Raw genomic sequence first — 142,833 nt, 5'->3', positions numbered from 1 at the left:
TGATTTATTTCTTACATAGTATTTAAAATGACATAAGGCTGCTATGTTGACTTCCAAACTGACTTATTCTTTTGGCAGTAAAAAAAACAAAAAGCTTTGTGTCACTAGCGACGTCATCTGTTGCTACAGTGGCATGCCAACCAGTACTTTTCCTCAGACACTTTTTTATCTCATGAAATATTCACAGATATTCAAATCTCTTTTAGCTCAATTACTATGTGTTGTGATCTCGTACAACACAGCTATCGTAACATTAATTTCCAGCACTTAAACTAATATCAAAATTGTCACATTAAAACATCAGAGCTTCAGAGCAAAAAGGCACTGGAGAGACTCTTGACCTCTTTAAAGGCACAGTACATTATAGTGGGCTCAGCAGGACGTGTGGGGCCGGGGCTGTGGATTGGAGGGAGATCAATGCACGCAATGGGGGGTAACACATGAAGACCATTGCAGAGACGAATATGAGAGAAGATGGCAAAATCTGACGACAAAGCACTGACAGCCTACTTGATAATTCAGATGTCTTGAGCTAATAAATTGTACTGGCTGTCTTCGTGTTCTAGAGTTTTAATCATTTCAGACAGAGAACAGGGGCCTATATAAGAGATTTACTTATGATCTACAAAAGTTGATCCATATCATTATTTGTTTAGGATTGGCTGCACAAACATGCCATAAAAATCTTATGGCTTGAAAAATCATTTCAGCTGATCACTATCATTTCACTGGTTGGTTTCAGGTTGAAAGATGATTGCACTTTTGTTCATTTATGGGTCCCAGTAATTACAAAGATATTAGCCATAAACAAGGTCAACAAATCAGTTAAACTGCAAATCTCATCATAGAAGTTTGGCTCGTCCATGAGCTCAATATTAAGGTATGCAAATTGTATAATGTTGTTATGTCATGTGAACACAACCTCTGGGTAATAGGTGAGTGATGTTGGATGCAGAAACACTTGCTCATCTTAATAGTGTTGGATCAAAGTGCAGTAAACAGAACTTAAAGAGGGCGCTGATCTGTGAGAGAGAGGGAGAGAGAGGGCAGAGGTCTGAGCTCAGGGAGAGTTGTCCCATTGAACTCAGCCACAAGGAGCTTGTCTTAATGTGATTAGTGCTGTTTGAGCCAGAGCAGGACGGAGAGGACGCGTCTCTTGTGAAGTCTCATGAAGATTACAGGTCTGGGTAACCACAGCATTCAGGCTGGAACAACTGTTGGCGTTGGAACCAGCATGTTTATAGGTTATCTTGTAAAATTGATCTCATAATTTCAGATAGAGAGCAGGTGTCTATATACACAAACACTGAACCTTGTTTGTTTTTGCTGACCACATAGATGTTTGTTAAGGATAGTCTTAGCGATCATCTGCGTTTTCATAGTTAAAAGCACATTTTTACTTTGAGCAGTTTAGAATGTTGTGATGTCAAATATTTTAGTGTTTTTAAGTTTAATAAAATGCATTTCTGGATAACCTGTATCAACGATATTTCATTTTAGGGACTAGTTTTCTTTCTAAGAGACAACTGACCCCTTACTGACATGCTTTATTTCATACATACAAGGACATGTTTAGATGTAAGGAATCTAATGTGATAAATTTCCTAATACAATATTGATTGGTCCTATTACATACAATTTGATCCTTTAGAGTGCGATATATTTAATCATAGGCTGCTGCTCGGGGCTGGAAGACGTCCTCAGTAATTGGTGCATTGAGTGAATTTCCCACTGGGCTTTGGACGTAATTGACCAGTTCACCGCAGTGGTGCATTGATAACCAAACAGGGCCAGCACGGGCTCAGCTGGTTGTTAAGGTGCAGCAGTGTGTATTAATGGGGCTTTAGAGTGCTCCTGAGCTGGGCAGACTCCTTATCCTCATCACTGTTGTGTAAAGAGAGGAGGTCTAATCCTATCGGCCCAACAAATCCTCCTCTGGGACCTGGGTGCTGGTTCCTCTATGTCTCTTGAACACATGCACTGTACTGAAACTGGAACGATGCCAGCGCCACTTCAGTCACAGGTGAGCGCAACGGTTTCCTCTAAACACAGAGAGGGTGTCTAAGAGATTTCTTGTAATGATTGCAGTTGTTGCAGAAACTGTTTGAAAGTTTGCACAATTAAAGAGGGTTGGATCGTTCATGTTCATAATGTCAACAGCCTGATATTAAACCAAAAACTACTTAAAAGTATTTGGACACTAAATACTTAACCTGATAATCCACAAATGCTGAACCTCATTCACAACACTAACAGTTCACTCTTATAAAAAGAAATCTCCCAAACAGAAATTCATCAATGTTCAACTCTTTTCTTATTTGTTTGGGATCATGTCCATAAACCTTTCACATTAAACTTTTGGTTTACTGTCCTTTCAAATGACGATTGAGCTTTTAGGAATGAATAATGTCACCATTTTCAATCTATGTGTTTGAATTGACAGAACTTATTTTGAACTTTTGAACTTTTTGTTTTATGTGGATTGACTCAGTAATGACAGAAATCGAAACCATAACCCAGATAAAAACATCCACATTTAGACAGTGACTTTTTCCATGGAATTTTATCCTACCCGTTCATTTTAAACTATGAATGTTGTAATATTACGTGAACACATTTTTATTCCCTGCACCGCATAACATAAGATGGAGACTATCATGTGTGTTAATGCTTTTACTGTAAAACTGCTGGGATTATTGCTGTGCGGTTTGAGCAAACTTGACCAAACCAAAAGCAGTCACCTCCCCTCAGCCTCAGAGAACAGTTCTTTAATTGTTGCTTTGCCTCTGCTCCCCCCTTTGCCAGTCAGCTAGATTATCCCCCAATGACAAGAACACTGTTATTTTGAGCCATCCTGCAGCCATCACGAGACTGTGCATTAAAACACGCTCAAATGATAGTCTGCCTGGTCAACTACACAAATCACTCAGCAGAAATAAGCACTGTGTGTCCCTGTGTTGAGTCTAAATTGTCCCACATTTAACAAATAGAAGGTGAAAATTGATGGAAAATTGCAGGCTATAGTGTCTGGACGCTATTGTGTATTCAAATGGTTTTATGTTGTTTTTTTAAAAGATGACTCATTAACTTGGAGCGTGATTTCTGTAGTAGCAGATGTTGCTAGTTACTTCAAATAGCCTAGTTCAAATAGAAAGATTTTATGATCAAGCAACTGTTTAATCCACCTTTTATTAAAAGTTGATACATTTTTTTGTTCCAATGAAGCTGGTAATTTCAGAGTTTTGAACCACTTTGGCTATTGTAGTTTTAAGTTTGATTCCCCAAACTATGTATGTATACTTTGAGTTTTGAATTTCTGAAGCTACTGTACTTTCAGTTTAGCTAGTGAGAATGCTGCATCTTGTTTCAGCTAGTTTCATGTTTCACAGTGATTAAAATTTTGCATGCTAGCCAAAGGAATACAAAGGTCTTTTGAATGGTCATCAAAATGGCACCCTTATGTTTGGGTTGTTCATTGGTCAAGTCAGCAATTCAAATTTACTATTAACTTCGAATCAACCAGTCACAGTGCAGCTTTCAGTCACATGTCATAAGCCGTGGTGATCATTCCTTCACGTCTTCATAAATTAGCATTTCTATCGGTGACCTGATTTCAGTGTGATTAGCTGCTTTCTTCCAAACGCTTCTATATAGTTGATCCATCTCAGCTCCTCAGAGCCCCTAAATTGCGGCTAAGAGGGTAGACAAATAAAGTGGTGTGGGAATCTGCCATTTTAATCCCTTTTGTCATTATCAGGATGGGCCCAATACCACAGTTTGTCAATGCAGTTCCAGTGAATTCTAGTTTAGTTAAAGGGGAAGAGACACACCCATAACCTGTCATTTAGACTTCGTTAAAGTTCAGTTTCCTTAACAATGGTGACCTGGCCTAGTCGCTCATAGTTTTATCTGTGGGTCCGCCCTGGAGTAGACCATCTGGCTACTGAAAATGAACAGGGAACATCACTTCCTATATCCTGTGTCATTTTGCTATGCTAGACAGATGAGTCAGGTTATAAGAGCAGGGAATACATTACTCATCCAGCAAACATGAAAAAAATAAAAATACAATTTTAGATCAGCAAAGGGAAATAGAATAATACCTCATCGCCAGTATTTCATCTGACGCAGGATTAGCTGTGAGCTGGAAAAATACAGTTGTTGTCAAGATATTGAACCAAAACAAACCGCAAAAACAATAGTGGAAAAACATTGTGCACTGATCCTGTTTGTTTCTTCAAAAGGACCAATGGAAAGGCAATGTGGCAAACAGAGAAAAACAGAGCCAGTGGAAAGGATCCTAATCTAGACTTAATCCCTGCAGCATCTGTCACCAATGCATTAATCAGACAGAAGGGAAACATGTTATTGGGACCAGCCTCCTCTTATCTGCAGCCCTGGTGATGAATTTTGCACCGGACATAGGTCACTGGTGTCGCAGCTTGGCCCCTTTTTTGACAAACAGCTTTCAAATGTTTTCATAGTACGACAGAGTGGACATTTTTACAGATTAAAGTTGTCAAGAGCTGGTTAGTGACACTCTAAATGAGGCCTAAATGTAAAAGTGGATTTCTGGAATGCGCAAAATTAGATGTTAAAGATTTATGGGATGTGTGTTTAATCTCATAGGCTTGTAAAAGGGTATTAGAGTGGTGCTTCAATTTGCAAAGTGTACAGACTCAGAGCCGGCATTTACACATTTACATTTAAGTGTGGTCTTGTAGCAGGAATAAATAAATAAATATGGTTGATTTCAGCAAATATTAGTGACATATTTTAGTGTGTTTCGGGAACACTGGATTACGAAAGGTTTCATTTTATCTAGTTTTGGGTTGGGTTTAGAATTTATATGAAGAGGAGCAAGGAACGTCCTACCCCCAAATTAAAATAAAATAAAAACAGCTGCAAGAATTGAGAGTTGGGCACTATATCTTTCGGTCCATTGCGGGATAGAACCACTGCCTTGCTGAAAGTCTGGGTTCATAATATATATATTTTTGGCAGGCCCGTCAATAGAAATTTGGGGATCGGGCAGTAAGGCTCACATGGGCCCCCCGCAGAGGTTCCGATTCTGGGCCCCTTAGAACCTGGGGCCTGGGACAACAGACTCTTTTGTCCCCCTGATCTTTAGTGCCTTGTGACCAGTTTTTGGACCCTTTGTCCCCAAACACAGTCTTGTCAATACAGTTTTTAGTTGATTGGCTGTGTATTGACTGTTGATTGTTTACATGATTAACAGCACGTGAAGATGCCTGGTCATTTTTACTATCATCAACCTCCCGCTGTCAAACAATCAGGGAGAGAGGCTCATGTTTTGCCCAATCCCTGTGGGGCTTTCTCATTCAAAACAGTGGGAGGACACTGAACACTAGGTAGGCTCCAGTACGTTTTTTTCTTAGCATAATCTATTTGCGTTGTTGTGGCTACCCAATATTTGCCGATATGTTTATCAGACACCTCTTTAGTTTCATTAATTGTCCATTTCACTGGGAAATGTCACCAATACGAAACATGAAACCATTCCCCCATATCATCAATACTGATATCGTATATCCCTGCTTCTCTGTGTTACCATTTTAACAACAAAGTGATTAAAGTAGCCATGGAATTTTTCTTTTCTCTGCACACGTCACTATTACCACAGTTTTCAGCCCTGCTCTGCTCTGATTGGCCCGTTGTGTTTGTAATCTATAACATAAAGGATAAGACAAGGTATTTACAGTCTTGATTAACTGACAGTGGCTGGCTGTTTGTTTGCATTTACCTCGGCGCGCACTGGATTTCAGACAAAAACTAATCTGTTTCATCGCGATTAACACATTGATTATGCAATAAGGTATAATTAGGATAATGATTTAGGCAGGCTCACATGATGGCAGTGAACGGCCCTTACAATGCATGCCTCTTTATCTTCATCCCTGCTCGTCTATATTAGCCTCATTAGGACACACCCCTCTATCATTAGACAGAAGGGCTCAACACAAAACTCTAAGTAATGTCAATACTTTGATAGAAAGTATTTCATTAAGGGTGCATTATGTGACTTTTTTGGTGATGGGTACGCCACTTGCTCATCTCCATAGAGATATCAATGCTCAGAATGTTCCACAATATGACAAAATTTTTTATTTACCCCCCCATTAAGACAAGAAGGTGACGTTAATCATTATCAAGTCAGATCTGTGGATTGGAGAGCCCATTCACAGTAAGAATGCATGTTCTTCAGGAAGAAATAGCTTAATAGATAAGTTTAAAACCATGCTGTGTAACATTCCAGGCAATGTAATAACAAATCCAGAGATAAGCTGCAGGACGGCCCCCCAACAAATAAGTTGTATAGTGCCCCCGTAGTATCCGTAACAAGTTTAAGTGAATGGCACTGATTGAAGATTTATATTGTACTATGGCCAACAGGCTGGGTTGCGGCAAACACGCAATGCTCCGTGCAGGCCTCATATTCTTAAGACTCGAGATGATAAAATTTATGAATATTGATACCTTTCAAATGACATCATCAACATTGCTTGGGGGTTACTCCATTTGAACTTAAATCTGAGCTTTTTTTTAAACATAATATTACCATAAAAAACTGGTTCTACAACAGGTGAGCTGATTTGTGCAGTTAAACAAGTCCTTTCATATAACATTTAAGTCACAAGCTAGCATTAGTCATCTATTTTTCCATCAATAACGTTGGATTCAGGGGGCATTTACCTCTGAACCAGTAGATTTCATTCTAGTTTATTGCATTGGTTTATTGCACCAAGTATCAGTTTCTTGCCCATGTGTTTACAAAACACAATCGACTTTGAGATAAACCTGCCTGTCCATTGTAAAAAAAATAATATTAGTTCAATAAATCTTAAGACTGTTGTACATTTGGCATATGGAATTGAATTGAAAGGTCATCTGTGACACTAAAGGGCATCTGTGAATATTGTCACATAATGAAAGCCCACAAGTGCATATCTAATTCAAAAAGTGTGTACAATTTCACACACTAAATATAACTCAACTAAGTATTATCATGTAAACTGGATTGAATGGCGTTTTTGGTTTGTGTCCTCAATAACCTCCAGTGTAACTCTATATACAGCGCTATGCATTTTAAATATGATAGGGAATGCTTTCACGGCCTTATCCCACCTCTGTGACCTTCATCTGTGTTCACAAATATTGCTCATTACATGGAGGTTTATATGCTTGATATAGCCATTGACCCTCCGCCCGTCTCCTGCCTCCTGTCTCCCCTCCTCTCATCCCTGCCCATGCCTAGTTACCACCCAAGCTGTAAATTATAGCACTGGAGCTCGGGATTAGGTCGTAGAGGGGGTAGTCACATAGCGCTGCTGTCAGATGATTGTCTATTCGTATGCTAGACAACTCGGCATTGCACTGTCGCTCCCCCCTGTTCCTTTGGCACATCAATCAATCCAATTTCCAGTTTTTATGTGTGCGTCGATATGGAGGAGCATGCAACACTTTGGAATGGAAATAATGAGGAGCAAGCAGGTTTCTGACTTAAAACAATGGAACGGAACAATGGGCAACAGTAGCTCAGTTGGTGTTTGTCCACTGATCCAAAGGTTGTCAGTGCAAGTCTTGCTCTTGACATAAACATCGTTGGTTGAGCGGTCAGATCCACTGATGCACGGGTTGGCAGTGCGATTCCAGGTCCCACAGATGATTACTGTTGTTGTGTCCTTGGAGAAGACACTTAACTCACCTTGCCCCCAGTGTATGAATGTGTGTGTGAATGTGCGTTGAAAGTCGAAAAGAGCTATATATAAACACAATCACAATCAAATAAACAACACATAAATAAAATAATAATACTCATGACATATAAGATTCTTGCCTATGATAATTAAGCATCCATTTTTAGACAGGGTGGTCCCATAGGTATCGTGTATCAAGAGTAGGAATTCAAATTGCCCATTTGCCATAGTCAATATTTGCTGTGCATGTTGGATGTTGGGGGAGAGTGGAGCCTGTAGGTCTTAATATAGTCTGTGACCTCAGTGGTGTCCTCTCCTCATCTCCTACTATAGACGGGCTGTGCACACATGGACCCGTGCTCAAGGCGGCCGATAGAAATAGAATGGCTGCAGGGATTTCTCGAGCAAATGACCTGGAAAACATTGCCTGCTTGACTTGTGGGGGTAATATGTGTATCTCCTGCATGTCTCAGCACTGATATTTAATTGAGCTAGACAACAAAGTCCTCTTTCACTGGTTATTGCTAGAATCAGTGAAATTCTTCTGTCAAGAAGAGATGAGCATTGCATTGTTTACACTTATTTTGCCAAGAATAAAAACAATTTTGAAAGCTGGACAAACAGTTAATAAAAACAAAAGAAAAGATAATCTTGCACTTTCCATATATAGGTATACTTGAACCACACCCAAGACATTAATAGACACTTTTAGTAATTTTTTATAATAAATAAACCAAAAAAATAAATATTCTTTTTTGTTCATACTGCCCACCCTTAAAGTCCCGAATGCAATGTGAAATATATAAGGAAGAAAGTTGGTACGTGTCCAACTGGCATTCCTGTCCCCCTCTCTGCAAACCACTGCCAAAACATTTAAGAAATAATTACGGCTAACTTTTATGAATAGGGTTGGTCTCGGCCGTACATGTGTGTTGCATTGAAGGCAGCGTGTGGGGTCTCTGTGCCGGGCCAGTGTGAGGACCTGCTTCAGTGATTAATGGGGTTCCTCTGAGCTGCTCCACAAGGCGCCGTACACAATCGCGGGCCAGACTGCAGTCCTGCCAGGCTTGTCCTTCACAGGAGCCCAAGAGAAAGGCTGGAAGGAGGGAGGGAGAGGGGGAATGTTGTCTCGCAGTCCGCTCTCTCTCTGCAGCCATCCTAATTTTCACACATTTTAACAACAGTCCCATGGTATACCATACATACTTATGACATGGACCACAAACAAAGTGGACATCTAGATTCCAATTTATGAGTCGTATTATCAAAATATACCAACCCAGCACTTTTTCCAAATATATTATTATGTATCTAGTTAAGAACATTGAATAGTGCTATATTTCTTAAGAAAAATCTTATTTTGCAAATAGAAGTGATGTTGAGATTAATCAGTTAACCAGTAATTGTGATTATTCATCTGACAATTCATAAATAATAATCATGACATTTGTGGAAGTTAATTTACAAGTCCAAATTCCTCACACACTAATTAAACTAGATGCAATGATGAGCTACTCGGTCAGCCATCATTTCCTAACTTGTCTTCCTCAGTTAGTGACTTTACAAATTGATTTATGTAGTGCTGATTACTTTTATAGATTACATACAAGTGGCTAAATGTTGAGCAAGGTTCTGAAGTTCTATACCGAGACGCCCATAACACACAACACTATCCAAAACATGCATCTATAAATAATATATTAAGCTTATTGGTTATTTTTCCAAAATGGATTTCAATATTTGCATGTAACTATCTGACAACTGTCTCTCTGTGTTCCCAGTTGAACTCTGCTCGTATGAGAAAATCAGATAAAACCCCACAGTCTCTCCACAGATAAGTGAAGTGTAGGCACAACACTTTTTGCTTTGAAGCCCAAAGTGTGGTAGAGGGTGAGGAGCCTGCTGTTCGGCCCCTGCCCCCTCCTCGGGTTCCTGCCGTTGGGTATGTGGCCCCCATCCACAGTGTTAAACAAGTCTTTTAAATGGGCTTTGTGGGAGCGGATGTGTGGACACTGTTTCTACTTCTCACATTTAGGGACCACTCTAACTCTCAGCCTTGCCCTTGGGTTTCTGTGTTAGCAAATTGACTTAAGGCACGAGAGAAATTGGAAGAAGAAATGAAAAAGAAAATTACAGTTTGCGTAATAAGGGTCAATTGTGGTAAAGCTTGACTGTCACGTAATGTTTTTGAAATGGTGAAATTTCTTAAAGGTGCACTACACATGCTGCTCTACTTGTCCTTACCCAATGCAGTACATGCTACTAATAGTAAAGGACAATAAAACAATGACAGCTATCTCAGCTATAAATGACAGTATGTTTTGTGATTGGTGCTCTCCCACAATTATCTCTGCCTTTTAAACAAAGCATGTCAAAAGATGCTTCCTTGGCCTAAGGCAGTTAGTATGGCAGGTGATTTGATTCACACGATATAATTTAGAATAAGTATTTACACCAGATGCCATTCGTTCCTCCCTGCAATTACTTGCACAAAGATGCTTAACTCCATAATGTTTTTTTGCATTGAAATACATTGTTTAATGCCATTCTGTGGACCATTCTAAGCAAAGCTCTTCATGGTTACAAGCAGGTGGCAGACCTTCCACCAGAAAAGTTACATAGTACACATTTAAAATCCACCGTAATTATGCCAGTTCTGTAGTAACCACTGTGTTACAATATTTACAGTGGTGTAGGTCAACAGTCAATTAACGTTCCTTTTTAATATGCAAATGTGTTTTGACCGTGTTACTTCTGTAAAGCACAGATAAAATCAAGTCAGTTTGTAAATCACTGCCTTCTAGACAGTTGATAGCTGAGACAACTCATAAGACATAACAATATTTGACAGTCATTTCAAAAGGTCATCAAGAGGTCTACGACTTATCCCACCCACCCAATCGTCGTCTCTATTAGCCCTGAGTCCATGCACTCTTATTTGGTTAACCTGCGTCACTCTTGGGGTGGGTGTCATTATCTCCCCTCTCCCAGGGTTTTCTAATTGGACCTCACTGTTGTCGGCCTGGCACCTGCAGTTGGCCTGTGTGTCACTGTAGCCGTGGTAATAGCAGCTCGGACCCCCCCTCTCCCACCTGCTCCTCCCCCCTACCGCACTCTCCGTTTGGCTGCTGCGTATTGTCCCACTTCCCCTCGGTGAAAAATGCCACTCATTATAGCTGTTATGTAGCTGACGTTTAGTTAAGTGCAAGTTCATAGTTGGTTTGATTGGCTGGTAGCACACATGACTGGGGCTGCGTATTTACATAAACACAGATGACTCCATTACATAAGCAGAATAAGTTAATTTGATGCTTTGACGTGCTTCACACAGGCCAGGACTTGTTTCTTAGCCCGACTTCAATAGGGCATTTGTTTAACGTTGTAGTCAACTTGAATTTACATCCATTTGGAACAGGAAGATGCACATTCACAGCTATTTGAAAAGACACCAGCACGTTTTATAGAGTTTATTAGCCTTGGCCAAAGTAAAAATGTCCTATTAAGGCTTTAGTGTTGTCACAGCAAGAACAAACTGAAAGTACATTGAGATCATGGATAAGCCCAAGAACAGTAACAATATGTCAAGTTCCATTTGCTCTTAGGAAAATCAGGGCTGTGTTTTGGCAGAGTGGGTAGCCTTTGTGGGTTGGATTCACAGGTTGACCAATATATTACATGGCTGATGAATTGCCAGAATAATTCTCATGGGAAAAAGTCAATGCAAATGAAGAGTGAATAGAATAGAGATTTGTAGTTTGCATAATATAATAGCAAAAATACTTAAATCTTGATCATGTTATATTTATCATTACACTTAATAAATTGTACCATCCTCATTAAAGAGGGGTTATTTTACTTCTATTTGGCATTAACTGCTAGCACAAAGTATTAATGTGTATTATGAGTTTCACTTTTGTTCTTGAGTCTCCACTCACTTTCCTCTCTGCTCTAAGTCGCTCCTCCTTCACAGCGCTATCACAATCAGTGTGTACCTGCTAATGAAACTACTGCACATTGCATCAGGTTTGTGAAGTTGTTGTGTAAAGTTTTGGATCATACTTTTATATATTGATGCAGAGTTGTCATGTGGGATCATGGATGGTCTAGGCTTGTGGGCTGAGCATTGGACAAAATCTTACAGCTAAATGTAAAGAGGGTTCGAAATAGGGGCCCAGGTGAAAGTGCTAAATTACTGAACCATTCATGGATGTCAGAAATCTAAAAATATATATATTTTGCATAATACCCCCTCTTTAAGTGCAATGCAATGCAATGCACAGTGTAATAACCAAGTAATTTGGAGTTAGATGATCCAAGTTTACATGTTGTTAATGGTTGTTACACAGTATGCTACTTTTGTACCAATTGGGTTAGGTACAATGTAGGGTCAAATGTTGTGTTTTACCGGGAACTATCGGTACTCATTCAATGAAAAGATCCCTTACCATAACATAACAAAAACACTTATGTTATGCTCATCTCCATTAACCTTTCTGTCTAGGATCAGTTTACTACCATCTCTTGGCACAGTCTCGTTCTCTCATATCATCTTTTGTTGACTACATAATACACTGTACACTTGGAGCTTATGAGACAGGCCATAACAACAGAAAGGAGGAAGTGTCTGTTTTGTGACGAGAAACGCGGCTGTGTGTGATTTCCGTCTGCTTGTGTCACTGAGAGCGTGACGCCGAGAGGCTGGGACTTCCATTACATTAGAAGGTGTGGCATTGCCTTTGTTTGTTAATGAGCATTCACTTTCGTTTATCTTGATCAGAAAGATTTCTAGTAACCTGTGTGAAACAGTGGAACCCTTTTTGATAAACCAATATAATATAACAGCTTTTCTGGCTTACCATGTAATTGCCAATCACTGACTTTGGAGTTTTCCTAGGTAACAAACCACATATGTCCATAGTGTGAGTGCAGTTATATTACCAAAAACATTAAAACCTAAATGAACTGACCTCTGTAAGTTTATAAACGTATAGAAGGGCAGTGGCACAGATTCAACCCTTGGGCAAGACTCTTATGTTTTCAGTCAGTGGCTATGGCAGGGATGATGATTGCTTGTTAAATCACAGTGAGATTAGCAAGTTGTGGCAGACCCTCATAACTAATGCATAACTTTGATTTCTCATGCGTGTTGTCATACTATCCCCACATATAAATTGTACTACATTTTGGTCTAGGCATTTTGGCCCATCGTATTTGTTTTCCTTACCATGTGTTCATTATAACAGTAAAGGAGCATTATGTAAGTTTTCTGGTAGAGGGTCTGCCACTGATTTATTTCCATGGAGACAAGCAAGTGACCAACCATGTGAAAAGGTCAGATCTGTGGAGAGACATCTCACTCTCACAGTAAGAATGCATGTTCTTCAGAATATTTTTAGCAAATGAGTGCATTACTATGGAGTTTCACCTCATATTTGTGGTTTTGTTGAACTGATAAATCTTGGTTTGAACAAAATTATTGATACAACCTTTGCACACTTGATGAATGTATGTGTTATCAAATTTCTATCAGTTTCAGAGGAGCCCATGGCCACCACGTTTCCTGTGCTCTCTTCTTCTATGAAAGCACATGTATCGCATGTAAACACTCGGTCAGGAAGTGCTGCAGTCGGGGCAAAATGAGCTGATGGGGCCTTTTGGTTTTTTCTGCTGTCTGCCCCTAAAACACAGCTAATATCCCTGTGTGCTCTGCTCTATAACATCTTTTTCCTCCGTTATGTCGCCGTAAAGTACGCCTTGCCAGGTATTGATTCCTGTGCGATGCGGGGAGCCATCAGGAGCAGTAAATTCTCTGCAGAGTGTCCCAGTAGCACCTCTGCCTATGTGCTGACAGGAGCTTCACGGCTATTCAGGGGAGTGCGATGGCAGCTTAGAGGTACACAATGATCTGTCTGGGTGAGCAGTGATAAAGTGGTCCATTGAGGAAGTATAGGTTAGCTCAGTCATTCGAACAGGCTAATATGGTCTACTCTATAATTCCTGTGTCACCCGCCATTAACCCCGCGAGTGTCCGGTTTCCCTTCAGGTCCAGTGACGTCTGTAAACATCGCAGAGGCAGATGCGCACAGAGGAGAGGGAGAGTCAGTCCAAATCAGCCCCATAACAGACTCGGCCTATTAATATTCTGAGGTGCCGCTGCCATCTGTCTCCTGTCAGGCTTTCATAACCTGGACTCACTAAATATGTCACTCTCTCAGTCCCAAAGAGGACGTTTTTGTACTAAACACGCACTATAAATGACCACGATAAAAACTTAGACTGTAGTGTTATGTCATTCTGTCTCATCAGTTTGATTAGAGATGCAGTGATTGCCATATACATCAACTGATGACAGAGAATAGAGAGAATGAAAGAATACTGTTCATCTCTTTTCTTAAAACAGATAATTTAAAGGTGTATTATGTAACTTTTGTGATGAAGGGTCTGCCACCTGCTCTTGTCCATGGAGATATGGAGAAATTTTCACATTATGTCATTAAGCTTATTTATCTCCACAAAGACAAGCAAGTGTTTAGAAGTTACCGTTCATATCTATGAAGAGGAGACCCCACGCAGTAATAATGCATGTTTTTCAAACACATGCAATTGAATAAATGCAACATAAATATGTTTAATGCCATACTGTGTAACATTCTAGGAAACACAATAATGTCTCCATGGATAAAGAATAGTGCACTTTTACTGATTCACCTTATCCTCAACTGATGTCAGGGAAAAACAGTACCTGATCCAGCCTTCACCCATGCTAGTATTGAAAATGGTGCATGCCTCATTTTAATATAACATTTTATTTTTTGACAAACTTTATATACCCAAGTCTAATAAGTGATTAAGAATGCTCAGGCTTTGCAAATGAACAAAACTCCCATTGCAATAAAATGGAATGAGTCTATCTGGCCGAGCAGTTATGAGAGCCCCATAAACCATAACGACCCCAACTATTGACCGCATATCAGTTATATTATTCCTTGTACCTTCATCAAATCTATGCCCAATACACTTATCCCAAGATAGAAATGAATGTTAAATGCTAGAAAATGCTACAGTAACTAACTAGATACCTAAACCTAAGTGTATTGATCTTATATTAAATCAATTGCATCCCATTAAAGGACATAATTATTAGCTACACGGCTGTTTTTATATTTGGAAAAGGGACTTCTTTAGTGCGCTCCAATCTTCTAATAGTCTATCAACTAATCAATAATATAATGTCAGGGCGAAGTCTATAACACATCAGCCCAATGAATAAAACATAACACAAATGTCCTGGGAGAGACAATCCAGAAAGCATTACTCAGACAGCTGTGGGACGTTGCCAAGTAAACAAGGCATGAACTGGCAGCTTCTCTACCCCCAAAGACACACAGCACCAAGTAGCACTACTGTATACTGTACACATAAGCCATTGAAATACAGAGCCTATTTGTTCCACAGAATACTTGCACTGAAGATTGCTTGTTGACAAAAAAGTTGTTGAATTTTGTTGCGCCTCTGTGGACGCTAAGGAGTAGAGTTCAAAAACAAGGTATTTCTGGGTTTTAGGAGACATCACAACATTCTATTGGCCAATAATATTTAATACAGATGAAAATTAATATTGTTAAAGAGGGGGTATTATGTATTATGCTTTTTACCATGCCATAATGTTATTCCCTCATCAAAAACATGCCAGAAGGGTTTAGATGTTATCCATGCATGTTTGAGTAATCTCTGCCAGGCCCTGTTCAAACCCTCCTTACGGTTAGATTCTGTACAATGCTCAGCAGGTTACCCATGCTCCAGCACAGCAATTTTCCATAAATATACAACAGAAGGATACAAAACAGTACAATACAACTTCACAAACCTGATGCACTGTGCAGTAGTTTCATTAGCGCAACGCAGGACAATTGTGTTGTGACAGAGCACTAAAGGGGGAGTGCCGAGAGCAAAAGGAGAAGGGAACTCAGAGCATCAAAAACGAAAGTGAAACGTATTAAACATGTTAATTTGTTGTTTTCAGTGTATATAACATTTTGAAAATAATAAAAAAAATAATTAGCAATTAATATCTAACTATGAGCCATGAATACCCCATAGAAGTGTAATACCCCCTCTTTAAAATGCGATTTTGTTGTAATACCGGCAGGTCTTGGGTCTAGTCAATAATAGAAATAATCTGGTTCAACATTTGTGCATTTACTTTTCGGATATTCCATGGCAAAGTACAATGTTATCAGTTGGAAACACTGGCTCTTGCCCCTCATCTGGGATTATGACATCACATTATAAAATCTGAAAACCACCAATACACAATAATACAACAATGTTTTTGCGTAGAGGTAAAGAGCAGCACCCTTTAAAGCTTAAAGGAAAAATAGTATGGCAAAGGGGAAAAAGGTGACCTCTCCTGTAATGGGCAGCTCCTGATGTCATATCACTACACACGGATTCTTTAGTCTTCAAGTAAACCGGCTCTTCTGCGTGCTGATTGGCTGCTGCTCAGATGGGGGAGGTGTGTGCGTGTCTGTTTTTCCTTTTTCCCTCCTGCTTCTGGATTAATCCCTGTGCCCAGTGAGCTCATCTCGACCTTGTCTTTTTCATTCCCTCATTGTCAAAACAGTAATTATACTGCGCACTGCCATATGTGGGTGCTCTGGTCACTATTATCTGTGCTATTTCAAAAGTGTGAAGCAATGCAGGCTATTTTTAAGTCATGTGTTTTGTAGTATTGATATATTTAATTATAAGGCAAGTGGATTCTAGTGGATTCTACTAGTTACATGGAATCACACTACATTTTGTACTGATCTACAGACTGAATAACTATACATATGACTATAGTTTTGTTAGGAAGGACATCTGGTTTAAATATTTTCAAAATTACTAAATTACTGGAATTTCCTCACTGTGGGACTAATAAAGGCATATCTTATCTTATGGAAACTGCATGCTAGATGTCATATAATTGTGTTGCTATAGTAATAACTTGGTAGTACAGTTTTAACTATTGCTTATTCCAACATCAAAAGAACTTTTCAAATTTAAACGTTTATGTTTGCAATCTGAAGAAAAGTCTTCATTTCCACCAAGTTTAATCATGTTTTACTCCCAGTTCACATATTTGTACTCCTGGTTTATCTCACAGGAACCATATTCATTCTGGGTCCAATTCTTGGCTCTGATTTCTTCTATTTCCTATTGAAATATATTACACAGTGTTTAAATAACTCAGACATCTTGCTTAATATGCAAATAAAGACATTGCTCCAGTCATCCCTTCACTGTTATCTCCATAAATGATATCTTATGACCCATTTCAGGTTGCACGGTCTGGTCTGCCCTGTGATGAAGTGTGCAGTGCACCGGTTGCCCTCTGCAGTGAAACACAATGCCATGTCTGGGGCTACAGGTGACCAGCTGTCTGCCTGTGTTCCTCTCCTCTGGGACAGCTGCAGCCATCAATCACAGCCCCCAAAGCCCCTGTGTGTGCGCCGGACTGGCTTTGACCAACACAACTCTGCACTGCTCCCCTCTTAACTCCTCCGGGGGACACTTCCACTTCCAATAACACCAACATTTCTCTTTGGACTTTATTTCAGGCCCCTCTGAGAAGGCCTTTAAATCTCCACCGACATTTTGACACCACAAACGCTGCGTTAAATCATGAGTGCTTATTTATGGAGTCGTCGTGTTTGTCAACAGTGTTCACCTTTGCTGGTTATTCCGACATGCAGTTTTTCATATCCCTTAACTATGACTACTGCTTTACTTCATTTCTTATTTTAAGTTTAAGTAAAGTTACCTACTCCCTACAAGTACCAGTAATGGCAGCATTTTTTTTTCTTTTGTAAAATCATTAGTAGAATCCTTGCTGTGGATAATTTAGTTAAGACTTTGTACTAGTAAGAATGTTTATGTGTAATGGGTGGTAAAACGGCTAAGATGCAACTGTTTTTGTATCTCAACCAAGTCAGAATAAAAAAAATATGTTTTGTATGTATTTCCAGCATTTAACAAATGCATTTTCTTTCTTTTCTTCATCTTTATCTTTATTTATACAGGGGAGCCCATTGTGAGTACTTGAACTCTCTTGTTTAAAATATAATACAAGCAGAAATACAAACAAAACAAACGTCAAGTCATGTCAATCATTTAGACTACAGTTCAAATATATAATTCTATATTAACAACAAATAATAAATGGAATCTCTCAAGATATTTCTGAGATATAATTAAAAATTTCAAAGATTTCCAATCTTACGTCCTCACATACCACATTATAATAAGATTCCAGATCATTTCATGGACTGAACTGCAGCTACACATGATACTAACTTGGAAAAAACACAGTATTTTGTAGTCATCTTAGTTTTATGACATTAGTAATGGCCATAAATTGATACATTGTTGAGCCTCTCCAGCGCCACACGTGCAGTCACAGGCCTTTTTTCTCTCCCCGCAGATGGAACGCATTGAAGACCATTATTGTGCTCTTGGAGGGGCGTCTTCCACCGTGAACTCTTTGGCACACTTTTAAAGAGAGTGGCCCTAATGTATGCAGACCCGATTCAGCAGTGGCCTGGGCGCTGGAGTCACCATCCCCCCATTCTCAACTCTCACATACTTCAATCTACAATTTTAAGAAGTCAGTTGGAACAAGTAAGGGGGAGCTTGTCTCTTGTTTGTTAAAAAGAGAGTTGATTTGATGTCCAAGGACTAAAGATAAAACAATGTTGCAAAACTAAGATATGTCTTGTATATTTCTTAAGAATACTTACACCTCCTGCATCCAATAACTATGAAAGAGGAAGTTAGTTACATGTTATTGCAACTTATTCCTTCTCATTTCTAAGAACCTTTCAACTTTCTCATTGTTTTCAAATTCACAATCAATGAAAACATAATTAGATGTTGACAGTTTATGTAAATATACTATTGTTGGGTTTCAGACGACATAACAACATTTTATAGGTCAGTAATATTTAACACAGATGGGGGCAAAGAGTAAAACACAGATTTTTGTTTTAATATTGCCAGGTCTTGAGTCTGATCACTAATAGAAATGATCTCTGATGATTTGTGCAGTTACCTTTTGGATGTTTCATGGTAAAGTACAATGTAATCAATACTAAAATCTGGCTCTTGCCCTCCATCTGGCAGTGTGACATCATCAAAACCTACAATTTGGAGCCAAAAAATATCCAACAAAGATTTAGGGTCTTAAGAAAGTTCTGAGTTCTTCTAACGGTCAGAATTTTCCTCTTGCATAATTTTAGTGAGACCTGCACATGGCTGATCTGCTGTTTGCCAACACATCGACTATAATTAGCTTCTAAAGCTCAAACCGCAGCAGCAGTAGAAGAGGCAGTGCTGTCTCCGGGCTCTTGTGGAACTTGTCAAACAGGGGTCTAATTGTTAATGTGGGGGGATTGTTACGTGTCGCCGTAGTGAAGAGAAGGAGCTGAATTCCTGTGTAATAGCTGTGACCAAGGCCTGTCATGTGACTTTCGTAGATGGTTCAAAAAAAAAAAAAGTGGCGTCCAGGCAACAGGGAAGCTAATTGGGTGGAGTTAGTCTGGACACATTGACTCCGTTTGTATCTAGCAGAAGTCTTAGTGCAGTGCTCGGCTTGTGGATTCCACACCTTGTAAACACAACTGTCACAGTGTAGCACTGATAAGGCTGCTACTGATTGTGCAAATTGTTAATTCGACTTTAAATGCTTATTCACGGTGGCATTGTTCTTATTGAAAAGCACTTTTATTAATTCAGTGTTTCTGTTTAACGTGATAAAGATGGAGAGTGAAAAAAGGTGTAAGGTTAAATTTGTATAAATGCTCTATGGATAATTCAAATGGTGCAAATATTTTGAGCTATAATTTGCTCTTAGTAACCCTTGTTTTTTGTGCAAGTTGGTTTAGGAACACAAAAGACATTAAAAAGTGTTTAAAATGTGCTTTCTGTAAAATATCATGCCATTTATTCTTCCTCTATCTCAGAGTCGTCACTGGAAATACTGCACAATTGCCATGACACTAGTGCAAGTGCTTACTGATCTGTATTTCATGTTTTCTTTCTTCCTTTTTAGAGCCACTAACTACACCTTTAATACCTTTTAGTTGATCTGACAAGCTATCACAAATACATTGACAAACTGATGATATATTGTGAACAAAGACAGGGTTGTTCTGGTCATGAGGAGCAGTAATGAGGCTGAATGCAGTCATCTATCTCGGTGTGCTTGTATTGGCGCGGTTTTAAAAGGGGCCCTCAGGCTTAACAGTGGTGAGAAAGACCCCCTCTCTTCATGCGGGACAATTAGCATGGCCGCGCGTACTTAGCTTTAGAGACTTCTCCCCAAATATGCAAGTCAAGCACCTGTATTGACATTAGCAGGGTCCAGCTGGGGCTACGTGCAGCTCTACTGGTAAACACAGGGCAGGGTGTGTCTGAAACATTATGTCATTCACACATTCCATCAGTAATCACTTCTGTCAGATACCTTGTCTTTAACAGGTCCTGATAGAACTGTGCAGTGGTGGAAAAAGTACTACTGAAAATGTATACTCAAGGAAAAATACAGTTACTTAGCTAATAAGTACTCAAATACAAGTACAAGTACAAGTACAAGTACTGCTGCTAAATTTGATTTAAAATGCAACTTTTTACAATTACATGACTAGAATTATACACAATTACAAGTGCAGTAAGAAATCTTGGTCAGTTAGAGTAACACGAGTATTTGAATTAGTTAACTTTCCACTCTTGTAAATGTGCATACATAGATTATATGTATACATTACATTATATTTATATGTTATAAAATATGTGATCAAATGTTTGAAGTTTTAATTCATGTTATTTACTTGAAAGGAGCTACGCAAGTCACACACAACAGACAGTAGTAGTTAAAGTATTTTAGGTTGTAATGTTGTTTTGATAAGATAAACATATTGTGAAGAACTGTATGAACACTCCCACTAGTCAACATTAGGTATCAAGTTTCAAAAGAAAACCTAAGTCTTAAACTTCTGATAAGGACATGGCTGAGTGAGAATCTTCACATATATTATTAAAACATTTGGCCTATTTACTTTGTAGTTGCACTGATGTCCTTCACCTAAGACAAGGCAAACAACCACAAGTCTACTATACCACAGAGCAAAATACTGATATCTACTGGCAAGTTTCAGTCTAGACCTGACTAGACCAGACCAGTCTATTTGCCGAGCTTTCTCTTTGGGGGTAGATAAAGGGATGAGATACCAGATTTCATTGTTGCCAAGAAGAGAAACTGAAATAGAGCACTTTATAAGATGGCTGTTGAATACATCTGTATTATTCTTAATACATACTTAGATCTAATGGGATTAGGCATGTGCTTGATTAGGTGGTCATTTAGTGGTCTGGATTAGAGGGAACAACGCTTCTTTAACATGAATAATGCCTCATCATTATAGGCTTTGATTAGTGCCTTCTTAAACACAGATGGTTATTAGTTGTAGGCTCTTCATTCATTTTACTTTTTGATGAGGCAATACTAGATTAAGATGTTTAGGAAATGGCATTCAATTACCATAACCCCACTCCAGCCTTTCCAGTGAACTGATGTCATTCATACTATTGCTTCTTGCGTCCTCCGAATCCAATGAAGTGACTCAGAAGTGACTTAGTCAGTGTTTTCATAAACTGGAAATGAGACTCAGCAGCCTAAAGTAACACTATCACGTCACAACCACTTGTAGGAGTAACAATATAATATTTATATCATTTAACCTTTATGGGCTATTACCACTAAGAGGAATAGCCTATGATAGTGTAGTCATTTTTGTTAAACTTTAAAACAACAGTCTAGTAGGCCTAGTAGAAATCAAGCTCTCTCTCGCTCTCCCTCTCTCTGATTGTCTTATGTAAAATAAATTCCCACAGTGGCCACCAGAGCTAATAAATATGGATTACATTGTGTTATTCTAATCGCATTTACTCTGATGACATGACTAGTTGTATGTTTGTGATCTGTCGATCAGGTAGTACAGTAACATAGGAGGACGGGCAGGAAGCGGCGTGGGCAGTCTCCTTGTGTCACCGCCTGCGTCAGACACAGACGCCAGGAGGGAGTTTTCCACTGACGAAAAGGCTGCGCTTCTCGGCAGACTGCTACAGACAAGGGAAGCGCTTCAGCTGCTGCGGAGCCCCGTGCGGCACACAGGCACACAGACAATAGCGGAGGAGTCGTATACGCGGGCAACAAACGGGTTTAAACCTCTGCATTTTGGATTAATAGCCCCTCATCCCATCGATAGTTCGTTGGACGAGATTTGGTCACTAATGCTGAAAGGATACTTAATTTGGTGGTGAGTACTACAAACACAACGGAGAGTTCGCGTTTGGCTTCTTGAACAGTGTAATGTCTACGCTTAACCTCGGCAAAGAAAGGAGCAAATAGTTAGTTCTGGGACATTTAAATACACCGGCACGTTGGTTACAGGAGGCATTTAACAATTTACTTTGGCGATGGTAAAACACAGAGAAATAGTGAGTTTTCGGACAGATTCCAACCAGCTTGGGTCATACATTGATTGATCAGCTCATGATAGTGGACAATATATGGCTTTATGTTGAACTTCCTTGGAGCTTTTGAGTGAAGTTTTTGTGCTGTCGTTACATTTAAGTGAACTGTTTGAGAGGTTGTCTTTGTGTTTTGTGGAGCCGTGTGGAGTTGATCACCTCCGCGGTGCTGGTGCGCCTCTTGTAACTAGAGCGACTCCTGAAGGCACTACATCTGAGTACAGCTGATAGCAGCGCTGTCACTACAATTAGCATTAATCACGAGGAATGATCGGGTCAACAGGGGAACGCCACCGACTGTGCCCTGGACACCTGGTCGCGTGTGCCACGAGCTTTACGCGTGATTGACGCTGTTTATTTGGCGCTTGTTGGAATTCATCCAGGTGCTTTTGGTAAAGTAGAGCGTTCATTGTTTGAACAGATGTCTCTCGTATCAACATGTTGATTATTCTTTGTCATGTTTTACGAATGACCAAAAGTGTTGCATTGATAGGAGCGTGTAAAGTGCTTATCTCTGTAATCGTGACCATAAGGTGTCATTTGTGCGTTATCGGCTGCAGGTATATTGCACAAGCTCACTGTATGTTCAGTAGAGCCACTGAGTCAATGAAAGCGTCTCTAGCGCGACCTCATCCGGATCATTTCTGGAACTATGTTTTCTGGAATCAGGCTACAGAGCTGATCCTTTGTTCACAGACACTGCTATTACAGCTTAAGTCTTTGCACTTCTCATAAAATATTTATGCCATTACTTATCTAATTACCTAATATATTATTCTTATTGTTGATTTATTTTATTTTATTTTTTTTTACAGATTTGAGATAAGATTTTGCATTTCTTATTCCTACACACCTGTCCCTACACTGTAGTCAAGACTTGTTCTTTATGCAGTACACATAAAGGATGATGCATTTTGAGTCTACACTGGTGTCACATGTTTTTTTTTTTTTTTACACAGCTAACCTTGTGGTGCCTTCAGCTGTCAGAAGTGGAATCCATAATCTGGATGGCCACTTCCTGCTCCCTCTCTTTCTCTGTGCTCTGTCTCTACACCCTCTCTTCTCTATCTCTCTCTGTGTGTGTGTCTCTCTCTTTCTCTCTCTCACACACACATTCTCAAACCCAAGTTTGTGTGTCTTCAGCTGGTAAGGACAGGATGGGTTCAACTGAGGTACTCCCTTATATTTCAGTCACGCAAAAACGATGGCCCCATCGCTTTTGTGCTGGAGGGAAGTAAAGTCCACACAGGCTCGTTTGGAGAGCTATACCACCATCTGTTTTGTCCTCTCACAGAATGCTATGTAGCAAGTCTCCCAGACTGGAGCATGACCCTTGAACTCGCTGCAACCTCCACCCTTCCTCCACAGTGGACAGGAGTGCATTTTTGGCCCTAGCAATGAAATTCTAGCTTTTAGATGTTTTGATACAGTCTGTGCAAAAAGAGTGAGTCTTTGATGCCTTTTAAGATTAATATGCACATGACCGTCTATGGAGTACTGAGGTTTGTTGTGCATGAGAGATGAGTGACAGCACAGGGCATATGAGGAGCACTCTAGCTAATACCACTGTCAGGTGTGGCTTGGAGAGGCAGCCTTTGCTTGCTTTGGGCAGCCTAATGGGACGAGGACTTTCCAGTGGTTAGCAGCAGAAAACACATCTGGGTTAGATAGAGCCTGTGTTCTTCTCCCACTATTCCAGCCGCTGGGAGCCGCTGCCAAGAAAGAATTCCTGTGGCCTGGAGACATGACATTATTTATTTGTTTTGTACAATCCTGCTGCTCCTTCCCACTACCTCTCCTTTTTGGAATCAGAGGAACAGAATGTTTTTGTGGCACAGTGGCTGTGAGCCCCAGTGGTGAGAACAACGGGCTCATAGTTAAACAGACACAGGAACGCTGGCGGCTTTGTACCAGCAGGTGGAGCTCTACTGGGGAACAGCTGACTCCAGATCCCCCTCAGCTGGACTTGAGCCAGTGTTCCTCTCTATCTGATCCGTGACTCTGCTCTTTAGTGACAGGGTGCGCTACCTTTGGAACCTCAGGTAGTACAGTACACATGCACGTGCGTTCAGACATGCTCGTGCACGCTCTCAGGAACTCCCAGGCTCATCATTATCACATTTTATGAGCACTCCACTCCAGTGGCACTGAGCGGCGCACAGCCCTTTGTCACCGTGCCATGTCAATGCTCCCAGCTGGCTAAGATTAGTGCAACTTGTGGCTCCCTCACACGCTGTTATCAGACACATAAGGGGCCGGACAGACAGAGCAAAGGGACATAGTGAGTGGTGACTTGGCAGGACTCGTCAGCAGTGCCTTGAACATGCTTGACTGACCTGCATTATATTTACCGGTATCTTTTGTGGCATTTTCACTTCCTAAAACATAATTCTAATGCATGCACTTTATACGGAGCTTCTTCTAAAAACTCTTTTAGTTTTACAGTGCATATTCACTTACTCACAGACCACATTCGTACTTAGGAACGGTGGGTGAAGTGTCTTGCTCAAGGACACAACAATAGTGTGCACTTTTCAGAGCAGGGACAGAACAGTGAGCCACCATTATAGTCATGTTGTTGCAGTGATCATATAATTTTTTTGGCAAATCTTTTAAAGCTGACAGAGATTTTGGCAACTTGTCACCTAATTATGAAATTGTTGTGTTAATTTACATAATCCACATAACGGAATTTCCTCCTCCAAATCATTCAAGTATCAAGGAACATGTCTTGCATTACCACGAAACCATAAGTAATACAGAGGGTGCTTCGTGGCCACTTGTCTGTGTAGTCAATGATGGGACATTCTTAACTATAATGAAGTCAAACGTTTGCCTCACTCCCTTTTGGACGGCACTTAATCTGATGGCTTAATGAGGACTTGAAGAGCTGTCTGTGATCAAATACAAATGAATAGAGATCGCACACTCACATTAGCAGCCTGTAGCCGCGTGTATCAACTTAATCTTATTTCAGTGACATAGTTGTACATCTGACTTGATCCACGCTGGTACTTGTGGTGACAAATCTCCTCGTCAGTCAATGATCCATCTTCCCCAACTCTGTGACAACTGGCTGGGGAGCACCTCTGCAGATGCGTCCCTTTTATCAGCCCGCCTGTGTGCTCTTGATGGAATGACAGCCATGCATAATTTAGTGCGCGTTAAAAACATGCCGTGCCTCTCCGACTGGGCTGTCTGCTCAGATCCTCTCCCAGTCACCGGCAACTCTGTTCTTCAAGAGTTCCTACTTTCATCTTGTCTTTTTTAATTACAATAACAATGAAACTACCATAACTTATTAGAAACACGTAAAGAATAGCATAAATAAAATAAATGAGAGTTCCAACATGGGAGACAAAAAGTATAGTATATAAACATAACAGAAACACAAAATCAGATCACGTAGTAAAGGGATGGCACAGCGGGGTTTAACTCCTCACTTCAGTTTGAATGGATGCCATGTCTTGAACAGAATTTTACTTTTTAAACAGAAATATCAAATCTAATTGCAGGGCTTATGCTTTCTTAATGTAAGTGTAGAGGTTAACATAATAATGTACTCAATAGTATTGTGCTTGTGGTTGAAGTGGGTCACCTCCTCTTCTTTTTTCCACCTTATGCAAGTGAGTCATTGCTGAATTGTCTCTCTGTCCTCCTCCTCATTCCTTTCTGCTCCTTGCTACTACTGCTCCCTGGGCCCCTGTTCTGTGGGGAGGCAGCGGCCGAGCACCTCCAGATTGACTACAAGCCGTCCCCATGCCAGGATTAACCTCGCGCCATTGTTTCTGCCCGTTGAACAGGATTAACAAATCAATGTGTCAGGTAGACTGCAGTCAGGAGACAATGACCCACTTCTAACACCACCGCTGCCTGCCACCCCCTCCTCCCCCCTTTTTCTCTCCTCCACCTCCTTCTCCTCTCCCCTCTTCTCCCTCACTGCAGCTTTTAATTAAAAAGACTTTGCTTAGCTGGCTCTATGTAGTCCCCCGAGGAAGGCTCACAGCTTTGTTTTCAGTTTTACGCTGAATTAAGAGTCGGGGGCAAAATTGTAAGGTGAATCTTTTTGTGCATTCTTCTACATACATGCTACTACGTTTAAAAACACACATGTCAGAAATACAACAGATGCTGCGCCCGGACCAGGTGTTTCTCAAAAGGCACAACAAGATAATCCGGATGTGTAAAAAGCAATTTGGAGATTATTTGATGCTCCAGTGACTTCAGAATCTGTTTTGGCTTAATTCAAGGTGGAGGTTGCTAGGCTAGCTATATGTTTGTTGCTATGATGCAGCTTGACCTATGGCAAGGTGATTCATTCATCATATACACTATCTCCACTGGGGGGACAACAATATCTGAGTGCAGCAGAAAACAAGAAACAATAACCTTCTATGTGCTGCCCACTCTGAGGTGTCAGCCCCTGTCCTTGAATTTTCATCCTTGTCTAGTAGAGAACTTCTTTTGCATAATTGCTCTCTGTTGCACGTAGGAAATGACCCTGTAGTTACATACCTAGAGCCCACGTGCCTCCCCATCCCTCCCCTTGTTCTCTTCACTAACTTTTGCTGACGTTGCATAACCTGCTGATAAGACAAAGCTTGCATATAAATCTTGCCAACTCCAATGTCACTGCAAACCTAGGATTCACTCCGTGTTTGGGTGTCTGTGCCATGTTTTTACTCTCTAACAAGTTAATTTTAGTCACATTCAAAGCGCTCTCTAATTAGCTAGCCTTAAAAGAGACAGAATGCAAGATTGTTTCAACTGTTAGCAGCTGCCTTATCATTTCATAGGTGTTGACCGAGCAAATGTTTGGACAAAGACGGCTTAAAATAATGAGGAAAAATAGCACGCCATGCCCACGCCACTGCAGCTGCAAGTGATTTTGGCCGAGAATGTGTAGGCCGTAAACAGTCTGATGGTGAAATGATCTCTTTATGGGCAAAGTAAAAGCTGCACTACACATCATTGTACTAGGGAGTGTCTGAGCTGGACCCAAGCCCAGTTATGCTGTCTATCCTCCCTTCCTTTAGAGTAGACCACCACTAGGCCTGTCACGATAACACATTTTTAAGTTTGATATACTGAGGAAGAAAATATGTAGGATGAATATAATATTGAAACTAATTTATGCAACTGTCTAAAGTCAATATAGTAATTATCATGACAGGCCTAATCACCACCATCTCAAATAAAATCCAGTTTCCTTTTTGTTAACGTATTGACATGTTATCTTTCACAGCAATGTTTTGTGCTTTTATTTCCTGGAACATGCCCACTTGATTCGTTTTGGGGAAATAATTCATGGGTCATAATCAGATTTAAAGATATGAGCCCGGCTTTAAATGGCGATTGTCTCCTTTCTTCCTGTCTGCCTGTGTCTGTCGCTCAAAGGATTGATTGTTCATATCGCTGAGGCAGCAGCCGGCTCTCGTGGGAGCTCTGGCAGAATGTGTGTACAGAGGCAGCATAGGAAAAACATCTCAGCTATGCACCACTCCTGAACATATATTTACTACCGGGGTGTTAAAAGGGACACGCGCTACGCTAATGGTGCTATAGGCTGAAGCTGGTGTGTTTTCTAATCAATGCGTTTGCTGAGCTGATGGGATTCGCAGGAGGGTGGGTCCGGTAATTGTTGACTTATGCGAATAGGGACTGATTGATTGCTTCCTGTGCCATGGTTAGCCGCCTCTGAGTGCAGATAGATGTATTTGTATGCTCCTGGATGTAAATGAGTTTTGCTTTAAAACGAGGGTTGCATGTTGAATACAGAAATATTAAGAATGCAGAAATTTTAAGCTGCTTTGTAACAAACTGCCATAGACAACAGATCAAATTTTGCTGTTGCTCTAACTCCGGCATATTTATGTTGAAGCTTTTTTTCCCCGACATCAATTAATATCCATTATATGCACTGTTACAATAAAAACAATTACAAATATAACAATATCTGCACTAATGGGTCACAACATAATAATAAAGGGTATTGAGGTCTATGTCAAATTTAACAGATTTTTTTTTTGCTAATATACCTTTTACTAATAATATGCAGCCATAACTATTGTGCTCAAATCCATGTTTAGTTTAATTGCACATTAACCACAGTTCGTTTGCTAATTGTCCCTTTTGTCACTTGCAGATTCGCCACACCGTCGCCATGAGTGGGCTTCTGAAGAGGAAGTTCGAGGAGGTGGATGAGGACCCGTGCTACTCGTCTGCCTCCCCCTCCTCTCTCTCCTCCGCCTGCTCGGCCTGGGACTCGGAGGGGGAGAGCTGCTACTCAGACACCCTGGATTCCACTCCCAGCAACCCCAGCTCCCCAGCAACTCATTTCAACAGTGAGTCTACCCCCCTCCCCATTCCATCTCTTCTCTCTCCTTTCCTGCATCCACAATAGATCACACATGGGGCCTTTTAGCGGGCTTCACCCCATCGCCCCAGTCTTCACTGCTCCACGGAGGCTTCGATAACAAACTTATAATGAATATGAGAGAGAGGTTAAGGAATTTAGGCAGCTGGCAGCTCATCAAGTACTTCACAGGAATGATTTCAGACTACCGCAATGAATACCCGCTTTGATGTCATGCCCCAAAGCTGCTAAGTGGCTAATTGTATTATACAACAGCTGCTCACCTAGCATCTTGGTTTCTTACTTCCTTCGCCGGCACACTTCCTCTTTCACTATAGGGACCCAGATCTAGCCACTTCTTCGCTTCTATGTGTTTGTGTTGGTCTTAAGGGGACACTCAGGTGAAAGGTTGGGATCATAAGGGAGTAGTGTAAACAGTGGTTTCCAGGATGGTGGGGCTCACAGCCAGCAGGAGAAGGGAGTGTGGCATCGGGCCAAAGCTGAGAACACAACAGAGCCTTGTCTGGAGCCCGGGCCCTCACCCAACACAGGTGCAGAAAGAGGCAGGGTGGGACAATCAAGCGAAGGGGGCGTCTCTGATTCTGCACACCATTATAATCCTCTGCTTGTGTTGGACAGAGAGTGTTTTGGCATTGTTCGATAAAGAGGAAAAAAGCCACTAAATCCTTTCTCATCCCATTTGGAGGCAGCCAGGCAGGTATCATTAGTCTACCGCTCCTGTCATTAGCCTCACCAGGTTTGATTGATGTTTGCTGAAGGTGGCAGTTTGTGTAGTATTAGATTTAGTGTAGACAGGAAAACACAGGGCAGCTTTTGAGTCAGGCTCTCAGTTGTATTAAAACTAAAAGCATGTTGAGATTGATTCAGAAAGAAACCATTCTGAGTGTGTCACAAATGGTCAAATCAGGAAACCCAAAATAATAAATGCAATGTCCAAGCTAGATATTACGCATAATTTCTGTTTTTAAAAAAAGCCCTGTGGCAAATTAGGTAAAGGGAAAAACCAGCTCGTCCACTGGGGCTAAAGTGGTGATGAATATTCTCAGGCTTGGAAATGGAATTTAGATTAAAGTGAGTATTTGCTGGGCTGGTTCCCACACATGTTCTGTTTTATTCCCATATGCTTTTATTGTGCGCTTCTGGGTACAGTGAGATGGATTATTGCACTGAGTTGAATGGTCTTACCAGATAACAGACCTTTTGACTTCCTGGCTGGGACATTGGAGGGGATTTTCTGGAGCCGTGAGACCCGCGCGGGCACTTTCTCTTCCCTGCCCTGAAACACCCCCGCCCTCCCTCTGTCTTTCCGTAGCTCTGACAGTTTACACCCTAGTTTGTGATCCTGACAGCTCTGCTTCCTCCTCTGGCCGGCCGCTCTGGGGAAATTCCTGGGCTGGGTGCTTTGTGCTGCACAGTAGGCCCAGTAACAGGCTGAATAGGCTCTTAGGTTGGGTTTCATTTTACAGGATGTAAGTGTGTTGTACTCCTGGTAGCAGTAGTTTTAATTGGGTACACGATAAGGTTTGGGCCAGGAGCAGGCCCATGAATCAGAGGGGTGTCCATTTACAGTCCGCTCAGCACCTTTGAACATACAGAAGTCATAGACAGAGCACGGCACTCTCTAGTGTTGCAATAGGGAAACTACAATTTTTAAAGTGCAAACTGTTGGGAGTACGCCATTAATGTTCACCATTTCCTCTCCAGCGACGTCCATCCTAAAGAAAACAAAGAGGGCACGGCGAGGCAATGTGACCTTTGACCAGGTCACAGTCTTCTTCTTCCCTCGATGCCAAGGCTTCACCAGCGTCCCCAGCAGAGGAGGCTGCACTCTGGGCATGACTCCTCGACATACTGCGCTTCGCACCTACACGCTTGCTGAGTTTGCTGTAGAGCAGAAGCTCCTGCGACGAGAGAAGCTACTCAACAGGTTCAAACAGGAGAAACTAGAGGCACTCAAGCAAAAGGTGAGCTAGGACCCAATTTTTAAAATGGGATGTTTCTTCTAAATCTCGATGGTATAATAAATAACATAACAACTGTATTTTCTCTCTCCAGCTGACTAAAAATGGGACTCAGGAGAGTGAAGAAGCAGAGAAGCTAACTGTGGACGATATCCCTGAGCATGATCTGGATCTGAGTGGTGCCAACCTGGAAGAGGGCTCTTTTCTGCAGCCGTACACGTCCAAACTACGCTACGCTCTGCTCAAAGCAGCTGGGGTCAAGAAGATCGACAAAGAGGAGAAGAGGCAGCTGCATGAGCTCCGGCTCTCCAGAGAAAACTGTGGCTGTGACTGTCAGGGTTTCTGTGAACCAGAGACCTGTGGCTGCAGCTTAGCAGGCATCAAATGTCAGGTGAGGATCCAGGGGGTAACACTGCCTAATGTGTGCAATTATATAGTGGGGGGATGCTCTCTGTACATAGCATTCAAAACAACCTAACCAAACAACTTAATGTACTTGTAGATGGACCATTCCTCTTTCCCTTGTGGCTGCACTAAAGATGGCTGTGGAAACACTGAGGGGCGCATCGAGTTCAACTCCACCCGGGTTCAGACACACTACATCCACACTATCATGAAGTTGGAACTGGAGAAAAGGCTGGAGGAGCAGTCCAGCGACGAGGAGAGCAGGCGGCCTCAGGCGGCTACCGTACACAGCAGCCCAGCCAGCCTCACCCACAAACCCCTGCCCCCTCTATCCATGGCCCCCTCCTTCACATTTGGGTCGGAGCTGTCTGCTGTGGAGGAGAACAGCTGTAGCAGTGACATGACAGACTTATCAGACTCCTCAGGGCAAAGTGAGGACTCTGAGGCGGGGGAGAGACAGTGTGACCACTGCTCACAAATGGACACAGACACAGAAAGGGGCTCCAGTCTCAGTAACACACAGACCTGCTCTAAATGCAAAAGGGACATAACAGAGCGAGAGCAGGAGCAGACCTCCACTGAGGCCTTCGGTAGCTTTAGCATAGCGGACTTTGCAGATGAAAATGACAATATTGACTCTGCTTTGTTGGACTCTGAACAGACAGACAATCGAGCTACAGCCATTTCAGAACTCATTGATGAAAACGCCAACCAGGGAAACGCTCTGTTCCACAGCGGTAGCGTACCCCGCACTCCCTCCCCCACCGTAGACCGTTCGGCCAGCTACAACATGGACTTGAGCCTGTCCTCCGAGTCCGACCTGGAGTTCTTTGACGGCTTCCCCTGCCTTGGGCCCAGCTCGCTCTATAACTCTCTGAAGGAGTACGAACACATGGACACCTATTTTCAGTTCCAGTTGCCTAGTTACCCCAGCCTCCCTGCAGCCTCTGACCCCGGCACATGCCTCCTCGAGTCGCTCATTGGCCTTTCTGAGTCCGTCCCTGAGCCCCCTGCCACTTTTACAGACAATCAGCTGTTGGAGGAAGCCATGAAGTTGTCTGTGATGGAATCTGTGAAAGTTTAACTAAAACAAGCAAGAAGAAAAAAAACAAAACTTTTGTACGGGGTGAACTATACATGCACACAGTAAGATTACTGATGTCTAAGAAGTGGTTTGTGGAGGAAGCTGTGATTCCCTTTTGCCTAAAACGTTCAAATTGCCTTCAAAATGTTAGCAAAGCATGTGGGAGTATTGCTGTGTGAGATGGCAGCTAGTGGTAAAACTAAATAATTTGACATGGCCCTTGAAAACCAATGATGGCTAACAATTCCTAAGAAAGCTCTTTGAACCAAACCATATGCTACAACAGTCAACCTTTATAACAGGGCCTTGTCAGGAATCGAACACAGCTGAATGTGCACCTCAGGGATATTTTTCTAGCTTTCTAGCTTTTGGAGGCAATGTGCGGAGAGCATTGCTGTGATGGCCTTTCAATGAGACCTGAGTCCAATCACAAACATAGTCCAATGTGCATCCTCCTGTCAGACTCAGTGCTTACTCTGAATAGCCTGAAGGGGGCGGTCTTTGCTGTGTTCAAATGGGCCGTTCTCCTCACGCTGTCCAAATCCTGGGTTTTGTATGGTACAGAAGTCCCTCAGAAAGCTCCTCAATCAGCACTTTATCTGTGAAAAGACTTAAGTATCAATAGGCATTGTTTTGGTTGTATGGGGTGGATTCAGCTGTTCACCGCTACATGATTTGTGAGCTGGGTAACTAGAAATAACACTCATACCATAGAAGCTGTAGCTGTTTTGTCTTTAATACCCTTGAATTAAATTATTTTCTTTATGATTTAATTTTTATTTATTTCAGCTAAAGCCTATTTTCATTCACCAAGCACTGTGGTTTAATATTCACCTCTAAGTGCAATCCTTCTTTCCTTTTTCCGAATTACATTAATGCATTGTTATGGGAAATGGGACCACAAGTCCATCAAAGTATTTAATATCTATTCTCGTATTCATTTAACATTTTTTATAACTTATTATGTCATTATTTCAGTAGTTATTTAATTTATACCTTTGGGCAATAAAATGGGCTGTAGTGGAGTTTACTGGATGTGCCTGTTATCAGGGAGCCATGCCTGCCAGTGGCCTGTGCACAGGGCTTCCACTTAAGCTTTGGGACTGAAAACTGTGGAATCTCCCTAATCACTGAAACTAAAGTTTGGGTCTATTATTAAATGGCTGCCTATATTGTAACCATAGAAAAGACACTAATATTTTGTAACTGATTTTATGTAGATTGATTGCAAAAAATTCTAATCACTGACAAATGTAATATTTTATTAAGAGACTAGTGAATAATTTTCAATTTGGGACAACCTTTGTAATATATGAATTATAGAGACATTTATGTATGAAGGTTATAGCTCTAGCATTCTGAAGTATTTTCATAGGCGGACTTAGATATGTTAAAATGCCATTAAAAATTAATAATTTGCAAAGATCAATTTGATTGTATTCTGAAGTTTTGGAAGTCTGTGACTTGGGTTACAATGTTATAAATTAAAAGTTTTTTGTGGGTAAAAATTGCATATATTATACAATTTTTATCATGTACAAAAGCTTGACCATGAAAGCGTTGCCTGATTCTTGAGAGGAGGGCGTGAAGTGTTGAGTCGATGTACATATGTCCCCTCTTACAGCTGTTCTACAGCCGGTGGACCCTTTAGACGTATGCATGCAGGTCCTGTTTGTTCAAACTTGTTCTGATTCATTGTATACTTTGAAAAGTGCAGCGTGCACAATGGAAATGTATTATTCGCTTTTTGCCTTTTTCATTACTTTTAAAATCCATGTGTTTGGCCATAAAATGGGCAGACTTTTGCAACAATTAGTTTCTATTGTACAAAACATCATTTAACATGAAGAACATGGCACCAGTGAGTGTTATCAATGTAATGTATTACAGTACGGCTGTTTCTTTTTCAAACAATGTGTCTTACTTTGATGCCTTTTGTGTTGTACAGATTTCTGCTTGAATGGTCCTGCAGAGCAAACAAAGCTGCTTTATTTTTTACATATTCACACATTAACCTGCTGTTTAAAACTATTTCTTTCATTTAAGCCATTTTGACAGCCTGTCCCTCCAAATAAAAAAAAAAGTTTTTTCTAAAAGTGCTTGTTGACATTTGTCCTTATTTCCACTGACACCTGAATATATGGCTATGTGCATGTAGCCATGAGGGACATTCCTCAGCTTTCATTTTGACCTCAGAAATGTGTTATGTCTAGAAAAAAATTATGTGGAGAGTATGAAGTCACACTACTGATTCCTGACAACTGCTGTAAAGAATGTAGCTATTTGTCCACAGTTACGTTTTCTTCAGTTACCATACTGTAGTGTGGTGGTTGGGGTAGAGCCAGTCTCTGTGGAGATGTGTGCTGTGCTGTTTACATTCTCTGAAGTTTTCCGTCGACTGAAGTTTCAGTTTAGGGTCAAAGTTTATAACAGGAAGTGCTCCACATCAGACTGAAACGAAACTACTACCTCTGCAATGTGCTTCAGAGATGAGATTTAAGAACATATAGGGTAGGTATACATGAATGTTTTTATTTGACAGTATTGAAGAACACTCACACCACCTGCTGACTTGAAAAAGAACTACAATACATATATACATGAAACATAGAATTGCACATGTATATATGTATTGTACATAAATTCACAGATGCATGAAATCTACATTTTCAAACCAAAGCACATTCACTCAGTTTATCTAGTCTACAAAAGCTTGTGCTAATTGTGGTGCAAAAAACAACAAGACAACTAAAATTATAATTTTATTGATGGGTTCAAAATTATGAACTTAATTATGCATCACCTGAAATACAAAATTAAATATTAAAAACAGGCAACAAATGTATCTTTAATGTGTGACTCTGGTACATACCGAATATATCCAGTCCATAAAAGACGCCACTCTGGTAAAGACGGTGGGCTTTTGCAGCTGGTTGCACATGCCAGAAGGAGCAAAGCTGGCCACACCATAGACCCTCCAGGCTCCGTCAGTGAAACAGTTCAGCGGACCCCCAGAGTCGCCCTGGGACACAGCAGCAGGATGGTAAATACCAGTTAGACAACAATCATTAAAAAAAGATAATTATTGTTTGGGATTGGCTCTACAAACTTAGTTGCCATATTAATCTTATGAATTACTGTCCTTTGGCAATAAACCCATCATTTGTGCTGGGAAGATTAATTTAGTGACCATTTTTCTTGCAAGTGGATATGTCCAGTAGTTACAGAGGTATTAACTATAAACCAGGTCAACAAATTTGCAATTTCACAGTCAAACAGCAATTTCTACCACAGAATTCTGACCTGTCTTCCAGCTCAATTTAAACTATATGCATTCAACAATGTTGTGATGTCACATGAACACAACTTATTAATATACTGTAATATTTGTTTTGTATGGCACATTTTGCCCTAAAACAAGCACCTGGCATCCTGAAATGATCCCATCTCCACCAGCACAGACCATGGTCTCCTTAGCAAAACTGTCCCACCAGTCAGGCTGAGAGCACACAGAGTGCGCCACAACATGAATGGGTGCCTCCTGCAGGATGGCAGGAACGCTGCCTGAAACTGCAAACAGAAAGTACTTTATAATTTAAACCTCTAATACACCTCCATATGTTTTCTTAATTTATCAACTCACAGTCTATAAGACCCCAACCAGTGATAACACACTCAAAGTTATTAGGCAGTGTTGCTCCTGGAGAAGGCAGATTGGCAATCGCAACATGACCATTATCATATATGGGATCAGCCAGTCTCAAAATGGCGATATCGTTTCTATAGTGACACAAAAAGCTCTGATTTAAACAACTGTTAAACATGGATATGTTATTGCTTCTCCTGGAAGGTTTCAGAGAATGAAATGTATCTATTTGGCTTTTATTCACTTTTATACAGGTGTTTCTATTGCTTTGACAAACGTGAATTCTGGATGGCAGCAACTGCATCTCTCCATAGAGATTTAAGTTTAAGTTTAATGCCATACTGTTGAACATTCCAGGCAGAGCAATAATGTCTTCATAATGACAAAACAATGACAGACCTTCTATCAGTAAAGTTATACAGTGAACCTTTAATACTAATATGTAGCGTTACCCAAGGCCAAGGTCTCCATTCCAATGAGGGTGCACAACAATCTTCTCCACACGGTGAAGCTGCTCACTGCCCTCATAGTGGTCCAAGTTATACTCACCCACCACTGCTCTGTACTGCTGAGGATTCGACCTAAAAAGAGCACAGTATTTAATGTCCAGTTTATCTCTTTAAATGCAACCCTTTCAGGTTTTCAGAGCCAACCTGAGGATACAGTGGGCTGCTGTCATAATGTGGAAAGAGTTCACAATGCTTCCACCACAGATGTGATAGAATGAACCATCACTGGAAGAATCTAGCTGCAGCGATACCTGGAGAAACAGAAAGATTAAAACGTGAACTTATAAAACCCTCATTTTAGAGCAGACCATACCTGCCACTTCCAGACGTCTGGTTTAGCATCATGGCCCCCTGTCACCCTGTCATTGTGCACTCTATAGTGAGAGGGAGTCTCTGCACTGACAAACCCTGAAAAACAAAATAGTGTAAAAAATAAAATAAATGAAGAGAAATTAAAGCAAGCTTACCAACGCAGACTATGAAAGCCACAAGCCAAATCATTGTGATGATTAGTGGGACAAACCTGTGTTGAACAAGGCCTATTTATACCGGCTAAATAGATTGTGGAAGATTTCAAAGTTTGATTCAAAGTGTACTGCCAAAATCAGCAACCCATGTGGATAAAAGCCAAATGCAAAATAAGAAGCCATAATGAACTACCTATAATTGACAATAACACACAGGCTAATTAATGTATTGGTGTATGCTATATAAAGGTAGATTTTCTAACATGACCATAATTTTCTAATGTTTTAAATCAATAGAACATAACAGGCCTGCATCTTTTTCTGTTATCACTGGTGGGAAAAAGACAGATCTTCCAACTTTAGTTCCAATGTCAGCAACGCCACATGTGAACAAAATGTACCTTCCCAAAACGCTAATGAATTGCCTATGAATAAATCTGGGTCACTGGGTAATAATAGGCTATACTGCAATATTGTTTTCTTGACTTGTTTCTTACCTGGTCACTTATGATGATCCGATTTTTAAATGTATTTTCAAATTGTATTATTATTTTATTATTATTATTTTATTTATTATTATATTATGCATTCCTATGTAATATTTTGTCTGTTCTGACTATTAATTGTGGAACTTTTCTACTATGCCACAAATGTTACTAAAACTTTATTAGTATTATTATTATTATTATTATTATTATTATTATTATTATTATTATTATTATTATTATTATTATTATTATTATTAGTAGTAGTAGTAGTAGTAGTAGTAGTAGTAGTAGTAATAATAATAATAATACATTGTACATAAATTCACAGATGCATGAGTACTTTCACAACACCTGAAATCTACATTATCAAACAAAGCACATTCACTCAGTTTCTCTAGTCTACAAAAGCTTGTAGTAATTGTGGTGCAAAAAACAAAAAGACAACTAAAATTATAATTTTATTGATGGGTTCAAAATTATGAACTTAATTATACATCACCTGAAATACAAAATTAAATATTAAAAACAGGCAACAAATAAATCTTTAATGTGTGACTCTGGTGCATACCGAATACATCCAGTCCATAAAAGATGCCACTCTGGTAAAGACGGTGGGCTTGCGCAGCTGGTTGCACATGCCAGCAGGACCATAGCTGACCACACCATAGACCCTCCAGGCTTCGTCAGTGAAACAGTTCAGCGGACCCCCAGAGTCGCCCTGGGACACAGCAGCAGGATGGTAAATACCAGTTACACAGCTACTAGCACCATAATGACATAATTGAGTTTGCTTTTAAATATGTCTGATCAGTTATGAATTTTATAATAGGTTGCATTCATAATTTTAGAAGGAGAGGGAAAGCCAATATAATTCCATGGGATATTAACTGTTTTCGAAACAAATATCAAAACATTCACACATACTGAAAATGATAATTATTGTTTGGGATTGGCTCTAGAAACTTAGTTGCCACATTAATCTTATGATTTAATGTCCTTCCATTTGACAATAATCTCATCATTTGTGTTGACAGGGAAGATTAATTTAGTGGCCATTTTTCTTGCATGTGGATATGTCCAGTAGTTACAGAGGTATTAACTTTAAAACCAGGTAAACAAATCTGCAATCTGACAGTTAAACAGCAATTTCTACCACAGAATTCTGACCCGTCTTCCAGCTCAGTTTAAACTATATGCATTCAACAATGTTGTCTGTGTAGACCCTCAGTTGTCCAGGTCTGATCCATAGCAAACAACGAAGTTAAATCTGTCAATTGGACCAATCAGAATGCTGGTGGCCACTGCCTTTAAATCTATCTACAAGATTGGTCCAGTTGACAGATTTAACTTTGTTGTTTGCTATTCAACAATGTTGTGATGTCACATGAACACAACTTATTAATATACTGTAATATTTGTTTTGTATGGCACATTTTGCCCTAAAACAAGCACCTGGCATCCTGAAATGATCCCATCTCCACCAGCACAGACCATGGTCTCCTTAGCCAAACTGCCCCACCAGTCAGGCTGAGAGCACACAGAGTGCTCCACCACAGGAATGGGTGCCTCCTGCAGGATGGCAGGAACGCTGCCTGAAACTGCAAACAAGAAAGTACTTTATAATTTAAACCTCTAATACACCTCCATATGTTTTCTTAATTTATCAACTCACAGTCTATAAGACCCCAACCAGTGATAACACACTCAAAGTTATTAGGCAGTGTTGCTCCTGGAGAAGGCAGATTGGCAATCGCAACATGACCATTATCATATATGGGATCAGCCAGTCTCAAAATGGCGATATCGTTTCTATAGTGACACAAAAAGCTCTGATTTAAACAACTGTTAAACATGGATATGTTATTGCTTCTCCTGGAAGGTTTCAGAGAATGAAATGTATCTATTTGGCTTTTATTCACTTTTATACAGGTGTTTCTATTGCTTTGACAAACGTGAATTCTGGATGGCAGCAACTGCATCTCTCCATAGAGATTTAAGTTTAAGTTTAATGCCATACTGTTGAACATTCCAGGCAGAGCAATAATGTCTTCATAATGACAAAACAATGACAGACCTTCTATCAGTAAAGTTATACAGTGAACCTTTAATACTAATATGTAGCGTTACCCAAGGCCAAGGTCTCCATTCCAATGAGGGTGCACAACAATCTTCTCCACACGGTGAAGCTGCTCACTGCCCTCATAGTGGTCCAAGTTATACTCACCCACCACTGCTCTGTACTGCTGAGGATTCGACCTAAAAAGAGCACAGTATTTAATGTCCAGTTTATCTCTTTAAATGCAACCCTTTCAGGTTTTCAGAGCCAACCTGAGGATACAGTGGGCTGCTGTCATAATGTGGAAAGAGTTCACAATGCTTCCACCACAGATGTGATAGAATGAACCATCACTGGAAGAATCTAGCTGCAGCGATACCTGGAGAAACAGAAAGATTAAAACGTGAACTTATAAAACCCTCATTTTAGAGCAGACCATACCTGCCACTTCCAGACGTCTGGTTTAGCATCATGGCCCCCTGTCACCCTGTCATTGTGCACTCTATAGTGAGAGGGAGTCTCTGCACTGACAAACCCTGAAAAACAAAATAGTGTAAAAAATAAAATAAATGAAGAGAAATTAAAGCAAGCTTACCAACGCAGACTATGAAAGCCACAAGCCAAATCATTGTGATGATTAGTGGGACAAACCTGTGTTGAACAAGGCCTATTTATACCGGCTAAATAGATTGTGGAAGATTTCAAAGTTTGATTCAAAGTGTACTGCCAAAATCAGCAACCCATGTGGATAAAAGCCAAATGCAAAATAAGAAGCCATAATGAACTACCTATAATTGACAATAACACACAGGCTAATTAATGTATTGGTGTATGCTATATAAAGGTAGATTTTCTAACATGACCATAATTTTCTAATGTTTTAAATCAATAGAACATAACAGGCCTGCATCTTTTTCTGTTATCACTGGTGGGAAAAAGACAGATCTTCCAACTTTAGTTCCAATGTCAGCAACGCCACATGTGAACAAAATGTACCTTCCCAAAACGCTAATGAATTGCCTATGAATAAATCTGGGTCACTGGGTAATAATAGGCTATACTGCAATATTGTTTTCTTGACTTGTTTCTTACCTGGTCACTTATGATGATCCGATTTTTAAATGTATTTTCAAATTGTATTATTATTTTATTATTATTATTTTATTTATTATTATATTATGCATTCCTATGTAATATTTTGTCTGTTCTGACTATTAATTGTGGAACTTTTCTACTATGCCACAAATGTTACTAAAACTTTATTAGTATTATTATTATTATTATTATTATTATTATTATTATTATTATTATTATTATTATTATTATTATTATTATTATTATTAGTAGTAGTAGTAGTAGTAGTAGTAGTAGTAGTAGTAATAATAATAATAATACATTGTACATAAATTCACAGATGCATGAGTACTTTCACAACACCTGAAATCTACATTATCAAACAAAGCACATTCACTCAGTTTCTCTAGTCTACAAAAGCTTGTAGTAATTGTGGTGCAAAAAACAAAAAGACAACTAAAATTATAATTTTATTGATGGGTTCAAAATTATGAACTTAATTATACATCACCTGAAATACAAAATTAAATATTAAAAACAGGCAACAAATAAATCTTTAATGTGTGACTCTGGTGCATACCGAATACATCCAGTCCATAAAAGATGCCACTCTGGTAAAGACGGTGGGCTTGCGCAGCTGGTTGCACATGCCAGCAGGACCATAGCTGACCACACCATAGACCCTCCAGGCTTCGTCAGTGAAACAGTTCAGCGGACCCCCAGAGTCGCCCTGGGACACAGCAGCAGGATGGTAAATACCAGTTACACAGCTACTAGCACCATAATGACATAATTGAGTTTGCTTTTAAATATGTCTGATCAGTTATGAATTTTATAATAGGTTGCATTCATAATTTTAGAAGGAGAGGGAAAGCCAATATAATTCCATGGGATATTAACTGTTTTCGAAACAAATATCAAAACATTCACACATACTGAAAATGATAATTATTGTTTGGGATTGGCTCTAGAAACTTAGTTGCCACATTAATCTTATGATTTAATGTCCTTCCATTTGACAATAATCTCATCATTTGTGTTGACAGGGAAGATTAATTTAGTGGCCATTTTTCTTGCATGTGGATATGTCCAGTAGTTACAGAGGTATTAACTTTAAAACCAGGTAAACAAATCTGCAATCTGACAGTTAAACAGCAATTTCTACCACAGAATTCTGACCCGTCTTCCAGCTCAGTTTAAACTATATGCATTCAACAATGTTGTCTGTGTAGACCCTCAGTTGTCCAGGTCTGATCCATAGCAAACAACGAAGTTAAATCTGTCAATTGGACCAATCAGAATGCTGGTGGCCACTGCCTTTAAATCTATCTACAAGATTGGTCCAGTTGACAGATTTAACTTTGTTGTTTGCTATTCAACAATGTTGTGATGTCACATGAACACAACTTATTAATATACTGTAATATTTGTTTTGTATGGCACATTTTGCCCTAAAACAAGCACCTGGCATCCTGAAATGATCCCATCTCCACCAGCACAGACCATGGTCTCCTTAGCCAAACTGCCCCACCAGTCAGGCTGAGAGCACACAGAGTGCTCCACCACAGGAATGGGTGCCTCCTGCAGGATGGCAGGAACGCTGCCTGAAACTGCAAACAAGAAAGTACTTTATAATTTAAACCTCTAATACACCTCCATATGTTTTCTTAATTTATCAACTCACAGTCTATAAGACCCCAACCAGTGATAACACACTCAAAGTTATTCGGCAGTGTTGCTCCTGGAGAAGGCAGATTGGCAATCGCAACATGACCATTATCATATATGGGATCAGCCAGTCTCAAAATGGCGATATCGTTTCTATAGTGACACAAAAAACTCTGATTTAAACAACTGTTAAACATGGATATGTTATTGCTTCTCCTGGAAGGTCTCAGAGAATGAAATGTATCTATTTGGCTTTTATTCACTTTTATACAGGTGTTTCTATTGCTTTGACAAACGTGAATTCTGGATGGCAGCAACTGCATCTCTCCATAGAGATTTAAGTTTAAGTTTAATGCCATACTGTTGAACATTCCAGGCAGAGCAATAATGTCTTCATAATGACAAAACAATGACAGACCTTCTATCAGTAAAGTTATACAGTGAACCTTTAATACTAATATGTAGCGTTACCCAAGGCCAAGGTCTCCGTTCCAATGAGGGTGCACAACAATCTTCTCCACACGGTGAAGCTGCTCACTGCCCTCATAGTGGTCCAAGTTATACTCACCCACCACTGCTCTGTACTGCTGAGGATCTGAGCTAAAAAGAGCACAGTATTTAATGTCCAGTTTATCTCTTTAAATGCAACCCTTTCAGGTTTTCAGAGCCAACCTGAGGATACAGTGGGCTGCAGTCATAATGTAGAAAGAGTCCACAATGGTGCCACCACAGATGTGATAGAATGAACCGTCATTGTAAGAATCTAGCTGCAGCGATACCTGGAGAAACAGAAATATTAAAACATGAACTTATAAAACCACCATTTTAGAGCAGACCATACCTGCCACTTCCAGACGTCTGGTTTAGCATCATGGCCCCCTATCACCCTGTCATTGTGCACTCTATAGTGAGAGGGAGTCTCTGCACTGACAAACCCTGAAAAACAAAATTAAAAAAGAATATAGTGAAAAAAAAAAAAAAAAATTACAAGAAATTAAAGCAAGCTTACCAACGCAGACTATGAAAGCCACAAGCCAAATCATTGTGATGATTAGTGGGACAAACCTGTGTTGAACAAGGCCTATTTATACCAGCTAAATAGATTGTGGAAGATTTCAAAGTTTGATTCAAAGTGTACTGCCAAAATTAGCAACCCATGTGGATAAAAGCCAAATGCAAAATAAGAAGCCATAATGAACTACCTATAATTGACAATAACACACAGGCTAATTAATGTATTGGTGTATGCTATATAAAGGTAGATTTTCTAACATGACCATAATTTTCTAATGTTTTAAATCAATAGAACATAACAGGCCTGCATCTTTTTTTCTTTTTTTTCTGTTATCATTGGGAAAAAGACAGATGTTTCTACTTTAGTTCCAATGTCAGCAACGCCACATGTGAACAAAATGTACCTTCCCAAACCTCTAATGAATTGCCTATGAATAAATCTGGGTCACTGGGTAAAAATAGGCTATATTGCAATATTGTTTTCTTGACTTGTTTCTTACCTGGTCACTTATGATGATCGATTTAAAAATGTAATAATATTTATTATTATTATTATTATTATTATTATTATTATTATTATTATTATTATTATTATTATTATTATTATTATTATTATTATTATTATTATTATTATTATTATTATTACTTATGATGATCGATGTTATCTTGCTCGACATATTACATACATGTGGTTGATCGAGTTCGATGTTTCTGGTATCTTTATTTATTAGTCAGGTCTAACCGCCCGCATTTGACAGCGCTGCTAGTAGCCTTAAAGCTACATACCACCAGTGATGCCTGCTAACTACCTCGGCCACGTCTGCCTGGTATTGTTATAACAGTGTAAGACAATGGGGCTGTCACAAAGCTCGTTTTTGCTAGACTCTGGGACAAACTGCGGCTACCATGTCCATGGGGTAAGTTTGAAGCAGGTCAAGATAATGTCTGCACCCGGATCACGCGTAACGTCCTTTGGTAGCGTGGATGTGCGTATTTACAAAGTAAATAACTAATTTGTTGCACTACACTTACGATGTCTTTTTTGATATACCTAATAATATGTGGTAAGAAGCCGTAATAAGGCTTTGAGTAAAAAATAAATGTTGAATTATGTGAAACTCGTGGTCTGTGTTATAGTCGACTCGTGATGAGGTGGCATTATGGCACGTCCCATGTTAAAAGTGTGCATCGTTGGGACTTATCATCATTTATTTGTTGGCAAAACAAAGTACTATGCTTACGGTTAATGTAATTTAACTGTTTATATTAACAATCAATGCAAGAGTGCAGAGCAGGATCCAGATTCAAGGATCCGCGTAATGCGTGATTCCGACTTTCGACACGGAGGGGCGACATTGTTCATTTTTATACTCTAATCAAACCTGTGTGGCGGATCTTGTTCTTTTAGGTGCAACATGATTCTCCTGCTCTTAAGGCGGGTCTGGAGCCTTTCTTTGACTTCATTCTTTCTATTGGCAATACCAGACTGGTAAGTGTAGGACTAGCGAGGACTGTCAAACCTTTTCTCATGGCACAATAGCGCAATAGCCCAATAGCCCAATGATCTGATATAACCTATTAAAATAGGTAAGCAAAATACTGAGAGCATCAGATATGATAATATAAAGTGCATAAACATTGCATAGTGCATTACTACATTATAGTCTATAGTGTATCTTTTTGGGTATACTTAAAATATGCATGAGATATTGAAATATATTATTCAGTAGCATTGTCATAGTAATTGTTAAATTTATATTTTTATTTGCTAGTAATTTCCATATTATATATTTTTGTTTTTTTTAGAATAAAGAAAGTGATTTACTGAAAGACCTACTAAAAGCCAATGTGGAGAAAGCAGTCAAACTTGAAGTGTACAACTCCAAAACCCAGAGGGTGAGAGAGCTGGAGGTGACACCCAGTAACATGTGGGGAGGCCAGGGTCTGCTGGGTGCCAGTGTCCGCTTCTGCAGCTTTGAGGGGGCCAACGAGAACGTGTGGCATGTCCTGGTAAGACTCCCAATGGCACACATCGCAGTAATGCACAATCAGCTCACTAAAACAAATGATGCCCGGATGGTAACATGTTTTTCCTTGCCAGCTAAGCTGACTAGAGGTGGGCAGATTATCAAAACATCAATAATATTGTGAATGTTGTTTTAAGTTATGAAAAAGTTTAATATTATTTTTAAAATGCAAACAGAGCTGATTAAAAATGAAAAATATGTTGTAAACTTTCAAATAATAATGGTTTAGAGTGATTTTTTTTCTTTCTTTTCCTTGCACAATTTCACATTTGTGTGGTATTTAACTACTTGACTGTTTCAGCACACACAAAAAATAGCACAACATACAATATTATAAAGACAAAACAGAACAAGAGACAGAAGAATACTATTAACACATGAACGCAGGAGGGCAGGCGGAGGGGCTGGAGAGTGATCTGTTGATAATGACTGATAGTGATATAGTATTGAGTTTTATTCTTTCTCTCAATTATTGATAGAAATTTGTGAGATTGTTGTAGTGGGCTGGAAATTATAGCCACATCATCAACCATCTCGTCCTTGAGAGGGAGTACATATATGAGACTGCAGTGTTTCTTCTGTGTTGCATGAAAAATGCATATCCCTCTTGTATATTGTGTCTCACTTCCTAGTATGTTTTCCTCCTCTCCTTTCAGCATATTTGTGTTGGCTTGACATAAAATTGTATGACTATTTTTATCTGAGTATTCTTGCCAATATTGCCTACCCAATTTGCACAAATTAAATAATGTAGGACCTTTTTTTACACACCAACCATACATTTGTCTTTAACACACCAACCATATATTTGTAGGATGTGGAAGAAAATTCACCTGCTGCCTTGGCTGGCCTTATTGCCTTTGATGACTATATTGTGGGAGCTGACCAGGTGTTACAAGAGGTAAGCTCCAGGAACTCATTTTGTTTATTAAAATGTGGCAATTTAAGTACAAGTATGTATTAAGAATAATAACATCTCTTATAGTCCGAGGATTTCTACTCTTTGATTGAAGCCAGTGAAGGAAAACCTTTAAAACTGCTTGTGTACAACAAAGAAACTGGCCAATGCAGAGAAGTGGTGGTGACTCCAAATGGTGCATGGGGAGGAGAGGGCAGGTAGTGATTCATTAATTATAACACACACACACACACACACACACACACACACACACACACACACACACACACACACACACACACACACACACACACACACACTTTATCTAATTGCATTATGTTTTTTTAGCTTAGGCTGTGGTATTGGCTATGGCTATTTGCACCGGATCCCAACTCACCCAGTTCCACCAAAGTCAGAGGAGGAACACATGCAGAAGAATGTTGTGCAGGATGTAGAGCCTGTTTGTCATGACCACTCAGAGGTACCTAGAGAAAGAAATATCTGACCTTTCAATGTAGAAATATAAAACCAATGAATACTCTCACTGCAGGTGCCTTCTGATATCAGCGGAATAGATCTGAGTCAGATTAAAGAAGCTGTGCAAGACCTCAATCTACCTCTCACAATGGATCAAAACACAGCTTCTGGTAAAACAAACATTGTGACTATTACTTAAGCATAAAAACATGAGTAGAAAAGACAGATGGTCCAATGTGGACTTTGCTCAGCTGACATAAAAACATTTGTCTTGTCTTATGGTTGATAATCCATGGCCAGGTGAAAAAAATGAAAATTACAATTTAAACAGCAAACTGTATTTTCTTTGTTTTATTATAATATGTACCTTGATGGCCTAGCAAAAGAATAGCTAACTTTTCATATGTTTTGTTATTGATAGACACTTCCAACCTGCCTGAAGTGACAACCCCGGATTTATCAGACATGGTCTCCACTGGTCACGTGGAGAACAGCTCAATGTTTGCAAATTATGGAGATGCAGATTCCTGTGATCAGTTAAGCCTCGGTGAGAGTGTAATATGATCAACTGCCAACATGTTAGTGAATAGCTTAGGTCATAAGTGCTCCCTAAAGCACTAGCTACAAATGAACCCAAGAATATAGTTATGTATTTGGAATTAAAACACAGATAACTATGTTTCATTTTTGCAGGGTTGTTAGTTGTGGCATATACACACTTCTACTTTTTTTTTTAAATATTATTATGATTATTGTACAAAATCAATCTGTTCTGTAATCAAATTGTCTATATTTTGTATATGGGATACTTCTTTCTTTGCTCCCTTGTATTGTCCAAAAACATTAACATAAATCCAAGGTATTGAATCTAAGTGTTTAGTGTTATATGCATTGACCTCAATTAGAATAAGCCTATATTTTAACTCTTGCTTTCTTGCCTGTATTTTAGAAAACTTCTCATCTGATCCAAGGCCTTTATCTCCAGAGAAGGATGAGCAGTCAGACCTCCAGGGTGCAGAGGAGGCCTTAAATGTGGACCACAGCACTGTTCCGACCACAGAGGATCCGGGTGAGCTGGGTGCACCCATTACCACTAAAGAATCGCTGTGTCTCCCTGAGGTGCCTCAGTCTGAGCCAGCCCCTCCAGATCACACTGAAGAAGACTTGAACTCTGCAGTTTCGGACAATTAACAAGTACTATAAAGAGTATGGCACAGTAAATAAGCTTTATTTAGTATTGTTTTCTTATTTTATTATATGCAAGTGCCACTGATTCATGCTAGGACTTACATAAAAGCCATTAGGTGGAGGAACATTATGCATCATACAAGATTAATGTAGTTTTAAAATATTGTCTTACCTGTAATTTTAGTTTGAATCTAAGTTTGCACTACAAAGCCTAAGATGATGCTGCTGGCTTCAGGCTCATAAAGAATGTTGAGAAGGTTAAAACACTGACATATTTTTAAATGTTCATATTTTTACTATGACACAAAATTGATGGCTGGAGAGATTTTATTGTTCAAAATATAATGTACCATGTTAAAAGTGTAATTGTTGAAAAGTTCCTCTTTTATTTTAATAATCTAATTGTGTTTATTTGCTGATTTTTCATTGTCATTTTAATTTATTTGATTTATGTTTTAAAATCAAATGGAATCATACTTCTCAGGATAACAATAGAATAAATAATTTGCTTTCTCTTCCTGGCTTCTGCGTCACTTGAGTGTGTCATGTCATAGCCTAAAGTAGAGCACCCTGGGGTCCAGATGACGTTTGAAAATGCATTCTCTTATTTAGACAGCAGGTGGCAGCAAATCCCTCATCATCAACACAAAAGGCAAAGCTCCCTAAAGGCAGTAATTCCTAAATGTGTTCAAAATTAGCAGCTCATTACATCATTTTTATTACTGAAACGACAAAAGGCAGTATTAAAGCTTTTGTCTAGCCAAGTGAAATTATAACAGCATGAAGTGTTCCTTTTACACTTACCTTGTTGTTCAAAATGGTCAATGATTAGGCTATCACTTCTAATCAATATTCACCAAAACAACAATTATTACAAGACAATGCTTAATTCTATAATGCAATTAGACAAAAGACAAATAGTTATCCTAGTTTTGAATATGTGCACTGTCAGTGGACCTGCATGGAATTAAGTGGCCATTGACGTCAGAATCTTTAAAACTGACTCTCTCCAAAATCAAAAAAAAAAAAAAAAAAAAAAAAAACATCCAAAAATGTAGAGAAACCCCAGCCAGCAGACGGGAATATGCCTCAATTATTTAGCAGGGCACTCCTCCTCAGAGTGAGCAGTAGCCGAGGGGGGATGGGCACCGGGGGAAGGCGGCAGAGCCAGAGCTGAGGCGGGGGAGAAGGATGAGAGAGGCGCAGGGATTTGACTTGATCCAGCCGAGAGTGAGTGCTGCTCTTACGGAGCTTTCTGTTGACACACCTGACTCATGAGGACCCTGTGGAGATGGATATTTACAAGTCTCTGTGCGCTTTGCAGCAATATCAATATAATGTGCGCGTCAGTTTGGAGTGTTTGCCTTCTAGTCTACGTCTTGTTACGGGTAATTGGCATTTACCAGAGCGGTAGATGTGATTTAGTAACAGTTTTATAGTGAGACTCCGGTGGTGTGGACTGGCTGCACTATAGGCGGCGTGTGCCAGAAGCTATAGGATCCAAAAGTGCAAAAGGCGCACCTCGAGCGCATTAGGTCGTGTTTTCCGGACACACTTTGAAAGAAATGTGACGCAGCTGAACCCATTTGTCAAATCAGCTTTAGATCAAGTCTTTAAAGAGAGAGTAAGAGTGAGAGTAAAGGAGAGAGAAAGGGAAGGAGGGAGAGAGAGTAAAAGAGAGAGCGAAAGGGACGGAGAGAGAAAGAGAGAGAGAGAAAGAAGGGGGGAGTGAGACTAAGAGAGAAAGTAAGAGAGACAGGGAGAGAGTAAGAGAGCGGAGAGAGAAAGAGAAGGAGAGAGTGAGATTAAAAGAGAAGGAGAGAGAGAGGGAAGAAGAGAGTGAGAGAGATAGGGAAGGAAGAAGAGAGAGTGTAAGGGAGGGAGAGAGAAGGAGAGAGTGAGTAAGTAAGAGAGAGAGAAGGAGGCTCGTCTCTGATGGAGGCCTGGCACCAAAGCAGCGTGCACATAAGAGCCTGAAGAGACTGGAGCCGCGGATGAGAGGGAACGACTGTATAATGATGATTGAAAAGGTGTGTTTGTTTTAACAGCAGCGCTTCTACAAATAAAGATGAGATTAAGAGAGAGTCTATTAAATTGCTAATAGAATAGAGGGTTCATTGGGCCTATGACTCCCAAAATGTAGCTTTCTTCCCTAAATTGACTGTTTACAGGATTGGAGTAAGGTGTAGGCCTATCTCTTGTTGATTAGAATGTTGGTTAAATTAAGACACAAGTTTGTAAATGAGATACTAGTCTGAAACTCACACTGACCCAGCATTCAATAGAGTATAAGATCAGTGAGTAATAGACCTGTACTTAAAAATACATTGCATTTAATACACCTCTACTAAATTTCCTCTTGTAGACTGAACTCAAAACACTGAGCACTGTTATGTCGTTAGGAAGACAAATCAGCAGGGGCCACGGGACGCCCCACTGTCACAAACTGAACAGAAAACACTGCACACAAAGATGCCACTCAGCAGCCTCTGTAATATGAAGCAAGAAACAGCCATTTTTGGTAAAGAGATTGAGTCGTGCAAGTCTGTTTATTTGATCCTAAACATGTTAGCTGAGTCTTGTTTGCATTTGGTCCATTTTTTTTCTAGATGTTATCGCTGCAAGCAAGTCACTGTTGAAACCAGCCTGTAAAGTGTTTTGGAAGGTTTGGCCATCACTGTCATTCTCAATTTTGCTGCTACACAATATTACACACATGAGACATTTAATTGTAACCAAATTAGTATTTTAGAGCATGTAGTGAAATAATGGCCCCTTTTGCGTATGATAACCTGAATGAGTAAGAGCCTCCCCAAACAAGCTTTTAGCATGTCAATCCACCCACTTTGCATTCATTTGTTAGCGCTAATCCCATACGCATTAACAGACTTCTATTTCCTCTTGTGTTTTGTCACCCTCCCACCCCAATCACAGATCTCTCGGTGTGATGCGTCCTATATTTGGAGGTGCAATGGCTGGGAGCTGTGTTTGCCTGCAGAGCGTCAAGCCGTTTTCTCCACGGTGAGCCCGGCACAAACAGGGAATAATCTGGGTAAGTGCCCGTGTGCCGGACCAAAGATGTACACAGCATAATTACATTCATAACAGCATCACCGCGAGGGGCCTAAACTCATTACAAAGTTGTTTTCATCACATGTGGTGGTCTCCTGCTGTTACCTTGTTTGAGATGGAAGGATATCACTTTTAATCAATTTGTTAAAATGTAGCTCAAAGCATACGAGCTCAACCTCCAAAGTGAAAGATGACTTTGACAACAAACACTAAAGTAAAGAATATTTGTTTTAGTAAATATTTTAACTGTAGTTTGAACAGAATTAGTAATGTGGCTAGTTAAAGGTCCTATATTATACAAAATGGACTCTTGACTTTCAACCATGTTAAAATGTTATTACTGCAGCAAAAACATACCTGGAGTTGTGTTTTATTTCATTCACACATGTTTGACTAATGCTGCATTATTAGTCCATCATCATCTCTAAGCTTAAAATGCTCTGTCCACCTTGTTATGTCATGCAGTGGTAGTTTTCAAGTTAACCGCTCCTTTTACCTTTTGTTCCGTAGAGATTGGCAATTCCAGGGCTGAAATTATCCAAATAATTTTACTGAAGATTTATGGAGTTTAAAAACACAGTGGAGTGTTACCGCATGATATCACAAGGTGGAGTGTGTCAGTTTGAGGCAAGAACTTACCAAAGGTTCATTTCTGGCCTCTGAATGTGACTTTTTTAGTATTGATACTTGCTCAAATGAGTATTTACTTTTGTGACTAATTTAGTATCTGATTTTTAATCATTTTGACAACCCTACTGTCAATACGGGTTTATTACTGTAAATTTATTTTGTGGTTTGAGGGAAATTAATGGCTTGCATGAATTTTGGTTTGATTAAATAAGTAGATGGTCAATAAACTGTATAATAATAATCTATTACAAAAAAACTAAACTTTTTTTTCTCTCTTTTAATTAAGTTCTAAAAGTACTTTTTTCATTTACACTGCCTGTGCTGCAAATTCCAATTTTCTCATTTCACTTATCACTAATGTGGAGTATGTAGTCACCATTACTAATCTAATTCCTGTGTAAAGCTTGGTGGTTCTCCTAGCTGCCCCTTATCCTCCAGCTTCATTTGTACTCATTTCTGTTTGACAAAAGAGGACAGAGACAGAAAGGATGGAATGCAGTGGCCAATCAGGAGGTGAGCTGGGGGCGCCCTGCTTTATTTCCTCTAACACTAATTGTCATTGGTCCAGGCAGTGGAGCTGGCCACACTGATCGCTGGCAGAATGGCCCCGCTATGTCAAGTCTACCATCTGCTCCTGAGACTCCCACACAAGCACCCAGAATAGGAGCCAATATGCATCCAAGCCTCATTAGATTTAGGTTTGTAGGTTAGATCCTCATAATCTATATTACATTTATTCCCAAGGAAAGTAATTAGTGCAGTGAAGATCTAATTTGTAATCAGATACTTAATTGTGACCAGGCTATCTCCATAAATCTAGTTAGTGGTCTGTCTTTTATCCTTTTTTACCTGTGCTAAGGAGAAACACTGGCAACTTGTCTGTGCAAATCTATAAAACAGAACCAACAAGTCAGAACATTATAATCCAAGTGGCAGTGTGTTATCACTTTATTCGCGGATGGACCTAAAGCCCTGATTATGTTTCACTAAAGTAATGCTGACCGCAGTACCCACTGTTACCATACTTTTTTCATTAATTCATTCAGTTGATCATTTATTTAGAACGCTGCAGACAAAAGAAAGGAAGTACAGAACATATATAATATTATAGAATCATGTTATATTTAAAAGGAGTGGGAAGAAGTTTATTTAATCTCCCAAATACTTTACACTTGATGCTTCCTGCTGAGTATCTCCAAAAAATAACAGACTTCTGCAAACAATAATCTATACAATAATCCCAGTACCTCTCTCGCATTTGCACATTATACTTGTTTTTGAACTGCCCTAGATTTATACAAAGTTTTCCTCACTTTTATTGTTCCATAATCTCACACCACTTTTGGAAATGCAAAAACGTTTAAAGCCTTATTGAATCTTTAGTTATGCTGTCCTCTAAACAGATACCTCCCCTCTCAGATCTTGAACAGGTTTTGTATATTATTTGGTAAAAGGCTATTACTTGCTTAGTATAATTTGAGAGTTTAAATAATTCACTATATCTGTACATTTCAGTAGTTTTGACTGGACAAACAAAGGATGTGGATGTTCTCTGTATCCCACTTTGTGCATAATTTCTGTAGCCCCTTTTTGGATAGCAATGAGTGGTTTCAATGACGTGTTGTCGTCATTTCCTCAGATCTCCGCCCAATAGCTGAAATATGGTAAGATTAATGAAGAGTATAGCATATGGTGATTTAAAGTACAGTACATCTTTTGCTTTATTTAGAACAGAGATGCTTCTTCCATCTCCAACTATTTGTAAATGCTCTTGTGCATCTTTGCTACAATTTTCAAATAACACATTTAAATTTCCCTAGATTTAATGCTAAATTATTCATGCCAAATCTTACTCATTTCTTTTCTAACTTCAACTAAATTTTCATCTAACTCCATGCAGCTTGGCTTACTTACTTTACATATATCATTTATAAACAAAATAAATACCTTTGGCTCTAAAACAAAACCTTGCAGAACCCCACAAAAAATATCCATGGGTTAGAGTTACCTGAGCCTAACATTGTGCTGTGTTCCAGATAAATGTGTTCAAGATAAATAACTTTTAATCTATTTGAGTACCATTTTTTATTGTTTTAGTATCTTTCACGTAGCATATTGTGACTGATTTTATCAAATGCTTTTTTAATATCAATAAATATTCCTAAAGATATTTTTTTCTGACATCAGTAATTTCTTCTATTACTTCAGTTACAGCAAATGGTGTTGACATATTTGATCTGAAACCACACTCACCATTCAATCGCCATTTATGTTTTGCTATAAATGCATCCGGTCTATTGTTGGAGTATTTTGGAAAACTGTGAGAGTAGAGAGACAGGTCTGTAATTGGTGGCGTGATCACAGATTTGGTGAAGTCAAAGTGCAGTATGAACTGTCCGAGTCAGAGCATGGTGACGGGGATAAGGATCTGTGTGTGAGCATAGAGCTTTATTGAACAGAGGCACTGAATCACAATATGACTGTGTAGGGAAATGTGTCATATACATTTGACCCTTCAGTGCCACTGGGGCAGCCTGTCATGAGTAGTGGACAGCCACAGTAATCCCCAGATCTTGAGCTTGTTTTTTTGTGAGCACTGCCTTAGCTGATGGATTTTGCTTATAGTATTTTTTTTTTTTTGGAGAAAATTGATGCCCTGAAGAAACCCACCCACAACACAGGAAGAACATGCAAACTCCACACTTTTTCTGAGGCAAGAGTGCCATAGCTGTGTTATCTGTGACTTTGAGGAAACCCTTTTGGTTGGGAGGAGGTATTTCTCACAGAAAGAAAACATTTTTGGCATATTCTGTAAATGTGAGGGGATGTGAGAAGCACAGTCAGCAGAGTCCCTGCTGGTCTTCTCTCTATGTGACATATTTGCAGTGACATCAGTACAACAGAGCCCTGGTTCTGAGCCTATGGGGCTCTGTCTCCTGGAGTTTACTTCATGTACCACTTACCCACAGGCCACAGGGTATATATGCAGCACTTTTGTCCTCCTACTCACTCAACTTTAATAAACACGCACATCCCTGCATTACATAGTCATTAGTGTGGCCACAAAAGATGGCAGACATCTAGGATTGTGCTAGGTCTCTGAAGTATGGCTGGGGTTTGAGAATTCCTCTGTTGGATAAGTTACATCTTTCAGCATTACATGTGTGTTTTTATGTTATCCATTTGTGATAATAGGCAGAACAAACACAAAATTAACTTAGTAATTGTCAGTTTGAAACCTTTTGCAGATTTAGAGGGCAAATCGTGAGGGTTCAAACTATCTTTTATTTGTAAACTATGAATTTTAAAATGCAACGTGCTTTCTTTATCCAGACTTAGTAGTGCCACAATTGAATTATCTTGTAAATTAGAATATTATGCCAAATACCTTCAGTGAGTGACTTGAGAGACAGTGTAACCTTTTAGCATCAGTAGAGTCTATAAAGCCCATTATATGCAGATTTTTTTATTTTTTTTTCTGAAACTGTAGCAAGAACAGCCCCTTTTGTTGGCTTCTCTGCTTGAAAAAAAAAACAGCTAGAAAATGAGCGAATCAATAAAACTATGAGTCAAATGATTTATGGTCCACTTCCACAAACAGCCTGGCCACTTATTTCCAATTGTAGCCCCTTCAATCAGCCATGGTGGTGCTCCATATGGTCCTGACAGTACATACGTCACTCGGCTCGTGTCTTAGTCTGGAAAGAGCTGAACTAGCTTGCAGCCATAGAGGTGTGTTTGGTGCCAAATATGAACCGTCAGCGATTCTTATGTTTTCATATTTTTAAAACATGGAGGAGGCATCTCACGGCGCAGGGGAGAAGGATTAGACACAGAGGTGGCTCAGGCGTGTAATAAATGTAGATGCAGCGGCAGCTATCAAAGGTGTGCAGATGGATGAGGAGGAGAGAGAGGGAGCAGTTTCTACTTGGTGTTGGGTGTTTTGAACAGAATGTGATGTAAAATATAATGATGTTTTGGTTAGAGTTATATCACGAGTACATCTAGACAGGTGTGGAGAACTATATGTAGAAATATGTCCTAGTTCAGTGCATATCACTAGAAGACATATCCAGAGCAAATATGTGTAAAAGTCTCATTTTAGGTTTTAGGATATTCAAGTCTAACTTTAATTAAACTGGCTGTGTGGTTAACTTGTTTCTTGAGGTTTTGGGGTCTTTAAAAGTGTTTAAATTGAATATACTGCATATGTTTGTCTATACCATTTATGTTTTTAAGATTGTAAATATTGTTGTCTAGCTCCATGGACAAAAGCAAGGAGCTCTACCAGACCAAGCTGGAGGGAGGTGAAACGACCCCACTCAGTGAATGCATCTTTTTCAAGGTATTTTACTAGCGCTAAAAACACATTTACTTTAATAAATGCAAGTAAGGTCTAATGCTATACTGTGAAACATCTCTGCCAAAGGAACAACAATCTCCATGGAGAGTAGCAAGTGATGGACCCCCACCAGAAAAGTGCACCTTTGAATAAGAAAATGTCATCATATTTTCAGTGTGCTAAACAGATGGTCCATTTGCCATATTGAGAGTCAGCACACAGGTTAGGGGCTCTTGGAGTATAATGGGTTTTGCAGTGGTCAGCTATTACTGCCCAGAACTCAGAATATATAGAGTATCCCCAAGCCCCTCTCAGCATCATGCATTAATAATGTAGTTTGACTTGCTACTGGTGTTGGTTAAATAAAACACATTTGAGCCCTACAGGCTGTAAACACTTCTCTTTGTTTGGATATTTAGCCCCAAGTTCTAACTCTGTGATCATGTTCCCATTGCAGCAGAAGAGAGTACAATGAATACACAGAGCTGCAAACCTGTGAAAACAAAATGATATAGCCCAGTTCAGATGGTGCAGAACATAACAGTTTGTGTACTAAAGTAAAAATAAGCCTGTTATCAGTCTGGACCAGGACACACTGTGCAACCACAGCTGAGCTATACCCAAACATCCCTCCTCCCCTTGAGATCCACTTTTTTGTAATTACTTTGTGAGAGCGAATGAGCATGTGTTTCCCTGCTGTGTGAAAGCCCGCGCTCTGTCTCTCCTGTTCTAAATGGCCCTGCTCCTGTCAAGAGTCCACTGATACTTCAGCCATCATCCCCATTAAGCATGCCCTTTTAAATGCAGCATAAAGTCTGGGAACATTTGTTATGCTATTAGCTTTCTGTTAGTCTATCCGTGAACGGCAATATGTCTGTGGTATTATCAGTCCATCATAATCAGTGCTGTTGTATGAGCAGACATGGTTAGCTTCAGAAGATCGCTCAGCCTGACAGTATTTTTGGATCGAACATACACCTTTAAGTGCATATGACTCGTTTCACTAAAACGCAGTTAACATAATTATATTTTTACAAAATTTTACTGAAATTCTTGCCTATTTTTTGTTTATTATTATTGTTTTTTTTTTATATATATATAATTGTACTACCGTTTGGACACGGGCAGCAAATGTGACATGTGTTGAGGTTTTTCCATAACTTTTGCTCGATAACTGTTACTTAGCAACCATAATGTTAACAGTGGCCACTTGTCTAAATTGTTATGATTAGACTAATAAATTTGGTGTGTTTAAACTGCTAGAAAAAGTCTTCCTACCGTGTAAACTGCCCCTGCATTTTGGATGAAATTTTCCATGTTGATGACAAAGGTTGAGATGTTCTGTTTAGGAACGACTTCTTGTATTTTAGCAAATTCTCCCCTTTTTTCCCACAAACTGACACTTAGCTGATGTAAAGCCACCACGGGTACTATCCCACCACTGGAAATACATGAAAACCTGTCATATGCACTTTGATGTGAAACGGCGTCTTTACTTGCCTAGTCAGAAGCAAATAGAGCCGGGCAGGTGGTGGGTACTCCTGTCAGCGCCTCTGAACACCATTACAGAGACAAACGAGAATGAAAACGCCCAGGTTTGACGCAAGGGTCAGTCTCCCATCACTTATCAGGCCATGAGTCATTGGCTGCTCCAGCTTTGTCAACACTGGCCCACGTCGGCAGTAGAAAAGAGCACAGGGAGTTATAGGCTCCCATCTGGATGGCCAAGTGTGCGTAGGTGGCTGTCTAAAACGCTGATGGCCTATTTCCACTGCGTCCGTGGCTCCTGTCCCCTGATGATGTTGACAGTGGTCTTTGCTCTCCAGTGCAGCCAATAGATAGATGTGTCACGGGTTGATTATTTCAAGGAACTATATAGACTGTACTGTTTAACCAGGTGTATTACAATAGAGGGCATAGAAGTTTTTCTCATTCTCAGTCTATCAACAAGGCTCAGAACCTCCAGAATTCACTCACTGAGCTGCAGAGGCTGCACTAGCACTGATTAATGGTGCGCTGCAGGTCCTGGGGTTTAAGTAGTGACGATTCAGATCAGAGAGAGTCCTGTTAGGTTTAAACCAACTGGATTTCAATACTGAAACTGGCAACCCAAATGAGAGACTCATGTGAGGCAAATTCTGATTGGAAAAATACCTGGAGAACCAAAACACCAAATTATAATATAAATAACATAGTCATCATGTCCAGTACTAGTTATGTTTGATTTTAACATATGTACTTCATACAGTTAGATGTTTACAGAGTGTAAAATTTAAATCTTACATACAGTTAATTTACAGATGGTCAGATTATGCTGTCTCTATTCTATCAAGGAGTAAGAATTTACTTTGTAAACAAGATGAAGATCTAGGGCCTCATTTCTCATAAGAGGATCTGAGAGGAGATTTATGGATGTTGTGATGGAGGAAACGTCAGCTAGTTGGTTTGGGAAAGTTCTCCTTAGTATAAGAGAAGATGGAGGATGGAGGCAGAGAAACAGAAAAGAATAACATATTGTTCTAATCTAAACTCATCCAAAGATGCTATTTTGAATAAATCATTTTTGTTTATTAGCCTTATCTGTCTACATAAACCTTATATCAGCTTTAAGGGTTAAATCTTCTTTAATTATGATGTACTGTGTGTTCTGTTACACCCGTTTCCTTTTGGTTACCTTGCCAAAACATACAAATTCTCACAATATTATCATTTGGCAGCAAAGAAGGCTCCTCACATGCTTTTATTTTGTAAAGTGCTACTTCTATCTGTTATCTCTTATAGAAAACCCACTTAGATGTGAGCCGCGCCTCACCGGTGCAGTAAGGCCGAATATCTTGTAGTTATGATTAGGGTGAAGAGACTAATTAATCTCAAACAAAGGGAACTTATGGACTGTGTAAGTTCTGCTTAACCTTTGAATTATTCCACCGGTCATGTGATTTGCATAACATCTACCATTCCACCAAAAATAAAGATAAAGTCCACTATAGAGTATGCAAATTGGTTGTTCTGCATTGTTCCTGTGTGTTCCTATGGCAACAGAAAAATTACCATGAAGTAGTTAATTACAGGGTGGCACAGATTTTTTTATTTTTTTTTTAATAGCTAAACTGACCATTATGTGTGTTTTGCTTTTGTTTCAGCTGGCATGAATTCAACAGTTCCTAAATGGTTGAGTAAATGCAGTGGTGTTCATGGGTGCTAGCTTAAGCCTTTCTATTGTAAGTGGCTGCAGTAGTTCCTCACATATAGGCGTGACGAGAGCATTGTGCCCTGCAGTTAGCCAGCTGCCAACTGCCTATCCTCCTCCTCCTCCTCTGCGTTTTCTGCATTACTATGTCCCAGCCGTGCGTTCCTGGCATGACATTTCCAGAGACACGCAATCTCCTGAGAAAAGAATATGACAGTACTGTATATGCAAGATACAGACAGTTATGCTGAGACAACGATTTTTAAAAGAATAGGGTTTGAAATTATTATAAATATGTGGGTTGGAAAGAAGCTGCCCATAGTCAGAGACACATGGACGATTATTAAAATGATGCTCGTTAATGCAACTCACAATCAAAATACAAAAAAACACGTAAAAAATGTGGTACAGCATCAACATACAACGTACAAAAATGTAAAAACAGAAGGAGAAAAAGACCGATATAGACTCTAGCTCTTTCTCTCACCTGTAAAGCTACTGTTAATGAACCACAAAGCCTCTTGCTCACATTGGTATTAGAGATCGACCGGTATGGATTTTTTCATGGCCAATGCTGATGCTGATTGTTTTGAAAGCAGCCAATAAGCTCTGCCGATATGTTGGGCTGATTTGTTATTTCCCTCAAATTATATGACTTCCATCCATCCATTTTCTTCCGCTTATCCGGGGCCGGGTCGCGGGGGCAGCAGTCTAAGCAGGGACTCCCAGACTTCCCTCACCCCGGACACGTCCTCCAGCTCCTCCGGTGGGACCCCAAGGCGTTCCCAGGCCAGCCGAGAGACATAGTCCCTCCAGCGTGTCCTGGGTCTTCCCCGGGGCCTCCTCCCGGTGGGACATGCCCAGAACACCTCCCTAGGGAGGCGTCCAGGAGGCATCCTGAGCAGATGCCCGAGCCACCTCAGCTGGTTCCTCTCAACGTGTAGGAGCAGCGGCTCTACTCCGAGCTCCTCCCGTGTGACCGAGCTCCTCACCCTATCCCTAAGGGTGCGCCCGGCCACTCTGCGGAGGAAGCCCATTTCAGCCGCTTGTATCCGCGATCTTGTCCTTTCGGTCATTACCCAAAGCTCATGACCATAGGTGAGGGTAGGAACGTAGATTGACCGGTAAATCGAGAGCTTCGCCTTCCGGCTCAGCTCCTTCTTTACCACAACGGACCGATACAGCGACCGCATCACTGCAGACGCTGCACCGATCCGCCTGTCAATCTCACGCTCCATCCTTCCCTCACTCGTGAACAAGACCCCGAGATACTTGAACTCCTCCACTTGGGGCAGAGACTCACCACCCACCCGGAGAGAGCAAACCACCTTTTTCCGGTCGAGAACCATGGCCTCGGATTTGGAGGAGCTGATTCTCATCCCAGCCGCTTCACACTCGGCTGCAAACCGCCCCAGTGCCTGCTGCAGGTCCTGGCTCGAAGAAGCCATCAGGACAACATCATCTGCAAACAGCAGAGATGAAATCCTGTGGTTCCCAATCCAGGCCCCCTCCGGCCCCTGGCTGCGCCTAGAAATTCTGTCTATAAATATAATGAACAGAACCGGTGACAAAGGGCAGCCCTGTCGGAGTCCAACATGCACTGGGAACAGGTCTGACTTACTGCCGGCAATGCGAACACAGCTCCTGCTCCGGTCATACAGGGACCGGACAGCCCTTAGCAAAGAGCCCCGGACCCCATACTCCCAGAGCACCCCCCAAAGGACACCACGAGGGACACGGTCGAATGCCTTCTCCAGATCCACAAAACACATGTGGACTGGTTGGGCATACTCCCATGAGCCCTCGAGGACCCGATGGAGAGTATAGAGCTGGTCCAGTGTTCCACGACCAGGGCGAAAACCACACTGCTCCTCCTGAATCCGAGGTTCGACTATCGGTCGGATTCTCCTCTCCAGCACCCTGGAATAGACCTTACCGGGAAGGCTGAGGAGTGTGATTCCCCTGTAATTGGAACACACCCTCCGGTCCCCCTTCTTATACAGAGGGACCACCACCCCGGTCTGCCATTCCACAGGTACTGTCCCCGACCACCACGCGATGTTGCAGAGACGTGTCAGCCAAGACAGTCCCACAACATCCAGAGATTTGAGGTACTCAGGACGGATCTCATCCACCCCCGGAGCCTTGCCACCGAGGAGCTTGCCAACCACCTCAGTGACTTCAGCCAGGGTGATGGACGAGTCCGCCCCTGGGTCCCCAGTTTCTGCTTCCTCCTCGGAAGACGTGACAGTGGGATTGAGGAGATCCTCAAAGTATTCCTTCCACCGCCCGACAACATCCCCAGTCGAGGTCAGCAGCTCTCCACCCGCACTGTAAACAGTGTTGGTGAAGCACTGCTTTCCCCTCCTGAGGCGTCGGACGGTTTGCCAGAATCTCTTTGAGGCCGTCCGATAGTCCTCCTCCATGGCCTCCCCGAACTCCTCCCAACCCCGAGTTTTTGCCTCTGTGACTGCCCGAGCCGCGGCACGCTTGGCCTGCCGGTACTCATCAGCTGCCTCAGGAGTCCCACGAGCCAACAAGGCTCGATAGGACTCCTTCTTCAGCTTGATGGCATCCCTTACTTCCGGTGTCCACCACCGGGTTCGGGGATTGCCGCCGCGACAAGCACCACAGACCTTACGACCACAGCTACGAGCAGCCGCATCAACAATAGAGGTGGAGAACATGGCCCACTCGGAGTCCATGTCTCCAACCTCCCCCGGGATCAGGGAGAAGCTCTCCCGGAGGTGGGAGTTGAAGACCCCCCTGACAGAGGGCTCCGCCAGACGTTCCCAGCAGACCCTCACAATACGCTTGGGCCTGCCAGGTCTGTCCGGCTTCCTCCTCCGCCAGCGGATCCAACTCACCACCAGGTGGTGATCAGTTGACAGCTCAGCCCCTCTCTTCACCCGAGTGTCCAAGACACGCGGTCGGAGGTCAGATGACACGACAACAAAGTCGATCATCGACCTCCGACCTAGAGTGTCCTGGTGCCATGTGCACCGATGGACACCCTTGTGCTCGAACATGGTGTTTGTTATGGACAAGCTGTGACTAGCACAGAAGTCCAATAACAAAACACCGCTCGGGTTCAGATCGGGGAGGCCGTTCCTCCCAATCACGCCCCTCCAAGTGTCACTGTCGTTACCCACATGGGCGTTGAAGTCCCCCAGGAGAACAACGGAGTCCCCGGTTGGTGCACTGTCTAGTACCCCTCCCAGGGACTCCAAGAAGGCCGGGTACTCTGCACTGCTGTTTGGCCCGTAGGCCGACACAACAGTGAGAGACCTGTCCCCGACCCGAAGGCGCAGGGACGCGACCCTCTCGTTCACCGGAGTGAACCCCAACACGCAGCGGCTGAGCTGTGGGGCAATGAGCAAGCCCACACCAGCTCGCCGCCGCTCCCCGCGGGCAACGCCAGAGAAATGGAGAGTCCAACCCCTCTCAAGAAGTTGGGTTCCAGAGCCCAAGCTGTGCGTGGAGGTGAGGCCGACTATATCTAGCCGGTAACGCTCAACCTCCCGCACAAGCTCAGGCTCCTTCCCCCCCAGCGAGGTGACATTCCATGTCCCCAGAGCTAGTCTCCATGTCCGGAGATCCGGTCGTCGAGGTCCCCGCCTTCGACTGCTACCCGGATCTCTCTTATATCGTTTGTTTTGTGATTTCAAGTCTTATTATATGACTTGAAATCACAAAACAAACCAATTCATAATCTTTTTCACTACACAAACTAATTAGAGCTGTGGGGTCACATTTGGTGCAGCGGCGTCTTCGTGCTTAACCGTTCAAATAAGGTTAAATATCTTTTTCTTAGTCAGGTGGTCAGCCAAACCAACACATCGCCCTATGTTGGAATTTTAAGGCTGATCATTGATTAGACCTGTCATGATAATTAACGCTCTGTGTAAGAGGCATAAAGTTGTTTCAGTATTACCGTTTATCGCAAAATTTCTCTGTAGCAATACTTTGTGCTTCAAAATTTGATATTGCCACATGTATAGCCCATAGATTAAAAAATGCAAATATTGGCTGTCTATCTCAAATTGGTATAATACTTTCTTACAATGCAGTTTAACTATTTAACCATTTCATGTATTCATATTATTCTTTTTAAAAAAAAAATCTTTATCTACATCGACAGCAAAGGTGTGTAATACAAATTGATTAACTCTAAATACATAATACATTCCTCAAATAGAAGTACAGTCCTGTTCATCTTGTTTGGAGACATCTCTGTATTTCCTCTTATATGTAATCAATACCATGTAATATTGTACAGCCTCAAATGTAACCACAGCAGCCAGAGCAGCCGGTCTAGAGACTCTTTACCTCAAGAAACTACTCCGGTCAAAATCAATCCATTGATCGGGAGGGCTAAGCAGGATCCATTTGCCTGCGCGGTAATGGCCTCTCTAGCATGGGGCTGCGGTCTTACTATTGTGCGCTGGTGCTAGTAAGATGCTTTTGAGCAGATGAATGTGCAGAGCCAAGCCGTGTGTAGTTACGCAGTGAGCTGGGTGCACAGATGAGCACTGTGGAAGATAGGAAGCCTTTTCCATCTGAAAAGCCCATGTGTGACGACAATACATCTGTCAGAGCTGTCTGTACAAGGCTTTTAGATCAGCGCCGTGAAATGGCTCAGAAAAGATCAAAACCACTGACTTGTGCCTCGGAGTCTGCTGCAAATGCATAGTCAAAATTGTCAATCAAGACTTTTGTTGAGAAAAATAAACAAAATGATCTAAAAGGCGTAGAAAGAAAATAATCGAGTAGTATTTTGATAGTTGCAGTGAATCTTAAAAAATATTTGGACTAGGGAAACAAATGTGTGCCTAACAGTTTAAAATGAAGTGCAGTTTAAAGATTTTACCATTCAGCTTATTCCTGAAGTTGGAGTGGACGCCGCCATCGTCATTCAGGTATCAAGTATTATTTTGCATGAGCCTAGTGATTTTGACAGCAAATAAGTTCTATGAATATGTGCTACAGAGACATTTAAAGCCTCCCAGAGTCACATGAACATAGAACATTTTATTACCTATTTTATATCATATTTTACCTACAAAGCTTTCCTCAAATCCTCCATTAAAATGCATAAGAGTCCCACTTAATCGGAAATGTCTCCACAAAGAAAGTGCGGTTTAGTGCCAAAAGTGGGTGGGTCCAAATAAGATCAATAGGGCGATGGATTTAATGGAAAGATTAAGAGATATCCATTCTGACATGTCTAATTGTCAGTGATATGGTTGAGCTTTTGAATGGAGAGCTCCACAGTCATTCCTCTGTCTGTAAAAGTGTGTGTTGAATGCCAGGTTTCTGAGATACTGAAAATCAAGAATGCAAGAAGAACACTTTCTCAAGTCCCTCAATTCTGGATTCATTGATTATTATTATAATTCAAGAAAAAAAACTAAACCAAAACTTTCAATATGCCCCACACCTGAATGTCTTACTGACTTTCTGGTTAAAAATACACTACGAAACGTTTCTGGTGGAAGGTTTGTCACCTATTTTGTCCTCATGGATGTCATTGCTTTGCCTGAAATGTTCCACAGTATGACATTAAAATTAAATATCTTGCATTTATTCATTTACAGGTGTTTTATTGCAAACAAAACAAAACTCTTCTTAAATTCAATGCCCTAATGCAAACTTTCCGTGCAAAAACTCTATGGAGACGAGCAGGTGCCAGATCCTCCACCAGAAAAGTTGCATAGTGCACCTTTAACTGCAAAAACTTGTTCTTCAGCCGCAAATGCATCCACACAAAGCAAACAATAACTCACAGATTAGGCTGATGTTGGTTATGATGTCTGGAGTATGTGCGCCACGTTAATTAGCTTCCAGACTGGATTTGTGTCTGTGTTTTTTTATGGTACTGTTATCCCCAGACTGCCTTCAGGGACTGTTATCTGGAGCCCATATTCACAGAGCAGGTAGACTTGTATCTCTACTGTTGATTTAATAATAAAATATAATGATAACAGGCCACCACACACGCAGTTGCACCAAATAATCTGTATCTCTATGTGAGCCAACTTGAAATGAGATCTACTAACATTAGACAAGTACAAGTACCTCAGTAGTGGTAATGGCACTGGCATACACGTGTTACTACTATGACAATTTTTAATACTACAGCTTTGCAACATTAAACAAGAAGATATATTTATCTTGCATATCCGTTCTTTTGTATTTTGTGTTTATGGTCAACAGGGGAGTTCATTATAACCAAAATCTTATCATCAGTAATAGACCCTAGTGTTTGTTCCTAATAATAATTGCTTTTCCGAGGACCACATGGGCCATAAGCAGCTTAGTCTATGATGCAGTACATTAAACCAGTAGCACATGAGTCAGCCCCTCCAAATCTCATTTCTTTTCCATTATGACTCTTGTACCTCCAGATTACAGCCCCTTTCATCTGTGAACCCACATCTGAGGACAGGGCAAATAAAAGCCTGTATCACTTTTATTACATCTATTACATATCTGTCTGTGCTCTTTTCGTTCTATTATTTGGTGATAATTTGCTCTGAGCAGATCTGTGATGTTTGGAATAGATCAAACATTCAGAACAAGACCAAATGTTTAGTGTTTCAACAAAGCCAAGCCGCTTATACGCAGTTGTTGAAACACTGTTTATATAGACACATGCTGTACGGATTGTGCCACTGTTGAAAATGTTTGCTTGTTTAGTTTTATTGCATGTTTTTATTACACAAACAAACAGAAAAAACATGCATCCTGACTCTGAGCGAGCTTACATCTCCACAAAAACATATTCTTATTTGGCCTGGATGTCTCCATGGAAATGTTGTTCTTTCTGCTAATGATTCCACAATATGGCATACAGTTATCTCCATGGAGGATGTTGAAATGTGGTTGCTACAATTTTGATAATATTTTTGGAGTGTAACTCATCTTTTTTTTTTGTTTATTTATTTTTTGATGAATTTTTAAAAAGATTTATAATAATAAGAACTAGGGATGCTACCTCGATCGAAAGGCAAAAATAGTGCTTTTAATATTTTAATAGCCCCTATTCTGTTACATAAGGACTTTGTGGTTTAGTGGATAGAGCATTTGCTCTGCTGGGATTTTCCCCCATGTCTAATGCTTATGCACTAAATCAATATGAGTTTTTTATTAATTGAATTGGCAATTTATATTACATAACTGTTGCCCAATGTTGATCCTGGTCAGGTGCCTCTGTATCCACTAAGTTTTTAGTTTTTTTTTCTACTTTCCTTCAGTCTGTCCACTTCCTGAACATCCAACTTGACTCCACAGAGACTGCACTCAATCAACTTGCAGAATTGAATGTCAACATCGAGCCGGATCCAAACACTTCCCACACTGAGAGGTAACACTTTTTCCGATGTGCTTCTTTTCACATTTTCTCAAATCAGTCCCAAAACCAATCCTAACCGAGCCAGTCTTGCAGTAAATTAGTCATTACATTTGTTGCCAAAGCTTTATCACTATAAAGACAACAGTGCCAGAGTACGTTGTTGCTGATGTAATTTGCATGATGTACAAATTCTACATTGGAATATCCGCGTCATTAGCTTCACTGGGCTAATTGCCACCTCCAATGAGCGTAGGTAATGAACACTTGGTTTCTATGCAGTTCATTTTGCAAAAGCAGCTGCTACGGCTATGACGGCTTCATTACCTTAGAGATATTGAGTCAACAAACCGATAGAAAGAGACGAGTGACGTTAAAGGTATAGGGCAGGCAGGGTACATATATTTTAACATGCTAATAAAACTGTGAGCAAACATGGGCTTTATAGTTTAGCAGTTAGTCCCATCAAACTCAATACTGAAAGCACAAAAGGATTGTAATGCATTAGGGCAAAGCTCAATAAATCAGTATTGTTATAAAGGTGCAATGTGTAACTTTTCTGATGGGAGATTAACTAGACACATGGACAAAATTGTTGGTAGCCTTTGGTTAATGAAAGACAAAATCACAATGGTCACAGAAATAACTTGAATCTGACACAAGTAATAATAAATAAAAAATCTATGAAATTTAACCAATGAAATTCAGACATTGCTTTTCAACCAGGCTTCAACAGAATGATTAAAAAAATAAACTCAGGAAACAGGCCTGGACAAAAACGATGGTACCCTTAGCTTAATATTTACATGTTAGTTATTGCTTTGCCTGGAATGTTCCACAGTGTATGCATGAATCTACCTTGCATTTGTTCAGTTACAGGTGTTTTTGTTGCTTAAAAATACCTCTAGAAATATGCAAGTTGTACCATAGCCTGGTATAGAGCACAGACTGTATAAAGAAGTGGACTAAGGCTGTGTGACGTCACCCGTAGCGTTCAGCTCCAGTCAAATGGGGCTCATCGAGGCTAGCAATTAAGGAAACCAGCTCCAAATTTGCCCCTATATTTGGAAATCCGACCGTGAGTATCATAGCAACCAAGGAGCCAATCCAGAGTGAGAGCCCACACAGCTGGTTTAGCAGGGAGTGGGCACTTAGCAACGCTCTCGATCGAAAACGCATTTGGCTGTGAAAAAATCAGACCTATAGAATAAACTTTTAAAAATCAGCTTAATAATTCTAGTGAAATGTTTAGGTTTGACACATGTTGCTTTCTTTAAATTCAAAGTATGACATTTTATGGTTTTGTTCACATTTTAGAAAGCTGCTTTTAAGAACTGCCATAGTCTCCTTCTCACATAATAGCCATGACACACACTCTGACAGTTTAAGTCTTTATAATAATATGAGCCTCTGGGGAGATGTCTTGTCCCACCAGCATCAAATAGAACTATTAAATGGCACAACAGTGAGAGAGAAAGTGCTTATTGATTGCAGACGCTGGTGCTATTTTACCGGTCAGATTAGCTGCTGTTTGGTCTGCAGCCTGGAGCTTGGTGATTACTTGACGTGGACACATTACCTGACCCCTGTATCTGTGCACGTCACCGCTCTGTGACTCACACCTCCTCTGGTCTCCTCTGGTCGTGATTATCACTCCACCATCACTGTCACTCTCTGCCCCTCCCCTGCACACTCACATTTCAGCTGGCTTTCTCCTGACACGGTTGTAAACACTAGGACTGATTGATATTTATAACTTTATTCAGTATGGCAATAAAACATCAGCAGTGGACCAGTCTCACCCCATCCTGTTTTATCTTGTTGTTGTGGTTATGCCTGGAGTAATTTATGCATTGTGAGGCAGTTGGCAGAGCAGCACTGCCAAAACAAGTGAAATAATAATTCCATAGTGTAAATATTTTTATATAATTCTTCATGCTAAGTAATTGTGTCACAATACTAAAATGTTCAACTTGATTTTAATGGGCACATATTACACTATTTTCTAATCTATGTTATAATATTGTTTCCTCATCAAAAACAGACCTAGAGTTGTGTTTTGTTTCATTCACACATGTTTAACACACAAACCCTGCACATTTAGCCTGATATTTGGGGCGAGTTCTTCTCTAAAACAGAAACGCTCCATCTTGTTCCACCTTGTGATGTCATGTGGTAATACAGGAAGTGCTTCACTGCGTTTCTAAACTCCATACACCTTTACTAGAATCATTTGGATAATTTCAGCCCTGAAATTGCCAGTCTGTACTGAACAAAAGATAAAAGGCAGCTGTTAACAACTGAGCATTTTGAGCTTTGTAGATGTAGACAGACTAATAATAAAGCGTGTAAATGGAACAAAACATAACTCTAGGGATGTTTTTGATGAGATAACAACATTCTAACATGGCTTAAAGCTCACAAGAGTCAATTGTGCGTAATACAGGACCTTTAATAGATAATAGTTGTTTCTTTATGTTCCCATGTTGTCTTATATTAGTTCTAATAAAACTCAACATTCTAAATCTTGTCCTGTTAATGTAACAATCTCCTTGCCTATTTTTCATAGTTTTAGTATGAATTAGTGATTTTCTAGGATGTATCAATTTGTTCCAATATAAGGGACAGCAAATTACATATATATCAAAGCTGGCATGCTGTATACATAGGAGTACAATTTAACATGCCTGTTACTAATGCAATATGGCTCTTCCTGATAACATGGTAACACATTATATGGTACACAGCAGTTGTGGTAAACACATCAGCGCACTCACGTACACCCACTCATTTCTATTATCCTATTGTGTATCTTTGATCACAACTAAAAATGGAAAAGTAGGCCACTTATTCTTCTCTAAAAACATGAAGGGAGCGAGGTGTTTGTCGAGGCATGACCTGATTACACATCACCTCTGCTCCTCTGTGACTCTACTCTCTCATATTTTAACATTCAGCACAATCCCTGAAACCGAATTTGGCATTGGGGGCTTGGTCAGTGCTGCTCTGCTGACAGCTGCCTCACGTCGCATAAATAGCCTCCTTCACAATGAGATAAAATGGGATGAGAGCAGTGAAAAGGTGCAGATAAGCCCATTTGGAGTGTGCGCTATGGTGGTTCTACGCAGATGCAGAAATTAGGACACTTTTTGAATAATGTCTTTAGTGAAGGCGTCTGTAGTTAACCTCTTTGTGGTGGGTGGAGGTTGGTGGGAGGAAAAAATGCAGCAGTTGAGGACACAATAATGTGGCTGTTTCAGGAGAAGGTGGCTTGGTGGTACAATTAGCAATATTAATATAGCCTATTAACTGGACGTGGATCACTAGATTAGCATTAGCTGAGCAGTTTAGATTGTATGGTTTTGGCACAGGAAAACACTGGAAAGAAATAAAGAACACATGTTTAACACTTACGTTTATGTGACATTTTACAACATTTTAGAATCCTTATAGTTTCTGCTTAATATCTATGTAATTACAGCCCCTATCCTCATGAAACAAAATGGGCACAAAGTAAAGTGTCTTCTCTGTCAGCAAATAAACAAAAGTGAATTTTATTTTTTACAATAGCTTCAAAAAGTGGTGCCATTATTCAACCCCAAAGACCTGATTATTGACGGTGAATCTCCTATAGAGTTGTATAAGCCCCATCCCTCCATCTGAACTTATGACATCATTAAATTGTAGAGCGTGAATGCAAACTATATTATCTTAATTAGCTTAATGTAGCCCATGAGCTAAATGGTAAAGAGTTGCTTTGTGTTTGTATCACTTACTGTTGAGGCTATAATTGAATATTAAAATACATTTAATAGGAATGGTCATGCTGTTATGAATTCACAGTAGTCAAGGTAATAAAAATGTCCATTATATTTATTATGAGGGTCTATATAAAAACATTAAACAATAGTCAATTTTTTCAACCATGAAAATGAACTAAAGGTTGGACCATGCTGATAAAACACTTGAGCTGGTTGTTGGTAATTTTAAGATGAAAAAAAAACCAACCTTGATTACAGCTGCCCTCCTCCACAAGGCATTATTGTCTTTAGAGTCATGGGAACTTCAGAGTATAACCATTGCCCACATAAATGCTACAGGAAGGGCAGCCAGCATAAATCCGCAAACAAATTCAAATGCAAATTTATGGGCACAATATGACGTCGTGTCCCCAGAAAAGTATTTTATCAATACTGCTTGCAACTCATTTGGAAGTGATTGAATATTTCTGTTACTCAGTGATATATATAGGCCATCTGTGATCAAAATTCATGTTGTTCTTCATTGGTGCACTAGGACTTTTTGTCTTCTCCGGTGGTTTTGCTGTGTGTTTCCATGAATAAAAGACGTCTGATCATCAAAACACCTGGTGATGTGTGGCTGTAACTGACACAGAATTTTAAAATATCTCCCTCAGTCTTAGAAAGAAATCTACTAACATGAGATGAACTTTTTTACACAACACATAATCTGAACTCTAGAAATCAGATTATGATCACATTTTTGGAGTGTACTGTCTTGTATTTTCTGCTTTGGTGAACCACAGCAGCTCAATTTTATCAGACACCTTTACAAACCCAATTGCTTGGCTTGGTCCAGGTCCCGCTCCATCTGCTCTCACAAACTATAGGTGTAAGACGCTGGAGTTTGTGTGTGGCGCTGCTGACCTGCTCCATCTGGTAACAAGGCAGGAAAGATGATGGCCGCTGAGAGAGAGAGTCAGTCAATAAGAGGCTACAGCTTGTTCTGTGGGTCGATGGCATTTGTTGATATAGGTCTGTGTCTACAATGAAAAGAAAAAAAATACTATGAGATTGGTCTGTCTGACCTATAGACTGTAGATATATCTTATAGTCTATGGTCCAACCTCAAGTGGGAAGAGCTGTATACACGACCTTTAGCTTTCCATGCCAAAACCTGCACACGGGTATCAACAATCAGAAAGAAATCACAGATAACTGTTTACATAAAAAAAATAAAATCTTTATTTGTACAAGGAGAGCCCAGTGGGAGCACACAGACTTCGTTTTTGCTTGTTTTTTTCTTTGTTTTAAACAGGGCGCCCATGAAAAAGAAACAAAACAATTAACTACATAGGTCCATTTAAAACATTAAAAACAGGAGCAGGTGTGATTATAAATGTTTATCACCAGATTATTAAAGTGCATTAGTAGCACCTAAGCATTTTTCCTCATTTCAGTTCTAGTGCGGCCAGCTTTTGGACATAGACAATCAAGAGATCTTGTATTAGAAGTTCCCATATCAAAGTTCAACAAGCAAGTGAGATATTCAGAAAGTGATGGGTTTAAATTCATCTAAAAGTTTCAAAGTAGAGGCTGAAGTTTGCATGTATATCATATCTCCATAATCTAGTATAGGAAGAAGGGGTGCATTTCAATAATCTAATCAGATAATAATGCGATTTTTGGTGTGAATGTAAACATGAAGCCACTGAATGCAAATGTGGAAATGGGTAGCAGATTATAACAGCAGTTTCCCCCAATTTCAGGTCAGCATAATCAACCCCATCTGATTAAACAAGGTTGCAGAAGTAGCATAAAGCGACAGGCGTAAAACGGATTATGCAAATTTTATGAAACAGGTTTTATTATGAATTTGAGGGTAACAACGCGTCTCACGTTCTGTCAGGAAAGACACTGTTAAAATTTTCATTCAATCTTCATTAAATGTTAAATCCTTGTGTACTTTTATAAAAGCTCTATGTTTAGTATTTATTAAACACTACTGTTGAGCCCCTTGTCTATTTGGGCTTGTAATCTTTATATCTTTATTATGTATTTGTTTTTAATAGGTCAAGCAGATGTCACAGGTTTATGCCACGTCCGATTGGAGCCATGTCCTTATCATCCGCCTTCTCACATCCTCCTCATCTCATTCTCATTATCTGATTCTTGTCAACCTTTTCAGCACAAACGCCAAATTAGCCTAGCAACCTGTTTTATGTCATAGCAACCGTCCTCGCATAGATAAATGTAATGGGACGACCTCCAGCACACGTCAGTAATCTGTGGTTATCTGGATGCACAAAGGGTTGCAGGGAGAATGCTCTTTTGCTCAAATCGGGATAAATTGACATGTCCGACTCTCTGAGGGGACGTGGTGATGGATGCTGGGGCAATGACCAAGCAGACGGTCGTATGATGTAGACTAGTATGGACTGAAAGATTATTATATACTGAAGCGTAAAATGACACTGTGTGTATTGACTGAGTGCCAATAGTGGGAAATTTCATTTTACAGCAATATTTGTGCTGCTATTGTATCCTTGGGCAAGACAGTTAACACATATTGGGTATGTATTGATGTGATTATGCCAGTTTACCCCAGGGCCACTGTAGAAGTAGTTTACCATTGCCTTATGTGAGGTGAATAAATTATGCAATGTGGCTTAAATGTCCAAAAAAGATACAAATTATTTATAATATATATTTTTTCAAGTCTGCAAAAAATAGATATGTATTTTTTTATATATATAAATTGGTATTTTGTGCATTAAAAACATATAGTGCATAAATTATAGTAAAATAGTATGAATAATGGCATTTTAAATTTCATTAGATTAACTTGGACCTTTGGAACCCTTATTGAAAATTCTTGCATCTTTACCCAATATTTCCAGGAATATTAAGTCAAGACCCAGCCTAGTCTGTCAGATCTGTGGAGAGGCCATTCAGCTCATAATATGAATATGTTTTTCCAATGCATTTTTGAGCAATAAGAACACCTTAAATTGCAGTTTAATACCATGCTGTGGAACTTTCCAGACATAGCGATAATGCATACACGGAGACAAGCAGGCGGCAGACTCTTCACCAGATTTAGTTACAAGTTACATTGGACTCTTTTAATCCACCAAATGTGTCTTATTGTGAGTTATTTATACGTCTTTTGCTGCACAAATATCTCAATGGAATAGGCGATGCTGCTTGTCTTAAATCCTTCGATTGAGTTTGATTAACTATTGGCAGTTTTATGGGATCATTTTATATCCATAAAGCCAGAGAACCCTGCTCAAATCCAGCTGTTTTTTTAATGAACAGTACAGCCCTCACTCTTCTATGAACCTGCTGCTTTAAAGGCGGTTAGGATTAGCATAGGCAGTCAATTTATGGAGTGTCGTTATCAAGAAGAGTACATAGTGATGAATTATGGGGTCTTGGTTTGATATGGGGGGGCTGCTGGTGAATCCATAATGTCTTCTACTAAATCAACTCTGACCTCTTATAACCAGCGCTCCAATGCAGATGAACTGTCTGTCAAAGAATACATCATACTCCCATAATGATGACACCCATGTAAGAATGTAATTACGAGCATGAATCACAGCTCTCTCACTGCAAATGGAAATGTGCAGAGATCATTGGACTACCGCTCTTTGTTTCATTTCTGTGTAGTTCATTTAGTATATATCGCCATTGTGATACAGGGGCAGTGTCAATACTAGTACAGCATGTCTACAGGTTTTTGTTTTTTTAATGGATTTCACATACTGTATATGGTATATCAGGTATATTTGGTTTTGTAGTTAAAGGGCTTATATTACACTATTTTCTATGTTATAGTGATATTTCCTCATCAGAAACATACCTGGAGTTGTGTTTTTGTTTGTTTAACACTCAAATTTTGCATATTTAGGCTGAGTACTCCACTGTTTAAATTCCATACACCTTCAGTAGATTATTTGGATCATTTCAGCCCTGGAATAGCCAGTCTCTACTGATCAAAAAGTAAAAGGATGTTGTTATGTTCAAAACTACCACTACATGACATCACAAGGTGGATTTTGAACCTTTTGACCTTAAGAGATGTAGACAGACTAATAATAAAGGGTTACTCAAACGTGAATTAAACAAAACAAAACTCCAGGTATGTTTTTGAGGTGGCAACACTCCAACATGACTAAAAGCTCACAAGAGTCAATTTGGTGTTATGTAGGACCTTTAAAAAAAATAAATGGGAAATAGCTACTCGCTCCAGTAGCATCATAGATGGGTTTATATTATAACATTGGTAATATGAAAATTGCCTCAGGCACTGAAGCGGCTTGTTTTCCCTCATACAAGTGAGCCACATGGGGCTGTGAAGAACACTTCTCAGGTGCTGCAGTGGATCGGATTTCCCATGATGCAGCTGTGATTGATTTTATTCAGCGGCTGTTGTCAGAGCACACGCCTCACTAGACATTTTGTTACAGGCCTAGAACATGAAGCATGAATGTCTATTGATCAGTTTGTTTTGTAGATGGCTCATAAGACTGAAAAATGGACTGAGCTATGACCCAAAGCGGCGCTACATGCAGGCAACTATAACCAGCCATAACAGTTACATATTTTTATATCTTATCTGTTACTGCTATTGCACATTTACTCCTAATCAATAAGGCCGCTGCTCTTGAGATCTAGTCGTCACATTAATATTGTTGCAAGATCGGCTGAATGCCTTGGCAGAGGCCTATTCCAGTCACATAAGACTTAACAGACACAAACAAGCAACAATTCATTTACTGCCAGCATTCACTTTGGAGCGCAGTGACAGAATGAAACATTTGTTAGGGGAAATATCTCTGTCTGCACCTTGGATTTAAGACACTGATGGTGGTTTTGATGAAGAGGAGAAGATGAAGAGGCTGACAGAGTTGATGGTTCTACTGCGGTGGAGATTGGATGGAAGAGGGTTTTATCAGGATTTCACAAGATGATGGTGTATTTTATAGCGTGAGGAGTGATCTTAAGTGCTTGTCTTGTGGAGATGTTGCTGCTTTGTCTGGAATGTTCCACAGTATGGCATTGAGCATATCTTTCTTACATTTTTTTCAATTACAGGTGCTTTTATTGCACAAAAACGTACATAGTTCAGTTCTAACCTTTAACCTGGCCTAGTGGCATCACCTGCTTGTCTTCATGGAGATGGATAGGTTTAATGCCATACTAGGAAACACTCCAGACAAATTAATAACAGTTCCACAGAGACTAGCAGGTGGCGCCCTTAGTAGTATTGGCTAGTAGTGTTTTCAGCCATCTTGTCCTATTACACATTAAAACAGACAGCCTGCTGGTCTCTTTGCACTAGATTTACACACTGGCTCTTACAATTCCCGTTGTGGACCAACCCCTGAGGTCCCAATCAATAGCCCCATTCGTTTAGAGCATTGTGTGCAGGCTGCTGACTTCTCAATCTGACTACAAGCTCCGTGACACCCACCTACCCCATAAAACACCAGATCAATTCAGACATTATACTGTTGTGTTTTTCCCCCCCGACAGCTCCGCTCTGCTCATGTGCCTGGGTGAGAGTGTGATTTACACCGTCACACTTTGGCGTTCTGCACCTCATAACTCCTCTCAAGCATTCTCCTGCTTGTAAAATGATGGATGGAGACAGACTTTTGTTACTGTTGCTCTGAACAGGAGGTAATCTGTTTTTTATGTGCATATTTTGTTTTCTCTTAAAGATTGTTCTGTTCTCCTAATTTACTGCTTTTGCACCCTTAAAATATCTTGACTCTCCATAAAACTCTTGCAACTCTGACGTTAGCATCCCTGACAGATATTTTCACTGAATAAATAAAATATCTTATGGGGAACTGGGCAGAGCAGTTGGTGCCCAGGGACCCATCTCCAGATCTTGTGCCAGGTTTGGTCATGACTTCCTTAGATGGATGATTTTACCTACTGTGCATGTTTTGGGTTGATGAGGTTTTGTTTTGGGTTTATTTGTTCTGTTGTATTCACCTCATGAACAAAGTACCGTAAATGGTAAATGGACATGTTTTAATGGAACTCAAAGCACTTTACTTCAAGGAACCACTCACTCGTACACACACACATTCATACCCCAGTGTTGAGACACTCTTTTGCACAAGGACACAGCAACCAGATTCACCTGATGGAGGTGGAATCAAACTGCCAACCTGTGGATCAGTGGATCAGTGGATCTGAACGCTCTAGCAACAACAACACTCAGGATGAACCAATGCGTCAAACCTCAACATTGTTTTTGCAACCATTGACATCTAACTTTTGCTTTCTTTTTATTCTTGCTGAGAAACACACCTGATAATAGTCTCTTCCAGTCTGCTGCACACATCTCTTCATTGCTCTGATCCATTGACCCCAAGTACTTGAGATAAAGCTTATTTTCTAGACCCTATGACCTCACCATTCAACACAGCTCCTCTTATTCACACCCTATTATGTGATCCTCCTTCCCGGCAACCCTGTACTGTTGAAATATTTAAAAGATCAATGTATTTATTTAAGATGGTCTATCAACATGGCATGCAAAAGAAACCAAAAATATAAATAAACAATGGCTTTATACTAATCTTTGTATGTGCATTCTGTTATTTCAGTAAACAGCTAGCCTATCGAATGTCAAATGTTCACCTTAAAATGTACCATTCATTGACTATCTAAAAATAATTTGGTACAACACTAGAATACAGTTGATTGGAGATGTTACTGAGCGCACATTCTATATAGACAATATCATGATATCCTCAAGTGAACACGTGTCTACAATGATTTTGGCTGTGATCTGTCCCTATCAAAACAACATATAAATATAAATGAGTTATGTATCTTCTATTGCAATTAACAGCTAGCTTATAAAATCACAAATGTTCAACTTAAAATATACTGTTCACTGAACATCTAAAAATAATTTGGTACAAAACTGGAATATGGTTGCTTGGAGATGCACCTGAAGAAAGATTGAGTGTGTCTTTTTTTTTTTTAATAAGAAAACTAGTATTGAAAACAAAGCAAAAAATTGAATACAAAGCAACAAATTATTTTAAATGAACGTATATGTCTGGATATCCACGTAGGAGTCTGGTCCACTGCTCCACATGCATTATAGATCAGTGTACATGCTCAGAGCTGCATCACATCGTAAAGACCAGTCTGTATTGGGCATTTAATAGGGTTGAAACCAAGGTTAATGAAAACCAGAGATGTCCGAGCCTTAATCACAGACCCTGACATAAGGATGAACCACCTGGGGCAAAACACCGCTCCTCCAGATGCTCTTGTAATGTTATTTTAAGATAGGGCTTGTGCATGCTAGAAGTCAAATACAGACGTAACAGTTGACATAATAGTGTCTTGCTACATGCTAGTTCCCATCTCGTATTTGCTGCTTTTCAGAGCTGCCGTTCTGACATGGCTTCCCAGAGGTTTTCTTCTGAAATGTCAGAGATTACATTTGACTGACAAGGCCATCCAGGAGCTGCTTTGATTCACCTGTGTGATAAGTGAGCCCATTGTCAAACAATGTCATGTTAAGTTTTATTCACAAGACAGTGGTACAGGGAAATGCACGAAGAAATAGTATTTTAACACTTGCAGTAGTAGGGATTGACTCTCCACAGATCTGACCTGTAACTTGGACTGGTGCCACCTGTCATCTGCTGATCTCCATGGAGATAGAGTCGTTTGATGTCATACTGTGGAACATTACAGTCAAAGTAACCTTGGGTCCAGAATACACATTAGTTTATGAAGATGTGAGTCTGGGGGGGTCCAGACTGATATCCATCAAAAGACATCATTCTGGATTTGACAGGCAAATAAAAAAGCAGACCTTCTACCACAAAAGTTACATAGTGCACCTTTATTTACAAATTCGGAGTACTCATTTGTACTTGCAAGTCTGTATAAAAAAATTACGCCTGTCATAAAAGTATAAAACAGACTGCACATGTAATTGGTGGCAAAGACAAGCAGGCAACATCATAAAATTTTGTAAGTGAAACATGAAAAACTTGTTGAGATCTGTGAAATGTACTGCGAAAAGGGCAAAAAAAAGAGAAACAAAATTAACAGCTGCTGCCAGGAGCTTTAAATCCAATTATACCCATGCAGCCTCAACGCACTGACAAACTGATAACATCACGCAGGCAATGAAAAAAAGTGTTACCGCTCATCATCTGCTACACTGGGTACGTTCAAGTACGAGGATAAAATGACTTCTCAATCCTATGCCTAATTGGACTGCTATTATGAGCGAGTAGATCGAGGTCAAACCATGGTTCAAATGTAAGTCTATTGAAATAATCACTGGGTTTTCTTTCATCCAACAAAACTACAGAAGAGGGAACTCTCTTTGACTAATGAATTATTAAAATGCCTATATTTTTAGACCAAAGTGCCAGCCTATTTATGATTCATACAAGAAGACACCACTTGGTTTGGGTTTGTGCAAATAGAAGAAGAAGATGCTGATTTCTTACCGCTGGGAAAAGTTATTGCTAGAAGTGAGAAGACTGAGTGTCGACACTTTTGGTGCGTAGGAAATGAGAATAAGTTTGAAGTGATGAAGTAATGTTTCAGAGCAAAATGTCAAAATTATAATATGCACCAGTTATATTAAGCTTCCATAACTAATCACTAATTATTAATTCATGTGGACTAGCTAGCCAGAAGTAGAGAGCAACGCATATGTGTTGCCATGGCACCTCTCAGTGGGTGGGATTCTAAGCCTCTTCTTTAAATTAACGAGCAGAATTAATTGTGATTTGGTGATGGTAAAAAATAATGACCGGTTGACCGTGTGTCCATAACTAATAATGTTAATGTAATAATGCTTTAGTGTGCATTGATTTCTTGGTTGGTTTGTAGCAACTTAAAATCTTAAAACAAGAAAACAAATTTTTATTCAACTATTTCAAAAAATTAGCCAGTGGTCAATGTAAAGATCTTTGGTTTAGTATTTAGAACATGTGCTTTCCTTTTTGTTATATAAAGGGATATTTTGTGCAGATTTGGTTTATAGGATGCATAGAAAAAGCTATAGATTTTACAACCAATGACTTACTGTCCATCACATGTTACTAAGAAATTGAAAAGCCAATCCAATTATTGAAATTGTCTTAGGGAAGGGATGACTTGCTTTGCAGAAAGGTGGACTGACATGCCATGGTGTAGTGCACTGTAATAGGAGTTTCATGTTTTACCTCTAATGGGATTTTATTTGGCGTTCCTCTTGCCTAAATACCACTTTGATCTAGCTTGATACCTCCTGTCTGCTTTCTAAATCGGTAAAGTGCAGCATACGCTATAACAACAGATATTTGCTGTCACCTGCTTTCCACCTCATAAACCCAAGATATAACTGCTTAATCAATGACAGATAGCCTTTGCCAGAACAGGAGATGGATCTCTTCCACACTACTGTTATGAAAGCCTTGAAACACAGGTGATCAGTACAAAACACGCTTCCTACTCCCTGCAGTAAAATACTATAATCCTGGATAAAAGGTGACATTTTGCGGCAAACTATGCACGGCATAAATATAAAAGTTAGTTTGGAAACAAAAATCCTAACAAATTATTCAATTTGTAAGTGCCACTTCATTTTTAGACAAACTCTGAAAGGCACTTGACAATCCGACAATAGTGAATTCAATGAAAGGAAATCCAATGAGAGTGCTTGTGGCAGAAAGTAGGATTCTCATGCATGCAGGTTAAAAGATGTTTTTATGGTACTTTGCTGCTGTTATGTGCAGTTATAATTTTGTGCTTTGTTGGAGCGTACATCGACAGCATCATGGTAACACCGAGCTGGGTTATATCAAAGTATAATAAATGCTTTTTTAAAAATCTCTTTTATTTGCTATTAACCACTATTATACCACATAAGCAGTTTATGCCAGTAAAGTAATAACAATTTATAGACCTAATTCTTGCAACGTTTATTCATTTTAAGTAGTAATAGTAGGATCTACTTATGATCATCTTATAGTTTTTGAATTGAATTACCTTCTTAAAGCACCACTGGTCAATGTGTAGCAGGGATGGTAATGTAAAAATACTATTGGTGGTTCAATGAGGTGTAAAGCAGTACTAATGCTCAAGTGTATTATTCCAATGGCACAGAACAGTTTCCTACTGATCCTGCAGCCATTTTGAAAGTCAATACTTAACATAATGGTTCAAGCTAGACTTTTGAGTATGTGCATAACATAGTCTTTGAAATCGTGCCTTTGTAAGAGGTTGAGGGTTCAATCTCACAGAGATGGTTTTATGTTCTCTGCAGCCTCTGTTTTTACACAAACCTGAAGACGTGTGAATTGAATGAATTCCCAGTGAGTGAGTGAATGTGAGTCAATATTCTGTCTATTAATGTCTTTGTGTCAGACCTGCAACTACTGCACAAGACCTGAGATCAGGACGATACCTCAAATGTTTGAGCTGTACTAAAATGTTAATATCCCTTGTTAATACTTCCTAAAGTACCACTAAGAACAAATCTCTTGTGAAAAACAAGTATAACAGTTCTCAGCTAATTCAGTATTTACTGGGATCTAATTTATAGCAGTGTGAGGGTAATGCAAACTCGGGATGTTAATTGGCATCACAAATCACGTTCCATGGGGAACCTTTAAATTCGCAACATGTTGCAGCAGCAGAAGTGGCAATGGCAGCCATGACAGTATGTCCACTGCCCCCACGCCAGGCTCATTTCACTTTTCCTCTCTATAGTCAACCCTATAAGCTTCACGATTTTGCGGACACACACTTTTAAACATAGGCTTCACTTTTGGCTTTTTGGACGTTTTACTTCTATTGTTCCCTTCAGGTTTCCCTTCAGCAGCAATTGATTTAATCCCTGTGGGAGCGGAGCCAAATCGCTGCCACATAAATCACTGTACTTTGATTCGGAGGGTTTAACACAGGTAGACAGCTGTGGTGCACCAGGTGGAGGGTTTGTCTTTCGTCACCGGGCTTAATGATGATGCTGATGAAACCTGTAGCATACATTCTCTTCAAATGTCTATTTCTCTTAGCCTTAGTTCTTGCATAAGTTTATAAAACATTAAGTGACCTATACGTGCGTGGCGCGTCGCATCTCCCTCTGGAGATGCCAAAAAGGAGGAGTAAAGCAGGAGGAGGAGGAGGAACAGACCTGTGACTGTGACAGCGACAGTCGCTCCCCTCTCCCCTCCTCATCTTCGTCCTCCTCATCATCACCATCAGTAGGAGCAGCTTGCTTTTAGCTTCTTTGGAATAAGACGCTGTGGCCGTGAGCAGATCCGCGTCACGCGTCTTCAAGAGGCGCTCCACTCGAAGGGAACATGGAGGAATGGCAGCTGCACTGGACCAAATATATGCATCAAGAAATTAAAACAAGTATTTATTTATGACACCGGACCGGCTTTACGCACTGTTAAGGACTATTAAAAGCCAAAAGGTAAGGCTAGCAGAGACTTTATTCGACACTACGTCCGATTTGTTCCACATAGTCTCTCACCTCTAATTCGAGATTAGTGTATTGTGCGGGAAATGAGGATTTTGGCCAAAATAAGTATTATACGAAGGCACTAATCCTGGTGCGCGACGTAGCACATTGGGATTGTGCATTCACTGAACCAACAAACAAACAAACAAAAAAGAAAAACCTTTGGGCAGAGGTGTAAGATTTATAAACAACTATAAAATTCTAGCGTTGCGATATTTGATCCTATGGGTTGGTTCTTTTGTCTTGTGTAATTCTAACACTTAAATCCTTGTCGTTTGTCAGGTTAAATGAATGAATATTTTACTGGAGGAACATCCTTTTGCTTGAAGGCGAAACTGTGTATCTATCTGCCCCCTTGTGGCTTTAACTTAGCTCATTTTGAGGGGCACAGATCAAAGAAAAACGCGATTTTATTCTAATGATAATTCTAATTGAGTTTCCCCCCGAAACTCAGGGTTTATTTGACCTGTGCATTTCATTGGTGCATTCTGTTTTTATTCGGCATCATACTATTTTTTTAATAACCTAAATAGCATTGTTAATTACAAAAACTCAAAATTCCTCGCTATCAAAAGACATTCTTATTGCACGTTTTGCAAATTTCAAGTGGGCTCCTCCATTCATCATAAATGGCCCACATTCAGACTGTTCCCTGTGTGACTTCCTGTTATGTAATTTCATCCCATCACACCGCATCAGCCTCACAATGTTTGCTGCTTATATGAGCTTGCATGGGATATATATAGACACTAGTGTGAGACTGAGGCTAGTTAAAAGGTAACTTACTTACAGTATATAGACAAGAGAGACAAGAGAGTCCCCTTTTCTAGTGTGTGTTCTGAAATGGGGGTGTGACCAATACATGAAGAACATCTCATAGTTACAATTCTATTTGTTCTCTTTTTTCATGTTTAGTTTTGACACCTGACACCCAAAGAAACATGGACGGATCCTCGCCTTCTCTGCAGTATGGATCCAAAAAGCGTGTGAAGATCCACCCAAACACAGTGACAGTGAAATATGCCACACACTTTCCTCAGCCTGGGGATGAGGGCTACGACGATGCCCCCTCTTTTGAGGAGTTTGGGGCCTTTGCAGAGGCCAGTGCAGGAAAGAAACTAGTCACAGACAATAAAGGAGGCAGGACTTTCTTTGGGACTATGGATACTCAGCCTAAGCAGCCCGTTGCACCCAAGGACAAAGGAGTGGAGGGTCAGCTTGCCAGCTTTGGGGAGGCTAATGTGCTGGCCTCTAAAGTGACGTGGATGGCCCTGTTTGGGGCAGCAGTGGCACATGGTTGTGTTTCCCTGATCACGCGTTTAGCAGCGGACCGCTCCAAAGTGCCCTCACTGGAGCTGCTCTTCATTCGCTCTGTCATTCAAGTGCTGTCCATCCTTGTGGTCCTGTACTACCATGATGCTCCCTTTGGTCCTAGGGGCTACAGGCTTAAGCTCTTCTTCTATGGCGTCTGCAACGTGATCTCCATCACCTGCGCCTACACCTCCTTCGCCATTGTCCCGCCCAGCAATGGCACAATTATGTGGCGAGCCTCCACCACAGTGTTCAGTGCCATCCTGGCCTTTCTGCTACTGGACGAGCGTCTGGGCTACACAGACGTGGTCACTGTTGTGGGCAGTGTGTTTGGGTTATGCCTGGTGATGGTGCCCAACATCGCAGATGAGGAGAAGTCGAGGCTGGGCTTTTGGAAAGAGGCCTTTGGGTATACAATGACAGTGATGGCAGGTTTAACTGCGGCCCTGTCCATGATAGTCTACAGGGCCATAAAGGAGCGGGTGAGCATGTGGACAGCGCTCTTCACCTTTGGCTGGACGGGCACCGTGTGGGGGGCCTCCACTATGTTCATCATGCAGGAGCCCATCATTCCTCTGGACATGGAGACCTGGGGCTATCTCACAGGCATCTGCATTTGCTCCACAGTGGCGTTCCTGGGAGTCTACTATGCTCTGAACAAATTCCACCCAGCCTTAGTCAGCACCGTGCAGCACCTTGAGATCGTGGTAGCCATGTTCCTGCAGCTCATTGTGCTGAGGATGGTCCCATCTGTGTATGATGTGATCGGGGGTCTTCTTATCATGGTTTCTGTGTTTACGCTAACCGGAGTCAAGTTGTACAGGGTGAGCCGGGCCATCAGGCAGGACTACCAGGAAATCCTAGACTCACCCATCAAATGAGAGTCACAATGTCAGTCTATATGTTTACAGTGTTGCTTGGTTGTGCAGTTTAATGAATGTCTGGATCATTTGATGATTTTGTATTGTGTCGTTTGCAGAGTGCTGGTTATGTATCTAATGTCTTAATATGTCTGTGAGAAAAGACTAATGTAAATGATGATTCTTTCATAGTTCAAACAAAACAATAACAAAACTAAATTCACTTTTGTTTGGGATCAGGTCTAATGAAGGTGAGCTAAAGGGATATAAGAAAATAGATTGTGAGGAAGCAGGAAATGCCATAAACAATGTTAAATGTTTCTCTTTGTTGTTACACTGCCACACTTGCACTGTATAATTGTGAGCCCAGAAATCATAGTAACTGGTTAATAAAAACAAATACCACATTTTAAGGTAATTGTATGACTTTTTTCAATAACTCTAAATTTATATATTGCACATGTAAAATCAAAGCCTATTTGTAAAAAAGTATTTTGAACTGACTTGTGAATTTGAACAAGCCCCATGATCTATGTTCTCTCACCAGTTATTTTCTGGTTGCAGTCAGTAGTTGACTTTTACCACTGACTCTCTTGTTGCTGTTTACTTTCATACTGCATTTAAAAAGCCCAGTGAGTAGTAATAGCACATTCAAATGGCATAACAACACAATAAGCTATGTAGTGAATGAAAATGTCAGTGATGTTTTATTTTTGAATTCTGTAGCTTATCCGTGTCTGAATAATTCTGCGCCATACTACATGCTCTAGTATGAATTTATAATGAGCTTTGTGGAGCATGACAGCATGTTGCATTACAGATGTTGCACTATGAGTCCAGCAGGTGGCATGCTCAATCCATGTTGTTGAAAGGCCATCACAGACCTGCCTGAATCTCACTGCATTTTTATCTTTGGCTGGGGCTTATTCTGTTATATCTGTGCACAATATTGGGCTTTTTGACCAAAATGCTCAAGTGCATTGATTTCAAGTAGGCCTAGGCCAGTAGAGGTTTGGAGTTGGATCTTTAGCTGCTTTTGTAACTTTTATAATAAGAAAATGTTGTGCTAAGTCTTTACTTTTGAGTAGTCTGTGATAATGAACAAAGCATCAGAAGCCCTAGGTTTACAGAGCAAAAGGAGTAACTGTTATTCCGTCTCATTTGCTTCAGTCAGTTTGATATAAACAAATGTGAAGAGCACGTAAGAACAAGTCGAATCACATAGTAGACTAGTTCAAATAGGCCTGTTTTCGTCTTGGGGACTGCAGCGCAGACCCACGGTGTGTACGACAATAAAATGATGATGAATACAGAGCTGCAGTTACAATATGAATGCAAAACACCAGGAGCTGCAGTGTAAATGATTGACGGCGGCACTTTCCAATCACCAGTACAGTTATGTGTTCTAAGCCAATCAGACAAAGAGGGCGGGACCTGCGGTCTGAACAGCTAGCGGCAGCTAGCATTAGCCCAGGCTAGCCGCTATGCAGAGAGCAGTGACATGCTCTGATTCACATACAGAAATGCCACTCCATCAGGGCAAAGGATTTCATCCGCTATGCTAGCATCTTGAAACCCCAAAATATCCGGAAGCTTCCCGTGATTCCGAATGTCGTCGGCACATAATCTCGGCCCTTCTATGGCATTTCTACACGTTCATTATTTCTATCGGAGAAAAGAAAACTGACTACTACAAATCAGGTAAGACGCGGTATGGCTGACTTTGGGGCTGATTTGTGTCTACAGTGAGGTACAGGCTAGCACACCAACATTTTTCGTCCGAGACACAAATCTCCCCCTGTATCCCTGAATTTCCATCGACCAACAGCTAACAAACCCATTTGTACAGCCCAACATGGCCAGCGTTAACACTTCTCCACTCCAGCGGCTAACGGGATTCCTCCATATGACTCCGTTATCCCTGTGTAAAGAAATCTTATGTTTGGGTTCATCCTGGTGAGCCAGCGTGTCAGCTTTACACCACAGGATTGTGCCAGTGTAAGATTTGATATGTCAACCCAGTGTGTTTGTCATTGTTGTTATAGTAGATCTGTAGCATACTCTTTTACTACAGTGTGAACGAAGCCATTTCCTCGAGTTCGTCTAGTCTGCCAGTACCAAAGTAGCATAGCCTACTAGAGTCCACCACGAACACATTCTTTTATATCAATGTGTCCTCCTCTGTATTTAGCTGTAGATGGACAACTAAATCCTTGTCACTATGTAGGTTGTATCTAGCATTACTTGTTGCATGTGTTGTCTTTTCTAGTAAGTAATCCCTGTCAGCTGAATATGTGCTTTATTTGTCCCCCCTGACAGACTTCTTCTATCATGTGGGATTCAGGGAGGCGAGAAAGGAATGACACTTGGCCTCCAGCAGTCTTTTTCTATATGGGAGTATATGGGAGTGAGAGGGAGGACTAGGGGTCTAATAGTTTTGCACAGTGTCCTGTTTGTTGTCTTACAGTGGTTACTGTACATGGCAACATGATGGCAATATTGCTCTTTTTTTGACTGTGTGCCCTTTGCTACTTCGCACAACCAGCATGTCCTCATAGCCTGTTAAACAATGCATTTTATTATTAGATTTAATCGAGGTGAAAATGCATGCTTTATAAAGTTTAAAATGCATGTAGTTTTCTTCATTGGCAACACTTTACACAAAATCTCAATGCGGTTAATATATTTGCTCTTGTAGAGTAAATTTTAACTTCCCTTTTTACAAAAAAAGTGTATTCTTTGCTCATAATGTATTTCCCCTTGTGGCTTTGGCTGAAAAAAGAGGATATGTGTGTTACGCTGTATCTTGTGTAATGTCTTGTTTTTCCCTTTTGTCAAATACCTTATGTTGATATTTTTCTTGAATTTCAGCATGACAGTACAATCTGGAAATATCTTGTGCCTGAAATGCTGTATGCAAGTCTCAACATGTGTCTCCCTCAAACCTCTGCCCCAAGTGGCTTGTTTGACCCTATTGACTGCACCCTAGGACTCCTATTTGTCAAGATGAGCAGGAAGTCGAAATATCCATTTCATCTTTCTGAGATTATTATCTGTGTTACAAATGATTTTCCAAGTTAACTGCAGCTTGTCTCATGTTTCCCAAGTTTGCAGAAGTTTCAGACTGTTCTTCAAGGCTAAATATAAAGTGCCTTGTTAAACTAAATACATTTAAAGAGCACATTACTATATAAGCTAATGCGTCAGAAGTTTTGTCACCATTCCTTCTGTTTTCTAAACTTGAATTACTTTTTTTGGAAATCCCCAAGAATGGACTGAGTTATTGAGGAAACCTGAAATGCTTATTTTTGCTTTTGCTTTGATTTCAGATGTGGATGTGGCTGTGATTGAACCAGTAGCTGAAAGTAAATAGACCACCCAGCACTACAACTGGTGACTGCTGCAGCTATCCAGCGGGTGTGGATGTGTACGCACTGCTAAAGTAGGTAGGTGGTGTCTCGAGAAATAGATCCTTTCTTCTAGTGAGCCATTATCTTCTATGGGGTTTCTTGTAACAGATAGGATGTCAGTTTTTCCTGCTCCAGGGTTTCTGCTATGGGCTGGTTTGAGATTCATTCAATTAGGCTTTGCAGACATTAGCACACTGGACTTGCATCCATGTTTAACCAGCTCAGTATTATATACTATTCCCCATGGTTACATTAGTGCTGTATTGAATCCTTAAATATCTGATTTTCTTTTATAAAGAAGCATTTTATGGAGCTAAATTATTCCCTGATTGTAGGAGACTGATGTGGGCAGAGTTGTGTTTTAGTTTTTCCTCGAGTGATGCAGAAAGGAGGGAGCCACTGTCTGTGTGAATTGTCATGTATCTCATCTATGTTAGTCCTGACCTGTGACCTCCTGTTTGTGTAGTAAAGATGTGTGAATGAAACAAAACACAGCTCCAACAACATTATAAAATGACTTAAATCTCACAAAATAAAATTTTGTGTACATTTCAACTGTGGTCCCCATAAGAAAATGTGTCTTCTGCTTAAAACGCGTTATGGTTCATACATCCATTTGAAAGAAACATCAATAACTGCTAATCTTTCCAGTGAGTAAATCATCAATTCTCAAAGCACACAAGCAAGCCACTGAGCTATTTTAGGCAATTCTCAAGTGCTGTGGGTGATCCCTTGGGGCGCCTAACCAAATACTGTCACAAGCGCCTACACACTTCTTTCTCTCTCAACTTTTTATGGTATTTTAAACTAACAATCCTCCCCAGCAGTAATTGTGTAGAAGATACTAAAGCCCAAAAGATTTTCTGGCATAACTTGTGTCCTGCACTCTACCGAACTCCTGGGGTCAAGGCTGCGCTCTGTCAAATTGCATCACTTTCTCATCCTCCGGTCTCCCAGTTTCCGCACTTCCTGTCCCACAGCTGGCCTGCCAAATCTCCCATGACCCTTTGCTGCTACGCTGTGGTTGTGTTATGAGAGAATCTGGGACGGGATGAGCTGTTTCTCTCTTGGGGGTTTTCTGGGCTGATGTGAAATTGAACAGAAGTCTATGATTTTTTTTTTTGAGTAAACCTGTATAATGATTTTCAATGTACATTTGGGGTATGACGGAGTTGTGCACTGCGGCCAGAGGGCTCCAGTCTACTGAGCACATTCCAGAAGGCAGCAGAGCCCTGTGATTTTTAGCAGGCTGTCCCGGGGATTAGGTTACTCTGTCTGCCACTGTGAGCTCATGCTGGTGCTGTCTCAGTGCACACATCCTGCTTGCCCCGGCAATACAACACAACCGACCATAGTTCTAGTGAGAAGACATGACCCAGCTGCTATTGAGATTTAGTTTGTTTTTTTGAGTGTTTATGTTGACTATGGCCCCTCACATTTCATAATGTAAAACATATTTAAGTTCTATGTGCCAGTGCTCTGCTTCTTGGAGACTTTCTCTAGAGGTACTCCTCAGGAGTCTTATGCAGTTCTTTTAAAAGGACACATTTAGTCCGTATTCTGACCACTAGCTTGGCAGCACGGTGCATGAGTGCTTAGCACTCTCACATCATAAGAAGTTTCCTCGTTCTACCCGTGTCGGGGTTAGTTTCCTCCGGGCACTCCGGTTTCATCCATTAACCCAAACCATGCCCTATAGGTAAAATCCTACAGTTAAGGTAATCCTGACCAAGACTAGTTCAAAATCTGGAAATGTGTCCACTCCCACTGCCTACTGGTCCTGTCAGGCTGACCCAGCAGAACTGAAGGGTGGGACAAATACAGAGGACACATTTTCTTGGGGACCATAAAGTGCACTTTACGTTAATTTAGATCTTACGTTTAAGATCTGTCCAAGCTGAGACCAGGTACACTGTAGTTAATAATAATGTTAATGTTAAGATTCATTCACCAACTTTTACTGACAGAGGATTTCTGTAGACCTCTTGATTTTAAAAGTATGTGAGTATGTGTAAGTAGGGTCTGGTCTATGTTCATGAAATTAAAGCCATTTATTTGTTTTGAATAAAACTAAAATGAAAGCAAAATATCAGAATTGATCAATAAAAGGAAAACAATTTCATAATTACTTGTGTTACTTTGAAATCCATTATTATGTAGAAGGCTGCTGTTGTGATAAACCTTTTGAACATTAAAATAAGAGTATACTAAATCCAAGTCATTCGTTCATGCTCTAATATCAAAACCAGATGACTTCCTTAGATGACACACTGCTAAATCCAACCCCCAGGTTGCATTAGAGTCATGACAGTCTACCACATTACCACACACACTCCACTAGGAGCGCTCCACACAGAAACACATTACACATTTCCCTCACATGCTTCTATACTTCATGGCAGCAGCTGTAGCGTGGAGGATGCAGGATGTGGTGTTACATGCAGTTTCACCATGACTTGAAAGAAGTTGACTCTGTTGCACTGCATATCTCAGTCACAGTGCAGTGTTGTGGTTTTTGTGGTTTCTGATGGTCTTTACTGATGGATAGATAGTGCCCTCTGAACAAACTCTTGTGATAAATGTTTGACATGTCTGTTGGATAACAAAGCCACTTCTGGACTGGTGGGAAACTGCTTTCAGGACACAAGTGCTGAAGGACAACTGCTTTCACACTGTATTATGTTATAGTTGATAGTGTCTTGTAACATTTAATAGGACCTTTTCCATTTGATCAGTCCATTTTGGTGTTGCTCTCTTAGTGGACTGGAAAAGAAACGTTTTGCTATCATTGCGGGATTGAGACAAAATATTATTCCATTGTTAATCAATTTTGGTGAACAGTGAATATAGAAATTTGATCCTTACTTAATTATTACAGCAAGATCTTTGGAGTATACACCTTAACTGGTCAGTGAAGTATTTTTGGGACATGCTAAAAGTAAACCTTGGAAAACCTTGCTGTTTGACTAGATCCAACTGCCCTTGTTGACAGCCACAAGGCTTGTGCAAAATATTTTTGTTATGTATGTTTGGTACACAAGCTATTTTCAACATTTGGCTTGTTTTCGCTCAGTTTATGCAAAAAGTTAAAGGTTTGGACACACATTCTCATCCAGGGTTTTCTCTTTTGTGTAGTACCATTTTAGATACGTACTGAAGATATCAAATATATGAAATATGATGTATGGAAATATGTAGCGAAAATAGAAATGTTAAATAACTCCAAATATATTGTATATTTTAGATTTTAATTCCTCACAGTATCTACCCTTTGTTGATAACACTGAAAACTCTTGGCCTTCTCTCGATGAGCTTCATGAACCTGACCTGGAATGGTTTTCACTTCACAAATGTGCCTTGACGGGGTCGCTCGTGACGAAGCGATATATCCCCCATCCATATCATGCTCCCAGTTTGACAGATCTCACTTGTATGTGATGCTACACTTGTTTGTCTACCATGTTTATCTACCTGTAAATGGTGATTGTCAGTGGAACAATGGAGCGGCCCCCGATGTGAATGAGACACAATGTGAGCAGTTTGACCTCTGACCTCCTGTTTAGAGCCTCAGTGCTGCAAGTGGCCCCAGCTCAATCTGCAGCTGCCAGATCTGCTCCAGCATCTGTCACTCCAGCTTTGATCCTCCCTCACATCTGCACCTTGTAATTCACCACCACTGTGCTTCGCCACTGGAGACATGGGGGGTCAGGGTCTCCGATTGGGGTGTCACGCTGAAAATACGGTGGTAAAGAAAGACGATAAGCCTTCTGCCACTCAACGTTTTGAAGGGAAAGCGGGGAAAAGTGTCATAGCAGGCCCATGATTGAGCAATGTTGTAAGTGGAGACAGATTGTATTATCAAGTCTGCCCTGCCCTGCCCTGGCAGTGGAGAGATGAGAAGAGATGCTTTTGTTATGCTGTTATAGCCAGCACTTGAATATAATTATGCTGTTATTCCGAGCTCTCCCTAACATGGCTTCCACTGGATTTTAATTAATTAAATAAAAGATGGAAAGAACAAGTAATGGCATGCTATAAGATCAAACCACATCACCCTCAAAAGCAAGCTTTCTCCACTGTAGTACAGAGGCAACCTCTTTTAAGTGTTGACATCATTTTCACTATATTCAGTAACTTCTGACTTTTATCTGTGCTGTTATGCTTTATTGAAAAGTAAAAATAAAATTAGTGTTGTCATGGTACTAAAATGTCAAACTGTATTTGAATGATATAGAAAAACATAATATACTTATTATATTATTTTTTTTAGCTTATACAGTGAATTCTTGCCTCCTTTACCATATATAATCACATATATACATAACACATTTTAACAGCACTTGCTCAGATTGAGTATTTGGATACATTTTTATATTTAATCAAAATGATTAGTGTCTGATTATTTTAAACCACCGTACCATCGAAATGTATAATACATTTTTGTAATGTAATTCACTTTCTCACTATATTTGATGAAGCTTAGAGATCAGGTGAAACCTGCCATAACTCATCAGGGTTCAATACCAGGATGCACTCTATCCTTTATTGTTTTGTTTATTTAGCACATCCCGCCTAATCACACCCTGCGCTCCCTGTGTTTGTCTAAGCTCATGTTCAGGGCCTATCTGGGGCAGCTGCTGGTGAAACTTACACTAGTCCCTCAATAAAAACCCCGAAGCCTTCGATCAATGAGGTCAGTGTCTCTCGTCCCTTAAGTTGGGCAGAGAGGGAAAAGTGAAGTGGTGTGCCCCACTCTCATGACACCAGAGGCTGAGACGGAGCTGATGGAGCCTCTATGTGCTGCCCTTACCTCCAGTGCTCACGGCCGTGCGGGTCACAAGACCACAAATATGAATGCGCTTTTTGTCAGAGGAGTTTTCAGAGCAGATCTTGTGTTATAAATAGTGTGATCCATGTGATTAGTCCACAGGAATAGAAGTTTGCAGGAATTGTTCTTGTTGTTTGGTCAACATGATATAAATTTGAGATTGTTCTTTTCCATAGATTTTGTTTTGAGACTATGGTAGCACAAATAAAAGTGCTGTTGTGGTGACAATACATAATCCAGATTAGAGATCCATTATACGTCTATTAATGAATCGTTAATTAATGAATGGAACACAACCAAAATTTACTGATAAAATAAAATATATTTTAATGGTGTTCTATACGTTTTCTAGTGGAAAGTCTGTCACACACTTGTATCCATGGAGACTGACAAGTAGTTTTTTTTTCCCCATTTTGTTGGAACCTTCCAGGCAAGTCAGCATCTATGGGGGAAAAAAGAAAAGGTGGTTCCAGAGACTCCATTTTAAAATGGGTTCAAAACACTTCATATCTAAATTGCACATGACTTTATATTTAAGCATCACACCGGATTATGTTTTTCACCTAAACCTTTTTTTTTTTTTTGTCTTGTTAAAAGAAGCTACCAAATACTTTCAGTGTTATTTGACATCAGGTTAATTTGCACATTTAGAATTTATTAGAAAGAGTCATGAAGAATAAATATATTTGCATTACACTAATGTACACAGACAAGTGTCTACCAATTTAAAGATCCCTGCATCTTTTAATCTAATAAAACAAACACTAAACTTTTGATATTGTAGATTAATCTTTGCACTTTTGTCAGATTATGGTTTGCTTATCATGCATATGATATAAAGGACAAATGTTTTTACTTACTTACTAGGAAATCATGGATAGATCTCAAACCTTTCTCATCAGCAATAAAAACCTCTATAATTTACTTGATCTAAAAATGAACAAATTGTTTAGACTCTATTCAGAGATATAATGGGTCACACCACTCCTGTTTAAGGTTCTTGGCCAAATAATTTACTGTATCTTTCCAAGTTTCGAGAACAAAAAAACAAAACAAAAACATTTAGTAGAACACAATAAACTAGTTTTTATGATCAAACAATTTAGTTTTAAGAAAAACTGACATGATGGACACTGAAAATAGCAAATTATGTCATTGTCCTACATACACATAAGTTATAGCCCAGTTTTTATGTTGTGGCAAAGTTTTTCTTACCTTTTTTTAATTTTTTTTTATCCTCAATAGAACTTATTTGAGATGTGCAGCCGCCTCTAAAAGGACATGATAAACTAATAGTTGTGCTGCACTACAGCCAAGGGGGTTGAATACATTTTTATGAGAAATATCATTAGATATATCAATTTGTTTTGCTGTCTGGTCCATAACTTTGTCTTTTATAAGATATTTTATTCTGTCAGAGCCATCAAATGCTGTTTTCTGATATGTTTACATAGTCTGGACTTGTTGACGTATGATGTGTGACTAGCTTATTTCTCTGACACAATAGACAATAGTTGGACAGCTGCTGAGGAAACGTCTCTTCTGCTGATTCCTGAAAACCTGGATACTGACTCGTTGGCAACCCTCCAGTGTTGAGACAAAACAGACATTTTTTATCAAACTTTCAGACTCACAGTAGAAATCGGCATAGCATAAGATGAATAGTGAGACTGCATTTTAGCTCTTTAATTGTTGGTTGTCTATGAGTGACGTGTTATTAACCAAGACCTATTTTCTCTTGTCTAGGTCAGTGGAGGAGTTCAAAAGCCCCTGGAGTTCTCAGCTTGATGTAGAACAGGTACAGTTATCTCTTCCCACACAGTTTCTAAATGTACTTGTAAAGTGTCATTGAATGCATCACAGCGTGTAAAAAGCAGTGAAATAAAGTGAGTGGAGTCTGAAAGGAGAAGGGAAACAGATATTCAAAGCAGTGCAATATAAGGTCTAAATCCAAATCTGTGTCTGCGGTTAAATTTGTACTTTCATTTTCAATCAATTTCAAACTTTTTACAGCTTAAAGTTTTTTTTTTAAATTATTGACGATATACTTTTGCAAATGTCCATAATAACAATTGAGAGGATATACATTTTTCAATATTAGTCCTCAACTCTTATTTTGCACTACAAAGAATGAAAACCACAAACACATCATAGCTGAATTTAGAATCATATTTTTGTAACGGAAAAATCTATCTCTCTTGAACACTCCTACAATCTAACTCTTGATTGTCCCTGTTTCCTCTCTCAGTGCACCCAGGCCAAGATGAGCGAAGAGGTGATTGTGATCGCCAAGTTCGACTACATGGCCCAGCAGGACCAGGAGCTGGACATCAAGAAGAACGAACGCCTCTGGCTACTGGACGACTCCAAGTCCTGGTGGATGGTCCGAAATGCCACCAATAAAACCGGCTTTGTGCCTTCCAACTATGTGGAGAGGAAAAACAGCGCCAGGAAAGCCTCGATTGTCAAGAATCTCAAAGATACACTTGGTAAGAATAAGCATAAGAATAAGCAGCAGATTGAATTGATAATTTGATGATATGATGGCATGCCAAAACGTCTCTACTACTTCTGATTATTAGTCATTTAGAGTTTGAACAATGAGAGGTTCAGTTTTATAATAAAAACTGAAGTGTAGGCAGACATTTTATCTGTCAGTGCAATATTGTAATGCCTAATTCACACAGTGTGAAACATCACAGCAAGACACTTTGTGGTTGACTAACTGTGGTTTAGCTGAAGCCTTGAACCTTTTCACTCAGTATTTCATCTATAGAGCATCTGCAACTTCGCCTCTCCAATCTCCTCTTTAAACTGAAGAGATAGGGTAAGGGTCTTTGTTTTTAGTTTATCCAGTTGGTATGTGCGGTGTCCAAGCTGAGGATTTCCCCATGACCTTTTAGTTAACTACTCTAATACAATGTTCTGTGCTGTTGGCATAGCAGTAATATTTCTAAGCTGAGCCGTGTGCCAGGAGCCTCTGTCTAAGCCAAACGCAGCTCAGTGTATAGAAGCCAACGTTGCCATTTGTCTTTGCTTAATTCTCTCTGATGACAGATATTCAGCATCATTCGGGAGGCAAACTCTGACCACTGGCATCTCTGAAACATGGCCAGATCCCACCACACATTCATTTGGCTTGAGTTCACTGTTAAAAAAATTCAGTTTGAAATGCACAGCTCAGCCAAAATAGCTCCCTTTTTTTTAGATGTTGTGGTTCCTTTGTATTAATTCTGTTTAGTAAACTTTTTTTATTCAGTACCTGTAAACGAAACTATATGAACATTGATGTTACCAAGGACTGCATTTCATTTTGTTAATATTTGTAGTAGTAGTAGTACCATTTATTATTTTTTGTTATATAGTTAACAGCCTCACAATGGCTTTTTCTTTCCTACTATAACTGTTCTCTGAATAACAGTTGTGTCATCAGTTTTAACTATCAAATCATATCTGTTATGCATCTTCCTGCTAGCTGTGAGCTTAGAATTGGTTCCACTCCATGTCTTTATTTTTTCTAGTGGCGTAACAAAGCTAAAAGGATCAAAATTGCAGAATTGGCAGCGGATTGTCAGAGAATGACATCATTTCTGTGACAAAGGTTATGGTATTGATGCTGCTGTAAGCACTTCCCTGTGTTTGCTTTGGCACTGTGTCTTATCTGCATAGTGTTGTGTGTATGGCTCGCAGTGTGGCGATACTGTTAGTGTTACAACACCTTTGCACCTGTCGCTACACATTGATCAAATAACTGCAGGTGGACAGCTGCGCCAGCAAACTCCCAAGCTCAAGTGTCGACCTATGCCATAAAACATGAGCTCAAATCTGATACAAGTCATAAAATCATTCCATACATAATGACAGTTGTCCATTTCACTTGTGTGGGTGGTGATAAGATGCATTGCAGTTCACAGTTGGGAGGACTCTGTTTATGTTGCTTGGTGCCTGTCCAAGGCCTATCTGTGACTAAATCATTCTAGTTTCCCAGTTCTTGTTGCAAAGTTATGAGTTCGTCTCTACAAACAACTGCAGTCATGTGATGTTATGTACTCAATGACTCACTTGACAAATCCTCCAAATCTTTCTACTCTTGTTTGCTCTTTTTTCACACACTGAGGCCTGCTCGGAAATGTAGCGCTAGCTTCACTTTCGCCATATCTTCTTTCTTTCATCTGTCTTTCTTTCTCTGCCTCAGTCTGAGTTTAACCCCCTCCCTCCCTGCTCCATGAGGCCTCTCCTACAAGAGCTGGGCTAGAGGCCTCTTTATCCCGGGCCGTGATTGGTCCACAGGCGTCACATGGTGCTGAGTGGGCTGCCCTGCTATCCGCTATCCGCCCAGCTCTTTGGGTGTTCACATGGAATAACTCCACAGCTGCAGTGGGAAGAGCGCTGGGGTCGGGACACAGGGAGAGGCGGCGAGCCCAAAATGGACATGGCTAACCTATTCAAACACTTCTTTCGTGAGTTTTACTCATTCCTAGTCCTCTGTAGCCCCTCAGTGTGAAGTTGTAGTGAGTGTTTGGTGTTTTACAAGTGGGTTTCAAGCGTCTTTGTCTCAAGTTGGAGCCAGTCTATTTTGGCTCCTTAGCAATGGAGGAGTGGGTGTCACTTTTTTCTTGTCTTTGATTTTCTTTCCAACTGTGTTCCAACTCTGGTTTATATGAAGTCTCAGTGTTTCTGGGCCAGTAGATTGTGGCATTTTTAGATCAGATCAACTTAATGTTGTGCTTTTAATGGCAGTGAGTGGTAGAGGCTTGTTCTAGCTTTTGGAGTTTGTCTGAGCTTCTGCAGGACTGGGTGGATATGCTGCTGAACTCAAGCCTGTAATTGCCTCAACAATCCTTGTGTCTGAGAAGTCTCAGCACACACAAATCCTACTTCATTTCTCCACCATTTGTTCTAGTGAGTGGGCTGCGACTTAGCGGATTACATTATCATGCTTTAAGACCCCCGCTCCACCCTGATGGGGAATATCTGGAGACATAGCCCAAGTCTGTTTTCCTTTATGCTAACCCTGAGGGCGAGCCGGCCCCCCTCCATGTCATGAGCTACAGTGGCTGGGCCGCGGGGCTCCTGAGAACACTGTAGGCATTGTGCTATGAGGAGGAAAGGCTCCGTACTGATTGATGGGACCCGGGTCCCATCTCCTTCACCTTAGCCTCTTATCAGAGGAATGTCCCGGCAGCTCCGCGGCTGTGGACACTTTACAGGCACACTGACACACGTTTTCAAAAGGCCTGGCACACAGCCGTGCTGTAATCTCACCTTGTAACTGTTGAGTGCTATCTCCTGTCTGTGTCTGTCTCCTCCTCTGGGATCACTTGTGTGTCCCTGTCTCCATGGAACAGACCTAAAGTGAGACCTGTAGTTTTAAGGAGGGTAGAAGATTCATGTACAAGTGGAGATGGGCTAATAAAGGCCTTTACTCGTGTAAAGGGAGACCAGGGAGTGTGTTCCCTCCCTGTGTTTTCCTGTTTCAGAGCCACCCCTGCGAGCGGAAACTCTAATTTGAGCCACATTTGTGTGTGAGCTTTAGTGGAGTGCAGGCCTGAGAGGAAGTGAGAAGTGAAGAGGAAGTTGAATCATTGTGCTGGCTCTGTCTGTTGGTTCTAATGGCAGCCTCCACCACTGTTGTATTTGTTTCTTCAAGGCCAGACACTCGCCTGTAATTTGGCCCAAGATGTTTGGACAAGTGTGTGGTGTTGCTGTGAACTATGTTGAAAGAGAGCATTGCTGTGTCCTCTTTTAACATCTAATAAGACTCTATTTTACTGGGTTTTTATCAGATGGTAAAAAGGACTAATGTTTGAATCAGTTTTTGTTGTCTCTTAACTAAATTTAAGAACAACAAGAAGGAACAACTGAGATATTGTGAGCAGCTGTGCTATGTACAATTACAACTTGTAAAGATAACTTTTCAACAGTCTGATAAGTGCATGTGTTGACATGTGTCATTGCAAAATGTACTAGTTTCTACATCTTACCATTACAGGTTGCAGTAGTTCCACCAATTTTAATTCAGTAGTAATGTAATTTGTAATTTAATTTTTACCAATTGAGAAGATGTTAATTTACAACAATAATTATTATATTATATTGCTTACAATTTCGTGAATAATTCATTTACTCCACACTCTGATGGTAAGCTACTATTGTAGCCACAGCTGCCCTGGAGCAGACTGACGGAACTAAGGCTGCCATCTACTCTTCCGACCAGCATCAACACTCACACACCACATTCATACTAGGTAATGTTTGAAGTGCCTTGCCCAAGGACACAATAACAGTTTTTGCCACTGTGGCACCTGGTGTTCCCCATGTGTGGATGTCTTAATTACAGACATTGAAACATAAATGTTAAAAAAAAAACATCAGCAGTTTAGGCTCTATTAGACTAAATGTTGATGAACTCATGAAATGGTTTCTGCCAGTGCAGTACTGTCCCCTCTGAGCAGAACCCAGTGGAGTAGCTTGCTCTTTTCTGCTCCGTTTCATCGCAGACTCTCAGACTGGTGCTTTTGAAGTCCACAACAGCTCAAGTTGAAAGGGCTCACAGTGCTTCCTGTGCAGCTATCAGTCAGCCATGTTTGCTCCTTGATTGAAGCAGAGGCCTAAAAACACCTTTTCCACAGAGGAATATGAAGTCTGCACTGCTGCTCCCACCCTTTAGTTTGACTCACTGCGGAGCATGTCATTATGTTTAATGTGCACGTCTCATACTAAAACATATGGCTGTGCTCCATGACTGAGCTCTGTAGGTGACATAGTTGGCAGCTTTTGAATGCTTAGTCACGAGTAAGCATTTGAGGCAGAAATTAATTATGTGGTTATAATTATGTGTGATTTATTGACATAGTTGTTTTGAATATATGTAACATGAGGATAAGGTAAACTTTATTGTGCCCATAGGGTAATTTTTCCTCTGCATTTGACCCATTTTTCACTGCCACTAAGGCAACCTGTTTGGAGTAGTGGGCATCACAGTGCAGCATCCGTGAACCAATCTTCAGATCTTGAGCTTGGCTTGGTCCGGACTACCATACCTGGAGGATTTTGATGCATTGTACATATGTTGGGGTGAAGGGAGAATCCAAAGTACCAGGAGAAAACCCACTCAGTCGCAGGGCAAACTCTGAAAATAAAGTACTAATATTTCTGCTTGTTCTGTGGTTACTTTTGCAATCCCTCCACTTTTGTGTGGAACTTGAACCTCAACCAAGACATTTACAAGCACATTGTAGGACAGTTGTTATGAATTGCAAATCTAATCTAATTACTGTATTCATCAGGATAATCCCAAAAGTATTTAAGTACCGTAAATTTCGGATTATAAGCCGCTACTTTTTTTCCACGCTTTGAACCCTGCGGCTTTTACAGCAGTGCGGCTTATATATGGAATTTTACTGGATAACGGCCCCTGGGGGGCGCTCTCTAGCTGTAAACGTAAAAGTGAGACAGACGTGGGGAAAGATTCTGCTCTGAAGAATTCACTAGTTTTGATTTTGAACGATCATTTTGCGCATCATGAAATGGATATGATGCCGTTTTTAAGATAAAGAAACAGAAAGGAAACAGAGCAGGGGTCGGCCTTTAACACGCAAAGAGCCATTTGGACCCACTTTCCACATAAAATAAAACACTGGGAGCCGCAAATACTTTTTGACATCTAAAATGAAGATAACACTGTATAATAACAATAATGTAACGGAATAATGTAGGTTTTACTTTCACGGACAAGCCTTCTACACGTGGCAGATAAATATGGCAAAAACAACTTAAGTGCATTAAAAAAATACAACTCACCAAACCGCTGCATCATGCATCGCGCTGATTATGTGATTATGTCTACTCTGCTCCGCAGTTTCTTTAAAAAAACAACAACAAAAAAACTCGTAGCGTATCATTTTATCCCAGGTGCTTATTCTCCATGTGCCAAAGCAGTTTTGAAGGTTTCATTGCCTTATTTGCTTTTCCCGTATGTTACGTAGAGCGGACTGTGCGCGTGAGTCACCTGCAGCGACAAACCCAGATTTTAAGTAGGCATTGTCTGTTAAATTTATCTTTCTTTTTCTTGGAGGTCGTAGTCTCCTCTTCTGGCTCCTCAGTTGTCCTTTTCCCCTTTGTTAAAAAGATCTCCAAAGACTTTTGTTTTGGCTCATTTTCACTCGCTTGTGGCTCTACTTTTGTGCGTCGTGTCTGATGTGTTATACGTGATACGTCATCGCGGAGACAAGAGCAGATAATAAACTTGCTACTACATCAAATAGATTTCTGTGGCGATTTCCAGCAGGATTTTCATGATACATCTACGGACGAGCTTATTAGTGTGTCATTAGGGACGGGCCAAAGTTGCTCCTGACCCCTGTGCGCACAGCGTCTGAAAATCAGGGCTCTTTACGCAGGACTGTGAGCTGTGTCTGTGTCAGTTCCCAAGCCACGCAGAGCCGCAGTATAAGGCTGAAAGAGGCGCATACGGCTCCGGAGCCGCGAGTTGCCGACCCCTGAAATAGAGCCACTGCACGTGAGCTCGACATCAATGAATCCAACTTGGTCAATGTAAAAAGACGACAAAAGTTTTCAGAGGAAATAAAAGCAGATTTTCCGTGTTGGTGCAGCTTTATTTTCTAAACCTGCAGATGTGTTCATCCCGTGTTGTTGTCGTGTTGGTGCCAATTTTCAGGCACAGTTTAAAAAAAAGCGTGTCGGTGCACCGTCTTTCTGTGTAAATGTCTCATGTTACAATATGAAAACCTGCGGCTTTTATTCAGGTGCGGCTTATATATGTACAAAATTGATTTTCTCTTCAAATTTAGCTGGTGCGGCTTATATCAAGGTGCGCTCTGTAGTCCGAAATTTACGGTATAAAGAATACCTAAAAGATGTAGAATATTATGGGTTCTCTCAGACGCTGGTAGGTGCCATAATATAGTGTGGTGTGGTCCATGTCAGGGCAGTTCTACAGATTGCTATTGAATGTATCATCTTCAGTGTGACAGTAATCTGATATAATGGTGAACTATAACCTTCTTGTCTCAATTCTGTATTCATTAGCATTGATTTGTTGGTTTGGGGCCAATTGATCTTTGGTGAGATTAGATTTAGATGAGGTCATCATTGTGAGACTTCAGGTTTTATCTTCTTTATGCATTAATTCTTTGGCTTATGACACACAATTTCCACTATCCATTTCTACCACAATATTTCAGTGACCAGAATAACCATCAGAAAGGAACTTCTATTATTACCCACCTCCACTAAATGAATCAATGGCTTTCTAAAAATATTTGTGAGTGTGATGCTGCAGTCTTAAGGCCCGAGCTGTCAGACAGGCTGACGCGGGCTGTTGTTATCCACAGAGGAAGAGCTCTGGAATGGAGGGAAGCGACGGGTCGAGAGGGCCCCGGTGGACAATGGACGGGTAGCCAGCTCACAGGGGCCGCAGCTAAAAAACAAAAGCATGTCCTGTGTGTTTCTACCAGTTCACTTTCTTCCCCTCCTACTGATTCTCTCTATCTAGAATGCCATTTTACTTGATAGTACTAATGTCTTTTTGTCATTGTTTGCCGTGATGATTTACCACCAGTTGACACACAATTTCCTTCCTCCCTTCTTGTAGTTACAAGAAAAAGCATGTGACGTCAGAAAATTGTCTGTGCTATTCTCTTCCCTGCTCCCTAAATGTCCAAGCAGGGTTTTGGGGGAGTTGCCTAGAGTCCACATGTGCACCCAGGCAGTTGTAGACAGGCCTAGGTCCAGGTATAGATCAAGTTCAAACAGAAAAACAAGGATTTATCTCTGTGGAGCTTGTTAGGGGAGTGAGTGGGGGCAGGGGCATTATTTTTAGCTCGGTCTCCCCCAAAGCAGCACTATCTGTAGTCTGCCAGGCCATATGTTGTGTACAAATAATGATAGAGTAACTACAGTTAAGTGCTGAATCTGTGCTCATCTTGCAGATTGTGGTAGCATTAAAACGTCCTATAATTATGCATTGTGCTACTGTCCCTGTGTATCAGACACTGTATGATTCCTGTCTGCCTTCTGAGCCTCAGACTGCTTTGTCATTACCCTGCTATCATTCAGAGTAGTACCACACTCTGAATCTTAAATAGTAATCGTGTGTATCTGCATATTCATTAATCAACATATATAAAGTTGTCATATTTTTGGTTTGTAATATAGTTTTTAATCAAGTAATCCATCCTTCAGTCACCAAACTTAAACAAGGTGAAACTAAATTGCCAATAGATTGACGGAAAGAATTTTGACTGAAGAAAGATTATTACGGCCTGTTACCTGTCTCAGTATAGAGTTATCAAAACAATTCAGCAATATGGACAACGCGACACAAAACTATCTTATGAAGAAGTTAAATCATAATTGATATCATTGCATCAATGCTTAAAATAAAATAATCCAGACTCATGATTTAAGGTGATAGGTGAGTCCATACAATCTGGTTAATGTGGTTATGTGCTTCTTTAATGAAAAGCATCAGTGTCACTGCAGCAGGAAGCAGTACAAACGTTCCCAGAGGGACAGTGATAAGAATGTGGTCACACAGATAAAACATGACGGGGTCAAACTTTTTTTCAACCATTTACCCGCATCACTGACAGGATGCATGTGCAAAGAGATAAAGTCAACAAAGCCAATGTATTTTTAGATGTATAATTATATCATTTTGTACCGGATAAAAAAATGTGGCAAAACAAGAGGTCATTTTTGTTAAAACAAAGCATTTAAAAATATATTTATTTGTACTTCTTAAGTTAACAGATATACTTTAGTGTGAGCTCCTGGGACATGACTAGACCTAACCTCTGCTCAGATCAGCTCTTAACACCCTGCACAGTCTGTAGTTACGAACACTGGTGGTACTAATAACAGGCTCCACGGTGAAGCTCTCTGACCGGAGGCTGTCGGTGCTACCATGAAATTTGTCCTCTCTTTTGCCTGAGTCACTGCAAACACCCCTCACTAACTGTTTATCTGGAAAAATGGCCACATTAGTCACATTAGTTCTGCTAAAATAACAACACTACATCATATAACTTGTTCAATTTCCTTTAATGGAAAATTATAATAGTATATTGCAATGCATGATTACAGTTATTAAAAGACTGATTGAAGGAATACATTTTTTCCCCCCTCCTTTTTACATGTTAACTTCTCAGTCTTTAATACACTTGTTTTGATCTGTCCACTGTGTTGCATTTGAGGCTTTGAATCTGTAAAATCACACTTTTCTTGTTTTGCGTAAACCTGGGCTATACTTTGGACATGTCCGACATATGTAGATAAACCATGTAGACTTCCTTTGGGCTAGCTAGGCGGCATGATTTCACCGCTGTGTCTGTTCAGAAGTGCCGTGCCAAGTGGAAATTCTTGACCAATAAAATGATGACCACACAGGCCTGGCAGACCAAAGCCTGGTATTCCCCTGCTCTTACTCAGACCTGTTAAGTGATGGGTCGAGCGAGCGCTGGGCTGTGACGACAGTTAAGGTACACGAGAAATTACAGCCTTGCTCTGATTACTCTGAAGTAGATATGTACTAGAATAGTTTTGTTTACTGAAGGGGAGTTCATCCAAATTGAATAAGTGTACAGAACTGTAGAAAGTATGTATTACTAACACCATAAAACAGAGCTGTATAAATCAAGTGTGTTATTGTTGAAGACTAAATTGAATTAATTAAGGATAAATTAAAAAAAATGTTCAAAATCTTGGTCAGTAATTTTAATTGAAAGATGCTTAAGGCAAAACGCTCAAGATTGGAATCCTGTACCAGCCAGGCACTGGTACAGTGTTGTCATGATACTACAATGTCAAACTCTTTTGATTCTGTGTAATTGGCTCAATACGTGATACATTTTTTTTTTTTTTTTTTGGACAATAGAATTTTCAACACAATAAGTACCATGTTGTCTTAGTATAGCTTTATAAAACTAGTATAAGACTGATTGTCCTGTTTGAGTAATATTTTTTAGTATCAGTACTTGTCTATCTAGAGTATCTACTTTTGATACTAGCTTTGGTATCGATTAGTATCTGATTTTTGAGTGGCTCTCCCTTTTTTGCATCACTTGAGGAAAAACTAAAACTGTCCTATAAGGCCTTATATACTTACGATGTCTAGTTTTTTTTTGTACTGTGCATGATATTTTTCCATTCACTGCCTCATAATCCCCACAAGACCTGTCACAATAACACATTTTGAAGCACAATATATAACAAAATATGATAAACGATAACAATGAAAACTAATTCATGCCACTGACAAAATAGCTATAAAACAGAAGAATCCCTCTACATATTTTGTAAACGTAGAGTATTAAAAGACCATGAGCTGCAGCAAATAAATGGTATGAAGCAATAATTGGCTATTCATCCCTCTACAGATCTTGCTATATTATAAAAAGAGGAAAAAATATCCCCCACTGCTGTAAAGAAAATGTACACACAATATTGAGCCCCATAACATTTTTTGGAACTATAAGTCAATTATTGTGATGGGCCTATTCCCTGTGCATTTTGATTCCTTACACTTGATAGATGATGTTAAAGTTATGCTAGCAGTCAGAGTGGGGCCTAATGTGGTTTGTTTTTACAGTCCATTAAAATGAATGTCAGAAGTGAGTGCTTTGGGTTCCAGCTGTGGGGCACATCAGGCTACAGGTGGAAGGGCAGCTCAGGTAATTGGTGCAGTGTGATCTACAACAGTGAAACACAGCTTAAGCCTATTAGTTGGCCCAGTCAGAAATTTACACTCACTACAGACAGCCTACGGTGAGCTTTAGGATCCTGAGATGAACCACTCTGATGTACTGGAGTCTGTCTGATGTGTACGTTTGTGGTAAACAAGTTTTCATCACACTGAATTTCTCTACTAACCACACAAGCTTTGCTTTTTGTTTCCTTAGCACCACCACTTAATCCCAAAGAATGTATTTTGGCTTGTAGTGTGGTGGGGTAGTGGAGCTGTAGTGGCTCTGAGTTGTGCCCACTCCAGTCCTTTAACCCTAAATGTCGTTTTTGTCTTTTTCGTAAAACATTTCAGGATATTAATAATTTGCAGGTATGGCTTTCACTTGACATTTGGTTATATTTTGGGTTGCCTTTTATAACAGACCCAGTCTAAGCCCGAAGGCCTGGTCATTTGGATGTCATCAGGCACATTTAACTTTGCTCAAGGGCTTTTTGTTGGAGAGCCACTTTGTGAGATGGTCTGTCATTCTGAACAGTATCCATTTCAGGCCAAACTTAGAATTAACCAAGTCTCTGCACCACATTGGCTTTCCTCTGAGCAGCATTAGGCCTAGGGCAGTAACAGTTCGACTAGTGCTTTAATTAGAAACATTTACAGACTAAAAATATCCTTGCTGTTTGTTTACTTTCATGTCACGTTCTAGGCTGGGTGGTAAAATGCAAGTTATTTTTGAGTCTATGTTAACGTTTGGACGCTGTTGTAAAAATATTAGCATTGGTTATTTGTGTAAATGGTTTTCATCTCCATAAACAAGGCAGTTTGAGGTCTTCTAATGTAATGAGCAAAGTGAGTCAATTTTGTTTTTACATTCTTTTTTCCTCTTTCTTGCAGGGATTGGGAAGGTGAAGGGCGGGAAGAGGGGCATGAGAGACACAGCCTCAAATGTGGACTCAGACATGTACGATAACGGCGAGCGTCTGTACGACCTGAACGTGCCCGCGCTGGTTAAGTTCAGTTACACGGCAGAGCGCGAGGATGAGCTGTCTCTGGTCAAAGGCACACGGGTCATTGTCATGGAGAAGTGCAGTGATGGCTGGTGGCGCGGCAGCTACAGCGGCCGCTCGGGCTGGTTTCCCTCTAACTATGTGACAGAAGACGTGGAGCGGACAGCAGGACCAGGAGGGCTGGGTGACCCCACGGTGTCCCTGACAGAGAAGCTGGCAGCTGTGGTCAACAGCACGGCCAATGGGAACAGAGTCCTGCACACGGTCCAGGCCTTGTACCCGTTCAGCTCGGGCAACGACGAGGAGCTGAACTTTGAAAAGGGAGAGGTGATGGAGGTCATAGAGAAACCCGAAAACGACCCAGAATGGTGGAAGTGTCGCAAAGCCGATGGACAGTTGGGCTTAGTGCCTAAAAATTATGTAACAGTGCTGGACTCCAGCTCCCATAAACCCCTAGCAGGCCCAGCCGGACCCCCCACCCCCGACTGTGACTACATCTCCCCCTCAGGGACCGGCCGCTTCGCCGGTAAGGAGTGGTACTATGGCAAAGTCACCCGCCACCAAGCCGAGGTGGCCCTCAACCACAGGGGCACAGAGGGAGACTTCCTCATCAGAGACAGCGAGTCATCGGTACGTCCTCCAACACTCACTCTTATCAATAACACCTACAGTGTGTCGGCGGAGCTTTTAGTGTTTTTTTAAGTAAAGATTAGAGCTGCAAAAGAACTCATGTTTTTTTTTTTTTGTTTATTTTACCATTTTATACCAAAAAAGTATTTTAACAAATTTAATTATGACAGTTAAATTAGTTAAAATGACATTATGACATTTAAATTTGAGTTTTAACCTTGCACACTAAAATCTTTGGTCCCTTCAGAGTATTACCATATACACAAAAATGTATTAGTTAATTTTTCCAAAGAATGGCGTAGTTGTTAATGGGTTTTGTTCCATTGTCATTTTCAGCCCAATGACTTCTCCATCTCCCTGAAGGCCCAAAGCAAGAACAAGCATTTCAAAGTGCAGCTTAAAGAAAACCTTTACTGCATTGGACAGCGGAAGTTCAACTCTATGGAAGAGCTTGTCGAACACTACAAAAAGGCCCCCATCTTCACCAGCGAGCAGGGAGATAAACTGTACCTGATCAAGGCCCTGGCTGCCTCCTGATCCCTCTGTCACAGACACTTGGACCATACAAATACACACAGAACATGTGGAGTCATAGTGAAACACACACTAACATATGAACTGAAGCCTGAGGACTTAGCACATCATCAGGACTTAAACCCATTTGAGAGCATTCCAAGAGGAGGAATGGAAAAAGCATGGGAGAGACGGACACACAGAGGAGGAGACAAAGACTATGGACTCTTGAGAGATGACTACAGACCTCTTGGTCGCCTATTTAAAATGATCCAGATGTGTAGCCCATTGGCGATGCCATGTATTTCCTCCTCTGTATCTATTAGACTTACATTTAGTTTTCTCTTTTGTTAATAATATATAATCTTTTTAACATTTTTTAATGTGATGATTTTAACTGTCTTTACACCATCTTTTTGAGTCCTTTCAGACATGGTTGAAGCTCTTTATGTCTGTCTTAACTGGCTGTGGACACGCTAATCAACACTCTCTGCTAACTGCTTATGCTGAATAAAAATCATGTGACCAAAATATATTTATTGACACTATTCTGTTAGGTTTAGAGCTGTCACGCTTCGCATATGAAGGATTCCCCTCATTTTGTAAAACGTGCCCACCTGGCTGTGTTGATTGTTGCAAAGCGGTGGCACCACAAATGTAGCCTGTTGCTCCGATAGCAAAACAACCCACTTTGTTTTGCCTGCATGCAATTGTTTTCACTGTGACTGTGATAGCCCCTCCCCCACCCGTCATTCTGACAGCTGAGGAGCGCCCCATGTGTTGCCAAGGGGGACGTTTCTCTGGAGATAAGAAAGGTTCAGCCTGCGTCCAAACGCATGCGAGTTGTGCCGAGGGGAAGTGGTCATCCAGTCAAGAGCATGATGTCATCAGGACATCGGTGAGGGACTGGAGGAAAGGGCTGCTGAAAGGTTATATTAGTTACGTAGATTAAAGTGCACATTTCCAGATCTACACACATGGTTAGAACATATGATTCACTTTCTGAATAGTGGCTCAAGTTGGAATAAGCTTACTTTTTGAATGCACAGGGAATAAGATGACATTTTTGTTATGTTGTTGAGGCAAAGAGGACAAAGAAGTACTCAAGCCCTCTCACTAAAGCAGCATTGGAGTTTGTAAGGACAGATGATGATGACCAGGATAGTGATGAGTTCTCCAGCTGGAAGTTCGGAGCTATCGAAAAGTAGGGGGATTTCATGGGAGGAATGGAAACTGACCCTCTGAAACTAAAGTGGTGACTTAGGATCTTGGGAGGAGTCTTGGATAGCGTTTAACTTGCTGAATACAGTATCTGGAATACCGCTCCCAGTTTTCGGGGTGGGGAGTGCAGAGGCCATTAGTGATGTATAAATGAAAGAAAGTTAGCGGCACAATAGAGTAGACGTGAGGCGTGTATCCTGTTCTTTATGTGATGTGACAGTTGTATACGTGTATGTTCTGGCCATTCATTTCAGCTGATTAATGTAAACTGTGGTAAAGATTTATGATGGTGAGAAAGTTATTTTTACAATGCAAGTAGAAATTTATGGTCCAACAATGGCAGCAACGATCGTACCAGGCACATATTAACAAATTAGAAGCTTGTGGGAAACGCAAACTATATACTCAACACAAGTTCAATTGTCCAAGCCTATTTTTTATTTTTGCCTTATTCTTAACAAAACCCTTTAGTGTCTCAAATCAGTATCTTAAAGGTGCATTATGTAACTTTTCTGTTGGTCTGTCCTTCAGCTGCTGGTCTCCATAGATATGTTATTACATTGCCTGGAATTTTAAACAGTATGGCATTAAATGTATCTGATTTTCTCTGGGGGTTTTAATTGCTTGAAAAAAAACTCCACAGATCTCACTTTGCCTATGTCCTTCTTGTCTCCATGGGGATAGATAATGTCATACTGTGGAACATTCTAATCAAAGCTATACCATCTCCATGCAACATTTCCAAAAGCAAGTGATGTACCATCCACCAGAAAGGTTACATAGTGTACCTTTAACTATATATGGAATCTTCTTAAAAATTTAGAGCAAAAATGTATTTTTTAAAATGTGCCTGTAATTTCTCTCTGTGATTTGGCTTCTAAGATATAGGTACAAATTCTGCTAATTGACTTTGCTTTGGTGCAGTTTTCTGACACTTCACAATATGCTAGCTGCCTAAATCCGCAATATGACAGAATTAACGAGGGTACCGCCTACTCGCTCTGCCCTATTTAGAAGGATTTAGGAGCTTTTTTGTGCCTTCACTGCTTCTGATTTACCAAAGGTTCAATGTCCCTTATCACTCATCGTGTCACTGCTGCGTGCCATCAGTTTGATGCTTTGCATGTGTGCGTCAGTTAAAGTGAGATTGAGTTGACATCTTCATTGGTTATTTCCTCATGTACTCCCAAGTTCGTATTTTGGCCATGTGTTTTTGTAGTCCATTGTATCAAGTGACCTTATCATTGCTGAGAATATACTGATCAGGGTACAACACTATGGCCTCAACAAGTGATGCATCTATTTAAAATGTATATGAATTATTGATTGGTTGGGTGATTTCATGGCTTGAATTCACTTCCTTCAAACTTTAATTTTTTTTTTTTTTAATAGGAATTGGATGTACAAATTGCTGCATTCTTGTGGCTTAACTTCTTTTAGTTGTCTCCACCATCTGCAATTGGACACTAAAAATGTATCTTTTAATTATGTTATAATGTTGATTCCTCATCAAAATCTTACCTGGAATTGTGTTTTGTGTCATTCACACATGTTTAACACACAAATCCTTCATATTTAGGCTGAGTTCTTCTCTCACCATGTGATGTCATGTGATAATACAGGACCTGCTTCACTGTGTCTTTAAACTCACACCTGCACTAGAATAATCTGGATAATTTCAGCTGTGGAATTTCAAGTCTTTACAGAACAAAAGGTAATAAGTACCCATTAACTACCACTTCATGACATCACAAGGTGGAACAGAGCATTTTGAGCTTCAGGGATGGAGGTTTACTCAAACATGTGTGAATGAAACAAAACACAACTCCAGGTACGTTGTTGATGAAGTTAATGTTGACATTAGAACATTCTCTTGGCTAAAAGCTCACATTAGGCAGTTTTGTGTAACATAGGACCTTTTAAGTTTTAAACTATAGGCTGTTTTGAATGTTGTGCATCCCTGTTGCATATTAGACGGGTGGCTATTCTGTTATGCCTGATCAGTGTAATTTACTGAGTAATTCATGAATGCTTACATGTACAATATGTGCCGATTTTTCATTGAGAAATATAGTTGCAGCAGGTGTGATGTAATCTTGACCTCAATCTAATGTAACAGCGCCAAGTAACGGTATCTTGAACTATTTGGTTGTGAAAAACTGTCAAAGTTACCAAGATAATCCATTTTAATGTCAGTATATATTTCATTTAGGATAGGGATGCACATTAGTTAAGAAAATAGCAGTTATGTAAATTATTATGATAACTAAATGATAAACAAGTAAAGTTTGGTCCAGTTTTTCTCAAAAGATACAAAGCTTTGGATCATACTGCTGTGTATCATATGAATTTGCCAATATTGCAATGATGCCAAACGATATATTCTGTTATATGCAACACTTCTGTCCTCATGCTAGCAGTTTAGACACTTTAAATATAAAATGTTCCTACAGGCCTGATGTACACGAAAGGCTGACGGTATAACTCTGAATAGATTATTTTCCATAATATGCTAGCCGCATGAGCAGAGCCTTGCTGCATTACAGAAATGTTTAAATCTGCTTATAACATTTGGGCAGTTGCAAATTTTATCTAGAGATTATTTTATTATCCACTTGTACAGAACTCCAAATGCAGCTTAAGTGAATTCTTGTCTGCAAATGCAACCCTGAGAAAAGTCTTTTCACAGATTAATTTCTAGATAATATTCAAGTGGCCCATGTTGACGTTGGTGCTTTTGTGCTGCTTACATTTGTATGGTGTTCTTTGTCTCACTGTACGCCAGAGTGGAACAAACACATTGATGCTGTGGGGTGGTGGAGGCAGTGCTGTGAAATGTAATGTTCATGCTCTTAATACTGTTTCTATGGAGGAGAGGACGTCTTCAGGTGTAAGAATTAGAAGAGTCTATTATTAGAGTGTTCAAAGATGTCATAATAAACTATGGGAAATTCTATATGGTTTCTTCAATTCTGTCATTGGTTTTCACAGGATGAATTATCAATGAGGTTAAGTACTATAGGCTAACTATAACTATAGCCTATTGTTGTTTTTCTTATCACAACATAATTCTCTCCCTTTAAAATTGTGCAAGTCATTCAGGTGCACTATTAGTAATGCGAAGATTATATCCAATATTAATATTTGAGAAATATTTATGACATTTACAATACAGTCTTAAAAAAGCCAACTCAACAATACTCAACTGTCTGATCTGTTATGATAGTCTGCCATCTTGTGGTGACTTGTTGTAATGCATATCACATACAAGTCTGCGTCGACCACATACAATTCAAGTGAATGCTTATATATTCCTTTAACCAAATACCATCCACGGCAATCACTATAATGATGCAGAAAAGTACAAGCATACGTTTTTGCATATTTGATTATCAGTTCATTGTCAATATAAACACTTAATTCTTTCAAAATTATTTGCAAATATAAAATAATTCATCAATAAAATCATATCTTGATCATCAAGTGTGTAGTGCAAAGTGCGTCGTGTCATTAGTTTTCTATGTTACTCATTTCAGAATACACTGATGAACTTGTGCAGTTAGAAATACAGGAGGTCAGATATAGCACTGGGCAGGTGGGTCATGAGCTGAACTCTGATCCACCAGTGTGGTTCCATGGGCATGTAGCGTGTGTACGGGCGCTTGGATGTAATGGCGTCAGTGATGTCATCTAAAACAGGGGCCATGTCTTTCTGTCCGCTATTACAATAGGAGCGCATGAGAGCCATCTGCTGCTCGAACCGGGCTTTCCCATAGTCCTCTTTCACACAGGGAGGGCCCTCAGTCCACAACTTGTTGGCTGTGTTTGCCACAATGTCTCGAGTTAGGATTCCTGTGGCCACGATGAAGTTGCCTGGTTCAATAACTGACACTTTAACACCCCAGGTTTTCATCTCGTATCGAAGACAGTCAGAAAAGGCCTCCACACCGTATTTGGACACACAGTACGGTGAACGCATGATGTTTCCCATCCTTCCATACATGCTGGCTATGTTCACCACTCGGCCTTTGGAAACAGAACAGACTTTGAACTTTGAACAAATGTATTCAACAGTTTAAAGCAGCCCCTTAAAAATGGCTGTAATTTAAATATCCTTTAAATTACAATGTGATATACAAATTAAGAAAGCTAGTTTTTTATAAATATGTAAGCAACAAACAAATCTCTGAGGTATGTTATTTCCAGCCTGCATTGCTGGCATTCCTTACAAGAATTATAAGTTTCATTCTTTTAAACCCTTCAACTTTTAAGGCAGGAATTATGTTCAGAGAATGCTCCTTCAGATCATTTTCATAAAGTTGTGAGTATCTAACCTTTTGCTCTGCGGATCAAAGGCAGCACAGCCTTAGTGATTCTGATTGTGCCTATCAGGTTCACCTCAAACACCTGTCTGTAGGTGTCAATGGACGTGAACTCCACCTCTCCAAATGTGGACACACCAGCATTGTTTACCACTGCCCACAGCCCTGGTCAAAGTGCATAAAGGTATATGTTGTTCAGCACATCCATACATGCAGTAATCAATACTTGATCGACATAAGGGAGGTTTACCTTTCTCCGGGTCCCCTAAACAGTGTCTGATGTGTTCCACTGCCTGGTTTGTCTGCTCCTCACTGCACACGTCCAGCTGCAGCACTGTCATTCTGTCTGAGTGCATTTCCTCCAGCTCCTTGGCACCATCTCCTCCTTTGTCCTGCACAGTAAACCATTAATAGCACAGAAACGTGTAATTTTTAACAGGGGAAAGTACAATGAAAACTCTCACCTTCAAAAGGCAGCCAGCAAACACTGAGAAGCCGAGCATGTGTAAATGTTTGGCAAGTCCCAGTCCAAATCCACTGTCACAGCCTGTAATCAACACAGCTTTGCCATCCACCTGAGGAGCCACAAAGTTTCATCCATAGATTAGATCAATGGAATGCCTAGGCCCACATGTTACTGCATTAGAGGAACATGCATATTGTTCATACAGTGTGTAGCCTAAATAAATAGGATGTGTGAAAGGCTTATTCCACAAATTGAAGCATGTAACGCTATGCTTATTAAAGGCCTATAGCTTACCTTTACCCATCCTCTAGGAAGTCTGGGCATTGCAACAAATGCAACAAAAACTAAATAAAGTCCAACGATGCATTCCGAGACACTGGTCTCTGGTAATCCGAGAAGCCACATGACCGCGTTGAGCAGAGCAGGCAGCCCAAAACCTAAAACCACAGTGAGAAACACAGAAAATGAAACGAGGAGAACCACTCGCAGCCCAGGGATCGAAGCCATTTTGATTGGAACGTGTGTTTAGGTTTCTGGCAAGAATTTTATATCAACAACTGTGGACCACCCTCTCGACACGCCCCCGAGTTCAATTATTCACTATGCGCGAATTGTGTTCCATCTCAAAGCCTGTGAGCCTACAGTGGACTACACACACAGTCTAAACTACAGTAAACTACAGTAGACTACAGTAAAGTACAGTAGTCTACAGTAGACTACAGTATGCACTGACAGGGCAGTACTTACAATGCGACATCGTCCGTATGCGCAGAAAGGCTGTTGTTCATAACCTTCATGAATCCGGGTCTGTCAGTAATGAATATATTCCAAAAAAAATATGCCAGGTCTTTATAGCAGCTATGTTTATATGTATTTGAATCCGTTGTAATGGGTATGTTCTTCTATTTGTCTTTTGTGTATTAGTTTAAGTTAAAGGAAGACTAGGCGGAATAAACTGGTACAAACCCGGAAGTGCAGTGCAGAGCGTGATCTTGCTGCTCCAGAGAGTCTTTATTTGCCACTACAAAGACGGACTTGTGCCGTGGACTTCTATAACCCACAGCGTGGACTTGTGTGCATTTGTGCTATAGGTTTTAGGAGCCAAAACCTCCAGGCTATAGATGTAGTTCTCATTACATTATTGAGGTAAATAATTGAAAGGTAAAAAGTTGATTATTAGCCTAGTCTTACCTACATAAAAGGAATCTACTTAAGTGTAATATTTTACTACCTAATATTAAGAGAATATAACCTATATTTTGCTACACAGCCACTGGACTAATGACAAGTAATTATTTTAACAAACTCAGTCTTGAGTTAAAATTATATTTTTAATATTTAGTATGGGAAAAACAATGCAAAAGGACATTATTCTCAAATGAGGACCAGCATGTTAAAATCCTAATTGAAGTTTGCACACAGTAATGCTAATGCAAGTATAGAATGGCAGTAGAAACCCTAAGGCACAGATATGATATCCGGTAAAGCGTATAACTTTCAGAGGCAATGTAAACATGTTTTAAGTAAATCTGAAGTAGGAGAAAAGACATTTGAAGGAAAAACAAAGAAACAGACAGATGTACAAAAAAGAAGAAAGAAAAAAGAATGATATAGAGTAAATGACTCAGACAAAACCAGTTCAACTCCTGTTGCCCACTTCCCAATGGTGTGGTCTGTAACATTTTGAAAAAAAATTACATGCTGCACAATGACAAAACATATTTGTGTAAATTGAATGTAGACTTTATGTATCATTTTAGATCAAAGTTTCTCCTGGGAGTTCTGACATTCACTTTTTCTGGGCATTTACCCATAAGGACCCAGTGTGAAGTACTGAGGAAGTGCCTCAACTTCTCAAACACACTTTAAGCTGAAGCCTGGGTGACATTTGTTGAACTGTAAGTGCTCTTCTCACATCAGACCATCACTGCTTCATTTGAGGAAGCTATCCAGCTTTCGCTGGATATTATCAAACGAGTCCATTCCCAAGTAGTCAGCCTGACCCTGCTCCCATTTCTCCTTCCGCTCCTCTGATGACATGAGAGGTGCAAGAGCTTGCGCTTGCAATGGGCTCTCCCCCTACCAAACAATACATGAAGTACATTAATTAATATTCAGATATTAGCCACTAAACCAGCTAAAAGTGCATATGGGCTCAAAGGATACCTCCACACATCCAGAGTGGAAAGGTTGGTCTCCATACTGCTCATACATCAGAGGCACCACTGCACTGGAATACAGCATCCACCAGTCCATGAGGAAGGTGGGGTGTGACGCGGCTTCATGCAAACTGCCAGAAATGCGCTTGGCTTTGGGGTCAAAGGTGTAATTCCATGGCTTGGTTTTACCAAGGAAATGAACAACCTTGGCATTGCCACCATACCTGCAAAGGGGATACAAAATGGAAACTTTCCACTGTGCCTCACATTTGACAATTGATTTTAAATAGCAGACAATGGCAAACTAAACCAAGTTGCCAGTTATGGATTTACAATACAAATGTAGTCCACAAGCTAACATAAAAGAAAAGACATTGTCTATTTTTGGATGGGTATCAGCTGTTGGGTGGTTTACGCTGGATTTACAAGTGGGCCTTTGAGGCGGGCCTAGGGGGCTTACCAGTGGTACAGTTGGATTCTAACTGTTCATCACTCCAGTAATCTGATGTCACTTCACAGTGTAAGCACACGCTCATGTGATTGTGGCTCTGGTTACATTTGGCTCCTACAGTTTTAAACTGCCTCCCATTTTATGCAACAAGAATCCAGTCATACAGACTAATGACCACTAAGCATAAACAAAATCCTTATTTAGTGTAAATAAAACAAAAAAACAAACAAACTTTACAATACTCACAACTTACTGTTTAAATGCGGGGAGATATGTGTAGATGGCTATACTGCTGAGGTTATAGATAAATGGAAGATGCTTGGAGATGTCAGCTGTTGCCCAGTCACCAAAGAAACCATTAAGGATTCCTTGGTCACCTCCTGAAAATGAGGAAAAACATGAGCATGTGATGTGGAAAGTATTTCACGTTATGACCTCTGGAACTCAGTTCTATTTTTGAGTTCAATACGTCACACACAGATAGTGTTCAATGCAAACATAACATGCCCCATTGTGTAATGGAAGGAGAAAACTAAAAAGGAAATGATAATTGTACAGTTAAGAGAAATAAAACCTGGCCAGTGGACACACATGATATATTATATAATGTAATGTAATGTAATGTAATGTAATGTAATATAATATAATATAATATAATATAATATAATATAATATAATATAATATAATATAATATAATATAATATAATAATATAATATAATATAATATAATATAATATAATATAATATAATATAATATAATATAATATAATATAATATATATTCTATAAACCAGACATGACTTAGACTTGGCCTAGCACTGGGACACCTCAGGACCTGACCTCAAACCATAAGCAGCTGACCATGACTACAACACTGCTGTAAACACATCAGAAAGTAGCCATGCGCTAATTGCCATTTGTTGTCCAGTACAAACACACTGAGACAAGGCAGGTGAAGTGTCTTGCCCAATGATACAATGATACAAGCTGTGCCCCTCTGTGACATCTTGTATTCGCAGTGGTACAGGTCCCATGTTACACCCAGCATGTGTGAGTGCAGAGGGAACTGGAAAGACACTGTGTACTCTGCCACATGCACATTACTCTTGACATCAGGAGATCAGCATGTGGCTGTGATATATAGAGGGGCTTTTATGTAATCCAACACAATAGTGGGGAATAACTTAGATGAAATCTGACTAAGAATTATCCTCCTGTTTAATTTAAAACTGAAATAACTCAACAGTAACTTGTAAATGTAGACTGTCAACAGATTCAAAGTGCATGTTCTTGACTGAAAATGACTAGTGTGATGTGAACTGGCTAATATTAGATGTAATGACAGCAGGCCTGATGCTCAAAGCGTTGTCTAAAGTTTAGTATAGGCTGTCAGTGGCTGGGTACTTAAGCTGCCAGCCAATCCATCTTGCTACACAAATCATGCCTTTCAGTGGGCTATTTAAAACAGATTAATTGCTAGTGTGATTTGTGTCCACAAAACATTATTAGTACAGAAGCATGGGTCATGAATGATCAAATTCAAGAGATAGTTCTATTAAGCCCATTCATAACTACTCAGCTTCAAGTAATTCAACCAGACGCAAAATATGTAAAGTGTTGGGGGCCAGCTCCAGAGGAAGGGAAGCTCAAAATGCTGTCTGTTTGTTCTGAGTCTCAGAGACTCAACAGAAGGTTGAAGATAAGGAGCATTGTGGTAAAGTACTGGATGATCTCAATTTCTTTCCGTTTCTTTGAAATAAATTAGATTAACAATTTTATACCCTGTGCTTCCACATAAGGACTACATTTACTATTGATGTGAATAAACCCCACCCTTTCTGTGGGCTGTGGTTGTGTCTATGTCCCTTCCTTAAGTAAAGGCTTTTTCCTGCACAGATGCAGTAGTTTGCTGTGACAAACTTTAATACAGACCGGGTGTCTTCATTTTGAGGGGATGAGCAGTAAGAATGTGTGTGTTAGTGTGCCAGTTTGACTTGGCACTGGACCACTTTTCTGTTTTCACAAGCACAAACTGGTCAGCCTGTCTTTCAGAGTGTATTCTCATGATAGAGACAGCATGCATGTGAGTGCATGTGCACATCATGTATTCATCAGAAATGCTAAAGGTCATTACATCCATCTTGCTTCAGTGCACATGAAAAGATATGTCTATAAATAAGTCTGCCTCCCCATTAGTATTAGCATGCCACTGGCCGTGGAGACAGAGAAATCCTGTCAAAATCATTTCACTGGGCACATCAGAATCACTGATTACTTTTACTCATCCCCAAGGGGAAATTATTTTCGTGAGAAAAATAGTTAGCTAACAAATCTTAAGTATCACAATCTGGGGGTTTATCAACTAAAGCCCCAGTGTGTTCAAAGAACATTCACTAAGTAAATTCTTGTCATATTATCATTTTACATTAAAACCTGACTCTAAAAAACTCTAAATGACTCTAGAGTCATTCTTGAGTAACAGCTTCAAAATAAAAAAGCTCAGCAAACACAAATGAAGCCAAAATGTTGCCTACTACTTAGTAACATTACGCCACAGGCTCAGGAGTGGCTGAATGTCAACTGCCATATGCACAGGGCCTCTCATGTGTGTTCCTCCTGCCCCTCAGAATAACTCCGCAAGACCCTGTGCCTGGGCAACATGCTCTGACAAAACTCTACTCACAGGAAAATATAATAATACAATTTACAATTAAATATACTGTTCACATTCTTTTTTTCAAAAGGTAACATATGGTAACATATTTGAACTGCCTGTGAGTCTTGTAAAGATGTAGCTTGAATAGCTAACTTGTATAGCTGTATGAACTATATATAAAATGACTGCATATACTGATTTACATCAATCAATACACAGTGCACCATGCATTATTACACAGTAATAGATGGACTTTGGCTTACCATCGAAGCTGCCATGTTCAGTGCAGTACTGTAGCAGTTTGCCATATGTCTCCATTGAAGGACAAAACACAAACACACCAGAGTTAAAGCAGTCAGGCCAGCCAGGGTCAGGGGCAGCGGACAACTCCTTTCTGTCAAACAGCTCATCAATGTTGGACAGCACCTGGGGCCAAAACAATTACAGTCAGAGTGAAGGATTATGATTTCTCTTTAGGTGTGGCATCTTACCAGAGTGTCTGCATCCATAAACACACATTTGGAGTAGTGTGTAAGGGTCCAGCAGTGGAGTTTGGTGAAGGTCACACCCAGGTCTGGTCTTTTCATCATGGCCAGGTGTGCGGTGTCTCCACTGTCCAGCACATCCACCAGCCGCACCTCATCAAAGATCCTCTGCAGCACTCCCCTGAGCACAGAGCAGCGTTACAATATTGATTTGCATTGGTTTTATAGGTGGAGGTTGCTTACTTGCATGGCTCTGAAACTTGTGGGCCAATGAGGGCTACCAGCTTCCTTGTAGTGTTGTGGTTTCGCAGGGACTTTCCCAATACCATAGCTCCCCGGGCGTAACTGTCATTGGTAGCCAATGTCACAAAAGCCTGGTCTGCTAGGAGGAAATAACATTCATGGAGGTTATTGTAGATTCACGCAGTACTTTTATTTTCGCTTCTTCCTTTTTTGTGTCACCATAAAGAACCTGTCACACAATGAGGTAAGATCAACCAGCTACATACTGTGTCTACCAGGCAATGTGAGTGAAGTGCCTTGCCCAAGAACACAACAGTTGTGTGCAACTGTATCCCTTTGGTCAACGGGTGAACGGGTGAACACTGTGACCCTGTCACTCCAAAGATTCACATAGAATTAACAGGTAAGTATGGACTGAAGTAATATTTCTCACATAAGAATTAAATGTGCTAGTAGTCATCACTTTATTGTGAGTGAGATTTATGATATTGCACTGTTCGTTCTGCTGTGAAGAGGGAAATGTTTCATCTACCTGCCAAGTCATGTCACAGAACAATGTGTGTCTATGGGAGCATATAAATGTAGATGACGAAATGGCCCAGGCATTGGGTAAGTTGTGTGACTGCAGAATGTAAGCCAAGAGGCCAATATGGACTGAGCTGGCTCTATGGCCCATTACTCTGCCACAGAGCACAGTCTTTCCATTCAAGAGCCCAGAGAAGTCTCTCACATGGCTTCTATATAAACAGTGCCACGCCCCCTGCCTCACACCCCTCTTCCAATTGGTAAAGCAGAAGCCTACTGTGGCATAAGTGACATAACACAGACACAGAGCTAAAACTCACTATTTGTTTAGCAGCATTATTACTTTAATACGTTGATAGTCAGTCGAGCTTGACATATTATGACTTCACAAAAGAGAGCTGAAGCGTCACAGTGCAGATAGTACAGAGTGTCCTAAAAGTTACATGACCAAAAAGTGGGTCCTAATATAGCCCCGTGTGGGGATGTAATGACGCTCTTACATGTCCCCAAAGATAAGTGTGATGTTTTATTATAGCATGTTACAAGTCCAGGTCTTGACTAACTTCAGTAGACTTGATCATGATAACATAAATAAAAATATAAAAGTAGACGAGGCGAAATGACACAAACGCCACACCACAAAAAGTCACAGGTTTAAGGTTTACATTAAAAAGAACGGAGAAAGTTTTGTGAAGTGACTGGATTTGCTAACTTAAAAACAACCTCCAGGACAGAGCGTTATATTTTATCAGGTCACTTTGACATTGGCCAAAATCATCAGCTCCGGTTTGGAAGCGCGCTCCAAACTCTGTACAGCGCTGCTGCAGAACAAACAGCACGAAGCAAAGTCTGGGAACAAGCAGCAAGCAAGCAACAGCCAACAGTTTAAAAGTGTTTAAAAAGTGTTTTAAAGTCACATACCAGCCATTACTGAAGGAGTAGTACAAGCTGCTAGTGTGGAGCCTGGGCTTAAGGACACGGCGACTTGAAGAAAAGGACTGTCTAAATATACAGAGGTGGATTTATAGCATATGACAGTAGCCAGGCGCTGCGTCACGTGACGTGACCCTCACACCCACCTGCTCCACTGTGCGCTCCGCTGTGTGCTCCACAGCTCCACTGTGTGCTCCACAGCAAGAGTTGAGGGAGTTCATCTTGCCCTGTCACTCTTATTGGTAAACTTTGATTGTGAAAGTTTCCAAACAATTCTTATAATAACATCATTATTACAGACCTACTTGTTAAATAATAGGGTGAATGTTGTATATGATTCTAATCATATACTACCCAGCCATTACATTTTACATCACATGTCATTTGTGACATTCGGTCTTCTCGAGCTTTGAGGTGGCTCAACCGGATTAGATTTCATTTTACAGAAAACAATGTAGACATGATGGTGATGCAGTGGATTTAGAGACAGTATGCACTGTTTAAAAGGCCACTCTTGATATTTGTCGCCATCTGTTGGTTAAATAACATAAAGCAAGAAAGCGAGAAAAGTGAATGTCCCCTATGTGTTCATGCTGTTTTACGCCCCTTTGCTCGTATAGAGTTCACTCTCAGAGCAGGGTGAGTACAGGGACTCCTGGGACTCCTGCAGCCTACTGCTGAGTGAAGAAGGATTAGCTGCAGGCCTATTTCTGGTTCTTTAATATTAAAAAAAAAAAAAGTTTTTAAAAGGTGTACTGTTTAAATTTTACTATTATACTATTATACTTTTATAGTTATAATGCAGTGGAATCCAAAGTAACAACAAGGAACCCCAAATCTTTGTCCTTTTTCAGCTGTGGCCCACACAGATGCTTGGCAGAGCAGTCATGCTGTCTGGACTACTCTGTAGCCGTCACGTATTGTGCTACTGCACAAAAATACTTAAAAAGGCCTGCCTCCCTCCCACACAACCCCCATCTCCAGAAGAGAGCCAGCCCAACAAGAGGGAGCACTATCAGGGTTCCAGTGTCAATCAGGCTCCAGTAGGCCTACAAACACATTATTTTATTTAGTTCACTTAAACCCCTTTCACTTGAATAAAAATAATTGTATTGTATATAGTTTTGATCACTTTCATACTCTTAAATCTAAAAAAAGTGTAATATGTAGTTAATTTAAAATGGTTAAAACACAAGTAGGCTAAGTCACCTGAAATGCAGTGGTGCTTTAGAGTGGTCGTCCCAACAGCAGTCCATCACACAATATATCATGCACACATACACACTTGATTCAGCATGTGGGGATGGATCATTGATTTTATTGTTTGCTCTCATCTTGACATTCTGTCAAGCACAGCGAGGCAACATGGCGGGAGGTGCCCGTATCCATGGAAACAGGCTGGAGTGGGAGGTCTGGGGGCTGGTACAGAGGAGGAGAGTTGGCAGGGGTCCTGGCAGCTCCTCTCTCTTTAGTAGATGTTCTTCTGCACATAGGCGGCGATGTACTTGACGGCCAGCATGGTCTCCTCACATGTGGGCTGGATCTGAGACTCGGGCAGCAGGAAGCCGTAGCGGCCGGTATCGCGCAGCTCGAAGGTGTAGGAATACTTCACCCCCAGGTCATAGGCCCAGTCATCAGAGCCACCAGCAGCAGGGTCTGGGCACACAGAGAACACACAGCTCCAGTGAGCTACCAGCCAAATCCTGTTTGGCAACAACAGCCCTTTGTTCACAAAGATGTGTCTCTTCATTTGGCTCTGTTTTGTTTTTTTGTTTTTTTTGTAGAGGCCAGCTTTGTTTAGCTATACATTTGTTGGTGCATCGTGAGCACATCATAATGCATAATAGACTGAAAGATAGACTATCAAGCCTCATCCACAGTAATACCCCCCACAGGGAGTGGAATACAGCTGTAATGTAATGTGCTTACAGATAGTTGTAGCACCAGGGCCACTGGTGTAGCGGGTCCCGTACAGGCTACGCAGAGCACTGGAAGCACCCTCAGCCACCTTCATCTACAGACACACAACAAACATAGTGTTAGAATAATGACATTTATGAATGAGTATTTATGAAATGTCAAATAAATGAAAGGTTTATAAAGTAAAGCATAAAGGGCTTACTTTACAAACCAAGGTCACACTATTGTTTTGTTTGTTTTTAATTAAGGTGTTGTTTTTTTTTGTTTCTTTCTTCTTTTGTTTTTATTAATACATATTTAAAAGGTTTTCAGTTGACATGGTTAATCTTCAAATTGTACATAGAAGTACAAAAAGGGGTCAAACCTGAAGCTATTACTCTTTAATTGTTCTTTTTGAGTAGGTTTCACATCCAGTTTCAGTGCCTGGAGTCTGTTATTACACGTTCAAACACTTCTAAACAAGTCATTTTATTAAATAGAAAAACTGTATAATTAGACTTCATCTTGCAACAACACGTTTTATGCTTTATAGCCTTTAGCATAGCATAAGAACGAGTTGTCTTCAGCACATCATGAAATCCTCCAGTTTGCTTGCACAGGAAATTAAAACCTCGGGAGAAATGTGCTGTCAGGAAATGATACTTTGGGATAGACAGAGGAGTTATGGAGGATGTGTAGAGTCCCTTTGTTGTGTAAAGTGTGAGAGAGAGAGCTTAAATTACACACGTGGGTAGAGAAGGGCGTGTGATGTGCCTGCTACAGTGTGAGTGCTGGTGTGAGTGTTAACTGCACAGAGCGTGGACACCCCAGGGAGAGCTAAAAGACCCATGAGAAGGAGCGGGGAGTCAATGATTTGCAGCAGCTAAGTGTGGCTTTTAGATAACAGGCTTAATGGCACTAGGCTGAGTTCATGCTTAAGCTTTTGGAAACAACTTCATAATCGCTTTTTTATGAGCACCTTTTTGTGACAGAGATGGTTTAGGGGGGATGCAACAAAGATTTTAAACATGCACAACTAATGTTAAAGGGCCTGTATTACACTAAATTGATTCATGTGAACTTTAAGCCTTGTTATAATGTCTGGAGTTGTGTTTTTTTCATTCACACATTTTTGAGTAACCCTTTATTATTAATGCAAAGCTCAAAATGGTCTGTTCCACCCTGTGATGTCATGTAGTGGTAGCTCTCAAGTAAACTGCTGCTGTGTTAAACATGTGTAAATGAAACAAAACACAACTCCAGGTCTGTTTTTGATGAGGTAACAACACTAACAAAGACCAGAAAATAGCATAATACGAACCCTTTAAATGTGTCGAGGAGCTGATTTGGTTGTAACCTAAGACGACCGTTAATCTAATAGTTTAAACAACCTATATATAGTTTGAACAACCTATATATGACTGTAACTGTAACCCTATTTTAGTAGCCAACTAGTCAGCCATTATTTCTATTTTTGAGCCTATAAGGGCAGTAGAAGTAGTGGCAGTAGTAGTAAGTAGTAATATATTAGTAGTTCAGTTACAATATTATTTTGAAAGTACTTCTAAAATAATTGCCTTTACATTTTACTCCAAAAATACCCTCAAAACCCAGTGGCGGCGTTCATTTACCGCACTCATTCATTTCCTTTAGCATATTCACGTTATTAATGACTATTTGAGGATTACAATACTTTCACGGTGAGTGGACTGTACTGACCAGCTCGCTGTGATCTGCGGCCAGCTCGTAGGTGTAGGAGTAAGGGAAGAGCAGCAGCTGGGAGTAGGAGTGGATGGTGAGGTAGGCCTTGATGATGCCTTTGTTTTTGCGGATGAAGTCGGCCACGTTCTTCACCTCGATCTCGGACTCAGGGGAGTAGCCGCAGAAGGTGTCGCTGCAGGGGTTGCTGGAAGCTCCCAGGGCTGGTGTGCACAAATACAATCAGATGCATTTGAGAGTTTAGAGAAGGAAATAAAATGTTAAACTTGGTAACTTTGTGTTTTGTCAGACGTACTGCACCAGCCGGCGTTGAAGTTTCTGTTGGGATCAGCTCCAATGCAGCTTGTTCCAGACTTCCTAGAGCGGGTCTTTCTCCACATCCTGTTCTATTGCCCCCCCAAAAAAATGCAAATAAACTTAATAATAATCAGTGATGAAAGAAGTGCTCAATTCTGTTCCTTAAATAAAAGTACAGATACTGGAGCAAAAAAAAAAAAAAAAAAAAAAAAAAAACTCAAGTCAAAGTAAAAGTATCACATGAAAACATCTGTTTAAGTAAAATGAAAAAGTAAAAGTATATTAAAAGTATAAATATATATAAGTAAATATTTTGAGTTCTTGTATGTAGTGGTTTTGATTTGTGCTTTGATTTGTTCAGTAAAAACAATCAAGTCGCTTTTTCTGGTTGTTTTTATTTGTATATTTTGTATTTGCTTAAAAAAAACCCAAAAACCCCTCAGCCTTTTCAACAGGTCTTAAACTATGACTAATATTTTTACTTTTCAGTTCTGTTAAAATGTAGTGGAGTAGAAAGCACAGATGCTCTCAAATGTAGTGAAATAAAAGTACAGATACCTAAAATGTATACACAAGTACAGTACGTTACTACTTTTACTTCATTACTTCCACCACCGCTAATAATAAACAACACATTTTCTGTTATGTCTTTTTTTGCTCAAATAGTTGCTTTGTTATGATAAAAATGAATAATAATAATACACTTACGCTCGTGTGGGTGTATTGATATCCATCGATGTTGATGACAGGCAGGACGTACACATCCATCTGGTCGAGCAGGCTGGTCATCTGAGGGTCGCTGCCATAAGTGGACACAGCCTGGCAAAAGGTCACAGGATTTCTTGTAATGCACAATCTATACATTCTATAGGCCTACTTCTCTTATCCACTGTAATCGTTAAATGTACCTCCTTAACAAACCACTGGCAGAATGCAGGGGAGATCCACTCTCTGGCATGAATACCACAGTCCATGAAGATCGCGTTCTTTCCAGAGCCGGTCTTCCTGCCAATCTGGAGATGTAAACATAGGAATAAAACACATAAAATGGTAATGTACACTAGAATAGGCAGATAGAAAATACAGGAAATGTATTTGTATCAATGCATTTATAAGTGCTGGCAATTTGAAAGTGATATGGGTATTTCCCCCCCCATTGTGGTGGTACCTTGAGGACATTCATGGGGCGTCCCTCGTAGGTGTTTCCAATGAACATTTTGCTGATGAGATCGGAGTTGGAGGAGGTGATGGAGTTCATCCAAGAGTTGATCTGAAATCACAAGAGAAGATAGACCTGTGAGGTATATCAGGTAAAAACTGCACAGCTCTATGTTATATAAAGGAGCTGGTGCCTTACAGTGTCCCAGTTGTTGTATCTGGTGTAACTGTGAGCTCTGGGGGTAGGGCCACTGTCACGCTCACGTTTCACGGCCTCCTCCAGATCCTCAATGAGCACCCTGAAAAGAATATGGTTATAAATGTAATCCGCAGCATTTGTATTGTAATGTAGAGTATTTATTGTGACGTACTCGTGCTCCATGTCGCTCTGGTGCAGTCTGGTGCTGACCATGTCCAGGTAAAGCGCGGGCACACGGATGTCTACATCGATGTCAATGGTCACCAACTGGGGGCTCTCGGGCCTCCAGAAGTCCACCTGCAGAGGGCGCCAAACACAAAGCCTTGAGCTATAAAAGACTGCACAGGTACAGCTCTAAGACGGGAATTCAAAAATAGTATGGCACAATTTGTAAAGACAGACTTGAACATACATATAATAGGTGAAGAAAAGTAAGTGTCTTCTAAGCATGATCACAAAGTCCAACTGAATGTGTTTGGCCATTAGCTGAGCGGTTTAACCCCTGCAGTGCGCGAGGAGAGCGGTGAAAGTGGGGGAGTGTGACAGTACCTCCATGCTGTCAGCCAGCTCTTTAATGAGGCTCACATGCTCTTCAAGCACAGGCTTCAGACGGAAGACTTTATCTCTGAAGAAAAGTGCGCATTCATATAGTTCATATATACACAAATGTACACATATATACTCATATATGCTCATAATCATGACATGTAGTTAATGGCATCATATCAAAACACATTTTAGTGACAGACTCTTCAAATGCAGGGACAATTTGCGTATTGTGGAAAACATTTTGTTCAATAGTTCTATGCAAAAAGCAATAGCCTACCTCTGTACACACAGTACAATATTTCACATATGTATCTCATTTGGATGATTATGTGAGACAAATGTATTTTTGTGTGTCATTTTCCATATCGTAACAAATGTATAATTGCTTATACAGTTCTTTCAGGGTAAATCTTTGAGTGCACATTCCAATTTGAATGAAAATCACTGTATTAGATTGACTTTTACTTGATGTGCATCTTTTACTAAAAACAGTTGATTTCTCATTAAAAGTTTGAAGGCCATGTAAATTAAAACTTGTAAAGCTAAATGAGAATGGTGACCTATACCCAAACCATTATATTTTGGGATAATTTGACACACAGCAAGCTCTTTCTCACTATGCCATTGATTCTAATCACCAAATCGTGATTGCACTTCTTTTTTTTTATTTTTCCCCTTAAACTAAATGACAAAACTTACCCCTCAAAGTGAGTGTTCTCGGCCAGGGCCACAGCCACCAATCCAAGCAGCAAAAGGAACTTCATGTTGGCAGTGAGGCTGCTCCCACCTTTGGGTGCCACTTATAAGGCCCAGACCCACCACCTGTCCACCAATCCCATGTAGCAACATGTCAAACAGCCTCCCCAAAATACTATTGCTGCATACACATGTTATTTTCAGAGGCAACATGATGAATCAAGGTCCTAGGTAATGTGAAGTTAATCATTAAAAACTAAATTTTCAGATTCAAACTACATTCCCATGTTGGGTAAATGAGAAGAGAAGTGCAGGGACTTGGCAGAGGGACAGTCCTTGTTTGTACATGTGGCAGGTGTGTTGGCAAATGTTATTCATGTTAACGTTGCCCTAAACTATTGTTAAATTCGTATTTATGTCAGTCTTTGTTTAAAACTGAAAAAAAACCCCACACATTTGAATTACATTAATGTTTTGTTTTTTTAAAATGACACTTTCAAATTTTTTTTTTTACATTTTATTCATATGTCTAATGACTTTTTCTGTTGTACACTTCAGAGTAGAAAATAAAAAAAAAGATTTTCAACATGTTTAAATAGCACAAATACAACCACCACGAAAAAAACATCCACTTAACAACTTATTTACACATGACAATTGATACTTTTCACTGTATTTTTATATAGTATATATCAAATAACAATATTAACAAGAACAAAATCCTTCATATCACACATACTACTGAATGTTTTCAACTTGAAACAACACACTTAACAAATGTCCACAGAACTGCCTGAGTGAGAATTATGACTACATGATAAATTCTCTCTTTTTTGTTAATAATTGGACATGATACAATTGTGCACAATGAGTATAGCGTCACTGAACTACAAAGACTGGGTGCCATCAAATAATGCTGCACATAAGAACAGGTTTTATGAGGTTTATGTGGTTTTGATCTAAACACTGTGTAGCAGGGAACTGTACATGTATTTAAGGTCTACTAACATTTATTCCACAGGCTTAAAGGAGAACGTTTGCCAGCATAAATGTGACTTGTCTAATATGTTTCAATGACACAGCTCACAGACAACAATAACATTGTATAATGTAGTAAATGTCTATGAAAGAACAATACAGTCACTCAGCAAGAGTCAGTGGGGCTTTCATAGAAGATCTCCCCGCCTCTTTACCAGATGCACTGCAGTGAGGAGAGGTAAACTCACTTGACTTATCATTTAATGTCAGAAGAAGACTTGTTTTTGACTGTCAGACTGAGTGCCTCTGAGGCTCTGAAGGACAGAGCACTCATTTTGGAGCTGATGCTTGGGTGAGCTCCACGGACACTAGCGGGTGCACAGTGCAGCAGACGCACCAGGTTTTTACGGAAGTTACGGCCAACAAATCCGTACACAATGGGATTAACACAACTGTTGAAGTAGGCAATGCAGATGGTAAAGGGCATGGCAGTGTCAATGATTTCCAGTATGCGACAGTCGGTCTTTTTAAGCTGGGTCAGGAGCTGCATGAAGTGGAATATCTGGTGAGGCACCCAGCACACAAAGAAGGCCAGGACAGCGGCGGCTAGCATGCGCAGCACCTCATCGTCCCGGGACTGGGAGCTCTTCTGGATGTGCCTGGCCCCAAGTAGAGCTCTACCGATCAGGCAGTAACAGGTGATGATGATGATGAAGGGTATGAGAAAGCCCAGCAGGGTCTTCATCAGGCTGTTGGCCAGCAGCACCTGCTCCAGGCTCTGCACGTTGTCCTTGGTGGTGTGCAAGATGGCACACACCGTCAGATTCCCGTTGTTAATGTTGTGAATGTCTCTGGTGAGGGCAATGGGCACACTGAGCAGCAGAGCAAACAGCCAGATGAGCACACATGTGATGCGAGCATACAGCACTGTGCGGAACCGCCGCGAACTCACAGGATGCACTATGGCCAGGTAGCGGTCGATGCTGAGTGCCGTGAGGAAGAAGATGCTGGTGTAGAGGTTAAAGCTGGCCAGAGCTGCAGCGGCTTTGCACAGGAATGCTCCAAAGGGCCATTGGTAGCCTGTGGCAGTCATCGTGGCCCACATAGGCAAGGTGATGAGGAAGGTGAGATCTGAAATGGCCAGGTTGAGCACAAAAATGTGGGCCACTGTTTTGAGTTTCATGTAACAGTATATGACAGCCACAACCATGCTGTTTCCCACAATGCCTATAATAAAGTTGCAACCATAGACGATTGGTACCATGGTGAAGATGAAGTCGTGATTCCCAGACAATCCACATGTCAGATTTATTCCATCACTCTCTGCTCCTGAGGTTACGTTCTTCATCTTGTTTTAGAGTCAGAGGAGGAGTAATGAGAAGGAGGCCTTGGCAGCAGGGTGTGTCTGCGTTGACTAATACGGGCCTTGGGCGAGGGCCTTGGTAGCTCCTATAAAAGAAATAGAACAAAAATGTCAATGCAATCTCAGGGAAGAACCTTCATTAGCAGTGGCACGGCCCATAAACGCTAATCCACACGAGCAGCCATCAAAGTGCTCACCCTACACTAGCTCATTAAGAACGCAGACATTAAAGCCATCCTGACGCTTTATGTTATTTCTGTAAAATAAGACCCATTAAAAACAGATGTTGTATGTTATTCAATATTCCAGAAATGCTCCTTAAAACATTACTCTGACAGTCTGCATTCTGCCTTTTCCTTTAAAAGCTCCCTGGGCTAATAAACGGCAACAGTAAAACGGTACAGTGTTTTTGTCAAATGGCCCGTCCATCTGGGTGGACCGTGAGCACCCGGAAGGAGAAGCGTTATGCCTTGTGTTATGACCTGTGTTAATGAAGAGCGCCTGGCAAAGTGCAAGCTCGGATAACAACACCATTAAACACAGAGGTAGTGGAGAGAGAGGGCTTAGGCTCCAGTCACTGTAAAAGACATGTCACGTTTCGAACCCTGGGTGAGCAGAGATACATTGTACCCAGCATGAGAACTTCTAATCAGCACACACCTAAACAAACACGACAGCAGGGATGCTGCTCCATGGAAACTTTGCTCTGTGAGAAAATCAAACCTGCGTGCTACTGCAGAAAATAGGCCTCAGGGCAGTTTGTGCTTCATTTGTAACAGACGAGCAGGGATAAAAAAGAACTCCGTCTCTTTTTGGGAGTCTACCGGAGGAGCCTCATTAGCTCTGTTAATGTAATAATATTAGCACAAGGCTCTATTGCAATTATTACAGCGGCTGAGGAGGATTTATTCATGGTAGTCTTAATTGAGATGACATTATAAAAGTTCAAAGCTTAAGTAAAGAAACTTCCTTTTCCTTATTGTTTCAGCTCAGTGTATTACTACTTAACCTCACACAACTGTGACTGAAATTTTGGCCAGCCCATAGGGAACACAACACCTGACCTCCTACACCAAAGATATGAGAACTATTTCACTAAAGGGCGCCCCACTGGTGAAAAAACACTATTGCATATCATAACACAGAGGGTATATATTCTATACTTTTACTAACAATTTACAAATATACTACATACAACAGATCATCTATACTCTATATTAAAGTATTTTACACAATCAACGCAATGCAAAACTCTGGCTCTAAAAAATAATATATGTGATATTTGTATTAGTTAACAGGTGAACCCATACAAAAAGGAGTGAACGCTGGTGCCTTTTGCAACCACAAGATGGCATGCTTTCTTAAGTATTTTTTATGTGGGTTGAACCTACAGAGGCCACTCAACAGTTTATATAGAAAACCTGTTGATTGGTATTGTGTAGTCTAAGTTGTTATGACATGTAAACATAATATTTCAAAAAGTGCTTATTTTGATGATAACTTGAGAAACTACAAATATCTGCTAACTTAGTGCATTCCTCCAAGGCTGTGGTTGGCATTAGTCTGTCTGAGCTCCTCAGCTAAGGCTATTTTATCTCCCAGAGAAAGATTAGACCATTTTCCACCAGGTTTCTGTATGAATTCTTTGAAAAACCCTGTGAGCGCTAAAGCAACAAGCATATCAGTTACAGATGTGGAGGCTGGAGCGTGTGGACGGTGTGTGGCTGCCAAGGGCAACAGAATGATGAAATATCAATGTTGTGCAGCCTGGCATAGTAAGTGCAGTGTAAAGCACCAATGCAGATGTCATAGCTGGGATTCTCCTGACATGTCTTTTTCCTATACACTAATGACTTTAACAGTTGCTGGCTGTAAATTTGATCAGTCTAGGAGAGACAAGAATACATGCCAGTTTATAAGGATTAAGAGGAGATAAAATATGACAGGGAATGCCTTTTGCTATAATTGGGTAGGCTGACATTTAAAGCACTAGTATTTTTCCGTGAGGGCAGTGGGACGTAAGCAGGGGAGTTATGGCTCACTACATGCTGTACATAAGCACGCCCATAATAAAGGTTAGTGGCATAAACACAAGTCTCGGAAGCAGGTCTAGTGTATTAGTGTGGGGCTAACAGTGAGAGTGATACGGGTGCATGACAGAATGACAGCCATAAACCCCGGGTGACCACGGACAGGAAGGTAAACACTCGCTTTACAGGGTCCACGGCAAAGCTGCATCCTCTTGGACAATGTGCTTTATTTGCACGCACTCCTTACAATGCTTGCATAGAAGACAAAAATAAGCAAAGGGGAAGCTCTGCAACATTTTTACTACAAAGGCAATTCAATGACATCATATTTATTTAAAGTCCAGACTGTGCGTGTCCTGTCACTTGTAGTAACTCAGAGGGTTGGATCTGGAACGGAAATACTAGTATGTTTTTAAACCTATACTAATATATGCAAATCACTGTATAGTGTCGTATAGACTGCAAGGAAAGAAAATGCTATTTGGGAATTTATTTTTAAGATATTGGTTTGCTTTGCCTGGCATGTTCCACTGTACCACACCAAGCTACAGGTTAGATCTGTGGAGAAGTGAGCTCAGAGTATAAGAGTGCATGTCTTTCAATATATTTTTGAGTAGAGATGGAAGATGAACAGGTGATCTGCAGTTACTTATTTCTACCTTTAACATAACCTAAGGTGCTTGAATGTGTTTTAACAGAGCTGTATTATATTACCTTGGATATGTTGAATATATTACTACACATTTCATATTTTACATTTCTTATTCATTTCACTATATTTTTGTTGTAGGGCTCTATTGAAAAACAGATCATGCGTCCAATGTTTTGCCCTATAAAAAAAGGTTTATAGTAAATCATATTTTTTCATGAATATTCCAAATATTTCCATTACTGAAAACTTGTATGGTGCTAAATTGGGATGGCCTTTGTGAAATCCTGATACAACTCTTCAATCCACACGTACCCTTCTCCTCATTCATTCTACTATATATAATAAACTCCCATCACTATTAAATTACATTAACTACATCCCATCAAAGTGGCAGAAAAGTGGCTGTCAGTCCACTAAACTAACGTAACCCTATGTCATTCAAAACATACCGCTAATTAAGACTGAAAAAACAACATTCCAGCCCTAATCCCATTTGAGTGTCTTTTCATGCACCCTGTTCCGGGATCATGGGAATTTCTTAAAAAAGCAAAAAGGGAAAAGTTTAAATCTGGAAGGAAGCAGGAGGGAGGACTTGGGGTGAGTTTCTGGAATTCTCACCAACAGAACTATCTTGACCCTCTTGGTGAGTGGCCTGACAGGAGCACCACCATCTGGCCGGCCTCAGAGCGAGCCACTAAATCTCTGCTTGATGGAGTTAATGATTTATACCTCCCCATTAACAAATAAGGACTCATCGCAAGAGCACACAACCCGGGCCACTACATAACTATCTTCACATCTCACCTCCATCAGATCCTCTAAGTCAACAATCACTTCCTCTGCGGCTCTGTCCCCCTTTTCCTGTATTCTGACCTTCCGTTAGAACACAATGTTACGCACAAAATCCATTTTCAACACTTGTGGAGTGCAGGTGTGTTGAACAATAAATTTTATTCTATTCCCTCCACTCTCATGTCTTAAGTTTTCCTCAATAAATTACCTGCGTATCTCCCCCAGGTGTCAATATTTGGAAAGATATAGGTCAGATCTGTGGAGAGAAGTCCTCGCTTACAATAAGTATGCACGTTTTATAATAATATCAACACTGTGGAATATTACAAGCAAAGGTAAAGCATCTCCATGGAGACGAGCAGGTGGCAGAACTCCTACGAGAAAGGTTACACAGTGCACCTCATTATAAATCAAACAAGTGAAGCAAACACAGGTCTTTTCCACGTTACATTGGTTATATATGTTACAGTGGCCTTTACTTGTGACCAAAATGTAAATAACCATGTCACATAATCTATTAACCAAGAGCTGGGGGACCTGACTTATGGTTGCAGCTAATGGAAATATTGGCCCCAGAAAGATGATCTGGTCTGCATGTTTTGTTTACAAATCTGTTCTTTTTGTGTCACTTAAATTAAACAGAACCTGCTCCTGCGACTGAAAGCATATGTTATCTCCCATAATGCCATTTGACATGCATTCTGCAAAAATAACAAAACCAGAACATAATCTATAAATTCAATCAAAATGGCAGCTGCATGATGGGAAGATTATTTAAACAGGATTAGAATTAGGATTAGACCATTTTAGTATTTTCATATTTCCTCACATTTTCTATATGTCTTATGTGTTCTTCCTCTTGACTTTCATATGCCCCCACACTTTGTCTGAGGATTACATTTCTCATAAGTGAAGACTTTCAGTAGTTAATGTTTATTGGACACCGGATTGACTGAGTTCTGCAATAACTTTGTCTTGTCATTTATAGGCTCTTCTAAACTTGTGTCTTCTCTATACTGTCATCTATGTAAAAAGTGTAGTGTAGCGTACTCGACTAAAAGCATGTGTTGTGTATGATTAAAAAAGTGAAACTGCAAAAAATTATTACAATCCACTAAGTATACAGAGAAGTACTAGAAACAGCATATTTAATAGAGAAAAGACAGATTAAACGGCCCAGTCACTTCCAAAACTTCAACTAACTCACTCCATCCCAGTAGTGGAACGCAATAAAGTAAAAGTAGTAAAAAAGTAAAAAAAATAGGTATCTATACATTATTTCAATACATTTTACAGTGGGTTCTTTTTACTTTCACTTCACTGCATTTGAGAGAAGGTATCTGTAATTTCTACTCCACTACATTTTTGAACTGGGCTGAAAAGTAAAAGCATATTTTATTATTGTTTGAGACCTGCTAAAAAGGCTGAGGATTTATTTTTAACACGTCCGTAGTTTGTGCAAACAAAAATAAATAAAAACAGCTAGAAAAAAACATCAATACAATTGTTTCTGTTGAACAAAATTCAGTACAAATCTGTATCAAAATCAATACATCTGAAACTTTATTAGATCTCAAAATCTACACGAAATACTTTTACTTAAATACTTTTATTTAAGTAGATTTTGTCATGTGATACTTTTACTTTTAAGAGAGTTTTTTTGCTCTGGTATATGTACTTTTACTCAAGTAACAAAACTGAATACTTCTTCCACCGCTGCTCCATGCATTCTCAATTCTGCTGTTGTCCATTAATAAACCTTTATAACGTTTAAATAATGAATAGACTAATCAAAGATTTGGTCGATTAACACAAAATCAGTCAATTAATAAACTTAACGAATAAATACATTTAGATTTAAGGACTGCAGCCCTAGTGGGACGTTAACTCAACAATTAGAACACGCAACAGGTGGCATCAGTGACAATGTTTTTGTGATACAGAAAGACATATACGCATTATGATGTAAAAATACAGGCGAATGTTGCTGCTATTATAAATGAACAAATATGCAAGTCTGAATCGACTCAATGAATAAAAAGTAGTGTTAAAGTTGTGAAAGTGTGTATATGTGATCTCTTACCTGAGCTGCTCAACCAAATGACAGTTGCTTCTTTGGTAGGGCTGCGATAGGACGACCACCTCTGTGCCACTGACTGCTCCGAATCCAACTTAAGTGGTGGAGCGAGACGAGCAGGAATACGCCTGACACACAAAAACACAGCCTCAGCCCCCTCCTTCACTCCTTCCCACAGCACACACACGCACACACGCACACACAATAATCAACGCTGCATCACACCAGTCAGGCAAGCATTGTCCATTTCGGTCTGGCTCTCACCCAGCAGCCTGCACAGGGCACAAACATAAACAGCACGTTACACAATAGCTCCCCCATGTCTTATCTTGTTTTTGAGTCTTCCTTTGACTGTCACAGAAACACAGTGTTCTGAAGATATTGGACACATCTGATCAAAGGTGGGTAGTTACTCTATTACATTTACTTGATTCACTTTTAATACATTTGTACTTCTCAGAGTAGTTTCAGACACCATACTTTTGCTCTTATTTGAGTAAATGTTTTGGTTAATATCAAATTATTTTAACATTTTTGCACTCTTTCAGATATAACATTTATCCTTTGAAAATGCCAGATTATGAGCATTATTTATTGTTTTGTTCTTTCTATTACATTCACTTTATAGTATAAATCAGATGTTATGTCCACACAGTTACTCTTATATTACTCATTATTTCAGTAGTAGTTTCCCCAAATACTTTTTACTACTTTATACTTCTACTTGAGTAATATGACTTTGGACTAAGTATACTCTTAGTTGAGTACACTGTTGTCTACCCCACCCACCATTTGAAAATATTTGTCTTAATCAGAGCTGTTGAGGCCCGTTTGAGTGTTATTAAAGCAGTAACACACACATGTAGCACACATTTATAGAAACGCAATTCTATTACATTTGCATTTCTGCTTTACCACCGTCATTAAGTCTCACCCCACAACAAAGACTGTCCCGTGGCCCTGCATAAAAGGAATAGTCGACTGTCTGATTGTGACTGGTCCTGTCAACACTTTATTAATAGCAGCTGCTAACCTACCCTTCTCTTACATTAGTTGGTATCTAGGGCTCAGGAAATGGGAGCACTATGCATAGCCCTATTCTTCTGGAACAGTCTACAGTTATTGAGTGGGTGACCATATATTGGATTTTTCATGCAGGTTTTCATCACTCAGTTCAAGGAAAAAGTGTAATTTAATTTGTTAAGAGATGACTAAGCCTATGACTCCTCTTCTACTACACTTTGTGAATGTGACCAGTCATAGGTGGACAATTATATGGAAAATGTGGAGCTGGTATCAAAAAGATTTTCTATTTTTAACCATTGTGACCAGGCATCAGGAACAGGTCTGTGCTAAAGATATTTGCCTCTCACTCCTCTTCTCTATGGCCAGGTCATGACAGGTGTTGAGAATGGGCTCACCTCTCCCCCACACTGCGGCGAAGGCTGTGATTTCAGCTGTCGCAAAGATGAATAGTGACGGATGATGTGGCCCGACTGTCATCCTGTGAGTTTCAGTGTGGCCAGTGTAGAAAGCTCTCCCCTGGTTCAGCACAAACAAGAAAAGAAAGGAAAAACAAACACTTGGGCCTAAGTGGGGTCTCGTTTGGTGGCTTTTGCTCACTCAGGTGTAACCTGCTCATTGGAAAACAATCACATTCACTGAGCTTTGAATAGAGCACAGGCTCAAAGGTCACACCGGGTCATCAGGTACAAACCGTATTTGTACTTTACTACAAATACCAAGCATGCACCTGTGGCCTCAAAGCTTATTTATATGAAGGCCTATATTAAGAGGAAGAATATCTCCTGCCTCACACAGAAACAGAGCCATTTACACCTCCAGGGCTTTGATCCGATCTACTATACCCTCAATACTCTGAATGATAAGAATCATGCATTATGTTGTATCTTGTATCCTGTCACTGCACTTAATAGCTACACAGTGTATGACATCTCTGTCTCACTGTCGCCAGATTTAGATCTGTCTCTATCTACCCAAGAGAGCTCCCAGGAAGTGCAGCGCGAGTTATGCATCAGTCCTGTATCTCGCCTGCACTATTTTACACATAACAAATAATTCAGGGACAGGATGTTGTTGCAACACCACACTACACACTGACTTACCACAGTCATGTTTAAGCAGAAACACATGCACATTTAAAAATGGACATCTGCATCTCGTACCTTTTTGAGCTGTTCTGTGGTCTTCACTTGGGGTGGCGTGCTGCCAAAGTATAACTTCATTTCTTAGGAATGAACTTCATTTTGTACTCCAAAAACATCCAGATTGTTTCAAAATGCATATTGTGCAACATCTATGAATCTGTTGTAACCAAAGAAAAAGCCAAGAAAAAGTGCAATCTATCAAGTGTGCTGTAATCCATCAGTGCTGAGATGTTGAGGCCAGTAAAAGGACAAGGCTGCACCACAATGGCTTATTACACTCTGGAGGTGTGATAGTAGCCAATGTTCTTGATAATCAAATCACGCTAACTGGATTAGCTATGTCAGCACTTAAGCTATATTAGGATGAATTGATGACTGTAGTAATTACTGGAAGCAGAGAACACTGAGAGGAATGATAGAGCAAAACAGCACTGACAGTCAAATGCCAAACCCTGCCACCTGCTCCAGAAAGACAATCCTGTGTGAGCTCAGATAAGGACACACCATTTATCGGCAAATATGGGACATGGGACATGGATATTAGGACTCTGGAGATATCTACAATTTGGAGAATTTGGAGCAGCCTATAATGACCCATGAGTCAAGCAAGGCGACAGCTACTTTTAGAGCATAATAAACTGTTCAGAATGTTTCAGTGATAATGATGAAGTTAAGAATCTTGACTTTAGTAAACAGTATTGTTTGGCTTTCACTTGAGGAAGAATGTGAATGTGCCTCTAAGTTGAGCCCTTTCCAACACTGAACAGTGGCCGAGAGCCTGTGGAGTGGAGTCTACTTGTTCTTTGTATGGAGAACAACCCAAATACATGCCTAGTAACCGTCCAGCAAGCTACTCTTACCCATTTGTTGGCTGGCCAGAAGCATTAGTCAAAGGCTGGGTCAAATGCAAGGCAAATATCCACACAACTTATGACTATTCTTACAATTATGGTTTTAGCCTAGGTCTATATATGTTGTTTTGCAGGACTTGTCTACTCCATCTGAAATTATATAAGAGCAGGAACATCCAGGTGGACCTCATTAGAGCAGCAGTCCCATGTAGTTTTGTGCAGTGGTGTAAGTTACACCTGTATTTGACACAGAAGAACATATTCATTGATAGGGACTTTGTGTAACATTACCTTACATGGACCGGCCAGAAATCTCTGTACTTCTTGTGATATCTCTGGGGAGATTCTGTCAGTCTACACTGTGCTAAAATATTTCAATAATGTATATTAAATGTAAATAACCAAACGTTTGTTTTTACTGGTGTTCTAGATATTTTAACAGATTTTAAGAAGTTTAACATTGTTATGTGCCACATTTGCTCAGTTTTGCACATGCGTAAATGTTAGACCTATCGAAACAAACAGAAGATGCAGGTAAACTCGTCTTGTATTAAGTTTCTCGAGTCTTATGTTTGTAACCTTTCGTTTCGTTGCGTTTTGTGTTTTGCATAGGCCTACCAGGACAGTCCCATGGCTGCAGAGGCGCTGCTGTTGTTACATCAAACATTGGCGCTCGTCTTGGCAACATCCACGTGGAGAGCAGCAAGAAGACAGAAACTCTCCTCAGGTACAAAATAAGTTGTTCAAATGTTGGCCCAACGTCGCTGGCGCACAGTTAATGGATAACAAAATAGGCTTAACAAAAATCGTTACGCATTGACAAACTGTGGACATGGTAAAGGTCGCAGTTCAACAACACTGAGTTTGGTTTAATCTTGCTTGGAGTGTGCTATCATAGCTGTCAAATGTATTGTGAGTTTGCGTCATTATCACGGCTGTTTGGCACTGTGTGAAGGCCCTGCGCACAGTCATGTTCGGAGCCTCCTTTTTGCTAATCTGCTTGGAGTGATTCATTAGGCCAGATGATCCATGGACGTGCCTCAAGCTGTTAAACTCCAGGAGCAGAAAAAGAAAATAAATTAATGAGTTAGCGACTTAATATGGCCTAAAAGTTTATTAGGTTCAATTTTATGACTTTCTTGACTATCTGAGTAAACTCTACCTGTGCATTTAATGTGCATTGCCTATAGTTTAATTTATAATATAATAATCTAATATTTTACAAAGGCTAAAGTTATTCAGTGTTAGGATCCTTTACAGTCTTTGACAACAGCAGTCACTTTGGGATGACCCACTAGGGACTTGTCCAGTGTGACTTTAACAAGGTTTTTATTTTCTCAGTGTGCTGTGGAGGTGTCAAGGACAACCCATGCACCCTTCTGTGCAGTCAAGGCTCCGAAAATATTTACTGCTCTTACACTGCATAGACCTTGTTAGTGTTGTCGCCACAGTCAAAATGGTGTTTTGTGTGGAGGATAAAAGGAGCCAGTGGTTTGTGTAAGCCTGTAACCTGTGGAGATTTGGATCCGAACAACTTTCCCTTCCCAGTTTAAATCCATCTGAGGATCATGGAAACCAATGACCTTGGGTTCAGCAAGACCATGTAAAATTATGTGGACAGTGCACTCCTCCTGATCGGAACCACATACAGATATGTCAAAGAAAACAAGTGTGCTAGACAAACAGGAAGTGTCCAGAGATTGGGGTAAAGTGGAGTGAAAGCCGGCAGTGGGCCCCTCAGAGACACATTGTTTAGGCCAAGGTTGTATTTGGTCAAAAAAAGGAGGGATGAGAAAATCCTGAGTGGGGTGATGTGGGAGTCCTGAATATTCTGGCCTAATATAAGATAGGGATAAAGAAGACTGCATTAGAAATGTTTTGCAATGGTGTAGTCATGCTGCTGTGCTCGTTACTATCTTCCAGCCAAAGGAGCTTTATAATATGATCTAATGGAGGAGGAGGAGGTAATGTTGCCTCCAAGCAAGGAAGTGAGTGTGGCACTTCAGGATGTATTTCCTTTATTAAAAACATTACTTGTGTCATTTGAAATATCTCAAACACACATTACATGAAGGTAAACACATAACTATATTGAGCTGGGTTTCTTTGTCACTGTAATGCTGTTATTATTTTTTTTTAAATTGTTTTTCTAAAGTGCACTTGCAGTGTGTTTAGAGCCCTGCTCTGACTGTGTACAGACTAGTGCATGTCCTCTCAGTCAGGGCCCAGAGCTTGTTCCTATCCCAGCCGAGCTTTCCTTTTGTAAACAGCATGTGAACAACTCTGAGCTGGCTTTCTCACCCCTGACCCCCGTGTTGTGTAAGTCACATGTTTGTCAGGAACCATAACCAGAGAAAGAACCAAATTTAAAACATGTATTCAACACTGAGAAACAGAATAGCACCATTTCACAAGTTGTAGTTGTGGGAATCCATAGGGTATGTACAGGACCTCAGGCTTGGCCCCTAGGTCATAATGGGTCCTTGGGAGTTTAGACTCAGTTGAGTCAATAGGTCTGAGGCCCTGCAGGCCGTGCACATACATATATATACGTGCACATATATAGTGTCCTCCGGGGATAGGGCGACAGCGCCATGCTGGCCGTGTTTGCTCATATTCTCATCTCTGTCCTAATAAACAGTGCTACAGTCTCTGACAGATGTGTTTGAAGGACACTCACTCACAAACTGCCACATGACAAATAAATACTCTTGTATATGGGCCATTTCAAAACAAAACATTCCCCAGGCTCTCTATGGCTAATGATGTATAGGGATATTCTTTCTTCAGTTTTGGATAAAATGCCTAATGTAGTCTGATATTGAAGGCATTAAACCAGTAAATGTTAAAATAGATCTCATTTTCCCATGACTCCAATAATGGAAATTCTTGGTTGAAAACCTCATAAGGAAAAGAGTGCTATAAAAACATTGAGCATTTAAGTCTTAAAATCCTGAAATATTCTGTTCAATGCTAAATTCAAACTTTTACTGTGGGACTGCTGTTTGCACATGCTCTTATTGAGCTCTTGTGGATCATAACCAAAACGATTAAGTGGAACATGATTTTAACCATAACAACTGCAAAAAGTCACAGCATTTAATCTCTTGTGCCTATTTTTCCAAAACCAAAAATGCATAAACATGAAAACTAAGTCTTGGATCTACAGTGTATTAGTCCTGTGTCCTGTGACACATTTGGAAATCATTTGGAGTAGTTGTGCAATCTCTCAGCCCTTCAGGGGAGAGCCACTGTAAGGTTTCATAAAGTAGTGGGATAGGCATTTCGCCTCTCATCCAACAGGCTTTATCAATCCTGAAGTGACAGTGGTAAGACATCACTGTGTATTCTGCTCTAAAGGTAATAGCAGTGTAGTCCTGTCTGTCGGAGAGTCCCTCTGAGCTCAGACTTGGGTTTGTTCTGATGTCATAGAGATACTTTATCTTTCCACATTAATCCTGACATCAGTGGAATTGACCATGCAGGACCATCACCATCACAACTGAAAGAGAAGTGATTGAGGGTCTTTTCAGGAGCTGCAGTATAGGGTCTACACCACCTATTAACATCAGAACTGAAAATGCTGGATTGTTGCATCTGAACCAGCAAGACGTCTGTAGTCAGTTATATAGTAGTTATCACTCTGTGGTAGTCTGTGAATATTGCAGCCAAAATGTTTTAGTTTAAGCCTAGAAAAACAATATATATATAAAAAAAAATAAAAAAAATAAATTGCAGCTTGTTTACATCTCATTTAGTGATGACGTGTCTATAGATTAATTTGACAGGACACCAGGAAACTTGAGGCGAGACACTCACTGATAATTCTTGTTGGTGTGGTCTTGCTTGGAAAATTTGTCTGGACTTTCTTTTGAAATAATATGTGGCACCAAGGTCTTACACTGACCAGCAGTGTTTGGAAAAAAGCCACGATCAGTGCGTAAAGTTTCAGGAAATGGGTCAAGGAACTAACAGCAGCTCGAGCAGTTTGCCCCTTATATGGAGTTTAAATGGACTTTAATGAGGTACTAAAACTAGAGTAAATATTATTCACTGATATAACTTTTAATAGAATAATAATAACTAACTAATAATCATAGCTATCAGGCATTACTAAAGCTATAGTGATTACAGTACAGTATATTTATATGGCGGCTATTCAGCAAATGCACTCTTTATGTTGACACTATTCTGTCAGAGCAAACAGTAAGTTTTGCAGCACTTTGCCTGTAGCGGGCTTATGACAGAGTACTGTATTTTTGCAGTGCATATTTTTGCCTTATAGGAGCTGTATCGTCTTGGTAATTTGTTGTTTCTGAATATAATTTCATAACCTCATTGCTTTACACATGTTCATTTTAAAGCAGAGGAATACTTGCGTTCATTTTGATAGTGTTATTATTCTTATGGATCGGAGGCTTCTAAATTGGTTATGAGCTGCCTGTTGTTTCTTATTTTCCCCTGATAATCACAGAGACATTGGGTTCCCCATGGGTGCTGGTTGTGTGTGTTTGGAGGGTCAGCTGTCACCTGCTGGGAGAGCTGGAGTGGATGGGAGGAGGAGCACAGCCTAGAGGAAATAACACAGCAGCAGGGAGGCTCATGCCAATCAACGTACAGCTATGTGCGAAACATTAGCAAGAAAAGACTGACGCTCACCATTTCCCAAGATTGTGTGAGCTGACGATGTCACCCCAGAGAGGAAAGAACTGGTTCACATCTGTGGTACTACGAATTCCTCCATTGGGTTTTGCACTGTTTGTTTTGGAATCTAGTAGGCGCCCTTTTCTGTACCCGCACACACTTATCGCTGGCATTCAATTTCCTTCTTATTCCTTTATGGTTTTGTGGCATGGTAAGGGTGGAAATAACACTTACTTTAGTTGACTAGTCAAGGACTCATTTTTCATATAAAGGTTAAAATAAGGTGCCTGGCAAATCTAGAATGATGTCTCTGTATTTTTATACAGGTTTATCTCAGTCTGGTCCCCACACCCTCTGCTGTGTCTCAGGCCCAGTCAAATGTGATCATGCAAACAGATTTGTTTATTTTCAGTGACACATGTGAAACAAAGGAGCCTATGATTTACAAATAAAATCACATTTATCAGATTAACAGAGTTTAGTGCTTCACTCGTTGATTGAGCAGAAATCCATCATGTTTTTTCAGCCCTTTGTGATATTTCTTTCCTTTATTTTGTATGTA

General features: G+C 40.2%; 10 protein-coding genes across 20 annotated transcripts; 4 read left to right on the top strand and 6 right to left on the bottom strand.

The window, feature by feature from the left end:
- The first annotated feature begins 21,740 nt into the window (after positions 1–21,740).
- On the top strand, positions 21,741–34,211 carry csrnp1b (cysteine-serine-rich nuclear protein 1b). Of its 2 annotated transcripts, none has more exons than XM_033985983.2 (5): positions 21,741–22,075; positions 28,435–28,633; positions 30,370–30,629; positions 30,721–31,017; positions 31,129–34,211. In XM_033985983.2, the coding sequence occupies exons 2-5, from the start codon at positions 28,453–28,455 to the stop codon at positions 32,113–32,115; spliced, it is 1,725 nt and encodes a 574-aa protein (XP_033841874.1). In that variant the 5' UTR covers positions 21,741–22,075; positions 28,435–28,452; the 3' UTR covers positions 32,116–34,211. The 2 variants fall into 2 exon arrangements, with proteins under 2 accessions (XP_033841874.1, XP_033841873.1); XM_033985982.2 differs by lacking the exon at positions 21,741–22,075 and adding an exon at positions 25,963–26,114.
- Positions 34,212–34,872: 661 nt separating this feature from the next.
- On the bottom strand, positions 34,873–39,938 carry LOC117388438 (chymotrypsin-like elastase family member 1). Of its 3 annotated transcripts, none has more exons than XM_055229939.1 (8): positions 39,877–39,938; positions 39,723–39,817; positions 39,554–39,660; positions 39,353–39,481; positions 38,898–39,034; positions 38,678–38,823; positions 37,794–37,943; positions 34,873–34,918 (listed from the first exon to the last, which is right to left on the bottom strand). In XM_055229939.1, the coding sequence occupies exons 1-8, from the start codon at positions 39,908–39,910 to the stop codon at positions 34,904–34,906; spliced, it is 813 nt and encodes a 270-aa protein (XP_055085914.1). In that variant the 5' UTR covers positions 39,911–39,938; the 3' UTR covers positions 34,873–34,903. The 3 variants fall into 3 exon arrangements, with proteins under 3 accessions (XP_055085914.1, XP_033841875.1, XP_033841691.2); XM_033985984.2 differs by lacking the exons at positions 37,794–37,943; positions 38,678–38,823; positions 38,898–39,034; ... (2 more) ...; positions 39,723–39,817; positions 39,877–39,938 and adding exons at positions 34,988–35,137; positions 35,540–35,685; positions 35,759–35,895; ... (2 more) ...; positions 36,584–36,678; positions 36,738–36,801 and having other exon boundaries at positions 34,883–34,918; XM_033985800.2 differs by lacking the exon at positions 34,873–34,918 and adding an exon at positions 37,671–37,724.
- Positions 39,939–40,812: 874 nt separating this feature from the next.
- Positions 40,813–43,133, bottom strand: LOC117388424 (chymotrypsin-like elastase family member 1). Its single transcript, XM_033985972.2, has 8 exons — positions 43,033–43,133; positions 42,865–42,959; positions 42,696–42,802; positions 42,495–42,623; positions 42,040–42,176; positions 41,820–41,965; positions 40,936–41,085; positions 40,813–40,866 (listed from the first exon to the last, which is right to left on the bottom strand). Exons 1-8 carry the CDS (start codon positions 43,064–43,066, stop codon positions 40,852–40,854), a joined length of 813 nt encoding a protein of 270 aa, XP_033841863.2. The 5' UTR covers positions 43,067–43,133; the 3' UTR covers positions 40,813–40,851.
- A 657-nt stretch (positions 43,134–43,790) lies between these two features.
- Positions 43,791–48,149, top strand: LOC117388423 (Golgi reassembly-stacking protein 1-like). The gene is made up of 9 exons (XM_033985971.2): positions 43,791–43,954; positions 44,446–44,526; positions 44,844–45,047; positions 45,879–45,965; positions 46,050–46,180; positions 46,311–46,443; positions 46,513–46,609; positions 46,861–46,986; positions 47,389–48,149. The coding sequence occupies exons 1-9, from the start codon at positions 43,889–43,891 to the stop codon at positions 47,628–47,630; spliced, it is 1,167 nt and encodes a 388-aa protein (XP_033841862.1). The 5' UTR covers positions 43,791–43,888; the 3' UTR covers positions 47,631–48,149.
- A 2,417-nt stretch (positions 48,150–50,566) lies between these two features.
- Positions 50,567–84,055, top strand: slc35g2b (solute carrier family 35 member G2b). 2 transcript variants are annotated; one of them, XM_055230004.1, is made up of 2 exons: positions 50,567–50,679; positions 82,389–84,039. In XM_055230004.1, the coding sequence occupies exon 2, from the start codon at positions 82,415–82,417 to the stop codon at positions 83,663–83,665; it is 1,251 nt and encodes a 416-aa protein (XP_055085979.1). In that variant the 5' UTR covers positions 50,567–50,679; positions 82,389–82,414; the 3' UTR covers positions 83,666–84,039. The 2 variants fall into 2 exon arrangements, with proteins under 2 accessions (XP_055085979.1, XP_033842108.1); XM_033986217.2 differs by lacking the exon at positions 50,567–50,679 and adding an exon at positions 81,137–81,425 and having other exon boundaries at positions 82,389–84,055.
- Positions 84,056–85,073: 1,018 nt separating this feature from the next.
- On the top strand, positions 85,074–110,913 carry nck1b (NCK adaptor protein 1b). Of its 4 annotated transcripts, none has more exons than XM_033985567.2 (6): positions 85,074–85,345; positions 86,974–87,090; positions 93,629–93,680; positions 94,131–94,371; positions 105,483–106,225; positions 106,562–110,913. In XM_033985567.2, the coding sequence occupies exons 4-6, from the start codon at positions 94,146–94,148 to the stop codon at positions 106,760–106,762; spliced, it is 1,170 nt and encodes a 389-aa protein (XP_033841458.1). In that variant the 5' UTR covers positions 85,074–85,345; positions 86,974–87,090; positions 93,629–93,680; positions 94,131–94,145; the 3' UTR covers positions 106,763–110,913. The 4 variants fall into 4 exon arrangements, with proteins under 4 accessions (XP_033841458.1, XP_033841459.1, XP_055086181.1 ...); XM_033985568.2 differs by having other exon boundaries at positions 85,100–85,345; positions 86,974–87,086; XM_055230206.1 differs by having other exon boundaries at positions 85,101–85,355.
- Positions 110,914–111,333: 420 nt separating this feature from the next.
- Positions 111,334–113,351, bottom strand: bdh1 (3-hydroxybutyrate dehydrogenase, type 1). The gene is made up of 5 exons (XM_033986011.2): positions 113,042–113,351; positions 112,746–112,856; positions 112,532–112,673; positions 112,294–112,446; positions 111,334–111,985 (listed from the first exon to the last, which is right to left on the bottom strand). Exons 1-5 carry the CDS (start codon positions 113,252–113,254, stop codon positions 111,519–111,521), a joined length of 1,086 nt encoding a protein of 361 aa, XP_033841902.1. The 5' UTR covers positions 113,255–113,351; the 3' UTR covers positions 111,334–111,518.
- A 708-nt stretch (positions 113,352–114,059) lies between these two features.
- Positions 114,060–120,318, bottom strand: LOC117388464 (glycogenin-1). Of its 2 annotated transcripts, none has more exons than XM_033986012.2 (7): positions 120,188–120,318; positions 118,742–118,880; positions 118,505–118,679; positions 118,277–118,439; positions 115,611–115,737; positions 114,914–115,130; positions 114,060–114,826 (listed from the first exon to the last, which is right to left on the bottom strand). In XM_033986012.2, the coding sequence occupies exons 1-7, from the start codon at positions 120,192–120,194 to the stop codon at positions 114,680–114,682; spliced, it is 975 nt and encodes a 324-aa protein (XP_033841903.1). In that variant the 5' UTR covers positions 120,195–120,318; the 3' UTR covers positions 114,060–114,679. The 2 variants fall into 2 exon arrangements, with proteins under 2 accessions (XP_033841903.1, XP_055086185.1); XM_055230210.1 differs by having other exon boundaries at positions 118,742–118,877.
- A 1,179-nt stretch (positions 120,319–121,497) lies between these two features.
- On the bottom strand, positions 121,498–126,827 carry cpb1 (carboxypeptidase B1 (tissue)). The gene is made up of 11 exons (XM_033986008.2): positions 126,720–126,827; positions 126,021–126,096; positions 125,644–125,768; positions 125,472–125,571; positions 125,283–125,384; positions 125,023–125,127; positions 124,823–124,933; positions 124,113–124,203; positions 123,818–124,020; positions 122,129–122,213; positions 121,498–121,855 (listed from the first exon to the last, which is right to left on the bottom strand). Exons 1-11 carry the CDS (start codon positions 126,782–126,784, stop codon positions 121,668–121,670), a joined length of 1,251 nt encoding a protein of 416 aa, XP_033841899.1. The 5' UTR covers positions 126,785–126,827; the 3' UTR covers positions 121,498–121,667.
- Positions 126,828–127,228: 401 nt separating this feature from the next.
- agtr1b (angiotensin II receptor, type 1b) lies at positions 127,229–138,398 on the bottom strand. Of its 3 annotated transcripts, XM_055230207.1 has the most exons (4): positions 138,246–138,398; positions 136,030–136,150; positions 134,615–134,736; positions 127,229–129,143 (listed from the first exon to the last, which is right to left on the bottom strand). In XM_055230207.1, exon 4 carries the CDS (start codon positions 129,040–129,042, stop codon positions 127,951–127,953), a length of 1,092 nt encoding a protein of 363 aa, XP_055086182.1. In that variant the 5' UTR covers positions 129,043–129,143; positions 134,615–134,736; positions 136,030–136,150; positions 138,246–138,398; the 3' UTR covers positions 127,229–127,950. The 3 variants fall into 3 exon arrangements, with proteins under 3 accessions (XP_055086182.1, XP_055086183.1, XP_033841900.1); XM_055230208.1 differs by having other exon boundaries at positions 136,030–138,393; XM_033986009.2 differs by having other exon boundaries at positions 134,615–134,880; positions 136,030–138,358.
- Positions 138,399–142,833: the final 4,435 nt, after the last annotated feature.

The sequence above is a fragment of the Periophthalmus magnuspinnatus genome, chromosome 20 (genome assembly GCF_009829125.3).
Source record: "Periophthalmus magnuspinnatus isolate fPerMag1 chromosome 20, fPerMag1.2.pri, whole genome shotgun sequence".
Taxonomy (NCBI): Eukaryota; Metazoa; Chordata; class Actinopteri; order Gobiiformes; family Gobiidae; genus Periophthalmus; species Periophthalmus magnuspinnatus.
The sequence above is the reverse complement of the archived record's forward strand: the minus strand, read 5'-3'. Positions and strand labels throughout refer to the sequence as shown.

Coding starts and splice junctions, on each gene's coding strand:
- csrnp1b (XM_033985982.2), top strand. CDS start 26,049: ATGCCAGGATTAACCTCGCGCCATTGTTTCTGCCCGTTGAACAGGATT. Junction 28,634..30,369: donor CCCAGCAACTCATTTCAACA/GTGAGTCTACCC, acceptor TTTCCTCTCCAG/CGACGTCCATCCTAAAGAAA. Junction 30,630..30,720: donor TAGAGGCACTCAAGCAAAAG/GTGAGCTAGGAC, acceptor TTCTCTCTCCAG/CTGACTAAAAATGGGACTCA.
- LOC117388438 (XM_055229939.1), bottom strand. CDS start 39,910: ATGATTTGGCTTGTGGCTTTCATAGTCTGCGTTG. Junction 39,661..39,722: donor CAGACGTCTGGAAGTGGCAG/GTATGGTCTGCT, acceptor CTGTTTCTCCAG/GTATCGCTGCAGCTAGATTC. Junction 38,824..38,897: donor TGGTTGGGGTCTTATAGACT/GTGAGTTGATAA, acceptor TCTTGTTTGCAG/TTTCAGGCAGCGTTCCTGCC.
- LOC117388424 (XM_033985972.2), bottom strand. CDS start 43,066: ATGATTTGGCTTGTGGCTTTCATAGTCTGCGTTG. Junction 42,960..43,032: donor GGCTTTCATAGTCTGCGTTG/GTAAGCTTGCTT, acceptor TTTGTTTTTCAG/GGTTTGTCAGTGCAGAGACT. Junction 42,803..42,864: donor CAGACGTCTGGAAGTGGCAG/GTATGGTCTGCT, acceptor CTGTTTCTCCAG/GTATCGCTGCAGCTAGATTC.
- LOC117388423 (XM_033985971.2), top strand. CDS start 43,889: ATGGGGCTGTCACAAAGCTCGTTTTTGCTAGACTCTGGGACAAACTGC. Junction 44,527..44,843: donor CTATTGGCAATACCAGACTG/GTAAGTGTAGGA, acceptor TGTTTTTTTTAG/AATAAAGAAAGTGATTTACT. Junction 45,048..45,878: donor AGAACGTGTGGCATGTCCTG/GTAAGACTCCCA, acceptor ATATATTTGTAG/GATGTGGAAGAAAATTCACC.
- slc35g2b (XM_033986217.2), top strand. CDS start 82,415: ATGGACGGATCCTCGCCTTCTCTGCAGTATGGATCCAAAAAGCGTGTG.
- nck1b (XM_033985567.2), top strand. CDS start 94,146: ATGAGCGAAGAGGTGATTGTGATCGCCAAGTTCGACTACATGGCCCAG. Junction 94,372..105,482: donor GAATCTCAAAGATACACTTG/GTAAGAATAAGC, acceptor TCTTTCTTGCAG/GGATTGGGAAGGTGAAGGGC. Junction 106,226..106,561: donor TCAGAGACAGCGAGTCATCG/GTACGTCCTCCA, acceptor TGTCATTTTCAG/CCCAATGACTTCTCCATCTC.
- bdh1 (XM_033986011.2), bottom strand. CDS start 113,254: ATGGCTTCGATCCCTGGGCTGCGAGTGGTTCTCCTCGTTTCATTTTCT. Junction 112,674..112,745: donor TTGCTGGCTGCCTTTTGAAG/GTGAGAGTTTTC, acceptor TTTACTGTGCAG/GACAAAGGAGGAGATGGTGC. Junction 112,447..112,531: donor TTTAGGGGACCCGGAGAAAG/GTAAACCTCCCT, acceptor CACTTTGACCAG/GGCTGTGGGCAGTGGTAAAC.
- LOC117388464 (XM_033986012.2), bottom strand. Junction 118,680..118,741: donor CAAGTTTCAGAGCCATGCAA/GTAAGCAACCTC, acceptor CTCTGTGCTCAG/GGGAGTGCTGCAGAGGATCT. Junction 115,131..115,610: donor TATCTCCCCGCATTTAAACA/GTAAGTTGTGAG, acceptor TCCCCTTTGCAG/GTATGGTGGCAATGCCAAGG.
- cpb1 (XM_033986008.2), bottom strand. CDS start 126,784: ATGAAGTTCCTTTTGCTGCTTGGATTGGTGGCTGTGGCCCTGGCCGAG. Junction 126,097..126,719: donor GAGAACACTCACTTTGAGGG/GTAAGTTTTGTC, acceptor ACTTTTCTTCAG/AGATAAAGTCTTCCGTCTGA. Junction 125,128..125,282: donor GCCCCATGAATGTCCTCAAG/GTACCACCACAA, acceptor TTACATCTCCAG/ATTGGCAGGAAGACCGGCTC.
- agtr1b (XM_055230207.1), bottom strand. CDS start 129,042: ATGAAGAACGTAACCTCAGGAGCAGAGAGTGATGGAATAAATCTGACA.